General features: G+C 40.5%; 1 protein-coding gene across 3 annotated transcripts; it reads right to left on the reverse strand.

Annotated features, from left to right (window-relative positions):
• Positions 1–55998: 55998 nt before the first annotated feature.
• On the reverse strand, positions 55999–121189 carry SLAIN1 (SLAIN motif family member 1). 3 transcript variants are annotated; one of them, XM_080659628.1, is made up of 8 exons: positions 120452–121189; positions 101165–101304; positions 76655–76804; positions 75546–75695; positions 72600–72941; positions 63295–63450; positions 60436–60718; positions 55999–57087 (listed from the first exon to the last, which is right to left on the reverse strand). In XM_080659628.1, the coding sequence occupies exons 1-8, from the start codon at positions 121063–121065 to the stop codon at positions 57012–57014; spliced, it is 1911 nt and encodes a 636-aa protein (XP_080515754.1). In that variant the 5' UTR covers positions 121066–121189; the 3' UTR covers positions 55999–57011. The 3 variants fall into 3 exon arrangements, with proteins under 3 accessions (XP_080515754.1, XP_080515756.1, XP_080515755.1); XM_080659630.1 differs by lacking the exon at positions 120452–121189 and adding an exon at positions 119498–119592; XM_080659629.1 differs by lacking the exon at positions 76655–76804.
• Between the last annotated feature and the right edge of the window lie 10859 nt (positions 121190–132048).

The following is a 132048-nucleotide window of genomic DNA, read 5'->3' on the forward strand; positions in this document are numbered from 1 at the left end:
ATCCAAATAATTCTTTTTCATTATTCAAATCATTCATGACCTTGCTCAAATGCCACTTCCTTTTCAAAATTTTCTCTATTATCCTCTGTTTTTAAAAAGTTATAAAGTCACTGGCACACAGTAGACCACAAGTAAGTGTCCCCTATCATCTACCACCTTCTCTTATATGAGGAGTCGAAGGACATCATATGTTTCTCTTGTGGGATTCATTACTTTCCAGCTTATATTATGGTTACTTATATATTTTATGTAACTCACAAGATTATATCCATAAGAGAAAAAAAGAAGATGTTAGTCAATTTTGTTTGGTCCATAACATCTAGAGGAGAAAAATGCTTAATAAGTACACCTTATACTTTGCAAGCATTACCTCATTTAGGCCCCATAACAACAGCAACTGATCCTAATGGCTCTGTTTTATAAATCAGAAAACTGAATCTCAGAATGGTTAATTAACTCACATAAATCAAATTGTAGGACTACAATTAATGTCAGACTGTGTTAAAGCTCTTATTCTTTTGAAAACACTCCGCAGCATTATGGGATGGCTTCTACAGGGTACTATGATGAATTCAAAGAAAACTGAAGACACTCTGGTCTGAAGGGCATTTCAATTTAGGAGTCATCTTCCAACATGGTTCACCACCAGAGAATTTAACACTTTCATTGATCTTAAGAAGCAACACAAAGAGCTTTGCTTAAAACAAAAATCTTGAGTGAGAACATTACAGACTTGTAAGGATATTCTTTGTGGGAAACCGTCCATTGTCTTCACTAGCAGAGGGGTGTGGACAAGGAGTCCAGAAGGCTGGTCAACCTTGAAGGTCTGGCAAGGGTCAAAGCCATACACCCACTGTCTAGTTGAGACAATGGTAGCTGAAGCAACTTCCCCACCAGATAGTCATGTAAATTATTACTGATAAGATAGTCTGCCTGTTACTGGAATTGCCTGCCTAAGGGCTATGGGTGTATCCCAAACCTGAATAAAAGGGATGGCAAGGCCAGAGCAAAGCGGAGTCCTCCCTTGGGTTTCTGCCTGGCCCCCAATTCCCAAATTAGCATTTCTTGTCTTGTCTCTTTCATTTGTATGGGGCCTCCTCCAGAAACGGAACCCTTGAACCTCAACCCTGAACCATGAGGGACGTGGGGGGACACTCACAACTGGCACCTGGCCGGTGTGGCTCAGGGTTGGAGCATAGATCTATGAACCAGGAGGTCACAGTTTAATTCCAGGTCAGGGCACATGCCCAAGTTGTGGGCTCGATCCCCAGAGTGGGGCATGCATGAGGCAGCTGATCAATGATTCTCTTTCATCATTGATGTTTCTCTCTCTCTCCTTCTCCCTTCCTCTTTGGATTAATAAAATATATTTTAAAAAATAAAATTGACTGACTTAGTGAGTAGCACATGATAGTTACTCAACATATATTTTTTCCTATGCCCCTACTTACTTCCAGTTTCCTTCTAAAACTGCCAGTCTGTCTGAGGGAGGCCATATTCTTTTTAGGTGGCAGTTTCATTATCAAATAATACTTAGGCAGAAAACCAACTACTAAAAACAAAAATCCTTTAGGAGTTAGAGGAAGAGTAACAGCAAAAATGAGAAGAGGCTTGTTCATAGAGACAATGGATACATAGCAAAACTTGGGTTTACCTAATACAGACTCCTAACAGTTTCATGTCAGTTTCTTCAAGGAAGCCAAAAGTGTGATACATAGAGATTCTTCCCTGGTAGTCAGCTTTTTCCCAAAGATTCTATCATCACATACTCAACATTGGCCATTAATAGAAGCATTTTTAAACTGTCAGTAAGAAGCACCAGAAAACCCTTCTATATCTTTTCCACCTGCCTGCTAAAGTCACCTTTTATCCATCAAGACCCAAGTCAAATCCCACATCTTTTAAGAAACCTTTCTAGATCATCTGGGGTAGAATTATTCTCTACTTACACATGTTAAGTAGTTAAGAAATGTTACAATAAATATTGCACTATACTTGACAAGACCTGAAGAGTGCTGGCGGAAGTAAAGTCTGGAAGAATTGCAGCTTGTGAGTCATTGTGGAGTGGTAGAAGCAGGATTTTCTGAAATCAAAGGGAAAGTTGTAAAGGCAGCTGTGGATGGGACTGACTCATAATGCGTCCAGATAGATGGTAGACGTTTGATGTATGTGGGTTGAGTTTTATGCATTCCCATGCTGCTAGTGCCAGCCGAGTGTAATTCTCTATGTTTACCTATTGTTTCTGAGGACACAAATCCTTTCCTAATATATCAATCACATGGGAGCACATTCACATTTTCAAAATGTGTTATAGCAGAACTAACTTATAATAATACATATACAGTGTAAAATATTATTGATTTATATTTGAAAATGGGCCAAAAAAGCTCTACATAAAGATGCATTTTTAATGCTTCCAAAGAATGCTCAAGTAGAGGTTATGAGCCGAAAACATAGATTATGATCTTCTTTTAGATATAATGTAGGCAAATCAGGTAAGCTTACTCTGCTCTTCTACATTCTCTAAAATGGGAATAACATGACATCTCCTTACCGGACAGGTGCAGTGTGATGACTGGGTAATGTTCCACAGCCAGTGAAGATGAAAGTCATTCTGATAAACTCCAAGGAAAGAGCTTTTATAAACTTCATAACAAAGTTCTCTTTTTTGCATATCAAAGAATGAGCTTTGCCAACAGATAGGATCTGTACTTTCTAGAAGAAATTCAGTAGTTGACTGATAGTCAATATTTCCATATAAGATACACAGGTCCTGTGATGCACTGTTTAAAGCTGGTCCTTCAGGATCAGTGTCTCTTGTGTTACCTATATTGGCTGTAAGTGACCTGAAGCAGTTTGTTTCTCTAGTAGTAAAAAAAAATTTACAGATTTGGACTATAGTTTAATATTAAATTTGCCTTTTAAGACCAATGTCAAAGATGCAACTATTTTTTTTTTTTTACTGTACTGAGGAAATGAACTGATGCTCCTCAAAAATGACTTAAGGCAAGAAGACATTATAAAGGCTCTTCTATAATCAGATTAGAAGAAAGTAGAGACCACATGAATGCCACATGAGACCATCTAGTCATTTCCTGAGATACTGGTTTAGATTCCTAAGTAATAAAACAGGAAATAACTGTAGTTTTTTATTTATTTGCTAGGATAAGGATATTTGTGTAATAAAATTTGTATATGTATTTATCATCTATCAAGGAGGTTATTTCCTATTGAAAGGTATGAAGATTTTAACTTTTCTGCATTCCACTCCTTGAAAATTGAGTGTTCCCTTTGCTATCTATTCATTCCATATTGCTGATACATACACTCTGTACTTCCTAAACAAAGTTGGAAATTTTATATTGGTTCTTAAAATCTTATATTGATATACCTTTCAGAAGTTATTAATTTGGGTACTTTAAACTATTACCTAGAATCAATATGTTTGCATTCTAATATCCATATGACTCCTTACTGATTCTATAGAGAGCTATATTACTAATAGCAAATAATATTCAATAGTGTTTTATTAAATACTAGAGGCACAGTGCAAGACATTATTGCACTGGGGCAGGGGGTCCCTCAGCCCAGCCTGCACCCTCTCGCAGTCCGGGACTCCTCAGCGGACATCCCCCCGAGGGGTCCTTAGTACTGTCGCAGAGGCGGGAGAGGCTCCTGCCACCATGCTCACCAGCTGTGAGCCCGGCTTCTGGCTGAGCGGTGCTCCCCCTGTGGGAGTGCACTGACCACCAGCGGGGCAGCTCCTGCATTGAGTGTCTGCCCCCTGGTGGTCAGTGCACGTCATAGCGACTGGTTGTTCTGCCATTCAGTCGATTAGCATATTAACCTTTTACTATATAGGACTGTACTTAATCTGCTCAATAGTCCCATGTGTTAGGTAATTATTCCTATTTTACAGATGAAGTAACTGAGACACAAAGTAGCTAAATAACTTGTTCAAGGTCCAGAAATTAGAAGTGTTACAAGCAATCTAGCTCCAAAATTTATATATTAAACTACTCTGCTATATTGCCTCCATATCCTATATAATAAAAGCCTAATATGCTAAGTGTCCGGTCATCCAGTCGGCCATTCAACCAATCAAAGTGTTATATGCTAATGATATACTAAGGGTGCTTTACTGCTAGCTATGATATGCACTGACTACCAGGGGTCAGTCGACCAGTCAACTTGTTGCTATGATGTGCACTGACCACCAGGGGGAAGATGCTCTGACAGGTAGGTGAGCTTGCTGCTGGGGTCCAGTCAATTGGGACTGAGTGAGACGGGCCAGACATGCCCTGGAGCCCTCCCATGGTCCCTCCCCAGCTGGCCAACCTCCCCCATCCCTCCCCAACCCTGATCGTGCATCGGTGGGGTCCCTCGGCCTGGCCTTCACTCTCTTGCAATCCAGGACCCCTCGTGGGATGTCCAACTGCCGATTTAGGACCTGCAGGATAGAGCCTAAACCATCAGTCAGATATCCCTCTTGCAATCCGGGACCACTGGCTCCTAACTGCTCCCCTGCCTGCCGTGCCTGATCACCCCTAACTGCCCTCTCCTGCCAGCCTGATCACCCCTAACCACCTCTGCCTCAGCCCCTGCCACCATGGCTTTGTCTGGAAGGAGGAATGGATGACTGGAAGATGTCTGGTCAACCCAGTTTAATTAGCATATTACCCTTTTATTAGTATAGAAATCTTATTTTTTAAAAGAAGTTTAGCCCTAGCCAGTTTGGCTCAGTGGATAGAGCGTCGACCTGCGAACTGAAAGGTCCCAAGTTCGATTCCGGTCAAGGGCATATGCCTAGGTTGTGGGCTCGATCCCCAGTGGGGGACTTGCAGGAGGCAGCCAATCCATGATTCTCTTTCATCATGGATGTTTCTATCTCTCTCTCCCTGTTCCTCCCTCTCTGAAATCAATAAAAATATATTTAAAAAAGAAGTTTATAAAGTTCTTTGTTGCCAATTCAAGATTTCAAACATGGTTTCAAATCATCTCAAATTGCTTTTGTGTCAAAACTGACTTACCCTCACTCCTTCTTGCATAGAAACCTAAATACCCTCATCCCTTCTCATTTTACAGCTCTTGTTTTCTCTGCATTTTAGTTGATTTTGGTGATTAAAGAGAATTGTTCATCTGCAACAAAAGCAAAGGCATTCCTGCCGATAGCAAAAAATGACAGCTGAAACAGCATTTAAAGTACATCTTGAATAAATGTTCAAAAGCATGGCCTTAGGGCAATTTCCTGTTTTACTGGAAATTCTACTTTGCTGGTGTCTGATAAAATTGTATGAACAGTGGAAGCTTAATTCTCCAAGGCATGGTCTATGAAGCATTTGACAGCTTATCTGATGAAACCCACCCTACTACCAGTTCAGGGAGATCATGTGCCCCTCATGAAGTAAGCCTAGTCTGAATGGCTCTTATAGCCTTGGGACTGATGTTATTAGTTCCTCAATGAACTGATTAGTGTTTTATTGACTTATTTCCTAGCAACTGTACACATGCTTGACACACCAAACATTTTCTATCTTGTATAGCCAATCCACTGTTGAAAATGGCTTGCTTATGTGTGGAAATCTTATTAGACGTGTTGAATATTTTGAGCCAGTCAGGTGATTTAATAAATCTAGACAAAATTAAATCACTACTTATATGAGATTGGATGAAGTATCAGTTCAAGCCCACAATTAAATGTTCCACTTTTGTAAACTATTACAAAATAAAAAATCATTGATAAATGGAGTGCCAAGTGGATGAACCCAGTAAAACTTGCTCTAAAATACTGTCATTGCACACGTTAATAATTCATTAACATTAATAACTCTTAAAATTCAAGTACAATTCCTTAAGATTTTCTACCCCAGACCCAATGATATATGCCTATTCTGAGATTCACTAAAGTGAGAATAAACAAGTAATTTTTTCTGTCAAAGACGGGAGTTTAGGCAACTACCTAAGGGAGTTTGGCCCCATGACTTGCAGCTCCCCTGGGGGTCGCCATTTTGAAATGGCAAAGGTCAACCCCTTCCTTTAAATTAGCCAATCATGCAAGAGTCTGAGCCTAAGCTCTTCCAATCAAGAGTGAGGGAAAGATCACGTGCATAAGGAATAAAAGCCCAAGCGGAACACTCCCTCAGAGTCCGTGCTGCCAGACTCTGTGTTGGTATGTATCCTACTGCAGGAGTAAAGATATTTGCCTTGCTGTCTGGCTCCTGATTATGCTTTGTGTTTTACCAGGACCCCTGATTTTGGGGACTCACCTTATTTCTAACAATTTGGGGGATCGCCTAATTTCTAACACTAACCTTCAAAGTTAATAATTACATACATAACCGATATCAGAGTCTTTGAACTATAGGTAGTTGCCAGAAGTTACGGGTGTGCTTGTAACGTGTATCAAGTGCTAATCCGTACTGACCAGCTAGATTAGAGAGAGAAATACTTGTGCTCTTATGTAAACCTGTTTCTTCCAAGATGGTTTAAACAGTATCCTTTAAAGGGGTTTAAGCATCCCAGAAACAAGCTGGACAACCAAATGGAACTTGGCTCCTCATAGAATTGTTTCTCACTCAATGAGGCTTTGGTGTAATGTCATGTTATAGGAGAAAAACATGAAATTTTTGGCTGTACTTACTATATAAATACTGTAGAAAATGTTATTTCTCACATCACACAGTGCTCTCATTGTGAGAAAACCCAAGGAATAGTACTCTGAGGTCTCAGAATTGTTCTGCTTTTGAATCACTGGTTACTTTTTGCCTAGTGAACAATGTGAAGAATGTAATTGTTCTTTCTCTTCTGGACAATGTAAAACGAAAGTTGCAGGCCACCATTAGAACATGCCCCAGAGTTTCTGATGAGCATTTTACACACTGACCATCTCATCTATTCTTGGGATGCTTTTCCTCTTTTACTTATTTGACCATGAATGATATCTACCTTCAGGGTGTGTGTTTCTGAGACACCTGAAATTTTGTAAGAGCATGTCAGGGTCTAAATATATGTTAAGATTAAGCACCTCAGTTGTTCACATGACAAGGTGATTCTTGTGATAGTATGGCAAGGATGAAGATGAGAATGAAGACACAGTTATTAATAATCATGAAAATCTGAGAAATTTGGTTACACAGAAAATTTTATTTGCTGGCTCTGTATCATTAAGGAAATGATTTAACTTCACTGAGCCTCCATTTCTTTTTTCTTTTTTTTTAATGGGAAAGATAATATTCCATACAGTTGTTATGAATATTTGATGAGATAATTCACTTATTTATTCAACCAGTACAATTGCTACTATACACTATATGGTGTATATATATATCATATATGTATATACATAACAAACTGTTCTGCATGCCGGAACAGAACAGAAAACAAGATAGATAAGGTTCCTTCTCTTCAGAAGTATATATTCTCCCAACAGGATGCAGAAAATAAATACATAAACTAATAAGCAAACAAAATAATTTCAGATGGTAGAAAACGCTGTGATAGAGAAGTTGGTAATACAAGTCTTCTTGAGGTGACATCGAGCTCAGAGCTCAGACCTACCATTAATTTTATGTAGCAGAGGGAGAAGCATTTCAAAGTAGTTCAGGCAAAGGCATCAGCAAATTCAAAGGCTGTGAGATGGAAACACAATTGTTCCCATCAAAGAACAGAAGGAAGGTCTCCATGCTGAGCATGGTGAGTGAGGACAGAAGAGTTGAAAAAGAAAGAGAATATATATGGCACTTTCTCTGTGCTTGGCATATCTTCTTAGATGGTACATGTCAATTACCGTGAGGCAACATTTTTAAGCAAAGACTGAAAAACAGAGATTGCTTAAAGTTATTTGCCATTTTGGGGTGAAAAAAAAAATACTCCATTTAGTTCTTCCATGAGCCAAGACATAAAGAAAGGTAAGGGATAATAAAGTTGGGCAACGTTAGCTCCCTAAAGAGACAGTCAGGGTTTGTTCCCTGAGCATGGGAGTAAAGCAGGAGCTGTGTAAAGGTGCCTACAGGTGTCATCAGTATATTTCCAGAGTCCACACGAAGTCCTGGCTCTTGGTGAGGTCACAAAACTAGGACTGAGAGCTAAAGTTGGTTTGTCCTCAGTCCCACTTCTTCAATAACCAATTATCTAGCCAACTGAGCTCCATTTCCCCTTCTGGTAAAGGTAATAAAAGAGGATCATAATACAGCTTCTGCCTTTCAGATGCTTGATAACTATTAAGACAAGACTTGCACACAGGAAAAAAAATGAAAAATTACTACAATGCAATAGGAATGATGACTACTTTCTGCAAAAGCTGAATAATAGTATGCAGTGTATGCCATGTTTTACTAACACTCTAACTTAGAGGTATACAGGGAAAAGTCTGTACTAAATAATCCTTTAGAAAAGCAATAGCTATTTATTACATTAATTAACCCAATTTTAAGGGAGCTTTGGAAGAACATGAAGACATTTGATTATTTCAAACCATTTAAACTATAGCTAGCATCTTGAATAGCTTCAAATTCTCAAGTGGCTTTTTTTTGTTAAATGAGAAAAGTCTAGTAGTCAAACCTGTGTAGCTGAACTATTTATCAGAGGCATTCAGAATTAGGCCAAAGTCTTCTTTTCAGCATCAACAGGGTGGGCTTTACCAATGATGAATATGCTCTGTGTTAGAAAACTTCTGATCTCAACCCAGAGAAACAAAGCAACAATTAAAATGTCACTGCTCATATACAGTTCTGCTTCAGGCTACAAAAGCTTGTATCTTCCCGAGAGCCCTGGAACTTCATTGTAGAGAGCACCCCCAACACTATTCCCTCAACAGTGTCTAAGGGGCCAAAGCAAGCATTTGTTGCTGGTGTTTAGTAGAGTCTGATGCCCTGCAACTGAGGGCTTTTCACCAGCCACCACAACTCACAATCTCATGAGAAAATATGGCAGAATTCCCCTCAAATTCCTAGGAATAGATACAGATGTGGAAGGAAGGAGGTTAATTATTTCTCACTGTAGAGAAAATTTAGCAAAGTGACAGAGACAGGACAAAGGACAAGAACAAACAGGCCTGTTTCCTGATGTGGTTTCTGGGTGTCTATGTGCGCTTTAATGAGATAAGAACCATCTGGAAGTTGTTGGACAGTTGACTTTGGGATTTTGGTCTTATTTCTCCGTTGTTACTGTTGTTGTTGTTATTTTAATTTATTTTATGTAGAAAAATAACAGCTAGAATGGTCCTTGAGATTTTAATTTTAACATTCTCCCCTAAAATCTCAGAACTTTCACATGAGGCCATAAAGTTGATTTATCATGGGGTTCTGAAAACAGGCAAGCCTTTGTTGATTAGCATTCTGTAGAGAGTTAGAATTTGCTTTGGTTATTTAAAGCTATTAATATTACCTTAAAAAGAAGACCAAACCTAGCCTTAAAACTTCATGTAATCCAGTGATTCTCCTCAAACAACAAATACATTCATTTGGCTTTTTTACAGGGTGGGGCAAAAGTAGGTTTACAGTTGTGAGTATGCAGAACACAGAGTTTACTCTTGTATTATTATTTATTAATTATTTTATTATTTTTAATATGAAAAACTGTAAACCTACTTTTGCCCTACCCTGTACAAAATGTTGAGAAGCTAACACCTGCAAGTTTATGTTTATAAAAGGCTGTAACTTTTTAAAAATTCTAAGTATTTCCTTTAGTTATAATTTGCTGTGGAGATAAAAATTAAGTGGTTTGTGTGTTTTTTTAAACACAAAATTTACTTTGTAAAGGTGAGTCTTCCTAACAGGACTTTGAAATCATGAGACCCAGCATTAACCACTTGGGATTTTCCTTGCTGCTCAACCTGATAGGAGCTCCAAGATCTAGTAATGTGGGTGAGTTTCCATGGTTTATGTGACAGATACTTCTTTTCAAAGCATAGATGAAAAATGGAATGCAGGTAGACAAGACTTCAGAGTTCTTAGTTTCTCCCATCCCAATCTGATCCCTAGCCCAGAACTTCAACACTGGCACTGAGTCCATATTTCTCCAACTGCATATTTCCTGCATTTAAAAACAACTCAGAAGGGGAAAAAAAAAACTCACAGCAATTGCACATCAACTTACATCATTTGGTTTTAAGCAGCCTTCTCAAGTAAGCTCAAAATCTCCCCAATAGACTAAACCAAAAGCTCACTGCACAGACTTGGGCAAGATTCAAAATATAAATCACAAGTGCTTGTCAAATTTATATTAGCACTTGACAGCTCCCCAGAAGCTCATGCACAGAAAACCTGTCCCGTTTCAAGAGGCAGAAAAAGCCCTGCTTCTGTCAGTGTGTGGGTTCCATTGCCTTCTGCACCTTTCATCAGTCCTAACCAAGGCCTGCCTCCTCCCTCTTCACAGCACAGTCGCTGAGTGTAACAAACGCAACTTAGGCAAAAACAAAGTCTATAACCTTGTTCCAGGGACATCTTGGAGCACATCTTATTTCTACAGATTTATCGACCTCCACGAAACAATAAGCAAAAGAGTAGCCCAACCCACAACTCTCTCAGGGGAGCAATTGCTTCCTCAAGTGCTCTATCTAGGATTCAGCTGTCTGAAATGTCACCATTTGTCACCAGGCACAGAAATCTTCTACCTCCTGAACTATAAATGTGAAGTAATAGTGCTAGGCCAGAGGGCCTGCTTCTAGAAAACATCTCAGAGTCGGGATGAAGGAGTCTCAGGGCTAAATGACACTAGTAAATCAGGAAGAAGGGTAGGAACTCAGCAACTCTACAAGTTGTTCACTACTCAAATTCCCCATCTAGAAAGATACTATGCAAAAAAAAAAAAAAAAGTGGTGGGGGAAGGGGAGGAGATTGAAAGAGATCACAGAATTAAGATCCATAGACGTTTCCACAGAGGTCTTTTATCATCTTTAATCACTATCTGCTGAATGAAAATGGGAATGAGTTCTCCCTGCATTCAACCATATGAAGCAAGAGCAGCTAGAGAAATGTCAAGAAGTCACCTGGTGGGAAATTCCCAGGAAAAATTACCTGACACTGTCATCTTTGGTTTGAACCATCTTCTTAAGAATTTTTTTTCAATCTCATTTTCTCCCTGAAATCTACAAGTATTATTTGTAAAATAAGAAAATAAAAGGAAGTAGAAATCAGGAAGAAAAAAAGAGAGAGAGAAATGTACAGAAGGATTAAGAGAAACGAGAAAGAAAGAGAGAGAGATTTTTAAAAAGAAAACACTAGTATAATCCTCTTCTAGGAAATGAGTTCTCTACACAATTACTGTTAACTCACACTTGGATGAAGCTAAAGTTGACATTTTTAATTAAACTATTTTTATTTCTCCAGGTTAAAAAAAAAATCTAAGGACACTTAAGTCTTTCTCTTTGGCATGAGCTTCAGCACAAAATGACACAGTTATATCACTGGACTTTTCTGTAACTCTTTAAAGAAGGAAGCTAAATGAATGTGCCACAAGTCCCTTTGCATATGTTAATCTAGTAAATTTTAGCAGCAATTTTTGAGATAGTCAATATTATTCCCAATTTATGCAAAGAAACCAAAACCCAAGAAGCTGACTGAGTGAAGGTCACACAGCTGGAAGAGCAAGGATTTGAACTCAGACCATGTGGCCGTGGAAATTGTGTATACTGTCTTTACCCCATACTTTCCGTGAATCTAAACACCTGTATCTCAAGAACCCACTTCCTGTATTTTATAAACTCAAGTTTCATGCAACCTAACAAAGACATTAAACTCTTGCAACCACAGCTATTTTAATCTTAACACTAGTATGTTGCTAAGCACAAAAATATTGTGTACGTGTGCTTGTTTTTTGCATTCAATATATTTCTTAGCCAGCTGCTAAATTGCTAACAACAATTTGTTCATTTCAACTCCACCACTATACTTCAGTTGCTCTTGTCAAGGTGACCAGTGGTTCCATATTGCCAAATCCAGTTGTCAAGACAGTCCTCACTTCACTTGACATAGTTGACAGTATTTAATAGTTAATTATTTCCTCCCTTTTGAAAGTCTTTATTCACTTGATTTTCAAAGCATTAAACTTCCAGTTTTCTTTCTGCCTCAGCTAATGATTCTCTGTAGTCTCCTTTATAAGCAATTTCTCCTCTTCTGCCCTATCTTCTATCTTCATCAACTCCCTCATTGATTTTATCCAGTTTCCACTTCAAATACCATCTAGATATCCCAGTAGTAGACTCTCCAATAAGCTCCAGATTTACATTTTGAATTGCCATGACATTAAATGAATTTCTGGTTGGCTGCTCAAACTCCACATATTCAAAACAAAACCCTTGCTTTCCCCTCAAATCATGATCTACCATCAATATTTCTAATTTTAGTAAATGTAAGCTCCATTTATCCAGCTGCTCTGGCTAAAAATTTAGTAGTCATTTTAAGTCTCCCCCCATTCCTGTCCTGCTTAAACACTATATCAAATGCAATAATAATACTTTGGGTCAACCTTAAAAGTATTTTTTTAGCCCTAACCGGTTTGGCTCAGTGGATAGAGCATCAGCCTGCGGACTGAAGGGTCCCAGGTTTGATTCCAGTCAAGGGCATGTACCTTGGTTGCAGGCACATTCCCAGTAGGGGGTGTGCAGGAGGCAGCTGATTGATGTTTCTCTCTCATTGATATTTCTAACTCTCTCTCCCTTTCCCTTCATCTCTGTAAAAAATCAATAAAATATATTTTTTAAAAAATATTTTTTATAATCCAAAAACTTCCCCAGAACCTAATGTATTTTCCCAGTTCCAGATATCATCATCTCTCACGTATACAACTACAACAATCTTCACATTCTGCCCCCCTCAGCTTCCTCTCTTACATTTTTAGAGTCTATTTCTAACATACACAGAACAAAATCCAGCTCCTTGCCTGCAAGTTCTCACATGACCTTATTCTGCCTACCTCTATAATCTAATCCCCAATTCTCCCTCCCTCATCCTTCACACTAACATTCCCCACTCCTGTTCCTGTTGTCCCTCATGTTCACAAACTCATTTCTACTCCAAGGCCTTTGCACTTATTATTCCCTTTGCTTAGAATGCTTTTCCACTACATCTGATGCTTTATACTAATTTCAATGACCCCTTCTGTAAAATGTTATCTCCTTAAAGAAATCTCTCCTATCCACCCAAACCAAAGATATCTTCCTCCATGTTTGCCCTGCAGTGCCTGCTGCATTTGATTTTACTGGATGCATTCTTAACATATTCCATATTGTTTTGTTTATTATCTATTTCCCATTAGGATACCAATTCCATATGGGCAAAGACTTTGCTGCACTTGTTCTCGGTGGTATTTACAGTGTATGGAACAGTGCCTAATACATACTAGGTCCCCTAAATTTTTGTCAAGTGAAAAAATGAATCAATAACTTAGAGTAAACAAAAGAAAATTGGAAGAGATAACACTGCAAAGGTAGGCTAGGATCAAATGACTGTGGGCCTTGGAGGTACAAGAAGTAGTTTACATTCTACTCTAAATGCAATAAAAATCCTATATAAGATCTTAAGGAGAGAAAAGATATCATCCAATTAATATTTTAAAAGATGATTGACTGCTTTGTAGAGAATGATATACATGATTTTAGGAAATTTCTTGAAAAATCTGTGCATAAATAAGATTTTGACACATTGAATAATATTTTTAAGGCATTATAGTGATCCTCAATTTTATCAAATAAAGAATCCATGATTGGTGCTCTCCCTCCAGGAAGCATGTCCATGCCATTCCCTCCCTTCTCTCCTTCCCCAACAGGCATGTATCTCCTCAACTCCAAGGGGCCCCACCAGACTTACAACCAAGGGAGCAATAGTCAGTGGCAGCTTTTCCTGGGTTAACCCCCTGAACCTGTCTCCAAGGCCCACTTTCTCTGACTTCCCAGTGAGTCAAAGAAGCCCAGCCTAAGCTCTTCAGTTGTTTCTTCTAAGCCCTTCCTTGTTTCACTGTCCTAAGTCTGTTTTTGCTGCAGTCAATAAATTCTTGCTTACTTTTCTACACTTTGTCTCTTGATTAAGAGAAGAAGGAGAAGGAGAAGGAAAAGGAGGAGGAGGAGGGGGAGGAAGAATCCATGGTCAAAGACTACTATTTTATGGGAACAGATTTTCCTCTTAAAGTAGGAAAAAAAAGTAGAAACAATTACAGCTCTGAACTAAGTAGATTCACAAGAAAAAAAAATCTTAATATAGAGGAAGAAGAGTTATCCCTTATTTTTATCCCCTGCAAACTTATGGACCTAGATATTTTTTATTGTCTATATGAACAAGAAGAAAAAAATTACCTCACTGTCAGACTTATTAAAGTTATTTTTACCTCAAACAGGTTGAAAATAATATAAAAATATAGAAGCAAAATGTAGTGTGAAAGGACCAAAAAAGAAAACTATAAGCCAAGAAAGTTACCTCCACAAGCTGGACTCATTTATGCTTATTTTTCGTCATCCTAACAATATAACTTCTCTCAGAATAACAATAAAGGCGTGAAGCCAATTAAAAATTCAAAACAAACATTGAAGTACACAGAAGAAATATAAAACATGACATATTCTTGCTCTGCTTTATGGCAATGGGGAGACATATTTTGTGATGTCGCACAATCTTGAAAGTGGTTTAAACAGAAATGGCAACATTCCATGCCTGTTTATGTAGCTCCTTTCTTATCTCCAACAGCTATGCAATAAACAGAGCCATTACTCCAAAGGGAATTCTCAAGATTGGGAAACTGAGGCAAAAGTATGCCTTAGTAGCATGGGAAACCCAGCCAGTTAATAATAAAAAGAGGCCTCAACCTCCAGGCCCTGGCCTTCCCTTGCACAATTCACATTTCCTTTAAAAATGTTTATATGTAGAAGATGGATTCAATTAAGATAATGGAAGAAACCAACTCAAACCTCATGAGTCGTGCACACAGAAATGTGAAACAGATGAGACATTCATTTACAGTCAGTTGTATGTCAAGAAAAAGGAAGAGTAACACTCCCCCCACACACACATACAGGAAAAGGATAGGTGGTTTGAGGAAGATTTCCTAATAAATGACTAACAAACCCAAACCAAAGGTGACACATCCCTCTTTGGGGGGGGGGGGGGGGAAAGGAGTTGAGCAAATGTGAGTGGTATGTGAGTATGTGACAATGACAATGTTTTTGCACAGAAACAAAGTGAAGCAGAGAATTGAGAATACAATTTTAAATAAAGAGGAAAATGAAAATATGGGTTCTTAAAAAGTATTTTCTCCTCTTCTTAACTGAATAACAATCTCAAAGTTAAATGTTATTATATTGACAGTAAGCTCCTTGAGGACAGGGAACTATGTCTTACCCCCTTTTATCTCAAATATCAGGAAATCAACGAATGTTAAATAATAATAATTGAAAAGAAAAAACAGAGAAGGAGGAAGAAGTGAAGAAAATCAGACAGTGTTATTATCAGAGGCCTTATCCCTATCTTGCAATGAGAAGTTATCAAGTAAAAATAGACCCACTGATTATGGGGGCTTTCTACATTTAAATACTTGATCTAAATTGCTTAGTCAAAACCACTCTTTTTATAGTGACGACCACTGTCTAAATCAAAACAAATATTTTAAAGTATACATTCCAAGTGCAGCTTTGCAAATTGGCACAGGATCACAATTCCTTTCAGATCTCATCTGAGTTAGGATTGTGGTCTGAGCATGAGCACCTACGTGAGGTAGGATGTGGGGAAAGGGGTCCCATACTGCTGAATCCTGTGAAACTTCCCAGGGTCCCTACTGATCCCTTGGCTCCTCCTTACCTCTCCACCATATCTACGCAAGGGAGCTGTCCCCATCACCTGTGCAAGCATTTCACTCATTCCCAAGATGCCTTATACTAGTATACAGCTAAGAAAATTACCAGAAGGAATTATTGATCTGTGTAAGAAAAAGTCCCCTTTCACTGGGCCTGCAAATATACCCAATTGAACTCCCTCAAGCTGTTTGTGTTGCTTAAACAGGATTTGGCTGTAACCTGCCAGGTGGTAGAATTAGTCTGGCTTCTGCTTTTAAACACAGATAAGAGTACTCTTCTGTAGTACATCTGGATGCTTTTGATGGAAATAATCAAAATAATTTGGTTAAGCTAGGATAAAAATTCTATCCAATGTAGCATTACTCATTCCAGGAGAGACAGGACTGATCAAAAGACTTGGAAAGTAGGAATCTGATTCAGCAGGTGAGCCTGACAGGTGCTGCAAATCCGGGCAGGCATTGCTCAAGATACACGGCCAGTTAACTTATGAGGAAGAAAGGATGAATTGTAGATCCATGTAAGACACCTGAAATGAGTTACATGAAAACAAGGGGATACAGTAATCTGGGCTGACATACTCATGCAGGGATTTCCAGCTAAAGGGACTGGATTAAATAAACGCATTTATCTCTAACTCCTACTAAATCCTAAAATTTAGAAAAAAAAAAGGATAAAAATAACACCAATTAATAAGAACAAAAAAGAACTGTAGATGAGATGATATGTCAACAACATTTTAGAAGTGGAAATTCCAAGTATTAGTTCCAACTGACTCAATGGAGTCCAAAAAGCAGGGTCCCATCTGCCTAAGTCAGTTCCCACCTCAGGCCCCAGCCAGCCAGGCTGGGATGTGGGAGGGGGCTGATAAAACTGGACTCATTTGAAGAAACAGGTAGAATTCTAAATCCACTCCTGACTCTTTTAGCTGGATGACTCTTCCCTCCAACACAAACATGAGGTAGGAGGTTTATTCTTTGGTGAAGTTGGACCTAAAAGGCTCTCCTGGGGCAAGGGTGAAGCACCTCATTGAAAACAAGGATTGTATTACATTTTGCATGTTGAATGTTTTAATATTCTGCTGTGTGAGTGAACAAATGTTCCCAGGTCTGGGGCTGCAACCCGAGGAGGTGAGAGGAGAATAATTTATAGGGACCAGTCAATATAAATTATCATATGTGCAGAAGGCTGTCTTCCTGGGAATCTTACAATAGAATAATCACACCTCATATTTCTTAGTCAATTATTAAATAAAATGAGGGGAAAATGAAACAACCAAAACTTTGCATGCAATTTTTAAATAAACACTTCATAATAGAGAATTCGAAGATATACAAAAGTAAAAAGAATAGTGTAATGAACCCAATATCCACATTTAACGATTATGAACTTAAGCAATTATTAACTTATGGCCTATTGTGTTTCAAGTTTACTCCCTTCCCTCCCTGGCACTTCCTTTTATCCCTTATTATTTTGAAGCAAGTCTCACTCATCATGTCATTTCTTCCACAAATAGGTCAGTGTGTTTCTCCAAAAAAGTATCAAAGTTTTAAAACTTCACAGATTTGGAACTAGTATCTAGGTCTACACATTTATCATCAAAGAAATTGTTCATTGGTTGTATTTTCTAAACTCATTTCTTTTCAATTAAAAAAATAAGAAGGTAAATCCTAGAGTCAGATATCATGGTGTTAGAAAGCCATTTAGAGATAGCGTCTAAATGCTCTTAATTAACCAATGCAGTATCTTATGGTCAAGTGTTTAAGTGACCTCCCAGAGGTTGAGTTCCTAGTTGGAGGTAAAGTCTAGACCAGTGGTCAGCAAACTGTGGCTCGCGAGCCACATGCGGCTCTTTGGCCCGTTGAATGTGGCTCTTCCACAAAATACCACGGCCTGGGTGAGTCTATTTTGAAGAAGTGGCGTTAGAAGAAGTTTAAGTTTATTTTTTTTAAGAAGTTTAAGTTTAAAAAATTTGGCTCTCAAAAGAAATTTCAATCGTTGAACTGTTGATATTTGGCTCTGTTGACTAATGAGTTTGCCAACCACTGGTCTAGACCAAGCATGTCAAACTCATGGCCCACAGGCCGCATGCCTTTTTTTTATTTGGCCTGTGTTAGCCTTTGAGTTTGACATGCTTGGTCTTCTCTAGACTACCTGAAATCCCAGGCCTATCTGGAGTCCATGAGCTTCAATTTAGGGACTGTATAGCTTAGTAAAATCTGCTACCCACTTTGATGACTTGGCATTGTGTGAAATTACATAAGTGAGGACTATGATTCCTTGCATGGTTTGAGTTAGGATGGGCCAAAAGAGAAGTTTATTCAAGATTTACAAGGTGGAAGGAGAGCAGCAGCCTACACAGGGAAGATCAGGTGAAGTCAGGCGCTGTTGCAACTCACGTCATGCACATTGTCACAGACTCGCCTGATCACCCTGTTGGGACGGGGCAATATCCAGGCCTCAGTTCTTCCAGCAACTCCAAGATCTCCTTCTTCAGTTCTCCATGGCAAAGTGCAGCAGCTCTTCTGCAGTCACCCTTATCATGAAGTAGGAAGCTTAGAAGCAAAGACCAGTGTGAGTTCTGGGGGAAGACAGATACAAGTTCCGGCTTCTCCTCATGGTCTTCACTTCGTCTTTGACCTCCCACCTTCACGCCATTTTTCCCTTTCTAACCTCTTCCAGGTGACTTGGGCCCAGCACTAGCCACTAGGTCAACATACTTCTAAACCAGGTCCCATAACTGCATAAAGTCAAATCCTTATAATAAATTCCTTTTATTACTCAATGTGGTTCTGGTTGAATCCAACTACACTAAAATCAATTAGTAATGTATGGTTTAGACACATTTGAAAATTGTTATTGGCTACCATGTTTTAAAAATAGTGTCTTTTGATATAGGACATTTCTCAAAATCATAAAAGAAAATGTCTCTGAAATATATATATATATATATATATATATATATATATAATTTTAATTAGTACAATACTTTAAACTTTTCATAGCCTTCTCACCTCCATTATTTAATTTTATAAATTTGTAAAAATATGTAGGTATTTTGCAGAGGAAGTTTTGGGGGCTTCTTGTTAATAATTGTGAACAGCTTAATTAAATGGAAGTTAGAAAAACTAGAATTATAGGCCTGTTCAGTTGAGTTTCCTATTTTTCTACAGAGACATGGCAGACCATTACTTCAAAGTTAATGTAAGGGCTTTCTAGGTGGTATATGTGAAATGTGAGGCCTGGTTGAGAGGATATACCTAAAAATCTCATGGAGATGAAATACTTCTTGGAAGATGAATAAGTGATGGAAGAAGTAGCGGCAAAACTAGTCATTGCCTCATTTATTCATTCAATCATTTGTCCACAAATATTTATTGAAAACACACTACTATTCTCTGAATATAAAGTAGTAAACAAGACAAAGGAAATTCTTCCTGCATGGAACTTATTCTTGTTGGAATGTGGACATGAATGAATAAATAAGTGAATAATAAATAAACAATCAAATGAAATGAGGTAAGTAGTATAAATAACATAAATACAAAGAGTAATAAGTGCTATAAAAACAATAAAATAGGGTCATGGCAGAAGAGAGAGAGAGAGTGGGCCTTGAGGGGTATCTATTTTAGTGGGTGGTCAGAGAAGTCTTCTCTAAGGAGTTGACGTCTGTACTAAGACATGGGTGATAAGATCGAGCCAGTCACACAAATATCCTGGGGGAAAGCATATATCCAGGCAGAGGAAGCAGCAACTGCAAAGGCCTTGAGGTAGAAATGAGCATGGAAGGTCAATGTGCCCAAAGCATGGAGAAGGCAAAGAGTGTGGAGAGGCAGGTACGGCCAGACTGTGGAGAGCCGTATGTGCCCTAATGATTACTATGGGAAACTATGAGAGATTTTAATCAGAAAAGAAATCTAATCTGATTTATGTGCTGAAGCATCTGCCTGGCTAGAGAAACAAGAGCAGAAGGAGTAAGACCAGGTACAAAATCAGCCATGTTCTTGAAGGCATTTTCCATGATGTGATGAATCTTTACAGCAATTAGAAAGGACTAGATCCCAAAAGATAGTTAGTTTCCCTCAAAGTTATTCAAACAAAAATCAAGGTAACAATCTGTGGGCATCCTTTAACAACTGGGGTGGCTACCGGGCCAGCCCTACTGCCATATAACATCACGTAGCAATCAGGAATCAGTGCTGCGTTTCACTGAACTGTGGCCAGTGTAAGTGGGCATTCCCCTATTTGGAAACTGAGGACACTGGTGAGAGCCTGTGAGGCCTGGAGTGGCATTGCAAGGTCACCAATCCACTGAGTGTAGGAGTCACTGCTGGAGGGAATTCTTAGTCTCTGATCACTGTATGATAGGAGGGTTCAGACCTCTAAGGAGCTCCTCTGCCCTGAAGGGGGTTGAGAAAGCTGTGAAGAACTCACATGCAGAACTGAGCTCGCAGGCAAGATGCTTTATCATTTGAGAAATACCTTAGTTGTGACTGCTTTATCTCATAAGTAGCTTGCTTTGTTATCCTATTTGTTTCAAACATTTGATGCTCAAGGTTTACTGCTTAGGAAGGCCTCAGATAAAACACTTTTGGTTTTCCTTGCAAGGCCTGCTGGGGCCTCACAATGAGCTGTCAGAGAAAGGGGGGTGAGGGCAGATCTGTGGAGAATGTGAGTCTAACCTAGCCATGGGATTAGGTCATTCTGAAATGGAGCAGCCCAAAGCACAATGTCTGAGGGCAAGTAGAAATGCAGTTGTAATCCATTCGGGCTGTTTAACTGCTAAGATTTCTGAGCTGGTGGGTTAAGTAGGGCACTGTTTCAGATCCCCAAGTGGTGGGAATGAGGAGACAGAGGAAAGCTAGGTAGACAGGGACCATAGGAGGTAGTAAAACCTGAACCTAACTGGTCCGAGTTACTAAGGTTCCCCAACTGCGAGGAATGAAGGCCGTGCCCAAGAGACATGAACTTTAAAATGTACGAATGTTGCCAAGACAGGCAGCTTGCAGATAACCAATCAAAAGGTAGTAAGGTGTAAAAAACAAGCCAAAAGATGTTGCCAAGGCAAAATTCAGGAACTAACAAGCATACATACACAAAAGTGTGCGCTTCCCCCCTCCCTCTCTCTCTCTCTCTCTCTCTCTGTTCTACCCTGCATACAATCTCTCTCTCTCTCTCTCTCTCTCTCTCTCTCTCTCTCTCTCTCTCTCTCTCTGTTCTACCCTGCATACAATGGGTTTCTGTGGGGGAGCACATCTCTGCGCCCACATGGCTTATGGCCATGTGGGCCTCCACACATGGACTATTAGACTTTAATGAGCTTGGATACTAAACTACTCCTGACTGTAACATGGAAAGGAAGCTTGGACACTGACCTGCTCCTGGAACCCCAGTTGCACCTCTCCCAGGATTGGCTTCCCCAATAAACTTTGGTTCCACTAACGATTTTAGTCCACAACTTCATTCTTCGATTTCACAAGACAACTAACTCAGACTCAACATTCCACATTTTGGTTTCAGAATCATGGTTCTAGAGAGCTCTGAGTAAGGCAGGGGAGAAAACTACACAATCAGAACAGGATATTTTCAGGTATAAGGGCAGGTAGATGTTAAAAACTTATCACAACCCACCCTGACCAGTGTGGCTCTGTGTTTAGAGAGTCGGCCTGCACACCAAAGGGTGGTCAGTTCTATTCCCAGTCAAGGGCACATACCTGGGTTGCAGGTTGGATCCTGGGCCCCGGTCAGAGCATTGGAAGTTGAAGGAGGCAACCAACTCATGTGTCTCTTTCATAGTGCTGTTTCTTTTCCCTCTCCCTGCCCTAACTCCCTTCCACTCTATCTAAAAGCAATGGACAAATATCCTTGGTGAGGATTAAACAACAAAAGTTTTCACCACCCTACCTGACTGACTACCACAACCCTAGCTGACTATATTGTGGTTAGAACTTATCCCAAAGGGACAATAGAGGGCAAATCTAGATGCCAGGTAGACCAAATCCTAGAGTTACTCCAGAAACCACCTACTGGTGGGGTTGAGGCCAAGCTGGTCTGGATTGACTAAGACTGAGTTTACAGTTTAAATACTGCAGTTTCTGCAGCTCAGTAAAATTAGAGGCGGCAAGCCTCAGAGCCACAGGTAGTTAGCTTAGTGCAGGCTGTTATGGAAAGTGTCTGTTTTTAAAAAATAATTATTGATTGGTTTTAGAGAGAGGAAGGGGGAGAGAGATCAATTTGTTGTTCCACTCATTTATGCATTCAATGGTTGATTGTTGTATGTGCCCTGACTGGGAATCGAACCTGTAACCTTGGCATATCAGGATGGCACTATAACCAAGTGGGCTACCCAGCCAGGGCAAAAGTATCCTGTTTTTGTTTGTTATTGCCTATTTTCCTTTAGTTTTTCTGTGCTAACTCTTCTGCCTGCTCATCATAACCTATTTCACACAGAACATGCTGATATGATGCAGAATTTTCGGTAATGAGATACCAAGCACTGAAAAGGTGATTTATGATTGTTGAGCTGAAATAGTGGGCTCTATCCACTTCTAGGCAGAACAGTGATTAAATATCAATTTGTATTTAAAGTAAAATATTTGGCGGGGGGGGGGCAATGGGGGAATAAGGACACATATGTAATACCTTAATCAATAAAGAAAAAAATACTAAAAAATAAATAAATAAAAATAATATAAATAAATAAAGTAAAATCTTTTGCTTCAAAACATATATTGTCTACTTCTACTTCATGACTGAAGTTAGGGGGTAGCAACCTTCTCCTGTAAAAGGCCACATGGGAAACAGTTTGGGCTTGTGGGCCATGAGGTCTCTGTCGCAGCTTGACTCAGCTATAGAAAATATGCAAACAAATGAGCATGGCTATGTTCCATTAAAACTTTATTTACAAAATCAGGTTATGGCCCAGATTTGATCCATGGGCTATTTATCTTGGCCCCTGGTCTATATCAGCACACTCCAAAATTTTTGGTCACGTATCTTGTATATGCATACAAACATCACACACAAACACACACGTTCATATACACTTACATATATTATATCTGATATAAATAATATATGTAATATAGAATGTGTATATTACAACATGTACAAAAAATAGTTTTTAAAAGTTGAGATGAAACTATAAATGAAAGTTCTCAGTGGATGAGCCTGTGTACACAATGGGGGACATGCACCCCACTGTGGAAACCCTTTTGTTAACACAATGAAAGCCTCTGAGTGAACGTGTTTGTGCTCATGGATGCTCCCATTTGCACTATAATCCACTTCATGGTCCAAATGTTGAATAGTAAAATAAAAGTTGCCTTGAAGTCAAGTACAAACCTAGATTTAATTCCACCGCCTCCATTTACTAGACCTGTGACCTTGGGGAAGTAAATCTCTCCAAGCTTGATTTTCTACTCTAGAAAATTAACATAATCATATACATCCGCATGTCTGACAAGTGAATTTAAACTTATTTTTAAATGCTCAATGAAATGCTTGGAAAATTGGAAGAGCTCAAAAAATAAGTCTTTCCACCAAAATCAAAGACAAGTCTAACTGAAGTGTTATACCCGTAGCCATGAGCAACAGTAGGACTTTCTGATCCTCTTCCTGCAAATTGTCTCTCTTCTCCCTTCCCAGTCACTGCCCACCAGGCACCTGACCCCATCCCTTACATAGAAGCCATACAGCAGAGCTTTCACTATAAGGGCTCTGAGGTTCCACTCATCATTTCTGCCTCTTTAGCTGACTCAGGGCACCACAGAGATAATTTCCTGCATCATAATTTGCTACCTAGTAAATGAAGAGATTGACTGTTGTCTTTAATTTCTCTGTATCTTTAGAATCATCTGGCTGAGGGAGGGAGCTGGCCTAGAGTGGAACCCACTTTCACTTGAACACCACTCACCTGCCTAAAGAAGCTGTAAAACCTGTATTATAACATCCAGGGTGTTTTCTTTATCCTTTGGAAACAATCAAGCCATTGGCTGTGAGTCAAAGATACTTATCAGGAATTAGGATGGTACGGGCAGAAAGATCTCTGCAGACCAAACAAAACAGTATACTCTGTTCTCTGACTCTCCATGTTAATCGCTAACCCGTGATATAAATAATGAAATCTGATAGGAAAGTGCTAAAGTTGTATTTTTTTTCTTGCCTAGAGAAAATGACTAACTTGGGCCCAAAATACACAGATCTCTAGTTTTCCTGAATCACCTTAAGGCAACTTTTACTACATCTTACACAAAGAGAACCCTCAAAATGATGACTTATAGACAGAACGATGGAAACCCTCCGGAATTCTATGGCAGGCACTGAGAGAAAACATGCTAAGGCTCTGTCACCGTCAGAAGTATTGACTACAAGTTCCTTTCAATAAAATCCAACAGAGAAACACATCGTCATTGTTCTCCACGTTTCTCCAGCGGGTAATGAGATGAGCCAAACACAATCCAGACTAACCTATCTCGGCAGGACTTCCCAGGTCATCTTTCCTAAAACAAAGCCCTCTGGCTCCGTATTGAACAGGACAGGCCATTGTGATGAGGCAGAGTGGCGCTGGTAATGTGATCTGAATCAGATTCCCAGGACCCCAGCGAGGGACAGGAGGGAATCCGTGTGAACCTGCTTTGAGCTCTTCAGAAGGACAACTGAAAGTTTTGTTATTGATATTTTCAGCTGCCTTTGTGTTCCTCGCACTTGGCTGGATGTGCTGGATTGGTACAGGAAGATCAAAGACCTTCCTTCCCTTCAAAGAGTCCCCATTTGGGAGGAAATAAAAACCTCCTGGTAGCCAAAGAGTCCTATTGGTTTGCATTCCCGCTCCCTCTGCAGCCTCTCCTTGCCCTGGGGATTTCACAGAGGCCACAGCATAGGGGTGGCACTATTTAATGAAGTGGGGCTTCTGTTGAAAAGGCTGATAAACTGAGGCTTTTGATAATAGTTCTTCTCTGAGGTTAATTTTTAAAGGTTTACATCTATATGTCTCCTTAATTGTATTTTTACATTTCACAACTACCAAAAAGAACAAAATATTGGTGAATCCATCACAAAAAAATTAATAAATTTTAACATTTTGCCACGTTAGCTTCAGAATTGTATTTTTAAAAATATGATATTATAGTTTCAGCTACAACCTCCATCTCCCATCTCCTTCTCCTTTCACCTCTTAGAAATTCAATATCCTGATTTGGGGATTTATCCTTCCTTGCAAGTATTTTCAAGCTTTGTTATGAATTATACAATTTATCATTTTGTTTCAATATTACCATTTATAAAATGCTATCATTTTATCACTTGCTTTCTTTATTCAAAATTGTGTTTTCATTATATATTCATTATATCGCAATAAACTCGAAAAAAATGTTTTCAAAAAATTTTCGTTATTCCATATAATTTAGCTTATTCAGTTAAACCACTATACAGTCTTCCACTGTTCCATGCTTTTTTTCCCATATTCCTACTGATGCTCTTCTATATTATTTCCTATTTTCACTGCTATAAAAAAATACCTCAGTGAATGTTCTTATACTTAGAGCTTTTCATCCTTCATACATATATATGCCTTGCTCTTCACATATTTATTTTATCAGTCTTCTCCTTTTTGGAATAGTTATGAAAAACAAAATAAAAAAGAAATTTAAAGGAGAAATGTTCAGCTCACCCCTCATCCTAATGTTCATATATACATCTATAACAAAAACTTGCTGTGCTTCCCAAACACTTGTTCTGAATTAAGAAAAAGTTAGTCAATTTGTTTTCATCAACTTTAGTATCACCTGTAATGGCAGCAAAGCAACTTAGTGTTCATCTATTAACTTTCTAAGGGTTTTTTTCTAAGGGTTTGCTATTCCACTACCAATGGGAGAATATGTGCATTCACAGGAGAGAAACTATCCAATTTCCAGAATATGGCTCATTTCTGAGTTTCAGTAATAAGAGACTTTTTCCAAGGGATCTTCAAACTGTGGTTTAAAATGCTTGATTCTGGGTCCCTAACTATGGAAGCATATGCCATTCTATGTTCCTGTCATGACAGATCCTGAATTGCTCTCCTTCAAATATAGACCATAGCTCCAGCAAACTGGTATGTTGGGGTTTTTTCCACCAGTGTGTTACTCCTTCTCTCCTCCATAATATTGCTCCTCCTCTCCACATTCTACTCAGGATTCAGGTCAAGTTCTCATGGCCCAGAGCATGAGTCCTATCTGGTCTTCCAGCACCCTCCTTCTAAGTTGACACCTCCTCCTTGCCCCAAGCATCTAGCAGGTCTCTTGTGCTTCCTAGTGGTCATGGCACCAGAATAAAGGATACTAAGAGAAGACTTGTTGCCTGTTCCTCCCAGAACCAAAGTATTCAGCTGTATTTGCAACCCATACCTCCCAAAACCTCGTCAGACACTTGACATGTCCATCATCAGCTCATTGTCCATCATCATGTCCATCATTTCTCATCCCCCACAATTTCTTGACCTCATCTCACTTTGTTTTGGACATTTCTCCCATTCAAACACATTTAATTTTCTGTTCCCCTGCCATTCTGGCTTCTTCCTACCTATAAGACCTTGTCTACCAACTTGTCTATCAATCACTTTGTCTATGAATTCAAGGTCAACAACAGCATCAGCAGTTATTCTGATTCTGTTAATACAAAATGTTTTATGTTCTTACTAGGCACCATGCCATGTCTAGGATAAGAGCACAGTCCTTGTCTTAAAGGAAGTACAGTCTATTTAGAAAGACTGGCAAGTCAACAGGGACCTACAATGCCAGATGATGAGTGGCTACAGGACACACCAGCTATGGATCAGACTTCCCGGAATTGGTTTCAGGAGACTCCTGAAGCAGGGCATGAAGAGAAGGAAAGGGCTGTGGGAACATCATGAGAAAGCAGGTCAACTGCAAAACCTCTCTAAATGGCACATTGGTAAATAGAAAAAATATGAAATTCACATAGGTAGCTATACTCAATGCACTTTAGGCCCTTTAAAAATATGGAAATACAATCTGGTTAATTCAACCCCTCCCAAAATAGAAGCATCTGAAACAAATACACACAAAGAGTCATGATATCACCTGTGTCAATGCAGGCCTAAGGAAAACAAAGGGCAGCAAATTCATTCTATATCGAACTACAACATTTGGGCACTCTTACCCATTTCCTATTGATTGAGTCACAGGATGATATTAAATCAGACTATGATTTTAAGGTGAGATTGTAGTGGGTCCAGAGTAGAGGTGAGAAGAAGGATTCAAAATAGTACAGTCCCTTCTATACTCATGATTAGATTTAAGCTTCAAAAGACCTAATAGTCTAACAATATTTCATTAGGCATCCTGACACATCTCCAGGCAGGCCTCCCCTCTCACACTGGTGAAGAGCCTGGTATCAGTTCACAAAAATGACACCACAGGAGCCCCTGGTTAGCACAGGTAGCAAGAAGGTGGTGGTTAGTGAGGAAATTAAGAGAGTGACTCTACAGTGAATCAAATGTTTATGAATCAAATGTTAATACCCGGGTCCATGGTATTTGACCTTACTTGAACCTGTGGGAGAACTAGGCCTGCAGTGGACAAAAAGGACAAAAAAGAAAAGTAGGAGAAAAAGAAAATAGGGTGAAAGAAATGCAAGAGGAGAGAAAGAAGGAAGGGATAAAAGAAGAATTCCACAGATTCTCCTGGAGCAGACAGAAAAATCAATCGTAGCTCTTTTGACAAGAATGATTCACAATTATCAAGCAGGAACACTTTTTGCCTTTCCTAGTACACAATAAATAATTCATTTACCAGAATTCCTACTCACTAGAAAATAGCACGTTTAAGTTAAGCCTAAAGCATACCTAGAACCGATGCTGCCCTCCTGTGGAGGATTATGATATTGTTAATTGGCCTGTGATAATTTTAAGTAAACATTTGAAGATTATGCATTTGTGAATCTAGCTCATCTGCACCTATAATTTAGTTCATACTAATTTATTCAGAAATAATTACTTTTTATAAATATATTTGAGTAGTTTTTTTCTATGAAGATAATTATTTTTAGATTACTCATTAAAATAAAATTTGTCCCTTAAGACCTTGTTTTTAAATCATGGATCATGAAATCCATTTTGTGAAATTCATTTTGGGAGTCATGATCAGCTTTCTTTTAAAAAGTTATAAAATAGAACAGAAAATAATTAACAGAAAATATTAGAAAGGATTTCACAGATTCTTAACAAGACCCCTGCAAACTAAGAAATGGTTACTGGGAAGTGTAAGTGTATAAAAGCTATCTCACAGGAATAATGTGATAATTGCATGTCTTAGCTAGGGAAGGTCATTTGATCTTTTTCTCACTAGTATCTCACTTGAGGTTCTGGCCTGTGATATAGTTAATTTGACTATCTACATAATGGACCAATGTGATAGGCAGAATTCTGAGGTGCATCCCCCCCAAGATTATTGCCTTCTAGTGCACACACTATGTATGCTTCCCTCTTGAGTGCATTCGGAACACCTGTATAAAATGGAGTATCCACTCCCCAGTTGCCTTCTGAGCTCATCAAAAGGAAGTGTAGCCAGGTGAGCCAAATCCAATTAAGGCAGCCCTTAAAAGCATCCGGGCCTCTCTAGAAAAAGATATGAGGCATAAGGAGAAAGCCGCATGACAAAGTAGGACATTTAGGAACTGAGATAGACCCCATACTGACAGTCTGTAGAACGGGGGCCCCAGTCCTACAACTGGAAGGAACTGAATTCAGCCAGCAGCATGGATGAGCGCAGAACACCCAAGTTTGAAAAAGGAAGGCCGACCATCAGATGTCTTCATTTCCGCCTTGAGAAACCCTGAGCAGAGACCCAGGCTTCTTACCTAGCAAATGGTCGGATAATAAACTTGTGTTGTTCTAAGCCCCTAAGCTTGTAGCAACTTGTTATGCAGCAATTGAAAACTAATGCAGGGAATGTTCCACAATCTGATTTTACATTTTACAATTAATTGTGAAGCAAAGAGCAGCATAACTGTCCTCTGGCTTCAAAAAACGTCAGGAGTTTCCACTGAGCTTGGTTATGAATTTTCAGGCATGTCCTTAGTTCTTGACAATTGTTGAGTTCTTCATGAGAATAGTCCAATTATCTTGCAAATTGTAGCTTGTTATTAGAAGGTATAAAGAACAATGACATGCAAAATACAGAGATATGATCAAGTTCAGATTTAACTGCAGGATCTAAATGTATAAAATTTGTATTATAAGAAAAATGTTGACTCTAATCAGAAAATTCAATGTTATTTGAGTCTCATTATAAAAAGAAAAAAAAAGACAGGATTTTACAATCTCTCATATGTTTTATTATATGTGTAATGAAAATAACAAACCGAGAGGTGTAATCTTTAAAAGAGTCTTAAATGTGCAAGTTTACACTTTTCAAAATTAGCCAAACACCTGGAAACACAAAAATGTAAATTTATCAATAAGTTCCTTGTATATTATTTTTAAAAATAAAACTAACAAAGCTGTTGGAAGTATTTTTAGCCATTCTACAAGTATTAATTAGAAAGCTTCAAATTTATTGTATTTATAAGTATATTATGTAATAAAAGAAGAGCAGCCAGCAAAATAAAGTTCTGCTGCTATGTGTAGATATGTTTTACATGACTTTTCATGCTAAATAAACTAATATGTGAAAAACCATATCTCCTTATTTTATTTTATTTTACTTATTTATTTTACCTTTGACCACCTTCACCCATTTCTCCAACCCCCCACTCCCTGTTTCTGGCAACCACCAATCTGTTCTCTGGACCTCTATGTATGAGCTTGCTTATTTTTTTTGTTTAGATCAACTGATAGAGCAGTAGATACAATTGTGGTAGTCAGTAGACAGCCTGAACAGAGCAAGGTGGGTGGGCCAGGTAGAGAAGGTCACCAGGGCAGAAAGCAAAGGACAATTGTAGGGTGGGACCTTGCCCTGAGGGTGACTTTTCTTCCCCTGGCATGTTGCTGGTCATGCAGTTTGGACTCTCTTTTTTAAAATATATTTATTATTGTTGATAGTATTACAGATATCTCCCATTCCCCCCCAACCCCCACCCTCTGACTTTTCCTCCCTAGAGATAACATCTAGGCCTCAGTGGTATTTCAGCTTCAGGCCCAGAAAAGCAGCTAAACCAGACAAGCAACACCAAGGCTGATGTCAGTACCAGCTGCATTGAATAATGACCCCCGGACCATGCACTGACCAATAGATCAGTGGATACCCCAACCCTGAAAGGACACACCTGGAAAGCTGATGAATATTCTATTAATATCTTCCCCTGAAACCACCCCTAAATTCTCCACCCTTAAAACCCTCAGGACAGAGGACACAGCTTGCTCTCTCTCCTGGGGGCTTGTCCTTGCCTTTCCCTTCCCATTCCCTATCCCTATCCCCCCACTTCTAAGCTCCAAGGGCAGGCCCTTCCTTTGTCTCTATAACTTCTTTTTTAAGCCCATCTATCTATATAAAAGCCTAAGCAACCATTGCAACTGAACGGACGACCGAACAGGCTGCGTGGGGTGACTAGGCTGGCAGGGAGGTTAGTGAGGGGTGACCAAACCACCGAACAGCAGGCTTCGTGGGGCAACCAGGCCGGTGGGTGGGGGGGGGGGGGGAGCAGTTGGGGGCGATCAGGGCTGCAGACAGAGGAAGTTAGGGGTTATCAGGCTGGCAGGGGGGGCAGTTAGGGGGGGATCAGGCAGGCAGGCAGGTGAGCAGTTAGGAGCCAGGGGTCCAGGATTGGGAGAGGGATGTCCAACTGCCGGTTTAGGCCCGATCTCCGTGATTGGGCCTAAACCGGCAGTCAGACATCCCCCGACGGGTCCCAGATTGGAGAGGGTGCAGGCTGGGCTGAGGGGACCCTCCACCACCACCACCACCCACCCCCCCCCCGCCGTGCATGAATTTCTTCTATAAATTACTTATTCTACTTCTGTGACTTTCCAAATAAATGTTCACTTATAGTTTGAGTCTTGGCTTTCTTTCCTAGCCAGAACTCAAGTACCCATGTTGCTGAACCTGGGTCTAGTCTGACCACACCAGTGTAACACTTGGTGCCATTCACAACAAAATCAGAAATAGTCCAGAAGTATTTAAAAAATTAATTTAAGCTGTTAATAAGAGTGTCTTTTGAAATCACACTGATAGCCTTTAGCATCTAAAGAAAGTCTGGTTGTCACTATATATTAAAAGCCAGTGAGATTTGCTAATTTTATTAAAAGAGAATCACAAATAACTTTGTTCCCTCTTTTATTCAGAGATTGCAGCTATTACATCAAAGTTTTTTTGGTTGACATAGGATACAGCAGAACATAGGGACTTGATATAGGATGCAGTTGTTGTTTTTTCATTGAAAAGTAAAATATTTGGGTAACAAAATTGACATCTTTGGTGATATTTTCAACATTTTTAATGAATAAAATTTCAGATTACAAAAGAACAACATCTAATATATCCAGTGGTTCCAAAAGACTTTATTTTGTCAACCAAGACTTACAAAATAATTGCCTAAGTTACTACACTTCTCCACATTATTGCAACATACTCATGAGAATATTATTAGTGAAGACAAGGTGACCAAACAATAAGGTGAAAATGTTATACTCATTTCTCAATCTCAAACTTTTAATCATTGCTTTCCAGAAATCTGAAAATAGAGTAATATTAAGATAAAAATTCATTTTACTTTTTAAAATCTGAAATCAATTATTGAATTGAATTTTCCCAAAGAAGAGACTAAACCATTGTAGCTTACTTTTTCTTAATCCTTCTGTACATTTCTTTTTTCTTCTTTCTTCTTCCTGATTTCTACTTCCTATTATTTTCTGATGTACAAATAATACCTGTTGATTTTAAGGGGGAAAGGAGGCACTTTTAATTCTCAAAGATATGATTCAAACCAAAGATGGTAGTGTCAGATAATTTTTCCTAGGTTATTCATTTACACTATAAACTAGCATATAATCCTATCAAATAAAAGAGTAATATGAAAATTGACCATACCTCCACTACACCCACAAGCCACGCCCACAAGCCACGCCCACAAGCCACGCCCACAAGCCAATCAGGAGAGAATATGCAAATAAACCCAACCAAGATGGCTACAGCCACAGAGAGCAGGAGGGAGGCTTGGGTTTCCCTGGCAATGGAGGAAGCCAAGCTTTCTGCCTGCCCTTGCCGGCCTAGGCCTCCACTCAAGGCTACAAAGTTTCAATTATAGAAGATACATAAACCCAAACAGAAATGGCGGCAGCCACGGAGCTGGAAAGAGCAGGAGGCTAGGGTTGCCCCCGGTGATGGAGGAAGCCAAGCTTTCCGCACACCCTGGCCGCCCAGGCCTCCGCTTAAGACTACAAAGTTTCAATTATAGAAGATACAAAAATCCCAATAGAAATGGCTGCCGCCTCAGAGCAAGCAGAAGGCTTGGCTCCACTCCAGGCTACAAAGTTTCAATTGTAGAAGACAAATAAACCCCAGATACCAGGGCCTCCATTTGGGTTGCCAGGGGGCGTGGCCGGCCTGCAAACCACCACAGGCCCCTCGCCCAGGCCGCCCCACGCCCCAAGGGAACCCCCACCCTGATCTGGGACACCCTTCAGGGCAAACCAGCTGGCCCCCACCCGTGCACCAGGCCTCTATCCTATCTAATAAAAGAGTAATATGCAGATTGACCATCACTCCAACACACAAGATGGCTGCCCCCATGTGGTCAAAGATCCTGCCCCCATGTGGACACAAGATGGCCACCACAAGATGGCCAGCAAGGGAGGGCAGTTGTGGGCGATCAGGCCAGCAGGGGAGGGCAGTTGGGAGGGACCAGGCCTGCAGGGGAGGGAAGTTGGGGGGACCCAGGCCTGCAGGGGAGGGAAGTTGGGGGGACCCAGGCCTGCAGGGGAGGGCAGTTAGGGGTGACCAGGCCTGCAGGGGAGGGCAGTTAGGGGTGACCAGGCTGGCAGGGGAGCAGTTAGGCATCAATCAGGCTGGCAGGGGAGTGGTTAGGGGGTGATCAGGCTGGCAGGCAGAAGCAGTTAGGGGCAATCAGGAAGGCAGGCAGGTGAGCAGTTGGGAGCCAGCAGTCCTGGATTGTGAGAGGGATGTCTGACTGCCCATTTAGGCCCGATCCCACCACGAGGGGTCCCAGATTGGAAAGGGTGCAGGCTGGGCTGAGGGACACCCCCCCCCATGCATGAATTTCATGCACTGGGCCTCTAGTCATTATATAACATAGTAAGTTTATCGTCATTTAAAGTTAATAAAGGTGAAGTTTTATTGCTAAATTCAAAAAAGACTATTACCAACTATGCTTTAAAAAGAAACACACTATACTATTAATGCCTGATTAATAAAGACTAAAACAAGCTTAGTATGAATTAATTTGAATGGCTTTTTAAACAGTCAGTACTTGCCATTACATCAAAGATTTTCTAATTTATTCTTATATTGGCTAATTTTATGCTTGTTTTTTATTGAGGTATACTTGATATGTAACATTAAATCAGTTTTCGGCATACAACATAATGATTTGATATTTGAATATATTGTGAAATAATCTCCATAATAAGACTAGTTAATATCCATTATCACACATAGTTACAAAATGTTTTCTTGTGATGAGGAATTTTAAGATCTACTCTCTTAGCAGTATTCAAATATGCAATATAATATTAACAATAGCCATCATGCTGTTAATTACATCCCTATGCCTTTTTTATAACTGGAAGTTTGTATCTTTTGACCTTTTTTACTCATTCCACCCCCAGCCTGACCTCCAGCCCCACCTCTGGCAACCATCAATCTATACTCTATCTATGAGCTCAGTTTTTTATTTGTTACTAGAGGCCCGATGCATAAAATTCGTGCAAGAGTAGGCCTTCCTTCCCCCGGCTACTGGCACCAGCTTCCCTCTGGCACCCAGGATCTGGGCATCCCCCCAGCTGCTGGCAGGCACCTGGGATCCAGGCTTCCCTCGCAGCCCCAGCTTTGTCCGGAAGGACTTCCGGAAGAATGTCTGTTCTAATTAGCATATTACGCTTTTATTATTATAGACTAGTGGCCCGGTGCACAAAAATTTGTGCACAGTGGGGGGGGGGGGGTGTTCCTCAGCCCGGCCTGCAGCCTTTCCAATATGGGACCCCTCGGGGGATGTCCCTCTCACAATCCGGGACTGCTGGCTCCTAACTGCTCATCTGTCTGCCTGCCTGATTGCCCCCTAACCATTCTGCCCGCCGGCCTGCTTGCCCCCAACTGCCCTCCCCACTGGCCTGCTTGCCCCCAACTGACCCCCACTTACGGCCTGCTTGCCCCCAACTGGCCCCCCCTGCCGGCCTGCTCCCCCTCAACTGCTCCCCCCCCCCCCCCGCTGGCCTGATAACCTCCACTGGGCCCCCACTGGCCTGATCACCCACAACTGCCATCCCATCCTGGCCTGATCACCCACAACTGCCCTCCCCTCTTGGCCCCTAATCGCCTCTACTTCAGCCCCGCCACCATGGCTTTGTCTGGAAGAACGTCGGGAAGGTCTCCTGGAAGGTTCTCCCAGTCTAATTAGCATATTACCCTTTTATTAGTATAGATACAGGCCTGGTGCATGGGTGGGGGCTGGCTGGTTTGCCCTGAAGGGTGTCCCAGATCAGAGTGGAGGTTCCCTTGTGGGGCAGGGCAGCCTGGGCAAGGGGCCTATGGTGATTTGCAGGCCAGCCACACCCCCATTGGGGTGGGGGTCCCACTGGGGATGGTGCCAGCCTGGGCAAGAGCCTGAGGCAGTTTGCAGGCCAGCCACGCCCCCATGGGGTGATGGTCCCCGCTGGGGGTGTGTGGCCAGCCTGGGTGAGGGGCTGATGGCTGTTTGCAGGCTGGCCACGCCCCCCAGCAGGGACCCTCACCCCGATGGTGGCATGGCCAGCCTGGGTGAGGGGCTGAGGGCCATTTGCAAGCCCCTCCCTTGGTGGCCAGCCTGGGCGACCCAAGCCTCCCACTCGCTCTGGCCTGCTCCGTGGCTGTCACCCACAGGCCCCTCCTTCAGCAGCTGGCCCAGGCGGTGGGAAGCTTGGCTTCCTCCATTGCTGGGGGCGACCCAAGCCTCCCACCCACTCTGGCTGGCTTCGTGGTGGCCGCCATCTTTGTCACGTTAATTTGCATATTCCCTCCTGATAGGCTGTGGGCATCGCAGAGTGAAGGTCAATTTCCATATTACTCTTTTATTAGATAGGACTAGAGGCCCGATGCATGAAAATTTGTGCAAGAATAGGCCTGCCTTCCCCTGGCTGTCGGCACCAGCTTCCCTCCAGCACCTGGGACCCAGGCTTCCCTCCTCTGGCTGCCAGCAGGCACCCTGGAGCTATGTTTCTGGTCTTCCATTCATTTTGAGATAATTTTTCTGTATGGTGTAAGATAGAGCTCCAGTTTCAGTCTTCTGCATGTGTCTGTGTAGTTTTCTCAACACTGTTAAACTGATGGGTTTTCCCCTTGCATACAGGGTGGGGCAAAAGCCAGTTTACAGTTGTGAGTACATGAAACAGAGTTTATTCTTGTATTCTTACTTATTAATTATTGCATTATTTTCCATATGAACAAGAGTGATCCTACTTCCCTCCCAACCTTTGTTGGCTCTTTTGTTCTAAGTTAATTGAACATACATATGGGGGTTTATTTCTGGGCTCTCTATTCTGTTTAATTTATCTATGTGCCTGTTTTTATGCTAATACCACTATAACTTTGTAATATAGTGTGGTTTTTTTAAAGTCCTCATCTGAGAATATGTTCTTATTAATTTGAGAGAAGGAGGAGAGAGAGTAAGAGTAAGAGAGAGGGAGAAACATCGATGTGAGAGAGAAACATCAACCAGTTGCTGACTGTGGATAGAACCTGCAAGCTGGGTATGTGCCATGAACGGGAATTGAACCAGCAACCTTTTGGTGTACAGGATGATACTCCAACCAACTGACCCACTCAGCCAGGGTGTAATATAGTTTAAATCAAGGAACGTGATATTTCTAACTTTGTTCTTGCCAAGATTGCTTTGACTGTTTTGGATCTTTTGTGGTTCCAAAGAAATTTTAGGATTGTTTGTTCTATTTCTGAAAAAAATGCCATGAAATTTTGATAGAATCTGCATTAAATCTGTAGATTGCTTAGGGTATTGTGGACATTTTAACAATATTAATTATTCCAACCCATGAGCCTGGAATACCTTTTCATTTATTTTTGTCTCCTTCAATTTCTTTCCCTAATGTTTTATTAGTTTAACAGGTATTATTTTTGAAGCACTTGTAAATAGGGCTGTTTTCCTAATTTTTTTTTCTGATAGTTTATTATTAGCATTTGAAAATTCAACATATTTCTGTATATTGATTTTGTATTCTGCAGTTTTATTGGATTCATTTATTCTAACAGTTTTTGAGGTAGTCTTTAGGGTTTTCTTTATGGAATATCACCTCATTTGCAAATGGTGACAGTTTTACTTTCCAATTTGAATGCCTTTTACTTTTTTTCTGGTTGGTTTGTTTTTGTTCTTTTTGTTTTTTTGCCAAATTACTCTGGCTAAGACTTCTAATATTGTGTTGAATAAAAATAGCAAGAGTAAGCATCCATGTATTGTGATTTTGGAGAAAAAGGTTTTGGCTTTTCACCGTTGACTGTGCTGTTAGCTGTGGGTTTATTATATATGGTCTTTTTTGTGTCATGGTACACTCTCTCTATATCTACTTGGCTGAAAATTTTTATCATAAATAAATGTATTTTTGTCAAATGTTTTTTCTTTATCTATTAAGATGACCATATGATTTTTATTATTTATTTTGTTAATTTGGTATGTCTAATTGACTGATTTGCAAATCTTGAACCATTCTTGCATCCCTGAAATAAATCCCACTTTATTATCCTGTGTTACCCTTTTAATGTATAGCTGAATTTGGTTTATTAATATTTTGTTGAGAATTTTGGCATCTATGTTCCTCAGGAATATTGACCTATAATTTTCTTTTCTTGGAATAGACTTGTCTGGTTTTTGTATCAGGAGAATGCTGTCCTCATAAAATGTGTTTAGAAGTGTTTATTCCTCTTCTATTTTTTAGAAGAATTTGAGAAGGATTGGTGTAATTCTTCTTTAAATGTTTGGTAGAATTCACCAGTGAAGTCATCTGGTTTGGGACTTCTGTTTGTTGGGAAGTTTTTGATTACTGATTCAGTCTCCTTATTCATAATTGGTCTGTTCAGACTTTTTATTTCTTCATGTTTCAGTCTTGTTAGGTTGTATTTTTCTATGAATTTATCCATTTCTTCTGCTTGTCAAACTTTTTGTTGTACAATTAGAGGCCTAATGCACAAATTCATGCACAGGTGGAGTTTGGCCGGCCCATCCCAATCAGGTCAATTGGGCTGGGTCCAGCCAGGGGAGGGACCCCGAGTAGTTGGCGGGCCAGCCCCACCCCTGCTCGAACTCAGGTCAAACTCCCCGGTTGAGGGGACAATTTGCATATTACCCTTTTATTATATAGAATTATTCATAGTAGTCTCTTATGATCCTGTGCATTTCTGTGTGTCAGTTAAACTATCACTTCTTTCATTTTGAATTTGAGTCCTTTCTCTTTTTTTCTTGGTGAGTCTATCTAAAGCCTTGTCATTTTATCATTTCAAAGGTTAGTCCTTATTTCATTGCTTTTTTTCGTTGTCCTTTTGGTCTTAATTTTATTTATTTTTGCTCTGATCTTGGTTTGTTCCTTCTAACTTTGGGTTTTATTTGTTCCTTTGCTAGTTACTTGTGGTGTAATTTTAGGTTTTTTTATTTGAGACTTTACTTATTTCTCAATGTAAGTATTTATTTCTATGAACTTCCCTCTTAGAACTGCTTTTGCTGCATTCCATAAGTTTTGGTATGTTGTATTTTTATTTCATTTGTCCCAAGCTATTTCTTTTATTTCTCTTTTGACTTCTTCTTTGACTCATTGATTGTTTAGTAGCATGTTGTTTAATATACACATATTTGTGAATTTTTCAGTTTTCTTCATGTAATTGATTTCTAGTTTTATACTATTATGATCAGAAAAGATGTTTGATATGATTTCAATTTTTTATATTATTTTTTTAGTTCTTATATTTCTTTTTTTAATTTTTAATTTTTTTATTGATTAAGGTATTACATATGTGTCCTTATCCTCCCATTGCCCCCCCCCACCCCACTCCCATTCATGCCCTCACCCCCCTGGTGCCTCTGTCCATTGGTTAAGCTTATATGCATGCATACAAGTCCTTTGGTTGATCTCTCACCCTTCCCCCCGCCTTCCCCTACCTTCCCTCTGAGGTTTGAGCATCTGGTCGATGCTTCTCTGTCTCTGGATCTATTTTTGTTCATCAGTTTATGTTGTTCATTATAATCCACAAATGAGTGAGATCATGTGATATTTATATTTCTCTGACTGACTTATTTCACTTAGCATAATGCTCTCCAGCTCCATCCATGATGTTACAAATGGTAGGAATTCCTTCCTTTTTATAGCAGCACTAGAGGCCTGGTGAACAAATTGGTGCATGGGTGGGGTCCTTCTGGGTGGCCTGCAGGGATTGGGCCCGAAGTCCAACACTGCCTGCAGCTCCTACCTGCCACTCCCATTCATCCCCGCCCCACTGTGCCTGCCACAGGCTCACACACAATCAGTCCCGATCAGGAGAGGTTTGTGCTGCCGCAGCAGCACTCACCAGCCGTGAGTCCTGCATCTGGCACCTTCCCAAGGGGAGTGGCCTGGGGAATTGGGCTGAAATCGGCTCTCCAACATCCCCTGATGGGTCCTGGATTATGAGAGGGTACAGGCCAGGCTGAGGGACTCCACCAGTGCACAATTGAGCCGGGAGGGACCGAGGTAGGGCTCCAGGGTGTGTCCCGCCCATCTCGCTCAGTCCTAATCAGCCAGACCCCAGCAGCAAGCTAACCTACCAGAGGGAGCATCTGCCCCCTGGTGGTCAGTGCATGCTATAGCAAGTGGTTGAGCAGCCTTAGCATATCATTAGCATACCAATGATATTCGTGCATGGGGGGGGGGGGGGTTGTCCCTCAGCCCGGCCTGCACCCTCTCCAATCTGGGACCCCTCGAAGGATATCCTACTGCCAGTTTACAGGGATCGGGCCTAAACTGGCAATAGGACATCCCTCTCACAATCTGGGACTGCTGGCTCCAGCTGCTCACCTGCCTGCCTGCCTGATTGCCCCTAACCACTCTGCCTGCCGGCCTGCTCGCCCCCAACTGCCCCCCCCCTGCCAGCCAGATCACTCCCACCTGCCCCCCGTGCCAGCCTGCTCACCTCCACCTTCCCTCCCCACTGGCCTACTCACCCCCAACTGGCCCCCCTGCTGGTCTCCTTACCCCAACAGCCCCTGCCATCCCATCCTGGCCTGATCACCCCCTGGCGAACCAAGGTCCCAGCCCCTCCTTATTTTCTTTTCCTTTTTTTTTTTTTTTTTCAGCACCTCCTTGAGCGGAGACCAGGGCTGGCTGGAAGCAAGTATCTAGGATTTATTTATCTTCTATAATTGAAACCGTGCAGCCTTGAGTGGAGGCCAAGGCCGGCCAGGGCAGGTGGGTAGCTTGGTTTCCTCCATTGCCGGGGCAACCCAAGCCTCCTGCTTGCTCCAGTTCCATGGCCGGCTGCCATCTTGGTTGGGTTAATTTGCATGCTCACTCCTGATTGGCTGGTGGGCATGGCTTGTGGGTGTAGCAGAGTGATGGTTATTTTGCATGTTTCTCTTTTATTAGTGTAGATTATGCTTTCATTGGTTGGTTCGGTTGTTCTGCCTTTCGGTCTATTTGCATATTACCCTTTTATTATATAGGATAGTATTCCATTGTGTAGATGTACCATGGTTTTCTAATCCACTCATCTGCTCATTTGGAAATAATTTTTTATATTATTAAGATTTACTTTGTGGAGAAACCAAGATGGCAGCATAGTAAACCCCTAAACTGCTGCCTCTCACAACAATATCAAAACTACAACTAAAAGAGAAAATGGACACCATCCAGAACCACAGGAAAGATGGCTGAGTGGAAATTCTACAACTAGAAGAAAAGAGGAAAGCACATTAAGACTCAGAGGAGCTGCAAAAGGCTGAGGTACAGAGACTCGCACACGGAGAGGACAGGCGGTGGTATGCAAAGGTGGTTGAGTGCGCAGCTGGCTTTCTAAAGCTGGAGGGAGAAGGAAGCTCCCGACTGCACTGAACTCCAGTCCCGGGTGAGACGCTGAAAAACCAGACTCATTTGGGGGAATCTGGACTGTCAGGAAAAGAGAAAGCACACTGAGACTCGGGAGCTGCAGAAGGCAGAGGTCTGGAGGCGCGTGCGTGCGTGCAGAGAGGACTGACTGCTGAATGCATGGGAGACTGAGTGCACAGCTGGCTTTCTAAAGTGGGAGGGAGATAGAAGCTCCCAACTGTGCTGAACTCCAGTTCCAGGCAAGTTTCTGGGAACCCCAACTCATTCAGGGAGAAACTGGACTGTCTGGCAGCAGGCGAAACTCAGAGGTGCTTGCAGTGATTATCGAGGGACACTGAGACCCAGGGGCCTCATAGGGCAGGGCTGACGGGAAACCAAGGCTGTCTGCTCCGCCCTGAAACTTTGCCCCATCCAAGCTGAGCACAGAGGCTTTTGCAATTTTGCAAGTCTTGTCCCATAAGGCTGTCTCCAGCACAGAAGTTTTCCCAGCATAGACACAGCTGATCCTCACAGCCAATTGGCCTGGAGGTCAATTCCTCCCAGTGATTCCAACAACAATCAAGACTTAACTACAACAAGGCTGAGCACACAGTCCACAAAGGGGTGCACCAATAGTGTCCACCTCAGGTGACTGGGGAGGCTGAGCCACTGTGCCCTAGAGGACACTTACCACACAAAGCTACTCTACCAACTCGGAAGCAGCCAAAATGCAGAGACAAAGAAACAGATCACAAATGAAAGAAATGAAGGAAAACAAACGACTGGATATAGAGTTCAAAACCACGGTTATAAGGTTTTTCAAGAATTTCCTAGAAGAGGCCGATAAATTTAGGGAGACCCTCGAGGATAGGAAAAAGGACCAACTAGAAATTAAGCATACACTGACTGAAATAAAAAATATTATACAGAGACCCAACAGCAGACTAGAGGAACACAAGAATCAAGTCAAAGAGTTGAAATACAAAGAAGCAAAAAACATTCAGCTGGAAAAGCAAAAAGAAAAAAGAATCCAAAAATATGAAGATAGTGTAAGGAGCCTCTGGGACAATCTCAAGCACACCAACATCCAAATTATGGGGGTGCCAGAAGAAGAGAGATAGCAAGGTACTGAAAACCTATTTGAAGAAATAATGACCAAAAACTTCCCCCACCTGGTGAAAGAAATAGACTTACAAGTCCAGGAAGTGCACAGAACCCCAAACAAAAGGAATCCAAAGAGGACCACACCAAGACACATCATAATTAAAATGCCAAGAGCAAAAGACAAAGAGAGAATCTTAAAAGCAGCAAGAGAAAAACAGTTAATTACCTACAAGGGAGCACCCATACGATTGTCAGCTGATTTCTCAACAGAAACTATGCAGGCCAGAAGGGAGTGGCAAGAAATATTCAAAGTGATGAATAGCAAGAACCTACCACCAAGATAACTCTACCCAGCAAAGCTATCATTCAGAATTGAAGGTCAGATAAAGAGCTTCACAGATAAGAAAAAGCTAAAGGAGTTCATCACCACCAAACCAGGATTATATGAAATGCTGAAAAGTATTCTTTAAGAAGAAGAAGAAGAAGAAAGTAAAGATAAAAATTATGAACAACAAATACATGGCTATCAACAAGTGAATCTAAAAATCAAGTGAATAAAAAATCTGATGAACAGAATAAACTGGTGAATATAATAGAATCAGGGGCATAGAAAGGGAGTGGACTGACAATTCTCAGGGGGAAAGGGGTGTGGGAGGTGCGGGAAGAGACTGGACAAAAAGCGTACACCTATGGATGAGGACAGTGGGAGGGAGGTAAGGGCAGAGGATGGGGTGGGAACCAGATGGAGGGGAGCTATGGGGGGAAAAAAGAGAAACAATTGTAATAATCTAAACAATAAAGATTTATTAAATTAAAAAAAATTTACTTTGTGCCCTAGCCGGTTTGGCTCAGTGGATAGAGCATTGGCCTGCAGACTAAAGAGTCCCAGGTTCAATTCTGGCCAAGGGCACATACCTAGGTTGTGGGCTCAATCCCCAGTGTGGGGTGTGCAGGAGGCAGCCAATCAATGATTCTCTCTCATCATTGATGTTTCTATCTCTCTCTCCCTCTCCCTTCCTCTCTGAAATCAATAAAAATGTATTTTTAAAAAAAGATTTACTTTGTGTTTTAACAAATGATCTATACTGGACCTATTCCATGTGCACTTGAGAAGAATGTGTATTTTATTCATTTGGGATGAAATAATCGTATATAGTTGTTAAATTAATCTGTCTAATGTGACACTTAAGGCCAATGTTTCCTTATTGATTTTCTGTCTAGATGATCTCTCCATTGATGAAAGTGGGTTATTAAAGACCCCTGCTATTGTATTGCTCTCCATTTCTCCCTTTAGGTCTGTTAATATGTGCTTAATGTATATTTAGGTGCTTCTATGGTGGATGCTTAAATATTTACAAATGTTATATCTTCTTTTTGGATTGACCTCTTTGTCATTATGTGATTCCTTCTTTGTTTCTTATTGCTTTCTTTTTTAAAATTTAATTATTCTTTTAGCTGTGAATTCTTTCACAGCCTGAGTCACTGGCCCAAAAATCCTAACAATTACATAATTATCTTTCTTTATAGTGTTTGGGATAATAAAGTTTTAGTCTCTATATTGTATAATTATCTATATTAATTATACTGTGCATTAGATATGTATGGCTTATTTACTGTACATTGCTAGTTTCTTACTGTTAAATAACATCAATCTTATCTTTCCCACCCCCATTCTCTGGTAACCACCATTTTTCTCTTTTGGATTTTTGCTTTTGTTTTAAATTACACATATAAATGATATCAAACAGTACTTGTTTTTCTATAATTTATTGCACTTAGCATAATTAAGGTCCATTCATGTTGTAAATAGTATGATATCCTCCTTTCTCATGGCTTAATAATATTCCATTGCATTTATATGCTATATATTTTTATCAATTAATTTGTTGATATAGGCATTTAGATTGTTTTCCTGTCTTGGCTATTGTGAATAGTGTTATTATAAACATGGGAGTGCATATATCTTATATGTAACCCTGTTTTCACTTCTTTTGGTTATATACCCAGAAGTGGAATTGTTGGATCATATGGTAGATCTATTTTTAATTTTCTGAGGAACCTCCATAATGTTTTCCATAGTGGGTGGACCAATTTACTTTCCTATCAACAGTGTGCAAGGGTTCCCTTTTCACTACATCCTTACCAGCACTTGGTGTATCTTGTTTTCTTATGGTAGCTATTCTAACAGGTGTGAAATGATACCTTGTTGTGGTTTTGATTTGCATTTCCTTGATGATTTGTGATATTGCACATCTTTTTATGTACCTGTTGGCCATTTTTATTTCCTTTTTGGAAAAATACCTATTTACTTCTACCCATTTTTTAATTGGATTGTCTTTTTGTTAATAAGTTATATGAGTTCTTCATATATTTTAGATATTAACCCTTTATCCAATATATGGCTTGCAAAAGTTTTCTACTATTCTGTAGGTTGTTTTTTGATTTTGTTACTTGTCTCATCTGTTGTATAGAAGTCTTTGAGTTTGATGTAGTTTGATCTGTTGATTTTTGTTTTTATTATTTGTGCTTTTGGTGTTATTTCCAAAAATTATTCCCTTGACTAATGTCAAGGATCCTCTTTCCTACATTTTCTTCTGCCAGTTTTATAGTATCAGGTATTACGTATAAATCTTATATCCATTTTGAGTTCATTTTTGTGAGTGGTGTGAGATAGAAGTCCAGTTTCATTGTTCTGCATGTGTTTCTCCACGTTACCATTTGTTGAAGAGACTAGCCTTTTCTGTTGGGTTTTTTTTGTACTTCCTTTTCAAATATTAGTTGAACAAATATGCTGAGATTAATTCTGGGGTCTCCATTCTGTTCCATTGGTCTATGTGTCTATTTTTGTGCCATTACTATACTGTTTTTATTATCATTGCTTTGTAGTATAATTTGAAATCGCAAAGTGTGATAGCTCCAATTTTGTTCTTCTTTCTTAAGATTGCTTTGGCAATTTAGGGTATTTTGAGGTTCTAATTTTTGTAAATTTTAGGATTATTTGTTCTAGTTCTATGGAAAATGCCACTGGCATTTTTGAAATATCTTTAAAATTTTAATATGTTTTGATTGATTTTTAGAGAAAGAGAAAGGGAGTGGGGGAGAGAGAGATAGAAACATTGATGAGAGAAAAACACTGATTGGCTGCCTTCTGCAAACCCCCTACTGAGCTTCAAGCCTGCAACCCAGGCATGTACCCTGACCAGGAATCAAACCAGCAACCTCTTGGTGCATGGAACGATGCTCAACCAACTGAGCCACATTGGGCAGAATGCCATTGGTATTTTGATAGGGATTGCAATACATCTGTAGATTTCTTTGGGTAGTATTGACATTTTTATGATATTAATTCTTTTGATTCATGAACATGAGATATATTTCTATATGTTTTTGTCTTCCTAAATTTCTTTTAGCAAAATTTTGTAGTTTTTGTTTTACAGATCTTTCACTTCCTTGGTTACATTTACTTCTGAGTATTTTGTTATTTTTGGTTCTACTGTAAAAGGGATAGATTAGATTTTTTTTCAGATGTTTTATCATTACAACTGATTTCTGTATGTTGATTTATTTTTATCCTGCAACTTTACTAAAATAATTTATTAGTTCCAACAGGTATTTTTGGTTGAGTCTTTAGGATATTCTTTATTTTTAATTTTATTGATCTTATATATTACATTTATTAACTTGCAGATATTGAACCATCCTTGTATTGCAAGAGTAAGAGTAAAGTCCACTTAGTCATGATGTATAATCCTTTTAGTAGGTTCTTAAATTTGGTTTGTTAATATTTTATTGAGAATTTTTTGCATCTATAACAGGGATATTGGTCTATAATATCTATTCTCATAGTATCTTTATCTAGTTTGGTATTAGGGTAATTATGGCCTCATAGAATGAGTTTAGAAGTGTTTTCTCCTTCCCAATATTTTACAAGTTTGAGGAGGACTGGTGTTAATCCTTCTTTATTTTTTTTAAATATATTTTTACTGATTTTTAGAGAGAGAGGAAGGGAGAGGGAGAGTAGGATAGAAATGTCAATGATGAGAGAGAATCATTAATTGGCTGCCTCCTGCAGGCCTCCTACTGGGGATCGAGCCTGCAACTCAGGCATGTGCCTTGACCAGGAAATGAACCAATGACCTCTTAGTCATGGGTCAGAGCTCAACCACTGAGCAACATTGACCAGGCAATTCTTTAAATGTGTGATGGAATCACCAGGGAAACCATTTAGTCCTGGGGATTTTCTGTTAGGTTTTTGATTACCAATTCTATTCTTTAATTTTATTTATTTTTGCTCTGATCTTGTTTTTTTCCTTCTAACTTTGGGTTTTATTTGTTCTTTTTCTAGTTTCTTGTGGTGTAATTTTAGTTGTTTTTTTTTTTTATTTGAAACTTTACTTATTTCTCAATGTAAGTATTTATTTCTATGAACTTCCCTCTTAGAACTGCTGCATTCCATAAGTTTTGGTATGTTGTATTTTTATTTCATTCATCCAGCTCTTTTATATTTTTGATGTTCCAAATTGTATCTTTTATGTTGTGAATTTTAACAAATTGTTATAGTTATTTTCTTTACTTCTCCTTCACATTTGAAGGGTAACTTTGCCAGATAGTATATTTTTGGATGGCTATTTTAATATCTTAATACTTTAAATATAATATTCCACTCTCTCCTAGCCTATAGAGTTTTCTGCTGAGAAATCCGCTGATAGACTAATGGGGGTTCCTTTGTAGGTTATTTTCTTTTTTCCCTGGCTGCCTTTAAGATTCTCTCCCCCCCCCCCTTTTTTTTAATCATTGACTTTTGGCAATTGCATTATAATGTGTCTTGCAGAAAATCTTTTTGCACTGAAATAATGTGTTTCATTAGCTTTGTAGATTTGTATGTAAAGTTTTATTCCAAGGTTTCAGAAGGTCTCAGCTTTATTTAAGAAAACTCTCTGCCCCCTTCTCCTTTTCTCCTTTTGGTATTTTCATTATTCTTCTGTTGGCTTTCCTAATGGAGTCTGATAACTCTTGTGATTTCTTTACTTTTAAAAAAATCTTAATTCTCTCTCCTTGTCCACCTGAATCACTTCTATATTCTTATCTTCCAGCTCATTTATTCTCTCTTCTTCCTGATTTGCTCCATTTCCAATACTTTCTAATGCATTCTTCATCTCATTCATTAAATTCTTCAACTCCAGAATTTCTGTTTGGTTCTTCTTTATAATCTCAATCTTTTTAGTAAAGTACTTCTGTTCATTCACTTTTTCCCCGAGTTCATTGAATTGCCTTTCTGAGTTTCTTGTAGCTCACTGAATTTCTTTATATGGCTATTTTGAATTCTCTGTCAGTTAGATTGTAACATTTCATGTCTTTGAGTTCTGAAGATTTGTCCTTTTCTCTTTGAGGTATTCGGTACCCTGGTTTTTCATAACGTTTGATGAAATGTGCTCTGCCATCACATTTGAAGCAGCAAACACCATTCTTATTTAGGGATGGTTTTGTATGATTCTACCATTTCATCAGGTTGGCAATTAGAAACTTTATTTTACTTTCCAGAAGGTGGCACTATAGAACAAGTTTTGGCTTGACAGACTGAGAAAGTTGGGAGTGTGTGTGTGTTGGCATTAAAAAAAAAAAAAAAAAAAAAAAGCTGTCAGCAGAGGGAGGTGTGAGCTTAGCACCTGAAGTTTAGGGTGTGCCAACAACTCAGTAGAGGAATTCTCAAGTGGAAGGAGTTCCAGAGGTTAGTTAGTAGATCTCTTATTGAAATTCCAGGACAGATGGCAGGAAGCATAGTCCTCAGTTCTCTTTGTCTGCCTTCTTTCCTTTCCTTTCCCTCCCCCTAATCAGGAAGGTGCCTCCTCAGGAAGAGGAATGCATTCTTCCCACCCCAGCTGCAGCCAGCACAGCCTGGTATATTTCCACTCACCACTTTCACTTTGCACCTCCTCTGTTAGAACTTGCTACAGCTATAGGCTGACCACAGCTCCCTCGGCTCTGTAACTTCCTCCAAGATCCAATCCACCCTCTTTTTGGATGCACAAATGGAAGGATCTCTTAGGTGTTCTGGTGTGCTGTGCAGAGGCACTTTTAAAAATTATTACGGATGTCTGATTATTTAAAAATTCAAGAAGAGAGGAAAAAAGAAAGATTTTTAAAAAGGAATATCTCATGACATTTGTTTTAAAGTCTGTTGTGTTTGATATGAGTATAGCCACCCCAGCTTCTTTTTGGTTTCCATTTGCCTAGAATATCTTTTTCAAACCCTTTACTTTCAATATGTGTGTGTCATCTGAAGTGAGTCTCTCTCATAGGCAGTATATAGATGGGTATTGTTGTTTTTAACCAACCTACTCTGTCTTTTGATTGGAGCATTTAGTTAATTTACATATAAAGTAATTCTTGGTAGCTGTGTACTTATTGTCATTTTGTTCATTCTTTTCTGGCTCTTTTGTACTTTATCTTTTTTTTTTTTCTTGCTCTCTTTGTGACTTGATTTTTGTGTGTGTGTGTGTGTCTGGTATGCTTAGATTGCTTTCTCTTCATCTTTTGTGTAGTTACTATAGGTTTTTGTTTTGTGGTTACCATGATGCTTATATATATAATAACAATAGAGGCCCGGTGCATGAAATTCGTGCACTGGACAGGGTGTCCCTCAGCCCAGCCTGCACCCTCTCCAATCTGGAACCCGTCGGACATCTCCCACAATCTGGGACCACTGGCTCCTAACCACTCGCCTGCCTGCCTGATTGCCCCCTAACTGCTCCCTTGCTGGCCTGATTGACACCTAACTGCTCCTCTGCCGGCCTGATTGCCCCCAACTACCCTCCCCTGATGGCCTGATCACCCCCAAGGCTTTTATTAGTATAGATATGACCCTTCACAGAAAATTTTACTAACCCTGCTTTACAATAAGGGCTTGACAGTTGAATCATTGAGACCAGACACCAAGATTTCCTTTCTTTGAATATTAGAGGGAATAATTATCTTGTCTTTAAGTTGCTCTGAAATTAAAATGAGATAATGATTTAGAAAAGTATAAAAGCACCATATAAAGACAACTGTCTTTTTCATGTACTGAAAAGACAATAAAGTGGTAAAATGAAAACCACTATTTTTATTTTCCCCCTTCCTTCCTTTACAGCCTTTATTTAAACTTTGAAATTTATAAAAAAATTCACTCCTATGTTCATTTCTTTACATTCAGTATTATTTTGTGTTAGTTTCAGGTTTTATATTAGTTACAGAATAGTGGTTAGACAATCATATACTTTACAAAGTGTTCCCCGATATTTCCAGTACCCACCTGGTGTCATATCATCATTACAACACTATTGACTATACTCCCTATTTAAGTGACAATGGGTTTACAGGTTCCTTCCAGTCTTTCTTTTGTGTTGTTCGCCTTTCCTTTTCATTCTCACCTCTTCCCTCATTTTCCTTATATAGTATCTCAGTTGGCCATCAAAGCTCAGTGAAGGCACTGGGACATGTTTAATCCATTTTACAGACCAGGAAACTGCGGCCAATTCCAGTTGGCTGTGGAACTTGACTAAGCGCACAGGGAGCCCTCAGAGCCATGCTCTCTGCCCTTCCTAAGGGGCAGCCTCCGGGCAAACAGAACAAACCTCCCCATCAGGCTCCCGAGCCTCTTTCTCAAGCACCTCTTCATTGTGGACGCTCCACATTCTTTCCTCTCCCTGGTCCCCCGCCCCCATTCTTTACTGCCCGCCCCCCCCCCCTTCTCCGGAGCAGGTGGAAGGCTTCGCACTCACTGCCTAGGCATGCTCTGCCGAGGGGCAGGGCGGCGCAGGCTTGCTTTTGGGTCAAGGCGGGAGCAGGAGTCGCTGCCTCTGAAGTGCGAAGGCCTCCTGGGCGAGGCTGGTTAGCACTGGAGCTTCTCTGAATCGCAGACTCAGTCAGGTACCCTGCAGTGCGGCACCCCTCCACTGAGGTGGCACCGCCCCTTAACCCCCCGCCTCAGGGCTGCGGGTCCTTGCCCCTCTGCCCAGGTGTCCTTCCATGCCCCTTGATCCCTGGCCGGGCCCACCCACGTCTTGGGGCCACTGCAGAAACTCTCTCTCTGCAGGTGAGGCAGATCCCTGCCCACCCTCCCCCACCCGTGTCCCCTGCCCCAGCCTGAGCCCCCTCTGGTGCACCCCGCCTCGCCAGGTTTTTGCCTTTGATCTACGGCATTGGTGACAGCACACTCCTAGCAAGCCTGGTACCCAGAGGGGCACAGGGTCAGTTCTTTGCCCAGAATGCTAGAGGTTGCAGTAGCATTTGCAGATGTCGCCCAGAGCCTGCTGGCGAAGGCAGCGCCTGTGGGGGGTGTCCTCATAGAAGGATGCTGAGGCGCTGCTTGGCGCCCCTTGGAACACCCGCCTCCTGGCCAGCCGCTTTGCCAAAGCTGTGGCACTCGCCCTGGAGCCGCCCCTCAGGCAGCCCCGCAGTCGGGCCTCGTGCCTCTTCTTCCACATTCGGCCTTTATCCACCCCTCTCTCCTGCAGTGCTTGGGGTCCAGGCCCGAAAGAAAAGAACCAAGACCAAGAAGGACAAAGCCCAAAGGAAGTGAGTCTTGAACCCCCACATCCCATTCTCTGGATTTCCTCCTGCACCTCCTCTCTGTGTCACATCTTGAATGGGCACCCTGTGGCCCACCCACATGGCCACCGGGTGGGCTGGTAGAGTCAGTCTCCGTGAAGCTGTGAATCTGTGGCCAGAGGCCTGGTCTGGGTCTCAGCAACCCCATGCCTGCGATGTTCCCGGGACCCATGGGAGTGGCCAAGCAGACCCAGCCACCCCTCCCCTGGGCTGCAATGTTCCCAGAGCACCATGGGAGTGGCTAAGCAGACCCAGCCGTGCCTCCCCATGCCTTCGATGTTCCCAGGGCCCCTCCGGTGTGGCTAGGCAGCCCATTGCCCCTCCTGGGGCTTGCAATGGACCCGGACCCCATGGTTGGCATCTGGCACTGCCCACCCAGCCTCCCCCAGCCCAGATGGACCCGGACCACCAGGGCAGGCCCTGGCACTGCCTGCCTGCGTATGCAAATTTACCACCATCTTTGATGGGTTAATTTGCATACTCGCTCTGATTGGCTGGTGGGCATAGCAGAGTGATGGTTAATTTGCATGTTTCTCTTTTATTAGTATAGATATTTATAAGAGTCTATTGTAAGTTGATAACAACTTAGGTTTGAATAATTACTAAAGCTCTGCAATTTTAATCCCCCCCAACATTTTATGGTTTTAGCTGCCATTTCACATCTGTTTTTATATATTACCAAAATTATGTTTGATATGAACTGTTTTTTTTTCTTTATTGTATACACTAACCATTAGCTTTGTTTCATATAAATATACTAGTGGCCTGGTGCACGAATTCATGCACATTGAAAGGAAATTAATTAGAAGAAATCTTTTAATATTGCTTTTTGCCCCTTTTTAAAAATATATATTTTATTGCTTTTTTACAGAGAGCAAGGGAGAGGGATAGTTAGAAACATCGATGAGAGAGAAACATCGATCAGCTGCCTCCTGCACACCTCCTACTGGGGATGTGCCCGCAACCAAGGTACATGCCCTTGACTGGAAATGAACCTGGGACCTTTAAGTCTGCAAGCCGACGCTCTATCCACTGAGCCAAACCAGTTAGGGCCGCCCTTTCTCTATAATAGAAACCAAATTCATGATTGACAATGATAGATCGAAACACATGTGTGCAATTGGTGCCAGTGAGAGCTTTATATGTATCACACATGTCAACTTAGCCTTTTATATATGTAGAATAAACTTGCTTAATTAGACCTGCTTTCTGATTTAGCTAAACTTTTCCAGCCTAGTGAAGCACCCCAACTTCTCTTTCAGGTAATTGTCAGCAACACAGCAGTAAATATCAACATGAAGCATCTATGTTCATCAGGGATATTGGCCTATAATTTTCATTTATTGTGTTGTATTTGTCTGGTTTTAGTATTAAGGTAATACTGGCCTCATCAAATGAGCTTAGAAGCTTTCCCTCTTTTTGATTTTTTGGAATAGTTTGAGAATAGGTTATTTAGTCTTTTTGAATGTTTGGTAAAACTCACCTGTGAAGTCATTTAGTCTAGGACTTTCTATGTTGGGAGTGTTTGTTTTTTTTAATTGATTTTATTTTTTAATGTTGATTTATTTATTTTTAAAATAAATCTTTATTGTTCAGATTACAAATGTTCCTCTTTCCCCCCCCTCCATAGCTCCCCTCCACCTGATTCCCCCCCCCCCACCCCATGTCCTTACCCCCCGCCACTCTCCTCACCCATAGGTGTAAGATTTTTGTCCAATCTCTTCCCACACTCCTCACGCTCCCTTCCCCCCAAGAATTGTCAGTCCACTCCCTTTTTATGCCCCTGATTCTATTATATTCACCAGTTTCCTCTGTTCATCAGATTTTTTATTCACTTGATTTTATCATGAATGGATGTTGGTAGATATGTATTTGTTGTCACTTTGTTGTCATAATTTTTACCTTTACCTTTTTCTTCTTCTTCCTCTTCTTAAAGAATACCTTTCAGCATTTTATATAATCCTGGTTTGGTGGTGATGAACTCCTTCAGCTTTTTCTTGTCTGTGAAGCTCTTTATCTGACCTTCAATTCTGAATGATAGCTTTGCTGGGTAGAGTAATCTTGTTTGTAGGTTCTTGCTGTTCATCACTTTGAATATTTCTTGCCACTCCCTTCTGGCCTGCATAGTTTCTGTTGAGAAATCAGCTGACAGTCATATGGGTACTCTCTTGTAGGTAACTAACCATTTTTCTCTTGCTGCTTTCAAGATTCTCTTTGTCTTTTGCCTTTGGCATTTTAATTATGGTGTGTCTTGGTGTGGTCCTCTTTGGATTCCTCTTGTTTGGGGTTCTCTGCACTTCCTGGACTTGTAAGTCTATTTCTTTCACCAGGTAGGGGAAGTTTTCTGTCATTATTTCTTCAAATAGGTTTTCAGTATCTTGCTCTCTCTCTTCTTCTGGCACCCCAATAATTTGGATGTTGGTACGCTTGTAGTTTTCCCAGAGGCTCCTTACACTATCTTCATATTTTTGGATTCTATTTTCTTTTTGTTTTTCTGATTGGGTGTTTTTTTGCTTCCTCATATTTCAAATCTTTGGTTTGATTCTTGGGGTCCTCTAGTGTACTGTTGGACTTCTGTATATTATTCTTATTTCAGACAGTGTATGCTTAATTTCTGACTGGTCCTTTTCCATTTTTTTTAAATTTTTTTTTTGGCATTCTCATTAAGATCCTTGAAAATCTCACTAAGTTTCTCGGAGGTCTCACTAAGTTTCTTGGCGGTTTATAGAAGATTCTTGAGTAACCTTATAACTGTGGTTTTGAACTCTATACCCAGTAGTTTGCTTTCCTCCATTTCTTTCATTCGTGACATGTTTCTTTGTCTCCACATTTTGGCTGCTTCCCTGTTTTGATGGAGTGGCTTTGTGTGGTAGGTGACCTATAGGGCCCAGTGGCTCAGCCTCCCCAATCACCTGAGGTGGACACTCCTGGTGCACCCCTTTGTGGGCTGTGTGTACAGTCTTGTAGTTAAGCCTTGATTGCTGTTGGTACACTGGGAGGAATTGACCTCCAGGCCAATTGGCTGTGAGGACTGACTGTGTCTATAATGGAAGAACTGCTGTGCTGGAGACAGCCTTATGGGGCAGGACTTGCTTCAGTGGGGCTTTGGTACTCACTGAGTCTGCCTCTTTTTTTTTTTTTTTTCTGAGTCTGCCTCTTGAGTGTGTCACTTATGGATGTGAGGAGTTGAAATCTGGTGTCATCTCACACTGACCACTGTGTATGCTGGCTCCTGGATCTCCAAGGAGGTGCAAGTCAGCTATTGTGAGAGGCCACCCAGCAGGAGCTACAGTGAGATCTGCCGATTTCTCTTTGTTTGGGGTTTGGAAGTTTTGGAGGTCTCTGACCCAGCTGAAGTTTGTTAGGTTAAGCTGCAAAAGGGCAGGCCATTCATATGCAAAAGCCACTGCTAGGGTGGGTTTGTAAATTGGGTGGGGCAGGGTTTCGGGCAATCACCAGGGCCTAGCAAACAGCGATGGCTGCCAGTCAGCCATCTCTGTGTCCTGCGCCCCATGCCCCAGCTCAGTAAATGATTCCTGCGAGCACCTCTGTGAGAAAGCCACCCTCACTTTCCGACCCGATGCCAGACAGTCCAGTTTCTCCCCGTAGGACTTTGGGTCCCCAGAGTATCGCCGGAAACTGGAGTTCAGAGCAGTCGGGAGCTTATATCTCCCTCCCAATTGGAAAAAACAGTGCACAGCCTGATGCGTGTGCCTCCATACCTCTGCTTTTCCGTGGCTCTGCACCTCCTACCCGGTCTCAATGTGCTTTTTTCTTTCCTTCTAGTTGTAGAACTTCCACTCAGCCAGCTTTCCCGTGGTTCTGGGTGATAGTCGTTTTGTCTTTTAGTTGTAGTTTTGGTGTGGTTGTGAGAGGCAGCACGTACAGGTGTATACCTTATGCCGCCATCTTGGTTTTCTATGTTGGGAGTGTTTTGATTACTGATTCAAATTCTTTAGTAGTTATTCTGTTCAGATTTTGTTTCTTCCTCATTCAGCCTTGGAAGATTGTATGGTTCTAGGAATTTATCAGTTTTGGGGGGTTGTCCAATTTGTTGGTATATTATTGTTCATAGTATATTCTTATAATCCTTTGTCTTTCTGTGGTTTCTGCTGTCATTCCTTTTTAAAATTTATTTTTGAAAGTATTTCAGTTGTCCCTTTTTCTCTAGTGAATCCCTCCACCCCATATTCACCCCACCCCCAGACCCTGTGTCCATAGGTTATGCATATAACTTATTTGGTTAATCTCTTCCTGCCATCCCTCACTGCCCCCCTTCCCTCTGAGATTCATCATGTCTCTGGATCTGTTTTGCTTATCAGCATGTTCATTAGATTCCACGTATAAGTGAGATCATGTGATACTTATCTTTCTCTGACTGGCTTATTTCGCTTAACATCTGCTATCATTTCTATTTCATTTCTGATTTTATTTGGGCCCTCTTTTTTTCTTGACAAATATGGATAAAGTTTTATCAATTTTGGTTACCAAAGAACCAGCTCTTGGTTCCATTGATCTTTTCTATTGTTGTTGGGTTTTTTTAGACCCTATTTATTTGTTCTGATCTTTATTATTTCCTTCTTTCTACTCACTTTGGACTTTGTTCTTTTTATAGTTCCCTTAAGCATTAGATTATTTACTAGATATTTTTGTTTCTAGAGGTAGGCCTGTATTGCTCCAAATTTCATCTAGAGGGCTGGTTTAGTAGGTCTGGGGAGGGCTTGAGGATCTGCATTTCTAATAAATTCCCAGGAGAGGCTGATGCTGCTAATGTGGGGATCACACTTTGAGAACCACTACCCTAAGGCATCCATTGTATGCAACACTTTAAATTCTCTCCTATGCAACCTAGGGAGAATTGTGAAAATAGGTAAAAGAGGCCATGAAAGCTTCAGGACTCACTCTGTCTCTTTGGCTCCAAGTCTTTGTTCAGGTGTCAACTCCTTAATGAGAGCTACCCTGATGACCCCACTATTAGTGTGATCTCTCCCCATCTCCATCTTCTCAACTCCTCTTACTTTGATCTCCTTTTCTCTTTCTCTCCCATAGCACTTAGGGCCTAACATACTGTGATTTACTTACTTGTTTATGGTTTACTGTCTCTCCCCCCAATTAGACTGTAAAGTCTAAAATGCAGGGATTTTTGTTTTTGATTCCAAGGGCTGAACATACTTTTTTTTTTAATATAAATGAAACATGCAAATTGAAAATGAATTGGATCCTTTAGTTTCCTCAGCAGAATATAAACTCACTTAAAAAAAAAAATATACTAACTTAACTACGCGTGCTCATAGGAAGAGAGCATAGTGGGAAAAACAGACTTTTGAGATCAGGAACACCTGGGTTCAGAAGTTAGCTTCACTATTTCCTGGCTGATATGTACACAAGGTTCATGTCACATTTCTAGGGCTCAGTGTCTTTACTTTTAAACTTGTGATAACATTGATGATTGTTAGAATTCAACGAATGTATACAAAATATCTAGCACAGTCTTGTCACTAAAGAAGTGCGTACTGCATACCACTTCCCCCTTGATACCTCTCCTCCTCTAGCTCACATTTCACTTAAAGTACAAGCTACGTTAAAGCCAGTCTATTAATTTTAGATAGAATCTTATCTAAAGGCACATTTTTTAAAAATAAAAATCTCCAGCCGAAACCGGTTTGGCTCAGTGGATAGAGTGTCGGCCTGCGGACTGAAGGGTCCCGGGTTCGATTTCGGTCAAGGGCACGTACCTTGGTTGCGGGCACATCCCCAGTAGGGGGTGTGCAGGAGGCAGCTGATCGATGTTTCTCTCTCATCGATGTTTCTAGCTCTCTATCCCTCTCCCTTCCTTTCTGTAAAATATCAATAAAAAAAATAAATAAATAAAAATAAAAAAAAAATCTCCAAGGACTTTAGGCAGAACTCTATTCTTAAACATTAAAACCTTTGCATCACCTTTCTATAACTGTACCTTCAGATGAAAAGTCTTCCAACAAATATTAAATATAATGTGGAATAATGATAATATTTTGCTGATACTGAGAAAGTATTTCAAGTTCAATCCCCACAAAGTATTAAAATCTCCCCTGATCATGTTCAGCCATAAATGTGTTTCTGGACAACAGGCTACTTGAGTTTTCTAGCAGCCCTTCTAAATGGGACTAAAACTAACCCTTACAAGTGTTTTAGAGAAAGAAGTAATTTTTACAAATGTGGATATCCTATCTACTTGCTTTAGCTATAAATGTCCTGCATGAGAACGTAGCAACAATGACCACATTCACGACTGTGATGAGATATATATATGGTAGTCATACATTTACGCTGCACATTCATACATGACCTGATATTGCTGAAATAGTCTTTATTTCTGAACATTCCAAAACAGCAGTGTACACAGTAACAAATATTAAGTCATATACCATAAGAAAAGCATTCATTAGTGCAAATGGGTTTTGTAAAAGGTCTATCAAAAAGATTTATTTGCTTTAAAATGCATTCATTTCCAGAAGCATTGTTAATAAAACATTACAGTTTCATCCTCTGTAATAAAGTATTGAAAATCGGTGGTGGTATAGTAGCAAACATTGCCGGTATTAAGTGCAATGAGCTTGTGATGCCTTTATAAATATGAAACCCATGTATGACAATAAATTAACAATGAAAAAGACAAGACCATTTAACTTGCTGTCTGGCTACCTCCTTGCAATGCTTCAGATTACACAGTGCTCATTCAACACAAAATTATGTCTCTGAAACTGTTTGGTGGATTTTTGCTGATATATCCTCAGAGTTAAAAAAATAGTACCTTACCACAAAAATATTTTTATGGCACAAAATTTAAGTTGTTCCATAGTGGTTCACGTAGGTGTAAAAAGAAATAGGCACAAAAAATAAAATTCCTGTAAACTATAAAAAAGTAAATTTCAAAGTATACATTGATCGAACATATTTGTAAATATGTAATGTATTAAAACACAGAACATGTAATGGGAAGATGTTTAGAACATGTAAGTAAACTGAACAAGTTACTTTAAAAACTCATATGGCAAAGAAAGCATTAATGATACATCTCAATTCTCTCAAAAAGGTACGTAGCAGTTCTACAAAAACTTTCTAGATCTAAGTATCGCAATACTGCAACCATGGATTTGAGAATGCTGCAGTATCTCAGGCAAATATTTAAGTGCAATAATTAGTCTCTGGTGATTGGTTCATTGAAAAACAATGCAGTAAGTATGTTAAAATGCAAAAGGGAAAGAATATCCCGACATCCACTGTTACCCAGCCAGCTAGGTAATACAACCCTCATTTCCACTTCTTCCCCATTCTTCAAGGGTACATAAAACTGCGTCAGTAGCAACCATCTCTCCAGTTTCCGTCCCTCAGAGTGCTGAGTGAAGACAGAGGCTTTGGAGGCTGAAGGAAGCTATGAAGGTAAGAAAAAGGAAGCAGAGTGTTAGTAACCCTATGGGTCACATTGCTTCCTTTAATCTGCTCCTCCAGTAGTGACAATCTGTTGGCACTTCCCCAAGTGAGCCTTGATTTCCACACTCTGGAGCTTTGCAACATGTGCATCTGCTAGAAACCCAGTGATACCACAGTGCTATGTACTCTGTGTGGGCATGAGTGAAAAATGATCAATACCCTTAACGTATAAAACATACTTTAATCAGAAAGAAAAAGGTAAACTCAATAGAAAAATGGCCCCAAAACAAGCAGTTACTTAATTGACTATAAACAGCAAATTAACATAAATTTTTAAAAGTATGTTTTTATTGACTTTTTATAGACAGAGGGAGAGGGAGAAAGAAACATAGATGGGGTACCTCCCATATGCACCCCAATCAGGGACCCACAACCTGGGAATTAAACCCAAGATCTTTTGGTGCATGAGATGGCATTCAACCAAATGAGCCACATTGGCCAGAGCATAACATGAAGAAATTTTAAACCTTATGGATAATCAAACATTTTCCTATCAGATTGGCAAAGAATTCCCAGTGTTTTCCAGTTTGGGAAAACAGACCCTCACAAATAGTCTGGTAGTGACAACCTTTTCAGGAGGTTAGGTTGGAGACAAACAGATGGTCCTATTTATCTAGACAGTATGTGTCAAATAACCTATGTACTTTCTATTCAGCCATAAGCACAACACAGCTCTGCATTTACTGGGGGAGAATTTATTTAACAAATATACACCAAAGTTATTTTTATCTGGGTAGTAGGATTCCAAATCAGCCTTTATTTTCTGTGTTTTTCAATAGTTTCTGAATTTGTTTCTGACCTGAGCACCTATTACTTCTAATCAGAAAATAAAAAAGCAAAACTATTTATATATACCAGTGCATAAAGAAAAATTACTTGTTTCCATATCCCTTTCAAACTTTTACTGACTCCCTCCCTCTCCTTCTTCATATATTCTTTTAAGAGTTGTCTAGCCCTAACCATTTTGGCTCAGTGGATAGAGCTTTGGCCTGTGGACTCAAGGGTCCCAGGTTCGATTCCAGTCAAGGGCATGTACCTTGGTTGTGGGCACATACCCAGTGGGGTGTGTGCAGGAGGCAGCTGATGGATGTTTCTCTCTCATCGATGTTTCTAGCTCTCTATCCCTCTCCCTTCCTCTCTGTAAAAAAGCAATAAAATAAAATAAAAATTTTTAAAAGGAGTTGTCTACATTTACTGCCTCCATTGTTTCATCTTCCAAGCTCTCCTCAACCCACTTTTATAGAATTTTTTTAACCGTAAAACACTCTAGGATATCTAAGTTCAAGAAGGGTACCTCATGACTATGAGCTCATCTAAAATGTGTCCTGCAAGTAATCTAGAATTGTGGAGTGGGGAGGACTGTTACCTGGACCACAATGAACTTACACAAGCTAAAAAAACCCACTAATTATCACTAAGATGTTTTTTAAACCATGCATCTGATGGGAAGGTATATGTGTACAAATGCATGTGTGCCTAACACATTTGGGCTGATATTGATATAAAAATGGATTCATAAAACATTTGCAATCCTACTCTGTGCTGGACACACCACTTTGCATTAGGGACATATAGCAATGAAGCAAAGATCAACTACCCCCTTTCAGGAAGCCTGCATTCTAGTGAGGAGAGTCAGACCACATTATAAACTAACTAGTGACCCGGTGCACGAAATTCATGCACATTAAAAGGGGATTAATTAGAGGAAATAATTTAATATTGCTATTTGCACTTTCTCTATAATAGAAGTGTCAGAGATGAAAGAAAATTAGTAAAATGTATATGAAAACCTTCCTCCTGTCAGAATCTGGGGCTCACCATGGGACCCAGAGTCAAGTCCCCGCCCACCCACATGCACCTCAAAATCAAGTGAGACCCAGACCTGGCCGGTCCCCCCCCATTGGGCTAGATCCAGACCCGGCCAGTCCCACCCTTGTCAAGCCCTTCCAGGCAGGGGGTGTAGCCTCAGGTCCCCTGGCCCAGTGCCAGGACGGGGGGGCGTGGCCTGAGGTCCTGCAGCCCAGACCAGGGCAGCGGGCATGCCTTGAGGTCCTCCGTCAAGCCCCGCCAAGTGGGAGACACAGCCTGAGATCCCCTGTCAAGCCCCGCTAGGTGGGGGCATGGCCTGAGGTCCCCCATCAAGCCCCGCCAGGTGGGGGGGCACAGCCTCAGGTCCCCCGGCCCAGTACCGGGAGGGGTGTGCAGCCTCAGGTCCCCCATCAAGCCCCACCAGCAGGGGGGTGCAGCCTCAGGTCCCCCATCAAGCCCTGCTGGGCAGGGAAACAGCCTGAGTTCCACCGACCCAGCACTGGGGGTGCACCTTGAGGTCCCCCATCAAGCCCCACTGGGGGCACAGCCTGAGGTCTCCTGTCAAGCCCAGCCAGGCAGGGGGGCACAGCCTCAGGTCTCCTCGCCCGGTGTGGGGCGGGGGGCATGGCCCGAGGTCCCCTGTCAAGCCCCACCGGGTGGGGGGTGCAATCTGAGGTCCCCCAGCCTGGTGCCAGGGTGGGAACCACGGCCTGAAGTCCCCTGTCAAGCCCCACCTGGTGGGGGGCATGGCCTGAGGTCCCCTAGCCCAGCACCAGGATGGGAAGCACACCTTGAGGTTCCCCCGTCAAGCCCCACCTGGTGGGGGGCGCAGCCTGAGGTCCTCTGGCCTGGTGCTGGGATGGGGGGAGCAGCCTGACGTCCCCTAGCCCCGCACCAGGATGGGAAGTGCACCTTGAGGTCCCCTGTCAAGCCCTGCTGGGTGGGGGACACAGCCTGAGGTCCCCTGTCAAGCCCCACGGGGGCGGGGGAGGGCGTAGTCTCAGGTCCCTGCTGATTGCTCGTTAAGGCTCCTTATGGGAACTTGGCCTCAGCTATGCGTGCAGCCATCTTTGTGATGGAGTGATGGTCAATTAGCATATTCCCTCTTTATTAGATAGGATAAGTGGAGTAGGAGAAGAAGGGAGAAAGAGGGAAGAGGCCCTGCAAATAACTTGGGGGAAGGAAAATGCAAGAGTTCTGGAGGTGGAGCTTTCCTGGTATATTAAAGGAAACAGGGCATCAGGTTGAAGTGGTGAGGGAGGAAGGAAGAAAATGAGATCAGAGAGAGGAAGACCTGACCACACATGGACACCCACACCCATCACTTTCCAGAGGAAGTGGGACACAAGTCAGGCCAAAGAGGTAGCGTGGCCTACTATTAGGGTTAGACTGAGACCAAGAAAAAGGCAAGGTGCCAGGAGCAGCTTCTAATTTAAAGCTGCCAATGAAGTAACGTAGGCCAGGGAACGAAGACTCTTACCTTCTGACAGGTTGTGCAATTTTACTTCGAGGCAGGTTACTCCCATTTATTGCCAGTGAAGGTCTTGGAAGTGCACTGCGGCCCATTATCCCAGAAGGGGTAGCTTTGTTTGGTGTGGGGATTCCAGTGTTGGAATATAATTGTAAGCCATTGGATAAAGGCGTGTTACTGCTGCCTTGAACAGTTGGGCTCACGTATGCTGTGGCTTTAAGAGGCTGTCGGACAGACACAGGGAAATGACCCACACTATGGATTCTGTGTTGAAGCTGTCCTGGTGATGGAACTAGAAGAAAAAATGAAGTTCATATGAGACAAAATTTCTATCACTATCCAACTTAAGAAATGTTATATTTTTAAAAAGCCTATATTGTCTGAAAGATATATGTATACATAAAATGGAACTTTTAATATATGTCTATATAAAATGGAATTTTTAATATATTATATATAATTGTATTGCATTATACAATGTTGCCAATTGCCAGAAGACTGTTAGTATTGGAAAATCCAATTATTGATTTTTTAGAGAAACATCAATTTGTTGTTCCACTTATTTATCCATTCATTGGTTGATTCTTGTATGTGCCCTGACCAAGGACCAAGCCTGCAACTGAGCTACTCAGCCAGGGCTAGAAAATTCTAATTCTTGACAAGAAAGTATTCTATCAATCAGCAACATTTTTGAGTACCTAACTGTATTATATTATTAATAGAGGCTCAGTGCATGAAATTCGTGCATGGGTAGGGTTCCTAGGCCTGGCCAGTGATCAGGGCCAATCGGAACCTTCTGGCTGCCAGCCGGGACCTCCCTTCATTCCGCGCTGCCCCCTGGTGGTCAGTGCACGTCACAGCGAGCGATCGAACTCCCATTCTCCCAGTCGAACTCCCAAGGGGACATTTTGCATATTAGCCTTTTATATATATAGACTAATATATTATTATATTCTAAGAATAACCTCCTTTTCTTTAACAATTTTGAGTTCTCACAGGACAATTTCTTCCTTGCTTGAAAGACATTAGAACTTCTTGATGGTTACTTTGAGGAGGATTTCATGAAAATACAAGGGACAATTTAGCTGTTATTATAGAAAGGAAGACAGAGGTGACATCAGTAAGTATAAATTCAGCTTATTACAGATATACTTCCTAAACAGTTTTCATCATGACATTTACAGTTTGTGGGAAGAATAAATGAGTTACTCTACATGAAGCCTTACGAGGCACCCAGCATGTCGTAACCACTCAGCGAGTGCTAGCTATTATTACCTTGATAAGGACAGCAAAATCTACAAAATGAAAAACCTCTCAGAGCAAGACTCTTAAAAGCTTCACTAATGTACTGGCCCAATAGTGCATATCATTTCACATTAAGAAAATGAACTGTTTGGCAGAAATTTTTTAATTTTATAATTCTTTTCTCCAAGGGAAAACTGAAGCACAAATTTAACAGAAATTTATGCACACAACTCAGCCTGTTGTTTGCTAACTTCTCCAGCCTTTGCTGCCTCATACTTACCATTCAGTTAAACAGGGACACACCCTATTTTCTAAAACATTTTAGCTGATTTTGAACTCAAGCATAGAATATACAAAAAATATCTTTTTGAAATAAAAATAGGAGGAAAGCAAAAAGAAAATGTCTATAAGTTTTATTTAATACTAGAGGCCCAGTGCACGAAATTCATGCATGGGGGGAGAGGGGGGTCTCTCAGCCCGGCCTGCACCCTCTCACAATCCAGGACCCCTCAGGGCATGTCCGACTGCCAGTTTAGGCCCGATCCCTCCTAAATTGGCAGTCAGACATCCCTCTCACAATCCAAGACTGCTGGCTCCTAACCGCTCGCCTGCCTGCCTGCCTGCCTGCCTGATTGCCCCTAATTGCTCACCTGCCTGCCTGATCACCCCTAACCACCTCTGCCTCGGCCCCTGTGGCTTCGCCGGAAGGACATCCAAAATGAAGTCTGGAAGGTCGTTCAACTGTCTGGTCTAATTAGCATATTATGCTCTTATTATTATAGATCTCTTGAAACTATTTCCTTAAATTAGTTTTTCTCAAGTATATAGTAGGTGAATTCTATATCCAGGAGTGCTGATGTACGTGTATAGTAGTCAAATTCAACAAAAAATAAGGTCTATGTGAAATTCTGCTATAGTTTTGTTCCCACCAAGTTTTTGGGACACATTAATCTTTTGTTGGTTGACAAATCATCTCCAGGCCTCCAGGTTTGGGCATATCAATACTACAACTGAGTCTGCTTCCCAGGGGTCAGACTTAACCCCACTACCTATATAGGCCACATGAGCAGGAATGGGGGTGTGGGCACCTGGAACCACCACATTCCCACGAAAAGTAAAAATATGAACACCAAACTGAACACTCATTACTCTGTTTGTTGCTGAGTAAAACACAGAATGACAAACTGTGTGATAAGATGAAATGAAGTAGACAAATAATAAAACTTCATTTGTGTGGGGGGTGAGGGGGGAAGCGAAAAACAACAGCTAGAAAGAAGTGGTGTGCTTTCTTCAGAGTAAAGGTATCAAGTAGACAGAAAAAGGCAGATCTATAAAGAAAACAGATTTTGTGTGATAAGTACACCATTTAGTACGAAATTAATCACCATTTAGTGCTTCTGCTGCTATACTTGGATATGAAGGTTACATATAATTTACTATGTAATTGGTATCATAGGCACTGATAAAAATACTACTTAATTTTAATGGTGGGGAAAAAAAGTTACAAGACAAGGAGAAAATTTTTCCTGAGAGGAAAAACAAGAAATGGAAGAGTAAGATATTTGTTTAATGGTGTTACGACTAACTGAAAATTACAAAAAATTTAAGAATTGATATACTTACTACAAGACTGTATTCTTGAAAGCCCATTTCCAGCTCCGTGCAAGCTTGAGTCAAAGCTCTGACTATTTCGCACGGTGACTGGAGAACTCACATTGCTACTAGCACCCGTTGTGCTTGGCATCCGAGCTAGATTAGGCATACTTCTTCGGAGCTTGTCTAGAAGAGAAAAATTTTTACCGAGTTAAAAATCACAAACGTAATGCCTACTAAATACTAGTTTTCAAAAGTAAGTACACATATAAATCATATTTTGTTCAAAAATAAAATTATGTTCATTATGAATTATAAAAAGCTAATGGAATTAACCTTCTGTATGGGAATACACACTCAACGTCTCCAGAAAGGTTGCACCAAATAGACTGCTAAAAGAACATGAGTTCTATAAAAAGTAGGGATTAGTCAAGCCCTGGATGGTTTGGCTCAGTGGATACAGCGTTGGCCTGCAGACTGGAGGGTCCCGGGTTTGATTCCAGTCAAGGGCACATGCTCGGGTTGCGGACTTGATCCCCAGTGGGAAGCGTGCAGGAGGCAGCTGATCAATGATTCTCTCTCATCTCTGATGTTTCTATCTCTCTCCCCATCTCTCTTCCTCTCTGAAATCAATAAAAAAAAAAGTAGGGATTAGTCAATTATATATTTGTTCACATACATTAAGTGAATGAAACTGTATCAAAGTGAGGTTAGAAAATAATCTTATAGCCATTTAGCTTTAAAAACATACTAGAAATTGTTAATGAAAACCTAGAAGAGTAAAAACCAGCACTGGATCTTTTGCTAGCATATCAAAATAGAAATTACTAAAATTCAAACTTGAGATGTTTTGAGAAACCCACTGATCACATCAACATGACCATATAACTTCTAAAAAGTTTTAATTATCAAGAGTATGCCACCAAGCCTTTGGAGGCTTTAAAAAGAACATGCTTCCATTTCTTTCTCCTGGGTATGTACATCTTCTACTACTTAGAGGCAGCAGAGTCAGGCACGGGTCTCAGTGTTGCTGAGAAGTTTCAAGGCTGCAACTCTACAGAAGTTAGTTTTCTCTTTAATAATACCTCCTCCCCCCCCCCCAACAAAAAACAAAAAACAACCACTAAAATACATATATCAGGTCACTTGAGCTTAGAAAAGAAAGGATATCCTATATAATAAAAGTGTAATATGCAAATCGACAGAATGATGGAACGACCAGTCAGCGGGGGGCAGGGCCGGCAAGCAGGTGGTGCCAGGCCAGCCAAGGCGTGAGCCAGCGGGCAGAGGGAGGGAATGGCGGCGTCCAGTGGTGGTGGAGAGGCAATGGGGGGGTGGGCGGCACCATCCCCTGATTGGCCTGTCCTGTCGCCTCCTGCAGAGGGAGGCCAGAGGGTGACTTAGGCCCGCTCCCCAGTAGAACATCCCCTGAGGACTCCCAGACTATGAGAGGGTGCAGGCTGGGCTGAGGGATCCCCTCCACCCAGTGCATGAATTTTCGTGCACTGGGCCTTTAGTGTTTAAATACTAAGCCAAAAAATCATTAAGTACAAAACTGGATTCATTTCTTTCTGCTTCACACAGGGCCTTTCCACATTACTTCGATCTGTTGATTGTATGCCCTATCTGGAAAGTCACCTAATCCAGAAATCTGGAGAATCTCCTAAGATTTGCCTCCCTTCTTCACCCTTGATTCCAAGTCCTCAAAAGTCTGCCTCATAAATATTTAATGAATCTTCATTACTATCACCTGGTTTGGACCTCATTATCACTGTTTTTTTTTAATCCTCAGTGGAGGATATGGTTTTTGAACATATTAATGACTAGCATGAAAAAGTGAGTCTCTATCAATACAAGATTAAATTACTTTGACTAAGCAGAGAGGTACAGGGAAATAATTATATGTTATTATTTAGAAAATGAGTTGAGTTTCATGTTTATTAATTTTCCAACTCCTTACTATAAAAGTTTTCATATATATATATATATATATATATATATATATATATATATATATATTTACAGTTGTAAAGTAGTATCAAAAACATCTGTATGTTTTTCATCTAGATGTACTAGTTTTCATTTTGCCACATTTACTAATAATTCTTCTCCATATATTATATATATACAGTGACCCGGTGCATGAAATTCGTGCACGGGGGGGGGGGGGGGGGCGGGGGGGTCCTCAGCCCGGCCTGCACCCCCTCTAATCTGGGACCCCTCGAAGGATGTCCTACTGCCAGTTTACAGGGATCGGGGCTAAACCGGCAGTCGGACATCCCTCTCACAATCCGGGACTGCTGGCTCACCTGCCTGCCTGCCTTCCTGATTGCCCCTAACCACTCTGCCTGCCGGCCTGCTCACCCCCAACTGCGCCCCCGCCAGCCTGATCACCCCCAACTGCCCCCCCCTGCTGGCCTGCTTGCCACCAACTGCCCCCCTGCTGGCCTGCTCGCCCCCACCTTCCTTCCCCACTGGCTAGCTCAGCCGTGGGCAAACTACAGCCCTCGGGCCGGATCTGGCCCATTCGGCTGTTCTATCCGGCCCTCGGAGCCGAAAGAGCAGAGGGTTCTCTTGCTCTCCCCTCCGCTCCTTTACTTTGAATTTATATTAGTTCACACAAACACTCCATCCATGCTTTTGTTCCGGCCCTCCGGTCCAGTTTAAGAACCCATAGTGGCCCTCGAGTCAAAAAGTTTGCCCACCCCTGGGCTAGCTCATCCCCAACTGCCCCTCTGCTGGCCTGCTCTCTCCAAATTGCACCCTGCCGCTGTCCTTATCACCTCCAACTGACCCCCTGCTCACCCCCAACTGGCCCCCCTGCTGGTCTGCTTACCCCCAATGGCCCCTGCCATCCCATCCTGGCCAGATCACCCCCTGGCAACCCAAGGTCCCAGCCCCTCCTTTTTTTCTTTTCCTTTTCTTTTTTTTTTTTCAGCACCTCCCTGAGCAGGCCAGGGCAGGCTGGAAGCAAGTATCTAGGATTTATTTATCTTCTATAATTGAAACTTTGTAGCCTTGATTGGAGGCCAGGGACGGCAGGGCAGGCAGGAAGCTTGGCTTCCTCCATTGCCAAGGCAACCCAAGCCTCCTGCTTGCTCCAGCTCCATGGCCGGGTGCTATCTAGGTTGGGTTAATTTGCATACTTGCTCCTGATTGGCTGGCGGGCATGGCTTGGCGTAGCAGAGTGATGGTTAGTTTGAATGTTTCTTTTATTATTGTAGATTGTTTGCTATTGTTAAGTAACATAAAAGCTGCACACCTCCTGACACTTTAACCCTAACGACACTGTGACTTCCATTAAGCACATAGAATACATTGTGTTCCTGATATTATGAGCTTTAATAAATGAGTCACTATGATGTTCTTTAGCTGCCACTGTTTATTTTAAATTTGAAATCTGGAGGTACTCAGGTAATTTGAAATCTAGGTAAGGCCTAATAAGAAAGTTCTATAGAATCATAATACTGTCATGACATGTAAAAAATTGATAATCTATACTAACAAAAGAGTAATATGCTAATTAGACCCGGAGACCTTCCAGACATCCTTCCGGACAAAGTCAGGGGTTTGGCCAGCCTGCAAACCGCCCCCAAACGGCCCTCAGCCCCTCGCTCAGGCTGGCCACACCCCCCAACAGGGACCCCACCCTGAAGGGGGTGTGGCCAGCCTGAAAATGGCCCTCAGCCCCTCACCCAGGCTGGCCACACACCCCCAGAGGGCCCCCCCACCCCTATGGAGGTGTGGCCAGTCTGCAAACCGCCCTAGCCCCTTGCCCAGGCTGGCACCATCTCCAGTGGGGACCCCCACCCCAATGGGGGCATGGCTGGCCTGCAAACTGCCCCAGGCCTCTCACCCAGGCCAGCCCCGCCCCCCAAGGGGACCCACCCTGATCTGGGACCCCCTTCAGGGCAGACCAGCTGGCCCCCACCCATGCACCAGACCTCTATCTATACTAATAAAAGGGTAACATGCTAATTAGACCGGGAGACCTTCCAGAGGTTCTTCCAGACAAAGCCATGGTGGCAGGGCCGAGGCAGAGGCGGTTAGAGGCAATCAGGCCAGGAGGGGAGGGCAGTTGGGGGTGATCAGGCTGGCAAGGGGGGGGGCAGTTGAGGACAAGAAGGCCAGCAGGCAGAGTGGTTAGGGCAATCAAGCAGGCAGGCAGGTGAGCAGTTAGGAGCCAGTGGTCCCAGGTTGCGAGAGGGATGTCCCCCAAGGGGTCCCAGATTGGAGAGGGTGCAGGCCAGGCTGAGGAACACCCCTGCCCCCTGTGCATGAATTTTGTGCACCGGACCTCTAGTAGCCTATAATAATCCATACACAACAATTTTCAGGCCTCTCAAGAATGTCTTCATAATCTTTTCCTCCTAAAACACACAATCCAATCAAGGCTCACACATTAGACTTGATCCTTATGCCTGTTATCTCTGTTAATACAGATGTATCAATATTTAAAACCTATCTTTACTCATTTAAGTATCAAGTCAGTTTCACAAAGACTTAAATCTGAAATACACTCTTAAAAATAAAGGCTGTCAAGTGTAAATATTTAAAACATTACTCTTTTAGAACTAAGCTGTGATCTCCAAGTTGTGTCTGGGACCATCTGGAAATGAAGGTACCTTTTCCTGTCAAACAATGTGGAATATATTAGTGGCCATGTTTACTTTTGTTACCGACTGACGGGGACCATTTGCCTGCACACATCAAAGCCCAATAAAATATGAACAAGAGATGCAGCCAAGAAAGTAAGAATTTGCCCTGGCTGGGTAGCTCAGTTGGTTAGAGCATTGTCTCGATATGCCAAGGCTGTAGGTTCAATCCCGGGTAAGGGGACTTGTAAGAATCAACCGCTTGATATCTGGTATTGAGATCCCACCTACTTTGTTCTTCTTTCTCAGGATTGCTGTGGCTATTCGGGGTCTTTTTTAATTCCAGATGAAGTTTTGGAGAATTCTTTCCAGGTCTGTGAAATATGCCGTTGGTATTTTAATGGGGAGTGCATTGAATCTATAGATTGCTTTGGGTAGTATGGACATTTTAATGATGTTGATTCTACTAATCCATGAACATGGTATGTTCTTCCATCTGTTTATGTCTTCTTCTATCCCTTTCTCAGTGTCCTGTAGTTTTCCGAGTACAGGTCTTTTATCTCCTTAGTTAAGTTTATTCCTAGGTATCTTAATTTTTTTGGTGCAATGGTAAATGGAATTTTTTAAAATCTCTCTTTCTGTAAGTTCACTATTGGTGTATAAAAATGCCATAGATTTCTTGGCATTAATTTTGTATCCTGCTACATTGCCGAATTCATTTATTAAATCTAATAATTTTTTTGATGGAGTCTTTAGGGTTTTCTATATACTGTATCATGTCATCTGCAAATATTAAAAAACTGTGGTACATCTATACAATGGAATACTATGCTGCTGTAAAAAAGAAGAAATTCTTACCATTTGTAACAGCATGGATGGAACTGGAGAGCATTATACTAAGCGAAATAAGCCAGTCAGAGAAAGATAAATATCACATGATCTCATTTGTAGAATATAATGAACAACATAAACTAATTAACAAAAACAGATCCAGAGACAGAGAAGCTTTGATCAGAACATCAAACCTCAGAGGGAAGATTGGGGAGGGTGGGGGTAAGGGGGAGACATCAACCAAAGGACTTGTATGTATGCATGTAAGCCTAACTAATGGACACAGACACCAGGGGGGGGTGAGGGCATGAGTGGGGGGTGGGAGGGCAATGGGGGGATAAAGACACATATGTAATACCTTAATCAATAAAGAAAACAAAAGAATCAACTGATGAATACGTAAATAAGTAGAACAAATCAATGCTTCTCTCTCTCTCTAGCTCATGCTCAAAGAGCTGGCTCCCAATGGCTTCCAGGAAATGGATTATACAGGGAAAATCATTAGTCATGGTGACTAATGGAGTTTGGGTTGTGGTTTCCACTGATGGGCTGGCACTAGGGTAGGGATAGTTGATCATTGCAACTGGTCCTGTCAGCCATGACATTGCTTCGTCTGGTTTCACAAGGATGCAGTCAGGGGGGTCATTCGGGAGCTGAAATACAACTAAATGTTATCTCTACTTTGACCAGAACTCTGTCCTTGTGGTCAACAGACCCGAGGCTTTGTTCCTAGGACTACTGAACGCTGACCAGAACCTCATAGTCCTGAGGGCTTAATGACTAAGCAAGGGAGAGGGAGGTGGGTGAGTCTGGGCACTAGGTGAGGCCAGTTTTTTGAAGAGAGTGAGAGAAAGTGAGAGATAGAGATACATCAATGTGAGAAACATCGATATACACCCTGGCCAGGGATTGAACCTGCAACCTAGGTATGTGCCCTGACTGGGAATTTAATTTGCAGTCTTTTGGTATGCTGGATGATGCTCCAACTAAATGAGCATTTTAATAATATTAATTATCCCTACCCATGACACAGGATATCTTCTATTTCTTTGTGTCTTCTTCAATTTTTTTCACCAAAGTCTTATAATTTTCAGCTCACAGATCTTTTCACCTCCTTTGTTAAAGTTACTCCTAAGTGTTTTATAGTTTTTGAATAGGGTTGGGTTTTTAATTTATTTTTCAGAAATTTTGTTGTTGCATATAGAAATGCAACTGATTCTGCATGTTGATTTTGTATCCTGAAACTTTATTTAATTTGTTGATTAGTTCTAACAGTTTTTTGGTGGAGTCTTTAGGATTTTCTAAATATTTTATCATACCATCTGCAAACTAAGACAGCTTTACTTCTTCCTTTTAAATAAGACTGCTTTTTATATCTTTATCTTACCTGATCATTCTGGCTGGGATTTCCACATTGAAAAGTAGTGGTCAGATTGGATGGGCACCCTTATCTTTTCCTGACCTTAGAGGAAAAGCTTTCAAACTTTCACTGTTGTGTATGATGTTAGCTATGGGTCTCTCATATATGGTCTTCATTATGTTGAGGTATATCCCTTCTATATCCTACTTGTTAAGAATTGTTCTATTATCATGAAAGAATGTTTTATTTTGTCAAATGCTTTTTATACAACTATTCAGATAATCATAGGATTTTTGTCTTTTATTCTATTAACTAGAGGCCCGGTGCACGAAATTCGTGCACGGGAGTGTGTGTCCCTTAGCCCAGCCTGCACCCTCTCCAATCTGGGACCCCTCGAGGGATGTCCGACTGCCCGTTTAGGCCCAATCCCGGTAAGTCAAAGGGAAAAAAATCAAAATAAAGGGCAGATGAAAGAAAATAAGTTTCCTGTGTGGTTACACTTTAATATTCAAGGAATCAAAAATAATGTTCTATCTTCACAAGAAACCAGCAATTTATCCTCAAGGACTAAGATGCAGCAGGAAGCTGAAGAAACAGACCAAGGCAAAATTTCACATGAGTTTTCTCACAGGAAAGGAGCAGCAAGACTCGCCACTCTACAATAAAGACTAAAGAACCAGGGGATAAAGAAAAGACTCGGTTGCCACCAAACAGTCAATGGGGTCCAGGGAGATCCTCCGGCTAAGAGTGATTACGTCAGCATGCTACCAATAACCCCTGCTGCGTCCTAGAAATTCTGCAAGATTTAGTCATGTTTCCTATCTGGTAAATTACTCTAAAAAGGCATACTTCAATCCTATGATCCCTAGAAATATTCCAACAACCTTTAAGAGCCATCTCTTTTGAGTCATGTAAGTGCTATAGAAGCAATAAATGTAAATAACACATTTCTGGTTTATTTTTGATTTTTTTTATGCATCAATGATTTAACAATTATTTTCTCCTATCTATATTATTTTGGTATTTTAGAAAAATATTTGATGGATTAGTTTCAAAGTTACTACTCTCATTTCACAATTGTGTTCCAATAATACTCGCTGGTAACACATGAAGGTTCTGATACTATATCCCATTTTCCTTTGTAGGAAGCCACGCACCTCCCACAGCCAGACTCCACTTTCCTAACAGGAGTCACACAGCACAGGTTCGGGGAAACCTAATCCTGCTCATAATGGGGTTTAACGTAAGTCAAAACTCCTTTTCCAAGGTGAGACAATGATCCCATTCGACAGTACTAATCAAGATACAGAGCCAGCATCTGCTTGACAACTAGGATATGATGATCTCAGACACTTGACAAAAAAATCTTCAGAGAAACAATGCAAGGTGCCCTCCCCCTCAATTGTAAAATAAGGCTATGACTTTCATTAAGCATATGGCATATACTGTCTTTCTGATATGATGAGCTTTTATAAACTAGGCACTATGACGCTCTTTAGCTGCCACTGTTTTCTTTTAAATCTGAAGGTACAAAACAGAGAAATTATGACTAATATTTTCCAATTATCTCTTAATTAGCATTAATGACACAAGTACACAGAAAGAAAAAGTAAGAAGTAAAAACATGGTAACAGATGACCACAAATATAATTTGTATTTGGCTTTGCAATATTATAAAATTACCTGCTCGAGCACTTCTGGCTTCAGCTTTGAGAAACGGTGATTTATAATTAAATGCTATACCTGTATAAACATGGTTTGTTTCTCCATTGTATGTGGACCTGCGTGTGAGTGATCATTAGTAAAAAAACATACCAGGCTTAGAACATTACAGTTGTTCTCCCTATAATTTGTTGGAAGTCAAGGAGTGTAACTCCTGAGAGTGGAGAAGGAAGACAAATGAAGAGGCAGACAGAAAACCACACAAGAGAATGACACATATTCCAACCCACCACATTCACATTAGGGCTAATCAGCTTCCACTACCATGCCTAAGATCAGCCTCCATTTTCCTACTGCTCCACAGGTCCTAATTCTAGATGTCAGGATCGGAGGGAAAGACATATCCCAACTTCCCCGTAACCTGGATGTGACAAGCAGCATTCTCTCCAAGCATCATCATGCACTAACCATCCACCACTCTGTGCTAGGAACAGGCAGGAAGAGGCTGGAGGTTGTGGGAAAGGTGAGGAAGGGTAACTCAGTGCCTCGGGCTCCATGGAGATCCACTACGAGCTCCTCAACTGGCACAACCCTGCCCATCCCACAGCTGAACTGGCAACAGCAAAAAAGATGCTCCCATTTATGGCCCATTCTGTGCCAGCTACATTGCGGTGGTGTTCTTGAAGCTCTAGGTCTATAAATCTGGGTCATGTAATCAGAAGCCGGTCAATTACAGATTCTAATTTAGACCAAACTGATAAGGTCTTGATCATGTACTTAATAAATCTGGGAAATGTTTACCTACTATTTACAAGTTGACTTTAAAACCATTGACTTTAAAACCGTTTCTTCAGCCCACCACATACCAAAAGGGCATCATAACCTACCTCCATTGGTCCTATTTGGTTGCTGATCTGGAGTTTGGGCTTGAGGTGAGTAACACTGTTGCTGCTGGTAACTATTTGAAGGGAAATACTGGGAACTGGGGCTCCTCCTACATTCCCGAATGCTGGAGAAAGTCTGTGAATGGGGGATTCCTCTTTGGAAAGGTGAACATCTTGGAAGACGGGGCTGAGGTGGTGGCAAATGGTCAAATTCTTCCTCATCCTCTAAACTGAATCGATCATATTCTTGATCACTACATGTCCCTTTCTTTCCTGAACTCAATGACACACTGGAACTGTGTCTTGACACGGATGCTGACGTGGAAGCATAATCTTGCCTGAGACCTAAAAAATAATAAGAAATAGTATTATCATTAGAGACATTTCAATCTAGCAAAAATTAATTTCAAATATTAGAGGAAATTTTGTGCCAAATGATTCAGAGACCCATTATCTTGTTCTTAGTTTATTAAAATACTAGAGGCCCAATGCACAAAATTAGTGCACAGGGATGGGGGTGTGTCCCTCAGCCCAGCCTGAGCCCTCTCGCAATCCGGGACCCCTCAGGAGAAGTCTGACTGCCGGTTTAGGCCTGATTGGGCCTAAACCGGCAGTCGGACATGCCTCTCGCAATCCCTGGCTCCTAATTGCCCGCCTGCTCGCTCCTTACTGCTTGGCTTGCTGCTCCTTAGTGCTGCCGCAGAGGCGGGAGAGGCTCCTGCCACCAGCGCTGCGCTCACCAGCTGTGAGCCCAGCTTCTGGCTGAGCAGCTCACCAGCTGTGGGAGCACACTGACCACCAGGGGCAGCTCCTGCATTGAGCATCTGCCCTCTGGTGGTCAGTGTGCATCACAGTGACCAGTCGTTCTCGTCATTCTGCCGTAACAGTCACTGGGCTTTTATTATATTAGATTAGACCAGTGGTCGGCAAACTCATTAGTCAGCAGAGCCAAATATCAACAGTACAATGATTGAAATTTCTTTTGAGAGCCACATTTTTTAAACTTAAACTTCTTCTAACGCCACTTCTTCAAAATAGACTCGCCTAAGCCGTGGAATTTTGTGGAAGAGCCACACTCAAGGGGCCAAAGAGCCACATGTGGCTCGTGAGCCGCTGTTTGCCAACCACTGGATTAGACTATTCTGTTTTGCAAAAAGATTGCCACAATTGCAGTGAAAATTAAATTTAGTACCTACTGCTATAATTTATCAATCAATGTCTGTCAATTTCCCCAAATGATCCCTTCTGAACTCCAGAGATACTTAGAAAGGCTGCTTAGGAAATAGTATTCATCATCATTATAAATTGTTTGCTATGAGTTAGGAAATTAATCAAATCTTTGCCCAAGCAGGAACTCTTCCTGCTCCCCACCCCAACTCTCAAATCAGTGCAAAGTTCAAAACCTGTGGTACAAGAATGTATTTTCTAACAAGGTCTCCTCTCGTTCGTTCTTTTGTTCTTTTTCGAAGCACAGTGACATTTCAATATCGCAATGGTTTGGGGTCATCCGATAGCTATCTAAAAACAGTGAACTTAAGTTTCTTAACTTCTGAAGACTGACATCTAATCTTTTAGCCATATAGACATAGAAAGAGTTAGTGTTAGTTTACTGTTACTAAATAATGACCAAAAAAATCACTTTTTCCTCAAAATGTATCTTATTAAATTCTGCATAAGCATTATCATGTTTCCCATAGTAGCCTTGAATAATTCTGAAACCAGGAAACTGTTACGCTTAAATGATAGTTGACTGTTTCTACTTATGTTGACCTGAAAAGGTAACTGCAAAACAAGCCTAGCCAGGTTCTGTGATCTACGTTGTATTGTGCCTTTTTCTGCCATCAATATCCTTGAAGTGTTCACTCCCAGATTATTTATTGTAACTTGATTGCAGAACCAGGGACAAATTGTCCCATTTCCAATGATCTCCTCTTCCATAATTATTTATTCTGAAAAGTATACCAAATGCATTTAACTGATTTTTTTATTGATAACTATAGACTCACATGAAGTTCTAAAGAAGTAAGACAGGGTTCTCTTGCCACTATGCCCACTTATCCCTATGGTAACATTTTGCAAAATTATAGAATAACATGATAACCAAAACACCGGCAGTGACACAAACCCATCTTAGGTGTTTCTGGTTCTACTCTCTCTGTATATGTTAGTATTAAGTTTTCTACAATTTTATCACCTGTAGGATCAAGTGCCTACCACCAGTGTCAAAATACTGAACAAACAGTTCCAAAACCCCCCAGAAATCCCTTGTGTTGCCCTTTAATAACCACATCCACCTTCCTGATGAGATCCTACACCATACCCCTAACCCTAGTGACCACTAAACTGCTCACTTCTAAGATTTTTGTCATTCCAAAATGTTATATAAATGGAACTATATAGTATACAACCTCTTGGAATGACTTTTTTCTCACTGAATGTAATTTCCTGGAGATTGATCCATGACGGTGCATGAATCAATGGTTCATTCATTTTTATTGGTGAGTAGTGCTCCAGGACATGCAGGTACCACTGTCTGATTAACCATTCCCCTACTGAGACATCTGAGTTCATTCCAGGTGTTGGCTTTTACAAACAGCTGCTGCGAATATTCAGTACAGGTTTTTGTGTGAACACAAATTCCCACTGCTAGGCCTGCCTTGTGGAAATCATGGGTTTGGTTCTAAAGAAGCTGTCAAACTGTTTCCACAGTGGCCATCCCAGCAATGGTCTTTGTGTCAGTGCATTTTGGTCAGAACATGTCCTAACACCTTACGATGCTCATGAGAATGTGAGAAGCATGAACTGCTCCATCTACAAAGCAGGGCAGTATGAGAGAAAGGACCTAAGTGTTTGCCCATTACCCGGGAAGAAATACCTGAAAACTCCCATGCCCTCACAGTTCAAGGAGAAGCCCCTAGTTTAAAATGTGTTCTGGTCTAAAAAACATACTTTCTTCTTGCAGACGAGCCATGATCTGCACGTCAGTGAGGTCCTGCAGCTTGTACCCCATGGAGATGGAGTCGTCCTCCAGTTCTGAAGTGCTCAGCTCACTGTCTATAGACGACTGGGGACTGAGAGGGGAGCCCCTGGAGGTGTAACCTAAAAACAAAGGATGTAGGTTTATCATTTAGACTAAAGAACTGATATCTATTTGTGCTTTATAATTCATGTTATCGACAATCTCCAGTTTCTGCCCTGTTTACATGTCACCAAAAAGCGACCAGGAAGAGAGATCTCCTGTTGTGTTTTTTTTTACCACAATAAGAGAGGAAATCATTAATGCTAAAATCTGAATCCCATTAGATAAGCATATATCTAAATGCATTGCATAAGTACATATCCATATTCACTTTAATAATCAGATATGCTTGTCTCGGTAGTAATTATGTATTTTAAAATTAACATTTAACCCGGTCCATTTTTTAAACAGTTACAAACAATAGTGTTACAAATAAGTAAGAATATCACATATAAAAAGCGCACATCCATACATAGAAACATCTATGAAACCTGTGAAATTGAGTGTAGAGCAGTCAGGAGACTGGTAGTCACTCATGAGCGTGAAAAAGCAATGGCTCGAGATAAGAGAACAAGGAAGACAGGACCCAAAGGGAAGAAGCTGCAGGAATGGAATCTTCATCTCATAAAGAGCAACTATGTCTATTTTCTATGTAGCCCTGGCTGCATAAAAAGCTACAATAAAAAGCTAAAAATTTTTAAAAGAACAAGATATAAATCCTTATATTCTTGAATCTTAATAAAAAGTACTGAATTGTTTGACATTTCATTTTAAAAGCACTTGGAAACACGTTAACTATATACATATACTGCTGACAATGAGGGCACACCGACCGCCGACCACACACAACTGAGAGCAGATTAATGGTGCTAAAGTACAAATTATCATTAGTCTTTTTCATATCCAAAGTAAATGTGCAGCAAAACTCTCCATGTGATAAGATTACCCTCAAGCTTTTCAACGAAAGATGGATATTTAAGCTGTGTTTAGTAACTAAGGACAAGAAAGCAAGCAGCTAGTTGAGAAGTTGAAGTATTACCTGTTCTTTCAGGTGTTAGTATTGCTTTATTTGAGGTTTTAGAGAAGCTGGGAGTATTAATGCCATTGCTATAAGGGCTGAGTCTTGCAACAGGACTATAAGGAAAAGCCAGGGAGACATTTGAAGAGAAGAGACTCCGCCATCGGCTGGCTGTCACAGAAGCAGAAATAAACAGAAGCAGTTAGCAATATGGAAGCAGAATGTGACTTGTCAGAGGAAGGAAGGGAAGAGGTTAAAAAAAAATGAAAAGACAAAAAAGCAACTTTTCATTAGAATAAGTTAACTGACTTCTATTTATCTAAGGCAGTGGTCGGCAAACTGCAGCTCGCGAGCCACATGCGGCTCTTTGGTCCCTTGAGTGTGGCTCTTCCACAAAATACCACGGCCTGGGCGAGTCTATTTTGAAGAAGTGGCGTTAGAAGAAGTTTAAGTTTAAAAAATGTGGCTCTCAAAAGAAATTTCAATCACTGTAGTGTTGATATTTGGCTCTGTTGACTAATGAGTTTGCCGACCACTGATCTAAGGGAAAAATACGTTTTAAAAAAAGGCAATTGGTGAATGAGGGTCACATTTATACCTCCTTTAAGAAGAAGTAAATCAGTCTCACCTTCATTAAGCCAACATGCCCATATAACAAGAAAAATTAGTTTTGGAAAACTCAAAGAAACTTACCATCTTTACAAACTGTAGGAAATGTTCTTAATATTAACCATACACAGTCTTATGTTTTTCCTAAGGTTAATATTTCAACCCATTTAATATCAGAAAATGTTGATAACATTTTTTATAAAAACTTATTAAATTATGGAAGAAACTTGAAGTGACTCTTGTGTTTCTAAATGGCCTTGATTCAAACAAGACTTACGCAAAAGTGATACAAAAATCACAGAAGGGTACATACAGCAAAATTTAATGACTGCTAGTTTTCATGGCAAGTATGGAGACTAATTGGTGATCCATTGGATTTTTCCTTTTTATAAAAATATTTCCCAAATTTCCATATTGAACATATACTATTCCTATAACATCTAAAGGTAGAATTATATACATTACTTTAATACTATAAAATAAGGAACAAAAAGGATTTTACCTGCAATGGTTAGATTACCTAATGCTTACATTATCTCACCTGGCTAATTAGTGTGTTTCCCTCCTCCCAAATTACCAAGCCCTTGTTATTTCTAAGTGCTTGGGATCATGAAAAATACCCCAAACTGTAAAATTTGAATAAGTCACATGAAACATCACTTCTTCTCCCTTCAAGGAATACAAATTACTGCACTAGTCAAAATCCATTTTCCTAAAAAGCAACCATTTAGACACGTACACAAGCAGAATGAGAAAAATAAATTAAAAAATATAAATTTGGTTAAACTTCACCTTTAGGCAAGGAAGAGGTTTATATTTGCTGGAAATTTGACAAAACTTGAAAAACATACAAAAAGGAACCATGGGAATTAGTTTGTCAAGAAAATAATCAGCTCCAAAATTGGGGTCTTTGCAATGAAGACCCTTGCAAAAATATCACCAAGGTTATTTTTTAAAAGAGCAAAATGTTTCCTTTTATTTCAGCATTTCAGCAAGCACTGTTGAGATTTAAATACAACAAATACATAAAAAAATATCTTTTCCTCATGTAGGTGAAAGAACTAGGCAAGAAAGTGTCTACATTCACTGTGATTATGCTTTCAGAATTCGTAAGTGTCATGGAGGGGACACTACCTGAAGCCTGGTTCCTAATTGACACCAAACATGTCACGTATCCAACACGTAATTAACTGTGCTTAAGCAGCCCTTCTTAAGCTGAGCCAGAGCAGAGATGTGCGGAGTGGGCACTCCCAGCTCCTTACCTTCTGGGTATGTAAACTTGATCCCAAAATACACTGAAAAATAGGGGTTAATATGCAACACACACTTGGTAGCTGTTCTCACGGCTTCAATCTCCATTTCTCGAAGTTTCTCATTAAAAATTCCATGTTAAAAGAAATCAATAGTTCTTTGTGACTGCTAACTTGCTGAACAGATAATGTTATTTTATACCAGTCTGATCACTCGCCAGGCAAATTACAGTGACCGTGTGTTGTCACCCACAGATGCAGACAACATCGCATCCCAAGTAAACAGCATTCATCGCTCTGCACAGTAACCACTGTGACCAGCCTCCCAGCACAATGGCGCAATGATTGTGACTATGATGACAGCAAGAGCCCAACCAAGCACACAATTAGCATCTATTGCAAGAGAGAATGCCGTGCCTTGTCCTTTGGCACGGAGGCTTTTAAGAAGAGTGAGGAGCATTATTGCGGAGGCAAGCTAAGAAAGCAACCATGCTACATTAGTGCCCATGGTTACGGTGGAGAAGTGGAGAAGGAAGTGGAAACCAGCACGTCCTACGTCTTCTTCTCTATGTAGCTGAAGAATTGTAACAGGAAGCATTTTTATAGAAAATAAAACAAAAAGAACTTTTCATAGGGCAATTATGTTTTCCAATAAATTAATTTTTTTATATAAGCACATTAAAATGTTTGAGAGGTCCAATGATGTTCAAAAGTATGCTAAGAAAGACTTTACTACAGGAGAAAATGGGTGATAAACTTCTAAACAGCAGTATTTTCCTATACTCCTACACCAAAGTTCTAGCTATGGTCAAAGGGCTTCTCATATTTGGAGGGGGCGTGACTATGTATTTTTCATTTACTTGCAACCCCTGGAATGGCAGAGAGTTGGGCCCAAACATAAGGATATAAATTTCATATCACACTTGGCAAGGTTTTCTTTCCCAAATGCCTTAAGTTAAACTGCCTCTCAGAACACTACTTTCTCTACAGTTGCACTGCAACTTCCCGAAGACTCTCGCCACCTCTCACCACCCCTCACCAGGTTACTGCAACCCTGTTCCTCAATGAACTCTCAGCCACAGCACTGCCCTCACCAAGACTGTCTGAACATCACTACCAAAGCTGTGCTAGTCATATATTATTTTTTAATTCTTAATCTTTATTGCTGAAGTATTACAAATGTCCCTCTTTCCCTCCCTCATTGCCCCATCCACCCGGCTCCTGTCCCACCCCAGGCCTTCACCACACTATTGTCTGTGGCCATGGTTTATGCAGGTAAGTTCTTTGGTTAATCTCTTCCAGCCCTCCCTCCTCCTTTCCCTCTGAGATTTGTCAGTCTCATCCATGCTTCCATGTCTCTGGATTTATTTTGTTCATCATTTTATTTTGTTTATTAGATCCCACATATCCTATATAATAAAAGGCTAATATGCACATCAACTGAACAGCAGAACAACAGGTTGCTATGATGCATATTGACTAACAAGGGGCAGACGCTCAGCACAGAAGCTGCCCCCTGGTGGTCAGTGCAGTCCCACAGGGGGAGCACCGCTCAGCCAGAAGCCGGGCTCACGGCTGGCAAGTGTAGCAGCGGTGGTGGGAGCCTCTCCCGCCTCTGCATCAGTGCTAAGGATGTCCAACTGATGGCTTAGGCCCACTCTTAGGTCGGACATCCCCCGAGGGCTCCAGGACTGTGAGAGGGCACCGGCCAGGCTGAGGAACCCTCCCACCCCCAAGTGCACGAATTTCGTGCACTGGGCCTCTAGCAGTGTGATACTTGTCTTTCTCTGCCTGGCTTATTTCACTTAGCATAATACTCTCCAGGTCCCTCCATGCTGCCTCAAAGGGTAAGAGATCCTTCTTTTCTACAGCTGCATAGTATTCCATTGTGTAAATGTACATATCTTTTGTATCCACTTACCTACTGAGGGGCACTTGGATTGTTTCCAAATCTCCGCTATTGTAAATAACACTGCTATGAACATAGGGGTGCATATATTCTTTCTGACCGGTGTTTCTGATTCTATTCTTTTAACTCTTACTTTCTTCCATTAAGTACTACAGTGACTCCAGAATATGTTAGAATGTTGCTTTATTTTTTAACTTTTAGGTTGATGTAGTACTGACTTTTGATAAGATTTTCATTCGATCAGTTATTTTTCCTTGTATTTGTATTATATACTGCTTTCTTATGTTTGATGTTGACTACCTGCAGGAACTACACAACAAAAACTTAAATATTTATTGTATTCACTACAAGTCTAGGCAAAGATGATCAAGACATGGTAGGAATGTCATTGCTTCTTAAAATGTTTTTTTTTTTTTGTGTGTGTGTGTGTGTGAGAGAGAGAGTGTGGCCAAAAGAATAATTTTCAGTGTGGAGAATTAAAGAAATTTAGATTCTTTCTTAAACGAATCATGTCACCTGGCCTTTGTGACTTTTCATCACTTGATAGTATCATTACTGGAGCATTTTATCAAGTCCATTTTGGAAGGTACTACTTTGTTTAATGATGTACAAAAATAACTACATAGATATGTTATTTTTCAGGCCAGGCAATTTTGAAGATGTATAGACAAGGTACTGCAGATCATCTCAGTGGCACTCTAATCTACTGCCATGTATTTCATGTCCACCTTTAGAGTGTTTCTGAAACTTCCTTGTTAAGAATTATACTCATATATGCATAACCCATGGACACAGACAATAGGGTAGTGAAGGCCTGGGGTGGGAAGGGGGGGCTAGAAAGGGTCAATGGCGGGAAAAGGGGACATATGTAATACTTTCAACAATAAATATTTAAAATAAATAAAAAGTTCAAAAGATGTAAAAAAAATTATACTCATATAGTTTAAGCTTTCTAACATTGTCTCCCTTGCCTAATGAGCATTTCCTATTAAGATAAATGTTGTAAATCACTAAGGTGTGCAATTGTCAAGATTTTGAACACATCCCACATTTATTGATTGTATACTGTGTGCCAGACATTGTGTCTGTTAGGTACTGAACTAGCTGTTTCTACTGTGAGAAGAAAAAGTGAAAACAACTGACTCCAGAATATGTTAGAATGTTGCTTTATTTTTTAACTTTTAGGTTGATGTAGTACTGACTTTTGATAAGATTTTCATTCGATCAGTTATTTTTCCTTGTATTTGTATTATATACTGCTTTCTTATGTTTGATGTTGACTACCTGCAGGAACTACACAACAAAAACTTAAATATTTATTGTATTCACTACAAGTCTAGGCAAAGATGATCAAGACATGGTAGGAATGTCATTGCTTCTTAAAATGTTTTTTTTTGTGTGTGTGTGTGTGAGAGAGAGAGAGAGAGTGGCCAAAAGAATAATTTTCAGTGTGGAGAATTAAAGAAATTTAGATTCTTTCTTAAACGAATCATGTCACCTGGCCTTTGTGACTTTTCATCACTTGATAGTATCATTACTGGAGCATTTTATCAAGTCCATTTTGGAAGGTACTACTTTGTTTAATGATGTACAAAAATAACTACATAGATATGTTATTTTTCAGGCCAGGCAATTTTGAAGATGTATAGACAATAAATTAATAGACCTTTAGACACTCCCAGCAAATGTTTTCTGTAAAGGGGCAGCTAGTAAATATTTCAGGTTTGCTGGCCACATAGTCTCTGGTGCAACCACTCAACTCTGCCACCACAGCATTACAGCAACCGCAGACAATCCAGAAATGAAGGAACATGGCTATGCTCCAGTAAAGCTTTAGTTATATAGAATGAGAGCTGAATTTCATAAAAAGTATGAGCCATGAAATATTCTTTTGATTTTGTTTTCAACCACTTAATAATGTGAAAGGGGCCATACAAGAATGGGCAGAAGGCCAGATATGGCTGCAGTTTGCCAACCCTTGACTAACATACAGGCCAATTTTATGACATTCACTCTGAAACATGCACAGGATTAGAATTTTAGTGCAAGGGTCTATGTCAGGTGTCGAGACATTACAATGATGGCCGATAGCATACTTCTTTACTGCAATTTTTCATAACATTCTTGTAATAAAAGACCAAGAAGAGACCCTAGATTGAGAATGCAGATAACCAGAGCTCCACTCTCCATCCTGCCACATACTGGTTCTGAAAGTTGGAGCTTGACAAGGTAGGAACTTAGTGTTGAAGTGTTCTCATTTGAAAAAAGGTGTTTGTCAGAGGATAATAAGCAAGCCTGTGGTTAATATTAAGACAAGTTTGCAGCATGCCTTCTCAAACTATAAAGCAGTTTTTAAAAACTACTTAAAAGTTACAGCAAGTTGTAGCAAAAATCCTATATAATAAAACCCCTAATATGCAAATCAACCGGGTGCTATGATGCGCACTGACCACCAGGGGACAGACGCTCAACGCAGGAGCTGCCCCCTGGTGGTCAGAGCACTCCCACAGGGGGAGCACCACTCAGCCAGAAGCCGGGCTCACAGCTGGCGAGCTCAGTGGTGGTGGCAGGAGCCTCTCCCACCTCCATAGCAGCGCTAAGGACCCCATGGAGATCCCAGACTGCAAGAGGGTGCAGGCCCGGCTGAGGGACACCCCCCCCCTCCCCAAGTGCACGAATGTCGTGCATCGGGCCTCTAGTATTCTATAAATACTGAGGAGAAATGTTCTAGAAGCTAGGTGGGAAAAAGAGTGCAGACATTTTCCACACTTTCACTTCTCCTAATTCTTAGGTAGCTTAACCTGTCCTCTCAAAATAAAATGCGCATGCTTTTTCTATTATATCTTTTTTCCAATTATAGTTGACCTGCAATATTAGTTTCAGGTGTACATCATAGTGGTTAGACGTTTATATAATTTACAAAGTGAGTCCCCCAATAAATCTGCTACCCACCTGACACCATACATAGTTATTACAATATTATTGACTATATTCCCTATGTGTTTTTTACATACCCAGGACTATTTTTATAATGGGCAATTTGTACTTCTTAATCCCATCACCTTTTTCACCCAGCCTATCAACCCCCTCCTATCTGGCAACCATCAGTTTGTTCTCTGTATCTGAGTTTGTTTCTGTTTTATTTGTTTATTTTATTCTTTAGATTATACATATAGGTGAAATCATATGGTTTTGCTTCTCTCTGACTTATTTCACTTAGCATGATACCCTCTAGGTCCATCCATGTAGTCACAAATGTTAAGACTTCATTCTTTTTTATGGCTGGGTAATATTCCATTGTACATATGTACCACATGTCTATTGATGGGCACTTAGGTTACTTCCACATCTTGCATATTGTAAATAATGTTGCAATGAACACAAGGGTACATATATCTTATCTAGACTTAGTCTTTCCTCAGATGTTACCAACTCAGTGGCAAACTAAGAAGCCTTAATTTTCAACAATTAATCAAATTAGGTCAACTGTTCTCACTTATTTATCTCAGAGGAAACAAATGTCCCAAATGCCACATTTTTCAGAAATAAGGTTTCTTCAAAACCACAGACCAAGTTCATACCTTTGCCTCTTTACCAGAGTCCCGGAAAGTAAGGGAAAAGGAAGCAAGGAGAAAGTAACAAACCTTCAATTCTTCTGCTTTTATTTTCCCTTTGTACAACAGGTAGGCAGCCCTCAATTCTAATTCAAACAATTACAGGAATTTAACTACATGGCCCTTTACTAACACTAATTACAGAATGCTCTGAGATCAGTGAAGAATGGGAGACATCAACTCTTTTAATACTTTTTCTTCTCCCTTATACAGGCAGGAAGTTTCATGCAGACACAGCATTTTAACCTAAACACACAATCCAGCAGGGCAGGAAGACTTGAATTTTCACAACTAGCCTTCTAGTATAAACTTCCTAGGTGGTCATATTACATCTTTACATACCTAGATCCTACAGAAACGCCTGGCCCATAGGTGCACTCAGATGTTTGGGCTAAGCTTCAACAAAGCAAAGACAGTATTTTACTGGTTCATTTCTATCAACTCTGCAGACTGAGGTACAAGTTCTCTGGAGAGGCTACATGTTTACTTTAAGTAAGCATGACTGACTTGGCTCCAAGCTGAGCAAGCCCCCTGGCATAGTAACATATGGCTTGCAGCTTATCTGATCCACTATTTTTATGGGGTAAACTTGAGTGGCATTAATTTCCCCATGACCTGATAAATAAGCATATGGGATCTAGAAGTCCGATTATTTGGAAACAGGTGTTCATAGTGTCCTCTCTCAGGCATACACAAAGAGGATTTAACTATTATGCATTTGCCAGTGTATTCATATAAGCAGAAGTAAACGATGCTCCTAATTGGTATACTTAGGGAGTATTTAATTAGGGTAAGTTAGTCATAACCCCCAAGTCTCTCAATCTTCAAATTATAACTAGAAAAATCTACTGTATTAATTTGAATATTTTCCCACAATTTTAGCTCATTCAATCTATGATGACCAATGTAATGATTTAAAATTAGTAACCATGATATATATCTATGTATAACCCAAAACACTGCAGGTACTCAAGATTTCAATTTCCAATTTCATTAAAAATGTAATAATTTACAAAAATATGACTTCTACCACCTTTAAGAAATATCTAGCAAAAGAGTTCATATATACATTTAAATAATACCTAGAACTAATCAAGAAAGTCACTTTCAACATTAGAATGAAGTTTTAAAATATATTAAGTTTGAGAGTAATTAAGGGATTATATACCTACAATGACTGGCAGATAAATGTTTAGTATATTTGGTCAATGAGAGTTACAAAATTTCACTACAAAGAGCATTGCTTAATAGCACTTAATCCCTAGGAATCAGATTTTTAGAATAGTTCTTAATCTGAATTTAATAGGTCAAGTGTTTCTTAGGTCTTAACAGTTAAAGCAATCTCATTGGTTAAAGTATACAGTCATCATAATTAAAGCGTCAAATCTCTTCTGCTCAAATCTTAACCAAGACCTCATGTCAAATGTTCGTCTCTCACTGCCACTACTGGATCCTTCTGTGGGTCTTCTCCAACCAGGACATAGTCTGAGAACAAAGCTGAAAAGTGAGGGTTGGAAAGAGGAAATTCTATGGCTGTCAACTATTTCCACTGAATTGCTGGTCAAAATGAAGAGGAGCTTTAAGCACACACGGACCAAATACAGTGGTATCCAGGACCAGAGTGATCTCTACGGCTTCACAGATCATCACCAGACTTCCCACCTGCAGTTAAAAAGGGGGATTTTTTTTTTAATTTAACTTTAGTAGTAATTACACTTCAAAGGCTTGTTTAAAAATTCCCTTTTATAGGAGCCATTTTCTCCTTAGGCCTGACTGCTCAGGCTTAAATCAGATTTAAGGACAGTGAAAATAGCCACAGAATGTGACAAGAGGGTCTGTGTGAAAGTAGTAACTTAACCTGAAAAGAACAAGGGGAAAGAGTGACCTAATAATCTGTCAAGGATGTGATGCTGTCATGCAGATTCTAGACCGCTGCTTTCAACTGGACTACACCCGCAATGCAGGATGCGACAGCCAGCTAGAATAGCATCCAAGTTCTACCATGCCACACTGAAGTAAGTTAAGAAAGATGCTACAGAATCTAATTCTATGAAGGAACAGGCTAGATTATCTCCTGTCTCAAAGTAGTGGGTCCCTCCAACCCCTCAAAACTAAGGATAGACTAGATAACCAATAAGAGTCTCCTGACCTTGACTGTACAGTATAGAAGGAAACCCAAGCCCAGTAGGCTATTGGGATGAAGTTCCTGCATAGAAGAGTGATGTAAATGAAATGTGGACAATCCTTTCTATTCAGCACCTCCTGGGCTAACTACTCTCCTTTCAGTGAGGGACACAACACCTGTGGCTTATATCCCAGTGACAGAAAAGGCCTCTGACCCACTAAACTTGGGAGGTGGTGGACTGTAAACATAAATTTAAAAGTTTTGACAAACAAGACACATTTGGGAGGGGGGTCCCTAAAACTAACCACTTTCATTATTTTATTATAATACCTGCACATAGAAGAACATTAAAATATACATAAAAGTCCTGAACAGCCAGACCCACTTTCCAAGAGTTTTATCTTAGAACTGGGAGGCAATTATATAATTAGTGTTTATAGGAGTAACTTTAAGTAGACAAACCAATACCACCTTGTTGGTAGCCGACTCCCCACAGTGAAAAGGTTAGACATTTAACACACACACACTCTCTTACCTGCCACTTCCATCTCCAGATCTGACAGTTCTATTTTTACATTGTCGAGGTTTACTGCATTTTCATTCCATTCTATAGTTGTGATTAGGACAGCTGTAAAGTGATCATTAGATAGTAAACCACATAAATGTGGCTTTTCAGTGTTTTGATGTAATAAGTATCATTCACTGACAAACTAAATATTGTAAAAAAACCAAGGGAAAGAAATGCAACTGTTTGGCACTAGACCCTAACCACTAGGTGAAGTACAAGACAAGCCTACAGCTTCAACTCTTTCCTTATTTCCTCTTTATTGGCTTCTCCTGGGTCAGCTTGGTGGCCACTGTTCTCCAGATCTCAGGGGTTTTTTCCTTGTACTTTTCCATCATCACAATAGGGTGCACAAAGCAAAATTTTCTAAATCTTTGCAGAATCAAAATCCCCTTCCATTTGCTTCACAATTTAGGATTTATCTGGGTGCAAAATTATAGTTTGAAAATAACTTCCCTTCAAACTAAAGAAAATATTCATTTTTCGTCTACCATCCAATACTGCTTATGAAATGTTTGAGGCCTGTTACCACTGTAGATAACCTATCTTTCTTTGAACATTTTTAGGATTTTCTCTTTAACTTTAGAAAATCTGAAGTTCAACCAGCATATCTAGGTGCAGATATTTTTTCATCTACCCTAGTTCATACTGAGGACTTGCCTTGCTTCAGCTCAAGGAGTTTTTCTTTTGTTATTTATTGGTGCTTTCTTCCTCTCAACTATCTGCTTCTAAAACTATTTAAAAATTAGAGGTTCTGTATCTGTCCTCCATGTTCCCTAACTTCTCTTTTTTTGTCTTTCTTTTTGGGAAATCCCTTTGACTAATTCAGGTGAACAGCTTGGTTTTTAAGCCCTGTTCATTCTTTTTTTTAGTATTTCTAAGAAATTAAAAATGACTTAAAAGTGATTTGAGTGCTTATTTCCCCAGAAATCTGTTCTTGTTTTAAAAGTATATTACTGTCTTAAATATATGCATGTGAATTCCTCTCTGGTCCTAAGGTACTCATTTCCGACCAAGTCAGTTGCTCTGCTTATTTTTTCTTACTGTTAGTTTTCCCAAAAAGCAAGTAAGACTTAGTTACTGATTCATATTTATGAATAAAGACTAAATTCATCCTAGAGGTAACTAGGATGAGTTTCTTCTGCACCAATATAGGTATTACCCCAATGTGCCTCTAACTTAATAGAGAAAACTGGAAACAGGCACAATGTAAAGGATGAATTACTCCATAGCAAACTTTCCATATGGTGCTGGACATGCAACAGCAGAAATGGCTGAGGATCCTCACAACACAAAGTAAGGAGGTCTTCATCCTAGCGGTGGGCTGCTTTGGGAGTCCATCTGCTACTCCTCCCAGCTCCTGCTCAATGTAATGTGCACATCTGACGTTAGCTCGAGCTCTCCGTCTCAATGAGCAGTAGAAATCCCACACTTAGATTGCTCTACCTTTTTTAAAAACAGGTATCTTGTTTCATCCTGAAGACTACACATCCCCACCACTTGCAATCACCATCTGCAGCAAATGCTAGCAACTCCTACTGCCAGAAAATCCTGTTCCTGATCCAACATTCCTTATCTAAAAATGCTATAAAAATGGAAATCACAATCATACAGCATGTACTATACACATACATGCTTATGAAATGCACACACAACTGTAAATCCAAATTTCAAAAGACATGCTTTTACTTACACACACACACACACACACCCTGTTCTTTGAATTACAATCTTGCAGCTATAACAGTGGAAAAAAAATTAAACTCACAAATAGAAACTGACAACAGCTCCAAAACTCAAACACATGAAACTTGTTACTATATAAAAGTTTAAAGCTCTATGTATTGTAAGTAAATGAGAATATCAAAGCCTTATGTTTTCAAAGTTAATTAAGTATCATGAAGAGTTTGGCCACATTTTCAACTACCACTTCTCACATGAAGTCATGTGAGAAATTCAGAATATTAATGAGAAAACCAAAATATTAATGAGAAAGCATTTCCAAGTTTATCTAAAGAATCCCCCTTAAAAAGTACTAAAGTCTAACTTTACTCACATGCCAAAAAATTCCTAAAATCACTATTTCAGTCCCCATATCTTTCCAGATTTCAAAAAAGGCTCAGTCACATAAGACAATCCAGACTGTACCCTGTAGCTTTCCTATCCAGAATCATGTCATTTTCTTGCTTAAAACTATTCAGAGGCCTCCCAACCATCTTAAGGTACAGTCCAGAATCCTTAACTGCCTGAAAATCCTGCACACTCACTTCTCTAGTTTCATTTAGAGCCACTCCGTTCATGTTTTCTCCCTCTTCACCTCCCTCCATTAAACTCCCATCACAATGGTCTGCCAGTTCCTCTCATATTATGGGTCTCATCCCACCTCAGGGCCTTTGCACATGCTGTTAATGAGCTCTGGGCTGTTCTGCTCCCCGCCCCTCCTATAGAGGTACCTGCTTATCTCTTGATGACTCCTCAACATATCATATCCTTGGGAAAGCATTTCCTGGCCACAGTAGTCGGACTCAGGTCCATTAGCGTCATCATGCTTGTTTTAATGGTAAGGAAGAAAAAGAACAAGAGCTGCTATATTTATAATGTTTCTTGTACTAGACTGCATGCTCCAAACACCAGCCACTGGGTTTGTCTTGCCACTGTATCCTTAGTATCTAGCATTGTGCCTCACCAGCAAGTACTCAATACATTTATTTTATGAGCTAGCATTTACATCATCTCTCTGATCAAGGCCTGGTGTTTCTAAAAAGGAGAGTCTACAAATTATTGCATAAACTAATTCTATTTTGTAGAGGTCACAAATAACAGACATGAACAGCAACCAAAATAAATTTTCGCTGCCATGGAGGCAAATTTAATCAATTATCAGAGTAGTATGAAAACAGTAAACAAATTATTTGGGATAATCTCCACTGTTTATTTTTTCCTTATTGAGGTAGGTAACAAAATAGCATGTCAATTATATATTTGTTATAACAAACATTTATCCTCACTGTCATAATTTATTGCTTTGTTGTTTTTTTTAAAGATTTGAGAGAGAAGAAGAGAGAGGGAGAGAGAAAAAAATCGATGTCAGAGCCAAACATCGATTACCTGCCTCCTACACACTCCTACTGGGGATCAAGCCTGCAAACCAGGCATGTGCCCCGGCCAAGAATAGAATCAGCAACCTTTTGGTGCCCAGCACAATGCCCAACCAACTGAGCCACACCGGCCAGGGTAAGTTATTGCTTATTTTAATAAACACCTTCCTAATCATGATAGAAAGTCAAAATAAAAACTACTTAGAAACACATGAGGTAGAAACTGCAAATTTCATAGGAGCACAATCTCAATTATTTGTTACTATCTATACTAAATAACATTACCAGTAGTGAAGCAAAAGCATTGGAGCTATTCTGAACATAAAAACAAAGAAAATATGTGACAGAAGCTCACAGGCATGAAATGTGACTTCTATTTCCAGCACATGGGACTAATAGCAAATGTCAAGAAACCCTGTCTCTACACAAAAATTTCAGTATGGTTCCAGATCACTTTTCCAATGAGAAAGGGAATCCTTTACAAAGCTTACCTAAAATGAACTGCACAGACCAACTTTCAATTTTGTGCTCCAAATGTGACAGAGTACCTCAAGACTGGAAACATGAACTGATGGAGATAACATCTTGGGCCACGCAAGGAGAGACTGGACAGGTTCCAGGAGACAGACACTTAACAACCTTCTTAATGTCTCAGTTCAATCTGTGTGGCTTTTACAAATGAAAAGGTCACCTTCAGAGCACTGGATGAGCCAACCACTTTCCACTTCATTGGCTAAATTTAGAGAGAAATACTCCATCATAACAACTGAGACAAGAATGGAGCAGGTATCATGAAGATTTAAGAAAAACTCAATAAAGAAGTAATATCCATTCACACTTGCTTAGCATAATCCCAGAGGAGATGAGAGACAGTCATAGGGAAACTTGACCCAAGACAGTAATTGTGCAGGGCTACACTATTTGTGAAAACTATACCCACACTCCTCAAATGTGACCTGTCCCGATTCAATAGTTATGGACATCCAAGTATCTTAAGGCAAGATAAGCTTTTATTAACTGGCCCAAATTAACTGAACCACATATTGGGTGTTTCAAATTACTTAGATAAGCTTTTTGATCATTACTTGGTTATTTAACATCCCAGCCTCATGACCTGGACTTAGCTCAGACGCTAGATGAGTCTCATTCCAGTGTAGGGTATCATGTGAGCTAACGCTATCCATGAAATTTCTGTGAGTGTTTGTTATTTATATTCTAAAGGGGTAGGGGAAGTGTGGAAGAATATAGAAAAGCATGTCAGAAATGGAATACACATCGATCTAAGAAGAAAAGAAATAGACTAACATGGTTGTGTCTTGAACTTTTTACTATTCTTGAATAACCTACATTCATTAAAACTTTTCAGTTTGAGATTTCTAACTCTAATATTTTTATTTATAATTAGAGAAAAAGGAAAAAATACTATTAGTCTTCTATAAAGTATAAATAGCTAAACGAAGAGGGTTCCCTGTATTTTTGGGTTCATTTTCTGAATAAATAACTGCATACACACATAAAGCACTTCACATTTTTTCAAAGTAATTTCACATTCAACATTTCCTGAAATCTTTCTAATAGCTCTGTGAAACCTATTCAATGTCCCCACTTACTTAGCAAAACACTAGAAACAAGTGGCATGCTCGTACTCATACAGTTCAATTAGGGATGAGGCATTACCGGCACTAAGTCTAACTACTAGGTCAAAACTCTCCACCATAATTAGCATTCAACACCCCAATGTGATAGGAACTATTCCAGGCACTGAGAGGGGGGAGCGATGAACAAAGCAGACTCAAATCTCCAACCTCAGACGAGCATTTTAATGAGCACCACTATGTGATTTTTCTTCTTGGCTTGGCTACTCAGATACCATTTATAACACTAAATGTTCAATTACTTTCTTTGTTCCTCCAAGGAACTTAAATACAGTCAAATTAATAAATCACAAAAACCAAACATTCGGAACTTAAAACTTGTTTGAAAGGTTATTAAGCATTGGCAATTCAGAATGAAATTGAGGAGTAGGCTCCTATCCTCAATTGCTTCCAAATAGAAAATGACAAATGTTAGGACCATTTTCCAAAGAGAAGAAAACAACCAAAATTTTGAGTTTTGTCTAATATTGCACATTCAAATGAGGGTTCAGTGTTGTTATTGTTTGTTTGTTTGTTTGTTTTTGGGGGGGAATATCATTCTAGGCTTTCTTAGTTAGTTTTATACCAGTAGACTGCACATTTAGAAGTACCAAAAGATTTAACTTTATGAATTATAAATTTTCACATTAAAAAACAAAACAGTTTGGAAAAGAGAAAGTTTTACTTCCACAATTAAAAGTTTCAGTTACTTTAATTAATTACCCTATGAGAATTTAAGGGTATTTAATACATATCAGTCATCTGTAAGAATATATATACCTTCCACCAAAAATAATTATCCCATTGTGACTTACACACACACACACACACACACACACACACACACACACAGTTAACCAATTTGCAAAATTGGAGCCGTGAAGACAAACTTTACTTAGCAATATCTTAAAACAATTATATTAACCTTGTTATCGCCCTAAAAAATTAAATATTACAAAACATGACTTACTTTCCCTCATTTTGTTCAGAAAAACAAACTTTCAGAAGATCAGGATTTTAATAAGCTTGTTCTCACAACTTGAAGACAAAACTTGAACACTTCCATACACTCTCCTGTAACAGATCCACATTCACAACGATGTCGGATAGAACAAGGCTATCTAAGATCTCCAAAATAAAAAAATGTAGGTAGCAAAAGAAGAGCTAGAGGTCCTTCAAGAAGTTACCATTAGCAATGACACAATTAGAGATAATCTTGGAAGAAATGCTGCCTAATGTATCTACAGAAACTGAGCTTGACAAACCCTTACTACAATGTGTTCCTGGACATACTTCCTTCTTAAGCAGGAAAGACAGATAATTTGTAATCAAGAAAACAGTAGAGGCTAAGTTCTAGAGTATAGGAGGGAATAAGAAAAGAATGGGATGGGATGTAAGACCAAGGAACCAGAGGGTATATAAGGTCCACCCACTAGATACATTATGGCGCCTCCTAGCTATGGCCTCTCTACACATGTTCTACAGGGAATTAATCTTTAATTTATGAATAATTTTCTACCCCCAATAATCAGGGTCAAGAACTATAACCAAATATCTAAAATATTTGCTAAGAAGCAGCATCTTAACTGAAGCCCCAGGCTAACACTAAAAAACACTTACCCATCCCTTGGTAAAAGAGGGAGTGTGTATAAAGAGAGACAGAGCCCAGCCGGAGTGGCCCAACTGGTTGAGCATCGTCCTGGGCACCAGGAGATTGCCCATTCAATTTATGGTCAGGGCACATACCTGGGTTGCAGGTTTGATCCCAGTTGGGGCATGTACAGAAGGCAACCAATCGATGTTCCTCTCTCACATCTATGTTTCTCTCCCTCCCTCTCTCTCTTCCTCTCTCACATCCATGTTTCTCTCCCTCCTTCTCTCTCTCTCTTTAAATCCTCAAGTGAGGATTTAAAGAAAAAAATAGAGACACAGAGACTAAAAGGATGACTTTACCCTTTCTTCAAATCTAATCCCTAATTGCTCCTTGTCATGGCAGTGGATGGTCTTACTAAACAGTCTTTAAATTCATGGGAATGTATGAAACCACTGATCATTTTGCAACAAAATGCAGTAAAATAAGTAAAAACTGATTATTTAAAATTAAACATGCCGGTGAGTAGGAAAACAATGCCACAAGCTGATACTTCAAGTGACGCCAGACAGTCTTCTGGAAAAAAGAGATGGCTAGTAAGGAAAGTGGTGCAAAGACTCCACCCCATCTGAAAATATTCAAAACCCAAAATGAAATCGTAACAGTAGTCATTGTGACTGGGTTCAGAAAGAAATAAAAATTCATTTATTTTAGCAACAGCCTATAGGATAGGCCAGGTTCCCTTCTACCTGGTGTGACCCTGTCTTTGAGCAATTTATACTCAAATGAAGAGTCCTGGTCTCAAAGAAAATGCTCAATAATATTTGTTCTGTGAAAATGCTGGTTGTTCAGGAGAGAAATTAAAACTAAATAAAAAAGAAAATGCTTTATTAGAGAGTTACTTGAAACTTCTAAAATACAGAATGTTTACATTATTTCAATTAAATATTTATACTATTAATAAAATTTAAGTAAACTATAATTTGTGATATGTTAATTAGCTATCATTGACAAAGGACCCCCTTAATGGAAAGCCAGTAAGAATTCTTTAGTATGAAGGACTAAATATGAGTTCTTATCTATTCTCTTATAAACCCACATAGAATGGCAACTAAACTAAAAGTCTTCTAAACCCAGATGAAAGACAATAGGAGAGGAGGCCCCATCAGACTAAGTCAAGTCATTTCATTCAGAAGTGAGAAAACAGATGAACATCAGGTAATAGACTTCTGTTTCAGCACTCACTGCTCTGAGGGGGATAAGCCAACAAGGACCTAGGAGGGTTCTGGAACTGAAGGTGCCAGGTACCAGAGGGTAGGGGTTCTAAGATGAAACCAAAACGGGACAACTGTTTCAAAGTCTATAGCAAAGTACTGAAACGCTTGGGCTCTCTCCCCTGCTTTCCTGAAAGATGGATTTTATTACTTAAACTGAAACAAAGATGCTAGATTTCAGATACATTACACAAATAAGAGTACCTTACACAAAAACAGGAGGAGTAAGTGTAAAGTCAGTACACACCATAAGATAACAAATTCTGAGAGCACAGGGACTTAACATCAGTTTTGATCACTGCTATATCCTCATTATCTACAATGGTCTCTGACACACAGAAGATACTTAATAAATATGCAGCAAAGAGTATAGAAGAGGGGTTTTTTTTTAAATCTCCAAGAAAGAGAAACCAAGATGGTCGCATAGGTAATCACCTATATTTGCTGCTTCTCACAACCACATCAAAACCACAACTAAACGGCAGAACTACTACCAACCAGAACAGTGGGAAAGCTGGCTGAGTGGAAGTTCCACAACTAGAGAGGTGAAGAAAGCACAATGAGACCAGTAAGAGGTGCAGAGGTCAGAAAGTGCTGGCACCTGGATGTGCTGCTCTTCAAACCCGGAGATACAAGCTCCCGCTTGCTCTGAACTCCAGTTCCGGGTGAAACTCTGGGAGACTCAGGCACATATGGGGTGAAACTAGACTGTCTGGCATCGGGACAGAAACGCGAGGGCAGCTTACTCTTACAGGGGCTCGCAGGGATCATTGTTCCTGCATGGGGGTGGGGGTGCGGGACACGGAGAACCTGGGACTTCTCCTGTTCAGGGCAGTCCTCGCTGTTTGCTCCACCCCGGTGATTCCCAGATACCCTGCCCCTCCCAATTTACAACCCCACCCAAGCTGTGTGCATCGGCTTTTGCATATGAATGGCCTGTCCTTTCATCTAAAAAAAACTGCAGCTGGGTCAGAGAGCCCCAGAGATTCCAAAAGTAGGCCCACTGCCTGGCAGCAGCAGCAGCCTTGCTTCACAGCTGGGCCTCATCTGGGCACTTCCAAACTCTATACAAACAGGAGGAATCTGCAGATGTCTCTGTAGCTCTTGCTGGGCAGCCCCAGACAGTGGCTGACTTTATACCTTCTTGGAGATCCAAGAGCCAGTGTACCCAGTGGTCAGAGTGAGACCATACCAGATTACAACTCTTCACATCCATAAGAGACACACTCAAGGGGCAGACTCAGTGAGCACAAAAGCCCTACTGAAGCAAGTCCTGCCCCATAAGGGTGTCTCCTGAGAACAGATCTTCCAGTGTAGACACAGCTGGTCATAACACCCAATTGGCCTGGAGGTCAATTCCTCCCAGTGATACCAACAGAAATCAAGGCTTAACTACAACAAGACTGAGCAAACAGCCCACAAAGGGGTGTACCAAGAGTGTCCACCTCAGGTGACTGGGGAGGCTGAGCCACTGGGCCCTATAGGATACCTAGCACACAAAGCCACTCTATCAACTCAGGGAAGCAGCCAAAATGCAAAGACAAAAAAACAGGTCACAAATGAAAGAAATGGAGGAAAGCAAAATACTGGATATAAAGTTCAAAACCACGGTTATAAGGTTACTCAAGAATCTTCTAGAAACCTCCAAGAAATTTAGTGAGACCCTCAAGGATATGAAAAAGGACCAATCAGAAATTAAGCATACACTGACTGAAATAAAACTTCTTCTACCTGGTGAAAGAAATAGACTTACAAGTCCAAGAAGCACAGAGAACCCCAAACAGGAGGAATCCAAAGAGGACCACACCAAGACACATCATAATTAAAATGCCAAGGGCAAAAGACAAAGAGAGAATATTAAAAGCAGCAAGAGAAAAACAGTTACCTACAAGGGAGTACCCATATGACTGTCAGCTGATTTCTCAACAGAAACTATGCAGGCCAGAAGGGAGTGGCAAGAAATATACAAAGTGATGAATAGCAAGAACCTACAACCAAGATTACTCTACCCAGCAAAGCTATCATTCAGAATTGAAGGTCATATAAAGAGCTTCACAGAAAAGAAAAAACTAAAAGAGTTCATCACCACCAAACCAGTATTATATGAAATGCTGAAGGGTATTCTCTAAAAAGAGGAAGAAAAAGGTAAAGATAAAAATTATGAACAACAAAGTGACAATAAATACATATCTATCAACAAGTGAATCTAAAAATCAAGTGAATAAAAAATCTGAAGAACAAAATAAACTGGTGAATATAATACAATCAGGGGCATAGAAAGGGAGTGGACTGACAATTCTCGGGGGGAAGGGTGTGTAGGGGGTGCAGGAAGAGATTGGACAAAAATCTTATACCTATGGACGAGGACAATGTGGGGGGGTAAGGGTATGGGGTGGGGTGGGAACCAGGTTGAGGGGAGCTATGGGGAACAACTGTAATAATCTGAACAATAAAGATTTATTCAAAAAAAATCTCCAAGAAAGTAGGAAAGAAAAAAATCAAGGATTAAAAAAAACCCACAAAAAAACAGAGAGAAAAATGAAAAATGGCAACAGGAATCCAGGAGATTTGAGATCTGATAAAAGGAGTATCTGGGAAGAAAGGACAGAGAAAACTGGAGGGGAGGGAAGAATTATAAAGAAGTAATGCTTAAAATTTTGCCAAACTTAAGTTTCCAGGTTGAATTACACACTGACTGTCTAGCACAAAAATGAAATTCCAAAATACCAGGAAGAAAAGATTCTAAAATACCTGGGGTATTTTAAATAGAAAGGTCACAAGAATCAGAAACAAGAAAGGAACAGGACTTCAAAAGCAATCCTGAAGCTAAAATATAATGGAATAAGGCCTTCTAAACTCTGTTGGAAGGGTTTCTATACTGAGAAACCATAGAATTCCATACCAAGTCCAAAAACCAATCAAGTGTAAGAGTGAGGGTACAACCAAGGCACTTCCAGACATCTGAGGTTCTCCCATGGATCCTCTATTCTCTCCCACTCCCCCCAAAAAGCAACAGGAGAATATATTTTACTAAAATGGAATATAAGGAAGAGGAATTCTCTCCAGCAAGGAGACAGGTGATACAGCACTGAAGAGGGAAGAAGGAAAGCCCACCGTGACAGTTGTGCAGAGGGCCACAGAGAGCCAGTTCAGTCTGGAGTAAGAACACAGGACACTACCAGGAGGGATAGTTTTTTAAAAAAAACCTTGGCTTTATATGCCCAACTGTACAAAGGATGGCTCATTTGGAGAGTCTGAGGATAAATTAATGACAAAGACCAAAAAATCAAGTAAGTGTCTTTTTACAATTGACTCTAGGAAAAACAGAAAGTTAGATGAGAAAAGAAACTTAATGATAAAATACTGTGTGGCTTAGATGTGACTATTTCTATCATCAATCGATGCATCCTAAAATTAGTAAAAAGCTACATGGGAGGATAGGTAAAAAAAAAAAAAAGTACCGTATAAGGAGGGTGGGGGGTTGTTAAAAAAATTAAACCTTCACCACCCAAAGCAAAAAGCCAATGGATATTGTTTAAAATTTACAACTTGAGCAATAGCCATATAGGCATGGAATTTATAACTAGAGACAAAAAACAAAGTAAAAACAAATAGCTTTTTTTGTTAACCCTAACTGGAAGATTTTTTTAAAAATATATTTTATTGATTTTTTTACAGAGAGGAAGGGAGAGGGATAGAGAGTTAGAAACATCAATCAGCTGCCTCCTGCACACCCTCTACTGGGGATGTGCCCGCAACCAAGGTACATGCCCTTGACTGGAATCAAACCTGGGGCCCTTCAGTCTACAGGCCAACACTCTATCCACTGAGCCAAACCAGTTAAGGCCCTAACTGGAAGATTTTTTTCATCATTGTGTTTCAGAGAGAGAGTGGAAGGGAGGGAGAAAGAGAGGAAGAGAAGGGGAGGGAAGGAGGGAGGGAGGGAGGGAGGAGGGAAGAAAGGAAAGAGGGAGGGAAGGAGGGATGAGAGAGACATCGATTGGTTGCCTCCCACACCCACCCCAACTGATACTTGCAACCCAGGACAGGTAGGTGCCCTTGACCAGGCATTGAACCTTCGATCCTTCAGTGCTCAGGCTTATGCTCTAACCATTGAGCAACACTGGCCAGGGCTAAATAGCTTTTGTTAAGTAATTATATCTAGGTAATAAAACGAGAATGAGAGGATGGGGTAGAATTTTGCTATTTTTCTTAAAGTACCCATAAGACTAATATTTCTAAACTATAGACATAATGCTTTATAAAATATGAATTTCAAAAATAGAAATTCAACCAATGATTACCTGGTCTATTGGGTTACTTCTTATCTCATATTGGGATTATGGATTTTTGGAATAAAAGCATTTAGTCTCACAGCAAAAGAGGATTTACAAATTTAGCAAAAGACTAATTTTGGTTTTGAAATGCTAGTTCTCTGCTTAACCTCTATTACACAAAATTTAAATAAATAAATCATGAATAAAACTCCAGCTTTCAATTTATTTCCCCATGACCTCACAATTCTGCTTTAGCCCCTAGTCAATGAGTGGAAAATCAGATAATCAGGCACTTAGTCTAAATTCTCAAAAGCCCCCAGCAATCAGGATTATTTACATCAGGATTATTTACATCAAACTTAACAAAAGCCTCTCCCCTATTGAAAAAAAAAGAGAGTGTGTGTGTCAATGTACCCTATATGCAAATGGTCTGAAGGGCCCAAATCCAATCTGCCTGTTTTTGTAATACCCACCAGCTAAGAATGGTTTTAACACTTTTTAATGTTTTAAAAAAATAAAAATATTATTTTGTGACACATGAAAAAAAAAAAATCACATGAAATTCAAATCTCAATGTCGGAAGGTAAAGACTTATTGGAACACAGCCGTGCTCATTAATGTCTGCATCTATGGCTGCTTTCTAGTGATGGCAGGGATTGTGGGGCCACAAAGCCTAACCTATTACCCTCCAGTCCCTTTCAGAAAAGTCTGTGACCCCTGAGCTAAAGAACTCTGAATTTACCCCTGAGCTAAAGAACTCTAGTTCTAAATTTTATTTTAAATAAAGTTAAGACACATTCATGTATTTAAAAAGTGTACATCTAAAATGTCATTGAATCAAGGATAAAGAAATTTAGGGATGAGCTAAATAACCTTGAAAGGGAAAAAATCCAGAGGGATTAAATGGTTGCTTAGGGTCATGCAGGTAAAAGGGAACAGAATCAATATTAGAGTCTTCTGACTCAGAGAGCTGCTCTCTTAGATAAGCATCTGTTGACAAAGTTTTAACCCCAATACTCCTTTGTTCCTATTCTACTCTTCAACTTTCTATTACTAAATAACTTATTTCACTTTAGTTAAAATGTTAATAAAACATGCTTTTAAAATTTGATCTTCCCCAAATATTTAAAACAGATTGAAATTTACTTATGACTGTGCCAAAAAACAAACAAACAAAAAACACAGTTGAGAATACTGGTTAAGGACAGTCTTTATCATTGGGGACGCCCAGGCTCTTATCTCTGACCCCAGGGTATCACTCTGGCCTCATAATCCCCCAAATTTCTCTGAACTTCACTTTTCTCACCTCTAAAAGTGATGATAGTACCTACCGCAGTTGAGTGGGGTGGGACTGAGTAAAATAAAGGATATGAAAAACTTAATGTTCTATCACAGAATTAAGAGCCCAAGAAATGTTGCCTCTTACACTTTGTCTTATCACGTCCAAATATTTTTATAATCATTCATTATCCCTGAAGAGTTTCACAGGCACTGTTCTCAAACTGCAATGCCCATAAAAGCCACACTTGTGAGCTTGTCGATGCCGATTCCCTTGGCCCTACTCCCAGCTACACTGATTGTTTAATCTGGAAGAGGCAAGAATCTGCATTTTCTTTCTTTCTTTTTTAAATTGATTTCAGAGAGTAAGGGAGAAGGAAAGAGAGCTAGAACACCAATGATGAGAGAAGATCATTGACTGGCTGCCTCACACACTCCACACTGGGGATCAAGCTGGCAACCTGAGTATGTGCTATGACCAGGAATCGAACTGTGATCGCCTGGTTCATAGGTGGATGCTCAACCACTGAGCCATGCCGGCCAGGCAGAAATCTGCATGTTCAAACTCAAGTTGACAATTGGAGGCAGGTAGTCCATGGGATAGAAATAGTGTTCCTAGATAATGAATCAGATACTGAGAAGAGATAATCAAAAGCCTAAATAATCACAGCTTTAATTAAGTAGTCTACTTAATCAAAGGCGCTGAGTACTACTCATTTCTTTTGCTGTTTTTCTTTTTACAACAGTCCTAATTTTTTTTTAATTTAAACTTGTGTTGGGTTCCATAAGTTAACTAATGTTAAATATAATACAAGATTATTTTCCGATTTATGAAGGTTAGGACTTCCAGTTATACAACCAACTAAAAGTTAAGGAACTCAAAATGGTCAGTACTCACCTCCAATGGATCTTCAGTTTTCTATCTTGGAATTCAGCCACACAACCTTGTTACTATCCCCAGAGAATTTAATACTGACCTGTTTTACTTAGAGTATATTTGGAAACAGAAAGAAAAAAAAAATGTATTCCTACTGTACAATACAAACTAATACAAGCTAGAAATCTGTCTAAAAAATAAGCACGAAACTAAATATGTTCTATATTAAAAACTAAATATGATCTATATTAATAACTAAATATGTTCTATATTAAGAACCCCTGATGTGTAATACATGTGAAGTGAAGTGCATGCAACAGCCACACCTCAGGGCAAGGTTTTTCCATTTAAGTATCTATTCCAAAATCAGCAAAAATAGAGTTGACAGTGGCGAGAGTCTGAGAATGTAAAAGTATCAGTTTGCAATTACCTTGCTCCAGTCTATGGCACAGGGAGCGCCTTGCTGCTTCCATCTCCGGAGTCGGATTATCTAGGACGTGTCTACACCACTGCAAAGGGCTCAGGGATTTTTCTGATGATGAGAATGTCTTTGAAGACCCAACGTATAACCTTAAAAAGAGAAATCTACATTATAGGTATTATATAAGTATGTAGAGATTACCTGTCTTCTAGAGAAAATAACACATATTTATTAACAATTTCTACCAAAACAGAACTCACATTTGATTAGTTTAAATACCAAAATTACTTTTTAACAAACATCCCCAAGTAGAATGGGGATGCAGCGTGGTGGGAAGGACTCCAAAAACTGTGAAAATGTATCTCAGAGTCAGAGATTGGAGGCTTTTGTTATTGAACTAACCCTGAACAGATACCAGGATGATCTGACTACCTCATTTTCCTAGAAAGAAACATTTTCATCTCTTTCTTGGCAATAGAATCTTACATGAACTTGAGCTAATGTATGTAAGCATGATGTAGCAAACAAAGCAAATCTTATGTGCTTTTTACAAGTGAATGTCAGTTGTTTATTCATGCTCTCAACTTTCAAATAATCAGATATTTCTCTAGTCAAAGTCTATTCTAGGGGAGAAACCAAGATGGCGGCATAGGTAAACACCTAAACTGCTGCCTCACACAACAATTTCAAAACTACAACTAAAAGACAAAACAGACATCATCCAGAACCACAGGAAGGCTGGCTGAGTGGAAATTCTACAACTAGAAGGAAAGAGAAAAGCACACTGAGACTCACAGGAGCTGCGGAAGGCAAAGGAACGAAGGCGCTTGCGGAGAGGACTGGTAACTGAGTACTCAGCTGGCTTACTCAGTTGGGAGGGAGACAAAAGCTCCCGACTGTTCTGAACTCCAGTTCCAGGGGAGACTCTGGGAACCCAGACTCATTCAGGGAGAAATTGGACTGTCTGGCAGCAGGCGAAACTCGAGGATGGCTTTCTCTCAGAGGTGCTTGCAGCAATTATCGCGTGACACTGAGACCCAGGGGCCTCTTAGGGCAGGGCTGACGGGAAGCCATTGCTGTTGGCTCTGCCCTGAGACTCTACCCCATCCAAGCTGAGCGCAGAGGCTTTTGCAAGTCTTGTCTCATAAGGGTGTCTCCAGCACAGAAGTTCTCCTCCCCTCCCCCCAGTAGACACAACTGATCCTCACAGCCAACTGGCCTGGAGGTCAATTCCTCCCAGTGATACCAACAACAATCCAGGCTTAACTACAACAAGGCTGAGCACACAGTCCACAAAGGGGTGCACCAAGAGTGTCCACCTCAGGTAACGGGGGAGGCTGAGCCACTGGGCCCTATAGGACACCTAGCACACAAAGCCACTCTATCAACTCAGGAAAGCAGCCAAAATGTGGAGACAAAGAAACAGGTCACAAATGAAAGAAATGGAGGAAAGCAAAATGCTGGATATAGAATTCAAAACCACGGTTATAAGGTTTTTCAAGAATTTCCTAGAAAAGGCCAATAAATTTAGCGAGACCCTGGAGGATATGAAAAAGGACCAACTAGAAATTAAGCATACACTGACTGAAATAAAAAATATTATACAGAGACCCAACAGCAGACTAGAGGAATGCAAGAATCAAGTCAAAGATTTGAAACACAAAGAAGCAAAAAACAACCAACCGGAAAAGCAAAAAGAAAAAAGAATCCAAAAATATGAAGATAGTGTAAGAAGCCTCTGGGACAACTTCAAGCATACCAACATCAGAATTATGGGAGCACCAGAAGAAGAGAGAGAATAAGATATTGAAAACCTATTTGAAGAAATAATGGCCAAAAACTTCCCCCACCTGGTGAAATAAATAGACTTACAAGTCCAGGAAGTGCACAGAACTCCAAACAAGAGGAATCCAAAGAGGACCACACCAAGACACATCATAATTAAAATGCCAAGGGCAAAAGACAAAGAGAGAATCTTAAAAGCAGCAAGAGAAAAACAGTTACCTACAAGGGAGTACCCATATGACTGTCAGCTGATTTCTCAACAGAAACTATGCAGGCCAGAAGTGAGTGGCAAGAAATATACAAAGTGATGAATAGCAAGAACCTGCAACCAAGATTACTCTACCCAGCAAAGCTATCATTCAGAATTGAAGGTCAGATAAAGAGCTTCACAGATAAGAAAAAACTAAAGGAGTTCATCACCACCAAACCAGTATTATATGAAATGCTGAAAGGTATTATTTAAGAAGAGGAAGAAGAAGAAAAAGGTAAAGATAAAAATTATGAACAACAAATACATATCAACAAGTGAATCTAAAAATCAAGTGAATAAAAAATCTGATGAACAGAAAAAACTGGTGAATATAATAGAATCAGGGGCATAGAAAGGGAGTGGACTGACAATTCTCAGGGGGAAAGGGGTGTGGGGGGTGCAGGAAGAGACTTGTCAAAAATCGTACACCTATGGATGAGGACAGTGGTGGGGGGGTGCGGTAAGGGCAGAGGGTGGGGTGGGAACCGGGTGGATTGTAATAATCTGAACAATAAAGATTTATTAAAAAAAAAAAAAAAAAGTCTATTCTAAATTTGGTAAGTGCTTCTTTCTCATTAAAGCCAAACAAACAGCTTTCAAATGTATGTTTTAGGAAGAGTTCACTTCCAGCATCTATACCGTCCTATATAATAAAAGGCTAATATGCAAATTGACCGAACAGCAGAACGACCGATTGCCATGACACGCACTGATCACCAGAGCCAGAATGCTCAATGCAGAAGCTGCCCCTTGGTGGTCAGTGTGCTCCCACAGGGGGAGCGCCGCTCAGCTAGAAGCCCTGAGCCCGGGCTCACAGCAGGCGAGCACAACGGTGGTAGCAGGAGCCTCTCCTGCCTCCGCAGCAGTGCTAAGAAAGTCCGACTGACGGCTTAGGCCTGCTCCCCATGTGGAACAGGCCTAAGCCGTCAGTCAGACATACCCCAAGGGCTCTCAGACTGTAAGAGGGCGCAGGCCGGGCTGAGGGACCCCCCCCCCCCACCAAGTGCACGAATTTTGTGCACTGGGCCTCTAGTAACATAATAATGGGTAGGACTGAAAATAACAAGGAGGCACTATAAGTTAAAACAAAGATTTCCTCTCATTGATATACTGTGCTAAGGTAAATTTTAGAATTTCAGTGATAAGGTTATATAAAAAGGTTTATCTTGAGGATTCACCAATAGTTAACTAAAAAAAGAAAATTATAATCACTGACTAATAATTGATCTTATTTTATAAAGCTGCATTCTAATTACAAATCTCATTAAAGTAATATTCCTTCAAAGTTTCCATAATTCTAATGACTGCACTTTCTTGAAATAACACTTCATTATTCACTCTTTTACTGTTTATAGTCAGCACTCCCACCTACTAGAGTAATTTATCAGTTATCCAAGATGGTTGGGGAATATACTGTTCATTGGTAAATTATTCTTTTAAGTCAGGGATGGGCAAACTTCTTCTGTAAAGGGCGAGCTAGAAGGCATTTAGGCTTTGTAGGCCAGGCTCTGTCACAACCACTTGACTCTACTACTGCAGTCCAAAAACACCATAGATGATATGCAAATGAATAAGTTCCTATAAACTTTACCTAAAATATCTGTTTTATACACATTAGAAGCTGATTTTCAGATGCCATGAAATAGGATTCTTTTGATTTTTTTCAACCATTTAGTAATGTAACAAGTGCTGGCAAGGATGTGGAGAAAAGAGAACCGGAATGTAGGTTGGTATAGCCATTGCAGAAAACAGTGTGGAGTTTCCTCAAAAAATGAAAAATGGAACTGCCTTTTTACCCAGCAATCCCACTTCTGATTATATGTCCTAAGAATCCCGAAATACCAGTCAGAAAGAATATATGCACCCCTCTGTTCATAGCAGCATTATTTACAATGGCCAAGATCTGGAAACTGCTCAAGTGCCCATCAGTGACTTAGTGGTTGAGTGTTGACCAATGAACCAGGAGGTAATGGTTTGATTCCTGATCAGGACACATGCCTTGGGTTTCAGGTTCCATCCCCAGTAGGGGGTGTGTAGGAGACAGCTGATCAATAATTCTCTCTCTTCATTGATTTTCTATCCCTCTCCCTCTCCATCCTCTCTCTGAAATCAATAAAAACATATTTTAAAATACATATTTTAAAAATCGGTGGTACATTTACACAATGGACCAACTACGCTGCTATGAAAAAGAAGAAACTCTTACCCTTTAAGACAACCTGGATGGACCTGAAGATTATTATGCTAAGCGAAATAAGCCAGCCAGAGAAAGACAAATGCCCTATGATCTCACTAATATATGGAATCTAACAAACAAAATAAACTGATGAACAATATAGAATCAGAGGCATGGATACATGGAACAGACTGACAAATGTCAGAGGGGAGGACGGTGAGGGAGACTGGATCAAGAAATGTGAAGGAATTAGCTGAAGAACATATATGCATAGCCCATGGACACAGACAATAGTGTGGTGAGGTTCAAAGGAGGGGAAGGGGGCAGGGGCTGGATAGAGGTGGGCAAAAGAGGGGAGAAGGGATGGGACACATCTGCAATAGTGTCAGACAATAAAAAATTTAAATAAAAAAAGGAATAAAGTGAGTTTCTTGCAGGCAGTATAAAAAAAATAATAATAATGTAAAAATTTAGCTGACCGGCCATATAAACCAGGCAGCAGGCCCAATGTACCAGTAGGATACAATCTGTTAACTCCTATTGCAAATGAGGATTCTAAAATATCTGTTTTAATTGATTTAATAGTAATCCTTATATATCGTTATTCCCTGAGAATGTGGACAATCCTGCCTTCATCAAGAGTATATTGATTAGTTAAAAATTTATATTCCTGGGCCCCACCTCCGTCTACTGGGACAAGATTATCACCTACCTATGTAAATCCATCTTATTCACCCTCCCCTGCTAAAGGCCTCCTGAACTGTGCAGTACTAGGTAGCTCTCTAGACCCCCAAGAAAAGGTTAGTCTTCTAGGCCAGTTGTTCTCAATCTTTGGTGCATTGAAATCTTAGAGGGCTTGTTAAAACAAAAATTGCTAACACCTGATTGCAGGCAAGTCTAACCTACCAGATTCAGTATGTTTTGGGATTGGGGTCTAAGAACTCGAAATGTCTAACCAGTTCCCAGGGGATACTGATACTGCTGTCTGGAGACACACTGGGCTAAGCCAATCATAGTAATCCCATTATTTCTGGTTTTTTGTTTTGTTTTGTTTTGTTTTTTTAAATATATTTTATTGATATTTTACAGAGAGCAATGGAGAGGGATAGAGAGCTAGAAACATCGATGAGAGAGAAACATCGATCAGCTGCCTCCTGCACACCTCCCACTGGGGATGTGCCCGCAACCAAGGTACATGCCCTTGACCGGAATTGAACCCGGGACCCTTCAGTCCTCAGGCCGACGCTCTATCCACTGAGCCAAACCGGTTTCGGCAATCCCATTATTTCTGTTTGCCCAGTGACTGGTTTAGGCACAAGCCCTGGACACAATCCTAACCAATAAAAACTAAGGGGAAATATTCTGATGGGTATGCGGACAATATTCTCCTCATTTTCAAAGGGGTCACAAAAGACCCAATTATATGCTGCCTACAACATTTACACTTTAAATATAAACATGCAGGCTAAAAGGATGGAAAATTACAAAAACCTACCCACAATGAAAAGTCCAGACCCAGAAGTTTTCACCACTGAATTCTATCAAATACATAAAAAAGAATACCAATTCTTCATAAACTCTACAAAAAAAAAAAAAAGAAGAGAAAGAAACACATCCTAACACATCCTATGACGTCAGTGTTACTGATACTGAAACCAGATTCAGACCTTATAAGGAAATTAAAGATCAATATCCCTAATGAATATAGAAGCAAAAATTCTAAATAGTTTAGCAAATTGAGTTCAACCATATATAAAAGGCGTACTTCATCATTACCAAGTAGGGTATATCCCAGGAATGAAAGGTTGGCTTCCCAGTCAAACATAAATGTAACTTATCATATGCACTAAAATAGAAAAATTATATAATAATCTCAAAGACTAAAGCATAATGCATCCATTCCTGATAAAAGGTCTCAGCAAGTTAGGAATAGAAGGACACATCCTTGATCGCATTAAACACGTGTACAAATACGGCATCTGTAATGGTGAAGCACCATGAATGCTTTCCCCCTAATATTAGAACAAGACGAGGGCTGGAGGTTCTAGCCAGTGCAATCAGACAATAAATAAAAACAGCTACTCTGGAATGAAAGAAGTAAAACTGTCTATTCACAGATGACATGATTATCTATATAAAAAAAATCTGAGGAATCTACACAAAAGATACTAGAATAAGGGAGTTTTCTATCAAGGTTGTAGGATACCAGATCAATGTATAAAAGTTAATTGTGTTTCTATATAGTAGTAGCAACAATGAGTATTTTTGAAATTTCACTTTCCACTTACACTACCATAAAACACACACACACACACACACACACACACACACACACACACACACAAAAAATGCCCAAGGATAAATCTGACAAGGATGCCAAGACCTATACACTGAAAACTACAAAATACTCTTGAGATAAATTAAAGATATAAATAAATGGGGAGACAATAGTTATGGGTCAGGCCCTGGCCGGTGTGGCTCAGTTGGTTAGGCATCAGCCCATGCACCAAAAGGTTGCTGGTTCGATTCCCTGTTAGGGCACATGCCTGGGTTTTGGACTCAAACCCCAGTGTGGGGTTGTACAAGAGGCAACCGATGGATGTTTCACTTTCACATCTATTTCTCTCTGTCTCTCTCTCTCTCTTTCTCTCTCCTCTCCCTCCCTCCCTCCCCCTCCCACTAAAAATCAATAAAATATTTATGAGTCAGAAGATTAAATATTAAGATGTCAATTATCCTTAAACTGAGCTATTTAACACAAAATCCCAATCAAAATTTCAGAAGGCTTTTTGCAGAAATGTAACAGCTGACTCTACTATTCACATGGAAATGCAAAGATCCCACAATAGTCAAAATAACCTTTAGAAAATAAAATAACAAAGTTAGACAGCTACTGCTGACTGAGACTCATTACAAAGCTATAGTAATGAAGACAGTTTCACCATGGCATGAAGATAAATAGATCAATGGGCAAAAAAGAGATGGTCCAGAAACAGAGCTACACATAGATGGAATACTGATTCTTGGCAAATTACAAAGACAATTCAATGCAGGAAAGATCATCTTTTGAACAAATGGAGCTGGAACATGGATATCCATATGCAAAAATAAACTTTGATCCATACTTCCCACAAAATCCAAAGTTAACACAAAACAGATGACAGACAAAAATGTAAAACCTGAAACTACAAAATATTTAGAAGAAACCACAGGCGAAAGTCTTTGTATCCCTGGGTTGACAAATATTTAATCTTAGATATAATTTCTTATACTGAAAGCATAATCCATAAAAGAAAAAATTATCAATTAAACTTCAAAGTTAAAACTTTGCTCTTTGAAAAGACACTATTAAAAGAACAAATGATGAATCACAGAGTGGAAGAAAATATTTGCAAATCATATATCTGATTAAAAAAACTTGTATGTAGACTATATATAAGCAACCCAATTTTTAAAAATGGACAGATTTGAGCAAACATTTCACCAAAGAAAATCTATGGATGGCAAACAGCAAACAGAAAATATGCCTGTCATTAGGGAAATGCAAACTAGAACAACAATGAGATAATACTATACATCCATCAGATGGCTAAAATTAGTAAGACCAGTCACAGCAAATACTGATGATGTGGAGCAACTGAAACTGATACACTGCTGGTAGAAATGTAAAATGGCAAACCACTTTGGAAAAGATTATGGCAGCTTCTTAAAAAGTTAACATACCCCTACTCTCCGTTTCAGCCATTCAAAAGTCACTAAGTATTTAGCCTATAAAGACATGAATGCATGTGTCCATAACAAAGACTTGCTTGTAATAGCCAAAAACTGAAAACAACCCAACTGTTCATTAAAAGATGAATAGATGCCCTACCTGGTTTGGCTCAGTGGATAAAGAGTCAGTCTGAGTACTGAAGGGTCCCAGGTTCGATTCTGGTCAAGGGCACATGCCTGGGTTGTGGGCTTGACCCTCAGTAGGGCGCGTGCAGGAGGCAGCCAATCAATGATTCTCTCTCATCACTGATGTTTCTATTTCTCTCTCCTGCTCCCTTCCTCTCTGAAATCAATAAAAATATATTTAAAAAAAAAAAAAGATGACTAGGTAAACTGTTGTTACGTCCATACAACTGAATAGCTCTCACGATGAAAAGGAATGAACTATATATTTGATTCAAGGAACAACACAGATGAATTAAAAAATAATTATCTTGAATGTAAAAAGCCAAACAAACACAAATAAATGAAAAAGAGTACATACTATATGATTTCATGCCTCTAACAGTATAGGAAATGCAAACCAATCCAGACTGAAAGAAGACACATCACTGGTTGCCTGGGTTGGAGACGAGCAGGATCAGGAGAGAGGGAATACAAAAGGCCACAAAGAAACTTGGTGTGGGGACATAGCCACTTTCTTGATTGTGGTGACCGTTTATGGGAGGACCACATATCGAAACCTATCGAAGAGTACATTTTAAGTATATGCAGTTTACATTTCACCTTCATAAAGCTTTTAAAATAAAAGTCACGAGATAGGAACTGTCCCTCAATATTCTTGAGACTTGAGACTCAAGTAGCCATCTACCACACAGGTGAATCAGAGAGAAGCAGGTTGCCACAGCCCTGCCATAAATGAGCCACTAAATTAGTCAAGTGAGAAACTTCCTTATCTTTAGGCTTTAAGTTAATAAAACGTCCTCACTGTTTAATAAAAATACAAATCAAGTCACTGTCTGAGCCTTTGCTTCTTCTCGAATCCTTCTCAGCTGCCATGTGAAGCTACTCTCTGAAGCACTTTCTGCCCATTACCTCTAGATTCATGAGGGGCAAAAGCTCTTATCTTCTGCTACTAGGAAGCTTCCATCAACCAGCGTGCCTCAGGACTTCAGATACACCATTTTTTGTTGTTTATTTTTTGGGGGGAGGTGTTGTTTTTTTGGTGTTTTTTTTTTTTTTTTTTGCTTGTAGGGGAACTCCACAGGAAGGTTTCCTTCATCTCTTAGAGCCTATGTAATCTAGTTCTTTTGTTTGACCACACAGCCTCACAGCAAATTCAAAAGCAATGCTCACTTTCCACAGGCACATTTGATTACTATGTGACTCACTCTGTCATATTTATTTATGGGGATTTCTGTTGTTCATACTCTATTTCCATCCATGCTATTTGTCTGACCCCCACTCTGAAGTTCCTAGAACATAGATCTTGTGACTGAAAGCAGGGAATTCAGATGCAAGTCTGCATAAGGAACAACTGGAACCCAAGAGCCCCAACTCTACCCCATAACAGCCAGTCCCACCACCGCTTCTCCATCACAACCTAAGACCAGAGGCTTATGATGTGGATAGCTGAGCCGGAGAAGCTCTGACTTCAGGCACATCAAATTTAGTTCAAGGAGGGATGAAGAACCTTACTGAAGCAGAGTATCTAAATGAGAGTCTATGGGTTAGAACCCTTTCCATCCCTAGAACTGACTGCCTTCCTTATAACTTCCAGGAAGGTTTATGTCTCGAAAAACAGAAAAGCCCACGAGAAGACTCAAAGATACTGAAACTTGACTGCTACTCACCCAATCACTTAGTAAAGTATACCAGTCAAAAAAAACTCCACCCCTGCAGAATTTTAGATCAATTTCAATACCTCCTTTGGGTATGAACAGAAAACCAATGATACCAGATATTTGGAATATCCCTTTTAAATAAAACCGAGACTTAAAAGTGGAGGGGGCGAAAAAGAACTGAGGAGAAAAACAATGCAGAGAACAGATGAACAAACCCAAGACAACTATAAAATACTAGAGGCCCTGTGCACGCAAGTCTGGGAGCCCTCAGGGGATGTCTGACTGACTTAGTGCCAGCCGTGAGTCTGGCTTCTGGCTGAGCGGCGCTCAGACCACCAGGGGAAAGATCCTGCATTGAGCGGGATCAGGCCAAAACTGGCTCTCCAACATCCCCTAAGGGAGCCCGGATTGAGAGAGGGCACAGGCAGGGCCAAGGGACCCCACCAGTGCATGATTGAGGCTGGGGAGGGACGCGGGAGGGTTTCAGGGCATGTCCCACCCATCTCGCTCAGTCCTGACTGGCCGGACGCCAGCAGCAACCTAACCTACCAGAGTGTCTGCCCCCTGGTGGTCAGTGCACATCATAGTGACTGGTCAATCAGTCAACTGTCTGCCCTCTGGTGGTCAGTGTACATCATAGAGAGCAGTTGAGTGGCCTTAGCATATCATTAGCATAATACACTTTGGTTGAATGGACGACTGGACACTTAGCATATTAGGCTTCTATTATATAGGATCATCTGAGAGAAAATGTTGCATTCATAAAATAAAAACAGGATATTAAAAAGAAATAGTTTCTTCATTCTTGGAAAATGAAACTATTACATTCAGTAAATCAGTTTGGAAAAGCAAGTTAAAGAAGTCTCCCAGAAGCAAAACAAAGACACAGATTTATAATGGAGATAAAATTAAATGGCCGCACCAGGTGGACCTAGACCTGATTCCAAGTTCTAAAATGCACGTATGCACGTGTGCACACACACAGAGAAGGTTATGGGGGGGGGGGGGGAGCAGAAAATTCCTGAGGGCTAAAGGTAGGCCACTGAGTTAAAGTGAGAGTACCACAAACGTCCAGTACAATAAATGAGTAAAGAGGCCCATACCAAGGTACAATGTGATATTGTAGAATACCAGGGATAAAAAAAAAAGCTGGAAAAAAAAAAGGTCAGGAAGGATTATATATCCAAACCACAGTGCACTTCAGTATCTAGAAAATAATAAAAATTAGAACAAAATGGAACAATGCCTTCAAACATGAGGGGAAAACAATTGACTTTTAGTGTTTTATACCCAGTCCAATTATGAATCTTGTATGAGAAGAGAATAAAAACATTTTCAAAATATGCAGGATTTCAAAGTGTACTTCTCATACATGTGCCCTTTCTCAGAAAGCTAATTCTATGCCCCACCTGCAAGAATAAGTGAAATAGGAAGACAAATAATTTAAGAAATAGGATCTCCTATACAGGAATGAAATCTAAGGAATGCACATGACAGTAATACTGGGCATCCAGCCTAAGGAGTACACAGTAAAGACTGGAGCAATGGGCTTAAGAGTTCCAGAAGGAAGGGCATTACAAAATACATTTTTTAAATATATTTTTATTTATTTCAGAGAGGAAAGGAGAGGGAGAGAGAAACATCAATGATGAGAGAATCATTGATCAGCTGCCTCCTGCACACCCCCTACTGGGGATTGGCCTGCAACCTGGGCATGTCCCCTTGACTGGAATCGAACCTGGGACCTTTCAGTCCACAGGCCGATATTCTATCCACTAAGCCAAACCACCTACATTTTTAAAGGCAGGTTTAAAAGATTATCAAATGTGTTTGAGCTTACTGAAGAATTTAATGGCTCCAGTAGTATTTGGATAAATAATCAATAATAATAGGTTAAAAAAATTGAAGGGGAAAAAAGAGAGACCATTATTAACTCTTGGAGGAACAAAAGGATTAGAGACAATAAATGTAAGATACAATTAACAGGGTTCAGCTAATAACAGTTATCATAATAATACAGGCATTGTAATGATTTAATACAAAAATTATAAAAAACATGAGAAGGGAAAGGAGATATGGTGGTTTGGGGGTGAGGGGAAGAGAGCTCCTTCCAAAACAAGTCTACAGATGTCTAGGTTCATATTGTATAAAGACTTAGAAGTAAAGAACAAAAGAAACAGGTAGAAGAGTATAAAAAAGTGATGCCTATGTGGAGGACTTGAAGGCAGGAACGAGTAGAAGACTGGTGCTTTCTGTAATGAGCCTTGCTATAGGTGAGTTCTGAACTACGTTCATCCTATGTATTGTATTACTTTGATAAAACTTTGGAAGCACTATGTAAATATATGGTATTAAGACAAGTGATTATTTTCAGAGTTAGTCTCCAACCAATGTAGCCCAGATAACCTCAAGCCTACTCTTTCTATAACTAAGGACTACAGGTGAATTTAAATAAAAAAAAAAAAGGCAGTTGGAGAGATCCTGTAGCTACAAACTCCTTGAGTACAATATATCTCTAAAATTGCATAAACAAAGAAAAACCTGAATTTCTCCTAAGTCTAATCTTCTAAAAAGTCATTTTAAAAATTGACTTATTGACAAAAAACCAAGATGGCGGCATAGGTAAGCACCTAAACTGCTGCCTCACACAACAATTTCAAAACTACAACTAAAAGACAGAACGGACATCATCCAGAACCACAGGAAAGCTGGCTGAGTGGAAATTCTACAACTAGAAGGAAAGAGAAAAGTTCATGGAGAATCAGAGGAGCTGCAAAGGGCTGAGGTACGGAGACACTCGTGCAGAGAGGAAGGGCGGCTGAGAGCCTGGCTGGCTTTTTCTGGCGGGAGGGAGAAGGAAGCTCCCGATTGCACTGAACCCCAGTTCCAACTGCACTGAACCCCAGTTCCGGGCAAAACCCTGTGGACCCAGGCTCATACAGGGCGAGTCTGGACTGTCAGGTAGAGAGAAAGGCACACGGGGACTCGGGGGAGCCGCGGTGGGCAGGGTCTGGAAGCGCGTGCACATGAGTGTGCGCAGAGAAGACTGACTGCTGATGTTGCCGCTGGCTTTCCCTAGAGGGAGGGAGTTGGAAGCTCCCGACTGCACTGAACCCCAGTTCCAACTGCACTGAACCCCAGTTCTGGGCAAGCCCCTGGGGACCCAGGCTCTTATGGGGGAAATCCGGACTGTCAAGTGGAAACTCAGGAGACCCGCGAAAGGCAGAAGTCTGGAGGCGCGCACACAAGTGTGCACAGAGAGGACTGACTGCTGAGTGTGCTGCAGGCTTTCTCTAGCTGGAGGGAACCAGAAGCTCCCAACTGTTCTGAACTCCAGTTCAGGGCGAGAATCTGGGAACCCAGACTCATTTGGGGAGAAACTGGTCTGTCTGGCAGCGGGTGAAACTCGAGGGCAGCTTTCTCTCAGAGGTGCTTGCAGCGATTACCGAGGGACACTGAGACCCAGGGGCCTCACAGGGCAGGGCTGACGGGAAGCCAAGACTGTCTGCTCAGCCCTGAGACTCCGCCCCATCCAAGCTGAGCACAGAGGCTTTTGCAATTTTGCAAGTCTGGTCCCATAAGGGTGTCTCCAGCACAGAAGTTCTCCCCGCGTAGACACAGCTAATACAGCCAATTGGCCTGGTGGTCAATTCCTCCCAGTGATACCAACAACAATCAAGACTTAACTACAACAAGGCTGTACACACAGTCCACTAAGGGGTGCACCAAGAGTGTCCACCTCAGGTAACTGGGGAGGCCGACCCACTGGGACATATAGGACACCTAGCACACAAAGCTACTCTACCAACTCAGGGAAGCAACAAAAATGCAAAGACAAAGAAACAGAGAATAAATGAAATGGAGGAAAAACAAACGACTGGATATAGAGTTCAAAACCATGGTTATAAGGTTTTTCAAGAATATCCTAGAAAAGGCTGATAAATTTAGCGAGACCCTCAAGGATATGAAAAAGGACCAACTAGAAATTAAACATACACTGACTGAAATAAAAAATATTATACAGAGACCCAACAGCAGACTAGAGGAACGCAAGAATCAAGTCAAAGATTTGAAACACAAAGAAGCAAAAAACAACCAACTGGAAAAGCAAATAGAATCCAAAAAGTTGAAGATAGGGTAAGGAGCCTCTGGGACAACTTCAAGCGTACCAACATCAGAATTATGGGGGTGCCAGAAGAAGAGAGAGAGCAAGATACTGAAAACCTATTTGAAGAAATAATGACCAAAAACTTGCCCCACCTCATGAAAGAAATAGACTTACAAGTCCAGGAAGTGCACAGAACCCCAAACAAAAGGAATCCAAAGAGGACCACACCAAGACACATCATAATTAAAATGCCAAGGGCAAAAGACAAAGAGAATCTTAAAAGCAGCAAGAGAAAAACAGTTAGTTACCTACAAGGAAGCACCCATATGACTGTCAGCTGATTTCTCAACAGACACTATGCAGGCCAGACGGAAGTGGCAAGAAATATTCAAAGTGATGAATAGCAAGAACTTACAACCAAGATTACTCTACCCAGCAAAGCTATCATTCAGAATTGAAGGTCAGATAAAGAGCTTCACAGATAAGAAAAAGGTAAAGGAGTTCATCACCACCAAACCAGTATTATATGAAATGCTGAAAGGTATTCTTTAAGAAGAGGAAGAAGAAAAAAGTAAAGAGAAAAATTATGAACAACAAATACATATCTATCCACAAATGAACCTAAAAATCAAGTGAATTAAAAATCTGATGAACAGAGGAAACTGGTGAATATAACAGAATCAGGGGCATAGAAAGGGAGTGGACTGACAATTCTCAGGGGGAAAGGGGTATGGGGTGTGCGGGAAGAGACTGGACAAAAATCGTACAGCTATGGATGAGGACAGTGGCTGGGGAGGTAAGGGCAGAGGGTGGGGTGGGAACCAGGTGGAGAGGACTATGGGGGGAAAAAGGAGAAACAATTGTAATAATCTGAACAATAAAGATTTATTCAATTTAAAAAAATAAAAATTGCCTTATTCATTGTCATTACAATTCCAGCAACATTTACAATATCCTATTTTGCCATCATTAATACAACATACCTCCTAGTTGAAACTACTCTTTCAATTTCTATTGTTTAATTGATGGTATAATTGAGTCTGGCAAGAATATTTGAAATGTCCCACTCTGATTTTCTTTAACTTTACTTCAATAACTTCCAAAAGCACATGACTAGAAATTGACCCTTCTCATAGAGTATCTTCTTTTCCATATATGACCCTAGACTTAATTCATGTGCTAACACTGGGAGGTCAGAAGTAACACAAAGCCCATCATAATGCTTAAAATAAAGTATTATTACTGCCCAGAAAAAAACATCTATTATTCTGAAGTAAATGTTTTTGTTCTAAAGTCATCTTTCTCCAGATAATACAAAAAAGCAAATGGTAAAGCAATATCTATCTAACTATCTACCTATATCTATCAATCTATATCTGTATCTGTATTATATCTCTTTCTCTCTTTCTCTCTCTCTCTCTCTCTCTCTCTCTCTCTCTCTCACACACACACACACACACACACACACACACACACACACCTGTCTCTAAAAAATAATGCGCAACAATTTTCAAAGTAATTTTAAGAGACTTCAATCACAAGTTTTAAGGAAAGCTAAAACATCAGCACTAATAAGCAAAATCAATCAATTCCTAGTCAAATTAAACAGTGTTTAATGAACAAGCACCTGGCTAGGGTCAAACTGATCAGCCATTGCAAAAGAAAGGTACTACCACATAAGCTATAAAAGGATGTATGACATCTAAATTTTAGTTACTGAACTGTCCTATAGCAGACGCTCTCCTCTCCATCCACAGTTAAGTCTAAACTTCTATTTCAGTGTCTTCCTGAAGTATTTCGAAGTTATTCATTTTAAAGGCACATCAGCACATACTTCAGTCAACTCCTTTTGGCTCCTAGAAAACACTGCTGTTTTCAATTAGCATTGTCAGAAAGTGAAGCACCCTCTGGTCTTTTCACTGAAAATCAATTATGAGGGGAAAAAATAGTTTAGGTGGTCTAATTTAGCTGTGCCATATGTATAGTACAAGGTGTTCAACAGCTTTGATGGAAAATTGGCAAGGATTTTAGCCAGCTGTCTGAGGTCTTGGTGTTACACATGGACGATGAATATTCATTCATTACATTTTCTTTACTTTGTACACATAACATTTTTTTCCTTCTAGAATTATGAACTTTCCTCCTGTCCTTTCCAGTTGGACAAGGTTAAAATCCCTGCCACATCCCTTTACACAAGTCTCAATATTCTGCTAATTACCACTCCACTAAAGTAACGGCCTCGTTTTATGACTACCTTGTATGTATTAGCTGGCATGTTTTTATCTTGGCATTTTCTGAATGCAGACGTATCTTCCTGGTTGAGATGTACAAGAACTGACTTTCCCCAGTGCTACTCTATATTGAGAGAGCTATGCTTTCCCACCTGTTTTCTCCAAGTTCATTTTGCTTTCAAACAGTTTAAATTGGGAGTTTTTCTAACTCTGACCACAATGCACAAATACATTTACTATTTCAACCCAGGTCACACATATGTAAAACTAAAATCAGTTTACCCAAGACAAGTTTGTACTTAAGATATAATACACTCTGATTTTATATTCTACTGCACTTCATTTAAAAAAAAATGCTGACAATCCACTAAACTGACTTTATAGCCCACTAATGGGTCACATCAAAGCTGAGGGAAATTCTCAATGGTATACACACTTCTGAATCTGTGAAAACAATCTGGATTTTGGTCTTAATTCTTTCGGTACATAACTGGAGGAGCTTACATAAGTCATTTAAGAACTTCAGTTCCTTAACAGTGAAATAAGGGAGCTGTCACACTATGGCATGGGACTATAATAACTGGACTTAAGAATTAAGGTTCTGGAACCACAGTCAACTTTAATTTTCTGAGACATTTCATTCTAGCAGCACTGTGCTAAGATAACTAGGTGATATTATGGCAAAATTAAATATTTTAAATTCGATTGAGATAAGTATTTGAAGAAATAAGCCAACTGTTTTGTTTCAAAACTTTTCATCAAAATGAAAAGGAAAACACATCATTCTTCTTACATTAAAATTTTGTGTTGTTTTGTTATAGATAGAAAATACATATAGGTTAAATAACTGTTTGGAAAAAAGACCTAAGACACCACAAAACAGGGACATACAGTTTGCAGTGATGATGGAACTTTAGAGAGCTTTGGAAGCATTAACAAATGGGTTAAACCCTGGTGATTATTTATTCATCAAAAGGCCCAAATATTGCAATATAAAATATCTCAATGCATAAAATGCTATGATAGAAAGTTTCCTGTAAATCAGGTGACCTTAAAAATGTTTACATCCATCCCAATAAGATTAATGATCCCTCCCTGTTTTTCCACCTGGGATTCTATTCCTAGGTTTGTTTTGAGGAAGATATAGTATTTATAGAGTACTCTGCCATTTGTCTGTAAAAACATTTGAAGTGTCAAGGCAAGATTTACCTATTCACCTATATACTTGAGGAGTAAATTAGTAGAACCTACTACAATTTAAATTCGCTTCAAACCATCTAAAGTGCTGATACCTACTTAGTTGGATTAGCCTGATTATTTTTTAAAGTTATTTCAATGGTATTTTGATTAAAAATAAACTACAAAAGGAAAGTCTAGATATCAAATACTAGCAATAGTTGGATGATAACTAATTATGGTAGAAATCCATTCAAAAGAGAAAATATTAAAAGCATATTAGCTATGTATATACTATCACCAATCTAATATACTTATAAAATAGTAATAGCATCATCATAATTTTTAAATGCTAATATTTTAAGGCACATAATTAATCCCCATCAAAAAATGCAAACAAGTTCCTTTCCATGACTTATGTACATATCTTCAGAAAAAGTCAAATGGGGACTAAATCAGCCCAAAATAATATGAGAGTGGCATAAGGTCTTATAGTTAGTGATAACCTAAGAACCACCAACAGAGCATTTTCCAGTACCATATTCATGCTGAAACTGAGCTTATAATACACTTGGGTTCCACAAAAATAAAGGTGCAGCTTCTAAAAAGAATAGCTTAAAGTTCCAGAAAGTAGTAAGTTGTCTTGATTTTTACAACTTGAGCTATCACCAAAGAGTAAAGTACTGACAAGGAGGATGAATGCCTTACAAATGCCATGCATTCTGGTTCTCAGAGGCAAACCAATTAGTGAATGCACTTTACAGAGCTCTCACGGAAGAGTAAGGGAAAAGGAACAGCACCATTCCCAAAAGGAAACCAGTAAGGTTTTCCATTTCCAAGCCCCTCCTGTGCAATCATGCAATAGGAAAACAAAGAAAGCAAGGAAAGCCCAGCTTGCAAAAGTAGGAAGGGTCTTAAATTTTAAAAACCACGATTAAAGAGGAAAAAAAAAAAAAAGAGGGATTGCAGCTCTTCTTCATGTCACTGCTGTGTGGAGGAGAGTGCTGTTCATTTTCCCTGGCATGAACCTAAGTTCCACCCTATCTGAAGCTTCTACTCACCTGACCATATCCCACCACCTCTAGTGACTGAAGAAAGTATATTATTATTACTCCATGAGCAAGTTGCATGAAAAATAAACAATAAAAGAATTAGAACCCCTCCAAAGTGGCTCACTGATGGAAAGCAGAAAGAGATAACCAGATTTCAAATGAAAAATAAATTCTGCCAGCCTCACATTTTTTGATAACTTCAAGTTTCTGACAAGTAAAAAATAAGTTCCTCTAATCTCACTTTTCTTCAATCAACAGTTTAATTTTAAAAATTAAAGGAAGTTCCTTGGTTGCTAGGCAATAAAGTGTCCTCAAGCTGCCCACTCCATTCCCTAAAAAGCCCCCATTTTTTACATTATTGATAGGAAAGCCACCTTTAAAAAAAAACAGTCAGTCTCTGAAATGAGAAGCTATCAATGAAAATGCAGGGAATGGACGTAGGGCGGCACAACTCAAGAGTGCAGGAACACTCTCTAAGGAGAGCTCCATCGCTAAGCAGCCTGGTATGCCACGGGAGGAGGGACCACACGCGAACCCCATCCAGCCTTCGTGTGGGAAGAAAGGACAGAAACAGTCACAGGCTTGAGGCCAACCCCTACCCATCCCCCGTCACTACCAAAAAAAGACTGGGAAAAGGAGCAATACCGAGTAACAAAAGGACAAAATAGCATGGGTTTTTCAATTAACGTAAACGGGGAGCTTGGGACCCAAAAATCAGCAGAGAGCAGAATACAAGGAGATGGAGGGACCAGTTCATCCCCTTCTGCATGGCGGGAGCTACTGGAAGCAGGTTTCCGCCCTCAAGTTAAGCCTCCTTTCAGCGCCCAACTTAGCACCTGCCAGGCAACCACGTCCGGGGGCCCTGGCGAGCCCGCCCGCCCCCCTCTTCCAGCCCACGCCCTCCCTGCCTTCCGGGGCCTCGGAGGCCAGGGTCCTGGGGCAGGGAGCGGAGCTCGGCAATACCAGGTGTAGTCGTCCTCGGTCCGCCAGGCGGCCAGGCTCTCCAGGTCCAGCGGCTCCACCTCGTCCAGCAGCGTGGGGGGCGGTGAGGGCGGCGCAGGGGGTACCCCCGGAGGGGTCCCCGCGCCCCCCGGCTCCGGCCCGCTGCCGCCCGCGCCGAAGAAGCCCGCGGCCGGCTTGAAGTAGACGAAGGACGCCTCGGGGGGCTGCGCCAGGCTGCAGAGCAGGGAGGGCGCGGGGCTGGGAAGACAGTAGGTCCCCGGGAAAGCGGGGCTGGTGCCACCGCTCCCACTGCCGCCGCCACTACCGGCGCCCAGTGCCAGCCCGAGCCCCAGGCCCCCCGAGGCGGCGGCGGCGGTGGCCGGGGGGCTCCGGGGACCCAACGGGCTGCAGGCCCCGGCGGGAGGCGGCGCGGCGGGCTGCGGCGGCGGCAGCAGCAGCAGATGCGGGGCGGCGGCCGCACTGGCCGCCCGGCTCCGCAGCTGCTCGTTCTGCTTCTCCAGCTTGCGCACCAGCTCCTGCAGTTTCTTCACCTCCAGCTCCGCGTTCACCACCGGCCCGGAGCCCGCTCCGGAGCCGCCCCCCGCCGAGGCGCATTTCACCTGCTCCGCCATCATCGTGGGCTCCCCGGCTGCTGGGGGTTGCGCACCGTCGTGCCGGCTCCTCCGACCGCGGGGAGGCTACGGCTCCCTCCCTGCCTCCGCGGCCGGCAGGGCCGACCGCGCTGGGGCTGAGGTTGAGGCTGAGTCGGATGCTCGCATCAGCACCGGGCCCCAGCCTCGGGCCGAGGCAGCCTCCGCCGAGCTGCTCTGCACATGCTCAGAGGGTCTCTCCAGTCCCCTGGGCGCCAGCGCGGCTCCGGGTTTTAGTCGCGGCCCCAGGGTGGGGTGGGGCGCGGGCACCGGTGGGCGGGGCCTGGGTGGAGGACCCGCCTGGGGTGCGAGGCTTCAAAGGGGCGGGGCCTCTGCTCCGCCCAGGCTACCTAATCCCAGGTGCTTGATTGGACCTTGACGGAACTTTCCCGCCAGAGGCACATCCTCCCGCCCCTGGGAGGAGTGCGCAGTGCGAGCATCCCCGAGCCGGGGGCGGAGTCCCAAGGGGTCCCAAAAAATCCGCTGCTGCAGGTGCGAGCCCTTAGAGGCCTGCACCTCGCGCCCTCTGGTTTACCTTCCAAAAACAGTTAGGCTTAGCGACATTATCTGCTAGTCACTAGCTAATGAAACCCATAGAAAATCAAAAGGCAAGGGAGTGTTACCCTAAGAACCGAAAAGTAAATACAGGGAACAGAAAGGCTTTGAAACGATGCTGTCAATTGACTAATTGGTGATACAGAAGCAAAATGGTGTGAGAGGGGAGGCCGAGGAGAAAGAAGAAATCCCCCTCACTAAGAGAGGGAGAGTGGCCAACTGCTAAAGAGGCAAATGTTCGCTTCAGTTTATCCAAAAATAGTCTAATTTGAACTATTACCACCAATGTTTGCCCCGATAAAACGATTCTTTTTCCATACCATATATATTCATATGTTCATTAAACAAAAAACAGCACCCACTCTGCGCCTGACACCTTTGTAAGACTTGGGCATGCAAGCAGTGAATAAAACAGATGAAAGTCATTATGCCAGACACATGAGTAAAATTGCGTAGCGCTCCACCTGTTAAATAATTTACAAGCTATTAAGGTCAGACTTGCTGGGGGACAAAAGAAAAACAGAAAACCTCATAACTCTACCCCTACCTCACCTGTTTCTTACATCTTGTGGAAAACATCAGCAAACCTGCTTTAAGACGAGGAAGGAAAGGTTTTAAAGCAGAAGAATCGAATCCAGTTTTCTTCAATTACTATTGACTTAGCATTTTAAATGTCTAATACAATCAAACAGAAGTCATAGATTTTATTCTGAGAAAAGTCCACACAATTGGTTCTCATCCTCTGATATCTTGTGAAGGGCTGACTCAGGGACTTTACACACCAATCTTTGTGACAATGAACCACATGGCTCTGGAACACAAACACATTGTATCAGTTGGTCTTAGATGTGGCTCTGTGCCTACCTGCTCAGAAACACTTGTGTCTTCTCCGTTGTCAAACTATATCTCTAGCTTCTGTGTGAAGTGGGTGTTCTGTACTTAACTTGCTTGGTGAGAGCTTCAATAAATTAGATAAGCATGTGTGTATAATTACCCGGAACCTTCCTTCCAGCTGGCTAGACCACCACCAAACCACCTGTATCACCCATCACCTTTCCAAGTTTCGGTTTATCTTCTGGATATTCTGGTTCTTACTAAAACCTGGAGAAGTGGAATAAGACTACTGAAAAGTCCTAACTAAAGAATCTATTGAAGGATTTTTTCCGCATGCTCAGTGGCAGATGCGGGTAGCAGTATCCCTGCAACACAAAGAAAGGGAGACGATAGACACAATGAGAACAAAGAGCTGCTGAGTTCCACATTAGAAAAGAAATTGGGAATAGGCACAGGCTAGGGAAGACAACAAGAATTAACATGTAAAGAAAAGCAGTCGCTGTAGTGCAAAATGTAGACACTCTAGAGGAGAGGAATAAACAGCCGGTTCCTCCCCCATTTACCCCATATGGTCTATAGAATACATCCAAGCAACCAGTAGTCAAGCTTTAGAACTGTGTTTTATAAGTAACACTTATTATAAAAGTCTTTGTTTCTTAAAAAGAACGCATTCATTGAAATTTAGACCTGAAAGAGAGATAAAACATTCTGGCCTAAATTTCTATTCTGTAAATAGAAATGTGCCCTTTTCCTGTTTTAAAAGTGTGAAAAGATTTGTGTCTATAGAGAAATTTTAAATCTTTTCTTTCCTTCCTCTTTTTACCCCTTCTGTGAATTACACATGTATACACACCAGAGACACGAAAAATGCATACTGGTTTTAAGTTGGTATCCCCAGGATACCAGTCTCTTTAACACGTACGTAATTAAAAGAGGTTGATGGTGTCAAGGTTTTAATTAAGCAGACTTTGTTTTTTTATTTTGATGCAAATTTGTAGGCTTTGTGTTTTGAGAGAAATTTCACACATAGCTGCTCGATTTTAATTTTTTTCATTTTAAATGAAATAACAAGGTGATTTGATGCTCATATTAAGGTATGTCCACTGCACTGATTGAAAGGTTTTCAAAGAAGATATGAAAAATATCTACATGTCTCATTGAAAATGTCATGCTTTACAGATGTGTTTGAAACACCATAAGCTGATGAGAAACATCCATATACCACTCGTTCTTTTAAGAGAGAAAGTAAACTTATTTTGATTTGTAGTTTTCACATACATCTCTAATCATCTATGGACATCCAATTGATGCAGCCACAGAATTGCAAAATAGCATAGTTTCTTCTTGAATTTGTAAATTGAATTCTCCAAGGAAACCTAGGAACAGCTGATTATTATCCCAGTTTTATAGATGACCTAACAAGGTTAGGTTACTTGCCCAAGTCAAATCATGAAAATGACAATTCTCAGCAGCTTCTAGTGGTCCAACCACTTCTTTCCTTATACCATTCATTGTCTTAGAGTACAGTTCCTCTCAGAGTAAGTGCCATGTTTGAAATGTACATTTTCAATCAGTGCAGTGGACATACCTTAATATGAGCATCACATTCATTCAAGTTGATAGATCCAATTACTGCAAGAGAAAGTCACCAAATGTGTTAAACTGAGATCAAAGGTCCCTGACTGTGTTTTCATGTGGATTCAGCCCAGACTACAGTGTTTGCTTTTTTTTTTTTTTTTTTTTTTTGGCATCTTAATGGACATTCCTGTTTATCCACACATAATAGACTTGACTACTATGACATCCCACTGCCATTGTGCAGTGCCTAGCACAGTGCATAGCACATAGCAAAGAAACACTGAAATAGGTTTTTAAAGAATAGATGAGTACATAAATTACTCTCCAAGTTCTAGTTGAAATTTAGACAAGAACCTAATTATTTCCATAAAACTCATTTACCAAATGGTAACAACACAGGAAGATCAAAAGGCTTTTTACAGACCCCATAATAATTAATTATTTCTCATCTCACCCAGTTATAAGGTAGAAAAACACATGCGTCTAATGAGTGCATTTTCATGTAAGGGGATAATGCAGAGAGAAAACAAAAGAAAACATGACGCCAGAATTTGTGTAAATACAGGCATTCCTCATTTTATGGGCTTTGCTTTATTACACTCCACAGATGTTGCTTTGCTTTTTTTATTTTTTTAATTGAAAGCAAGGTTACGTTTCTCTTCATTGTTGTGGCCTGGAACTGAACGCGCAATCGATATCTCTGGGGTAAGGCTCTAGTCCTCCTCTGTTCTGACCCCACCCAACTCTACTACTCTACTACCCATGTAATTATATCCTGTAAAGTCACATGCAGTAGTAGTTATAATAACAATAATAGTAATAATAACAATTCTGTTTATTTGGCAAGCTATACTTGTTGGAGCCCTTTTATAATAAACGGTTATTACATGTCTATTACACTCAAGTCACAATGCTAGATGGTATTTTAAGAGTGAGTAAAACAGTGTCTCTGCCACCAAGACCTTATCTGGTTGTAGAAAAAGCATATGAGAAACTATAGTACAAGACTTAGGGTGATAAGTATCACGATGGGCAGTTGGGGAAAACCCCTGCATACAGCAGTATGGTGATTGCCAGAGGGGGACGAAGCCAAAGAGGATATAAATAGTGGCGGAAAGAGACTTGACTTTGAGTGGTGAGTGCATGATGAAGTATATAGATGAAGTGTTATAGAATTGTACGCTTGAAACCTGTATGGTTTTATTAACCTACGTCACCCTAATAAATTCAATGTTTGAAAAAGATAATTAAAAAAGAAAATATAAGTCAATGGCATCAGGAATGCCCAAGAAGGAACAATTAATTTGGGGAAGACTTCATGTAGAAAGCATACGTTATTTCATCCGGATCTCTTTATCCTGCTGTGAGCCTTTGGGGCAAGTGTGGTAGTCACCATTAGATAAGCTACAGAATATATTAAAGCAAGGATAGAACTAGGATACAGCACCCAGTTCTAATTCCTAGCTAGTATTATTTCCTCTGTGGTCAAATTGCTTTGTTTTTATCTACCGCTACTCCCATTAAAACAAAACTTTTACAATTTATCTTTATAGTAGCTATTGGTGCTTAGTAAATGCCAGCAACTATTCTAAGCCTATTACTTGTATTAACTCATGTAATCATCAAACAACCCTTTGAGGTGGTTTCTATTGTTATCCTTATTTTATAAATGAAGAAATTGAGGCAGAGAGAGGTCAAACAATCTGCCCAAAGTTACCCAGCCAGTAAATGTCAGAGCCAGGATTTGAAGGTAGGCAGCCTGGACTCAGAGTTCAAGCTCATAAACTGCAATATCTCTTTTCTGGTCTTAGGCAGCACCCAGCAAAATGCCCTGCTCTGGTCTTAGTGACTTATCAATAAAAGCTATTAACTAATGCAAAATCAATAGTCAGGAATGCCGGGAACAAAGTCTGATTCATTAGCAAGCAAATATTATTGAAACTTTAAAAGTCACCAAGCATAGATTAGAAAACAGTAGGTTTCCAAGATCAACAAAGTTGCCAGGGCTGGAACAACATTACAATGGCTATTCATTCAATACTTATTTCTGCTCAGATGACAAAAGAGCATAAACCATTACATTACTTCTTTGTTTTGCATTTCTAGCCATTTGAATTCTTTAAATGCCAGTAACCTCTCTCACAGCTATGTCGGGCCTGAACAGATTCCAAATTGGTTTTGGAGGTATTTTAAAATTTTAAAATGTAATAAATAAATTCAGAAACGTTTTCAAAACCTGAAACATTTTTTACCCAAAACAGAGACATTTTTGAACAAGCATGTAAGATTACTTAAACCTGGAAGAATAACCTCATACTTAAAAATATCTTTTTTTTTTAAATTTTTTTAAAGAGAAAAGTGAATCTGGTATGACTTGAGTCTTGCCAGCAAAAATTGGTAACTTAAACTGCCATCACACTTAGGGTCTACTCTAGATCTTTTGAAAGTATTTGGATTTAGAACAATCTATTTTCTTGTTTTCCCCAAATGTTTTATCATAAGTGCCAATGTGGTAGAGTTTTCTTTCTTCAATTCAAAGAATTTTCTTTGATCATTTCCAGAGCTTTTGTAAAACTTCCTTGCAAAAAAAATTGCAATTACCCTGGAGTGTTTACAAACCAAAGTCAGAAGTCATTTGAAAGTCTGTGTGACAGGACAGTGCAAGGAGCCTTCCTATGACAATGGATCCTTCAGTTCTCCTTCACAGGACCAGCGCAGCTGCGAGGCTGTGACTGCTGGAATCTCAGTTAATGGCAATGGAAGGCAGCATACAGAGAATAGTGAAGCATTCTCATGGGCAAGTCATCATATCTAGAAGTTGTAAGCCAGCCTCAAAGAAGTCGCTGCAAGTTTATTCAAAACAAATCGTCAGTGAATACCTCATCACAGTCTGTGCACATAATTAATTTTCAGAAAAGAATGATAATTATATAGTAAAGGAGTGATCTATGTTTTCAACTGTAATATCTTGTTCTTGATCCTTCGCAGAAACAATGATTATAATTGTGTCACCAAAGGATTTGTCATAATGATTACAGATAGGTTCTTATTTCTTATCTTTGGGGATATTTTTCTTGTTTGTTTTCTTTAAGGAAGATATGTGTCAACTAGCAGAAAATACTTTTATTAAAGATATGGTTGCTTTCACCAAAACAGAATGCAAAAAACTTCTAAGATGAATGAACTCTGGTAAGTAAGGAAGTGTCAAATGGGTAGGATGGAGGATTAACCACTGGGATAGTTTTCCAGTTTTCTAACCAGCTTAAAGGCTGTTTTCAGGCTCGGAGCTTTATCTGATTGTATTTGTAAGCATTTTTTATTAGTCTGTGGAAAACAGTGTCTGAAAGCTCCCAGATGCTACTAATAAACTGGAGACAGAAAAAAACAAAAACAATAAAACATGATTTTAAAAGTTCAGGCTCATTAGATGATTAGTCCAAGAGATTGCAGGTGCATCTCCAAAAATAAAAAATCTAAAATAATGTATCTTGTAGAAGACATAAATCCAGATAATAACTGTGGAAACCTAACTGGGAAATGAGACGGTGGCATTCCATCACCACGAAGGTGCAGTGCTCAGGTGGACAAACAGGAAGACAGAGCGGGCTTGGGAGCCGGTCATCCTTTCTCAGGTTCCTAGGCTCAGGGCGGCTCCATCTCCCTGCTTCCCTAATCGCCAGGGTAAGAACAAAGGGTCTGGCCAACTCTGTACTAGCTTATAAAGCCCCTGCCTAAAACTGGCACAAAATCCTTCTACTCATTTCATTGACTACACATAACTTCCAGGCAACATATGACCAGAAGAATAAGAAATATTTAGTGTAGGCACTGCCTACTAAATATACTTCTATGTGAATTATTTCTGCTACTATATAAAGGGTAAGATTTACCTTAAAGATTTTGGCTGAGCCTTAGCTGGTTTGGCTCAGTGGATAGAGAGTTTTGCTCAGGGGATAGAGCTTTGGCCTGCCGACGGAAGGGTCCCAGGTTCCATTGCCATCAAGGGCACATGCCCAGGTTTTGGGCTTGATCCCCTGTAGGGGGCGTGCAGAAGGCAGCCAATCAATGATTCTCATCATTGATGTTTCCATCTCTCTCTCTCTCTCCCTTCCTCTCTGAAATGCTCTTGTAGTTGTTTGGCTGTAATTTTATTGTTATTTTATTGTTGGCTTATTTATAATTTAGAAAATACAATTTTACTTGCTTGTATATATTTTCATCTTTTACTACATAAATCTAATTCATTCATATTTGATGAGACATCCTTTGTGCCTTAGTACACAGTCAATATTTGAAAATGTTGCATGTGTGCATGAATATTATGTATCTATTCTATGTGTTAGGTGTAGGATACATGCACACATATAAATTATATACATAGAAATACATAACATTTATCTAAACTTATAATATTTATGAAAATATACATGATTGAAATCATGTTGCTTATTTATGTTATTCAAATTTTGATTATCCAAGTTTAGAGTTTATTCAGTTTACTGAGTTTTAGAAATTATCTTTTTTGCATAACTTTCCATTTCTTTGGAACGATACTATTCCTTTTTGTATCACCTTGATAACTCTATACATACTAATCTTAAAGATTTTTTAAGTTGGCACATTTATTTTCATTTTGTCTAGATTGATTTCATTTCTCAATATTTTATATTACTTGCTGTCTTTCTTAGTGTTAACTTTGTTTGTATGTTTTGGAATTTCGGTTTGTAGATCACTTGAGTTGGTACGACTTTTCTTTCTCTCCCTCTTCCTCCCCTCTATTTAGAAATTTTGTGGTTGCCTCAGTCCAGACTCAAAGACCCATAGTCCAAAACCATTCTTTTCTTGATGCTCAGTGTTCTTATTCCACCACCATATTAGGGTTGGTTTAAAGTCAAATGGTAAGTCCATTAGACTTGGTCATGAAGGCTGAGTGTCCTGGCATCCACCTTGGCTCTTGGATTCTTACAAGCTGTAGCTCCAGGGCAGCACCTTTTCCTGCCGCTGTTCCCAGGATCGAGGAGAGGAAGGTAGATGGCGGGGAGTGACCTGCCACCCCATTCCACTTCTCTGTGGCCTGGGGTAACTGAATCCCCCTGTCTCTGCCACACGGGTACGAGAATGGCAGTCCTGTGGCTTCCATCTCGCATTTTGTCCCCATTAAACGGAGTTTTTCTTCCATTGTTATATGGTTGGATGTGGAGTCTGTGGTGACTCAAAGTGTGAACTTTGAATGCCATTTTGGTAAGAAGTCTACACTTTTTTATTATCTACCTTTAAAAAACCCCAAACTCAACAGGACATCATACCCTCACTCCACAGGAGATGGCTGACGGTGTGCTACCTGTCTCTGCAGGTGACAGCTCCAGTTCCAGCAGCTCCTAGTGCACCCTACTGGCTGCACCATTCATCTGCAAGCCCAGCCCTGTCAGAGAATGAAAGAAAGTTCTACATGGTTTTAAACTCCCGTAGATGAAAACTAAAAGGCACATTACATAAAACATTTTCTCATCGAAATGAAGTGTCACTTTCGTCCAGGTGCAGTGATATGACGTCTGGTACTAGTCTGAAGGAGTCCACTGGGCGTGGCAGCAGCTCACCTCTCAGCACCACCACCTAGAATGTGTGGCCTCAGCAACTCTTGTTCCCACATACTGGTCATCAGCTGACAAAAAATGAGGCATTGGCTTACCAAACACACACAACACTGTTTAATATGAGTTGTAATGGATTTTGAAATCTACGATAAATGATACTCTTAAAATAAACATCTCAGAATCACACTTGAGATGTTTTTCTCCCCCTTTTTTTTTGGCAAAGAGTGGAATGGAGGAGGAAGGTTTACATTTGGATTTGTTTTAAATTTTAAAAGCTGTCCTTTTAAATTTACCATCTGTTACTGCAGGGCTTCAAAGTGGTTGTGGTAAGCGTGCAGGGATACCAGACAGAAGCATGGTATAATCGGGTATGGCTCGACCCCTCCTGTGCCTTTCTCATGGAGGGAGACCAACTCATTGTGAGTCTTGTCACATCACTAGAGAGTTTCTCTGCAAATAAGTTAGCCCTATGGTTAATGCACAGCAGAAATGAGAAGTAGCTATAGACATTCTTGTGACTCATTTGAATTACCAGGTGCTAAATCTGAGCAGAAAATTGTACCATCCTCCTCAGATGGACTTCCACACATATAGAACTTCAGCACTTTCAAACAGATCTTAAAAAACACCAAGTAAATATGTTTCAGCCATACCTTTCGTATTTGCTTAAAAAAGAATGATCCATACTGCCAGTTTTAGAGATTGGTCTTTTCCTAGAGAACTTTTGAATTGAAAAAATTACTAAAAATATACTGTTGATACTGATGCTCAAAGGTTATTTTGAGACTGTGATGTGTACACTGTGGCATAAAGCAAATAAGAGGTTTGCTTCACGGAGAAATGGTAGTAATGGAATGGAAGAAAAAAAGATATCCACTAGGTTAATGAGTTTAACCTTATTACAATCCTGACTTGAATTGACTGGAATATCAGTGCAAACTCATTTACACTTTTAGTAAGAAAAAATAATTCTTTCATATACATTGGAATGGCCTAGAGATATTGACCAGCACAATAGCAACGATTTACCCTAGTGACTAGATTTTGGTTTTTAAATACCATTTTTCATAAAAAGAGTCCAGGGGTCTTGAAAAAAAAAAAGGTGCTGATTGCAGGTCTAAGGCAGGAAGGAAATGGTTGAGCAAGGCAAGCCTGGCACTTTTTATCAAAGCTGGAAGGAGTGTGTCAAAAGGACTTAGGAACCAATGGGAAGTAAGTTCCCACTGTCCAAACATTAGACTTTTTAAGTGTCAAGAAGAACAATAACTCCCATGGATTGAAACACATAAAATATGTTGAAAAATATTAGTTCAAAATAGATTTAAATACTTAAATAAATTGCTAAGCACAAAATGAAAGGCATTATGTGCTTCCAATAAAAGCACCCATGATCATTTACAGACTTTGCACACACACACTTACACACACACACCACCACACCATCACCACCCAACTGAATCTGATTGAGTCTCACGATATAGAAATACAAGGGCCAAGAAAAACGTATAAAACAAAACAAAATGCAAACTGCAGGAAACTATGAGACAAATGACTCAGCTTCTCTTTCCCCCTTCCTTCCTGATCTCTTCTTCTTCTTCTACAACAACATAATTGCAAAGGAGGGAGGGCGGTAGAGAAAGTATCTATCCTATATTAAAAGCCTAATGTACTAAGTGTCTGGTTCGCCCGTCGGCCGTTCAACCAATAAAAGCGTAATATGCTAATGATATGCTAAGGCCGCTCAACCATTCGCTATGACGTGCACTGACCAACAGGGGGCAGACATTCAACCGGTTGACCAGTCGTTATGACGTGCACAGACCACCAGGGGGCAGATGCTCCAACCGGTAGGTTAGCTTGCTGCTGGGGTCCAGCCGATCGGGACTGAGCGAGATGGGCCAGACACACCCTGCAGTCCTCCCATGGTCCCTCCCCGGCTGGCCAACTTCCCGCATCCCTCCCCAGCCCAGGTCATGCACTGGTGGGGGTCCCTTGGCCTGGCCTGCACCCTCTCACAATCAGGGACCCCCTTGGGGGATGTCAGACAGCCAGTTTTGGCCTGATCCCGCAGACCAGGCTGAGGGACCCCACTCATGCACGAATTCGTGCACCAGGCCTCTAGTATATTATAAAAGACAAGAGCATATTAATCAAATGCAATGTACAGAGCTTTTTGAATCACGGTTTAAACAGACTTAAATATAGAGAGAACATTGATAGCATAATTTGGGAAGTGTGAGCAATGCCTGGATATTTGAGGAGATTAAAGAATTATAGCTGATTAAAGAGATACATTGATGATATTGTGCTGTGTTTTTTTAAATGTAAGCATAGTAAGTGTAATACAGCAAGCATGCTGTATTAACTACCATTGAACCAATCTCTAGAGGTAAGTGGGAGTAGGGTA

The sequence above is a fragment of the Plecotus auritus genome (assembly GCF_963455305.1).
Source record: "Plecotus auritus genome assembly, chromosome: 3".
Taxonomy (NCBI): Eukaryota; Metazoa; Chordata; class Mammalia; order Chiroptera; family Vespertilionidae; genus Plecotus; species Plecotus auritus.

What these genes read in the sequence shown, in the direction of transcription:
- SLAIN1 (XM_080659628.1), bottom strand. Translation starts at nt 121,065, where the DNA reads ATGATGGCGGAGCAGGTGAAATGCGCCTCGGCGGGGGGCGGCTCCGGA. An exon ending in ACCGAGGACGACTACACCTG is followed by an intron (nt 101,305 to 120,451) that starts GTATTGCCGAGC and finishes TCTCTTTTTAAG; the next exon opens with GTTATACGTTGGGTCTTCAA. An exon ending in ACCAAATAGGACCAATGGAG is followed by an intron (nt 63,451 to 72,599) that starts GTAGGTTATGAT and finishes TTTCTCTTCTAG; the next exon opens with ACAAGCTCCGAAGAAGTATG.